This window comes from Carassius carassius, chromosome 36 (genome assembly GCF_963082965.1).
Source record: "Carassius carassius chromosome 36, fCarCar2.1, whole genome shotgun sequence".
In the NCBI taxonomy this organism is placed as follows: Eukaryota; Metazoa; Chordata; class Actinopteri; order Cypriniformes; family Cyprinidae; genus Carassius; species Carassius carassius.
In genome coordinates this window covers 5,158,436-5,274,132 of record NC_081790.1, presented here as the reverse complement: position 1 = coordinate 5,274,132, position 115,697 = coordinate 5,158,436, and the positions used below count along the sequence as shown (strand labels likewise).

Sequence of the window (115,697 nt, the reverse complement as noted above, 5' to 3'; positions counted from 1 at the left end):
ATGTACAAGTGCTGCAAGAAAATGTTTTTAAATAAAATTAAATAAAATATAAGTGTGTAGTATTGAACCCTGTATGCTTAATTAGGCTTATTTACACTTAAATTTACATTTAGTCATTTAGCAGATGTTTTTATTTAAAGCGACTTGCAAATGAGGACAATGGAAGCAATCAAAATCAACAAAAGAGCAATGATGGGCAAGTGCTATAACAAGTCTTACATATAGCAAGTTTTTTATTATATAATAAATAAAAAGAAAACAGACAGAATAGAAAAAGAACAGAGCAAACTAGTGTTAGAGGCTTTTTTTTGCTTTTGTTAATTGTATAATAAATAAAAAGAAAAGGAATAGAATAGAATAGAAAAAGAATAGAGAAGCTAGTATTAGCTTTTTCTGAAAGAAAACAAGCAGTTAGTAAATGAATAGTGTTCAACTCTAAAAGGGGCAATTTTTTTTAAAGAATAGAAGTACAATAGCGATTGGAGGGTCAAATAAAGATGGAAGAGATGTGTTTTATTGAGTTGGGCAGGTCATTCCACCCGGAGGGAACATTTAGGCTAGTTTAGAAATCTTTGAAAGTGACTTTGTGCTTTTTTGGGATGGCACAATCAAGTGACGTTCACTTGCAGAACACAAGCTTCCAGAGGGCACATAAGTCTGAAGTAATCAGTTTAGGTAAAGGATTGTGTAGACCAAGTGGTGGTTTTGTAGACAAACAATAATGCCTTGAATTTTATGCGAGCTGATACTGGTAGCCAGTGCAAACTGTTAAACAGTGGTGTGACATGCTTTTTTTTTCTCGGCTCATTAAAAATCAATCTTGCTGCCACATTCAGAAAAGACAAGCTGAGATGCGAGCTGCTACCGTCGGATCATCAGGATGGAATGAGAGGTAGAGTTGAGTGTCATCAGCATAGTGGTATGAAAAGCCATGTTTCTGGATGACAGAACCTAATGATGCCATGTAGATAGAGAAGAGAAGTAGTCCAAGAACTGAGCCCTGAGAACGTGGCAAAGTCATTAGCTGTTAAGAGTTGATGAAGGAGGGGAGACTGAGGACAAAGGAGGGAGGAAAATGTTTTAAAAAGCATGCAAGAGTTAGACAAATTATTAATTTTATTATGATAGTATGTCCTTTCAGCAGTGGAAACATTAGCAGAGAAGGAAGAGAAGAGTGAATGATATACATAAAGGTCAGTAGGAGCTTATACTAGGTGTTCCCCTCTGTAAATGAAACCACCAAAAATATGATGTATTATGACTACCATTAATATGATGCATCGATGAAACCACCATGAACATATAACATACTATCGCTGTTTTCACTTGTAGTTCACTTCAACCCATCTTTTATAGTAAAATCAAGTGGTAACTAAATCATTTTTTTCTTAAATACAGAGATAGAATAGCACATTTTAGTTAATATTCATGGAGTCCCAAAATAGCATAGTTGAGTACACTTATCTTAAGAAGTCCTTAGAATAATTTTTTTGCATGTTAAGTACAAAATTAGTGCACGTAAATAGAGCACCTATTTTTTTTCCACCTGGGTTCTTAGAACCACCCCTGCTAAATGTACAGTTCTATAATTAAAGTGTGAAAATTATTTAGGCTATATCAATTTAAAAAAAAAAAAAAAAAAAAGCAGTTCCGCAATTGTGTCGTAATTTCCACCACAGCATTTACATCATTAAATTATAAAGGTTTGTTTTGTCATAGTGACTAGTATAACGTGTGATTATTTTTTTGAAGAATATTGGATATGTTTTTTTATGTATAATTTACCACAATTAAAACCATATGAAGTTTTTACGTAGGGTTGCATTTTTTTAGGGATTTGCTCATCCAGTAGATGGAGGTGTTGCGTTCAAATGACAAAGAGAGAGAGAGAGAGAAAGAGAGAGAGAGAGAGAGAGAGAGAGAGAGAGAGAGTTGATGATGATAATGATGATGTTGGGTTTGTGGTCTGCAGTCGCATCAGCGCACATTCACACAGAGGAGCTTCACAGACCGGCGAGATGTGGAGGATAGTGGAGCTCGTGGCGTGTTTGCTTATGATGTCCAGTCATGTATCATCTCAGAGCAAGGTAAGAACGAGACAAAGTTTGAGAATGTGTTTTGCATTCATTTGCACATATTCAGTATGTTATGGCAGAACTGATCATGCAAAATAAAATATTTTCTTCGCTTATTTTATTAACAAACATCACTACTGTAATCATGGTAATCGTTTAGTTGTTTTATGCATGATCTATTAAAATATAGAACACGATTTCTTTTACTCAGATGCATGTAAAAAGTCAGTTTTATTTATTTATACAGCTTCCTTCAAATGTGACTCGCTGCACGATGATATGACATTTGGATGTTTAGTCTATGTAATGGCTTGTTTTTAAAATAAAAGCGGATATATTTGGTCATGTTCAAATCAGTTCGGCGGGATTTGGTTTTTTTTCTAGTTGAAATGATTATTCGCACGGGTGGGCGCTTTGAAAGTGTTCGGATTAAACTCTTCAGCAGGCACACACACTGCGCGCAAAGCACCGCTGGCACGAGTTCAGAGGTCTCGGGTTCGTGTCTCGCGAGGGAAAAATACCATCATACTGTCTAAAATAACAGGTGCTTCAGTCCTGCTTCTGAAGCTTGTGCTGTACTGTAACTATAATCTAATACACCTGCACTGAAGAAGATTCGCTTGCTCAGAGGTTTCCCTCTGTCACAGCTCATTAGTCTTAGTGTTAAAATGAAAAGAACACCTCACAATACGCTTTTCAAAAAAGGCACTTCCATAAAGATATCACTTTTTTTTTTTTTTTTGCAAGACTGTCGTTGGTTTCTCCAGTACACCAATAAAACAGAAAGATTTTGAGGAAAACAAAATATATTTATATTAAGTACAAAATAGGATATTCAAATGTTGCCTAAAGGTTTTTCCAGAGGTTTCCACCCCACATTGCATCAATTATCTGTTCATTATTGCATAAAGAGTTTTCTACAATACTGATAGCTGTATTACTCAAATAGTTTTGACTGTTGCCTTAAAATAGTATACGATAGCCACTATAAAGTGAGGCATCAAGCTATTTAAAAACTGTATAACCTGATATTTTGCCATTTAAATAATTTGATGAAGAAAACGTACGAGTTCATACTGAGATCTCTGACTTTGATTACAGATATCTGCATCTTTTACAATCCTGAGTGCACCTTTCTCCAACTCTAGAGGAGAAAACATGTTTGTTTGTTTTTTGACTTTTTCTCAGGAGAACGATTTTAAAATGAAAATTCTCAATTTGTTCTTTATTTCATCTCATTGCTGTCTAGCACAAATGCTCTATATTTTTTTTCTATGGGCGCCTGTCATTTTCAGGTAAACCATAAAGACCTCGACTCACAGGTGTGTTTGATTAGAGTTGGAACTGAACCCATGAAGGTAGATCTTAAGAAGACTTTTGCATAATCATGCATTTGAGTAATGTACAGTAGAGACAGTGTGAGACATCAAAAAAAAAAGACCCCACAAGCTGCAGTACAGCAGCTTTCTAATCCATCATGAGGTTTTCCAGTATCCTTCCATTATGATCTCCACTCCTAATGTATTTTTTGGTGACATCCTCAAAGTTTTTCACCCCAATTGTTCACAGTGCACCTAACAACAAGTTTTTACCACTTCATTGGAAGCTTTTCTTTAAGCCTCCAGCTGTGGCGGACAGATGAAAGGCTGATGTGTGAGCGACGAGTCACTTCGGCTAAAATGGTTGATTTCACAAGAACAAAGCTGCACATGAGAAAACGACACTGAGACATCATGATGCATCAGGAGCTGCACTTATCACAGGTCACGACTCACTGGAGAGAACGACAGGGTCCCAATCCTCACTCTTGTCGGATTTATTTTTTTGTTTCATTCATTCCACTAAATTGTTATCTGTGGTGAGCATGAGAAAACAATAAAAGAGAATGATGGTCCGCCCAATGCCGTGGTACTAGGGGGTTGCTGGGGCATTGTTATATGGTTACTAGGATGTTGTGAGTTTTTTTCAGCACAGTGTTGTAGGTGGTTGCTGACTGGTCAAGTCTGTTATATTCTGGTCTCTAGATATGGCTCATAAGTGTCAGCAATAATAATATTTGTGCAGTCCTTAAAGGAACAGTAAATTGTCTCACCTTCGTGTCGTGTTTTGGACTGTTTTTGCTTGTAAACAGTGCTTGATCTGAGCATATTTCTCCCCTGATTCAGACAAGAAAGCAATATTATGGATAAAGTTCTCATATTTAAGTGGGAACTGGAAGTATTGGTTTGAAGTTAAAATCCTCTTTGTTGGCTTTTCATAAATTGATGGACTGGAGTGTGGATTACTGTGATGTTTTTATCAGCTGTTTGGACTCTCATTCTGATGGCACCCATTCACTTCCGAGGATCCATTAGTGAGCAAGTGATGTGGTGCTAAATTGCTCCAAATCTGTTCCATCGAAGAAACTAATTTATCTTAGATGGCCAGCAATTTTTTTTTATTATTTTTGGATGAACTATTTTTTTAACAAATTGAACTTAAAAGGGGGTCATACCAATTTAAGTAGTCTCAAGGGGTGATAGAGGAGGGGTAGGAATGAGAGGAGAAAGACTGTATCAACTAGTGATGGATGGTGGAGGTCTTGAGAGAAAAATTCTCATGCTTCAGTTTTTTTCTTCATTCCTGGCAGAGATGGAACTAATAATTCAGCATGGACAGAATACAGAAGTTTGGAGTCAGTAAGACTTTTTTAAAGATGTTAATATTTGTATTATGCATAAAATTGATCAAAAGTGGCATTAAAGTCATTTAATGTTCCAAATTATATCTATTTCAAGTAAATGCTGTTCTTTTGAACTTTCTATTCATTTCTAATCCTTTCATTTTTTTATTCATCTATTCATTAAAGAATTTTTCATTACTGTTTTCATTGTTTTTAGTCAATAATAACTTTAATTGGATTTGTTCCTCACACAAAGCTGTATGACTTGATAAGAATTTTAATATAGCGCATTTAGACTGCTATACTTCTTTTTTTAACAATAATACTACAATATCCAGTAGTTTTATCTCAACATAGCAAATAATTCTCAGGGATTTGTCATGCTGCCAGCATCTCAGCGGAAGAAATGCAACCCTGCCGAGGAAATCAGAGTGGATTCACTTGTTTTAACACAGCTGAGACTTGCCCTCTTTTTGTTTGGACTTCGGTTGCTACTCTAAACATGCTAAATAATAGCTGGGAAAGGGTGACGATACAGCCATGGTGACATGACATTAGCTAATTATATTCTAAATAAATCGGCATGTCAATAAACTGATCCCTCAGAAAGATGCAAACACGCATAGAAGTGTGGGGCAACAGAATAAAAAACATGTTCGAAAGGCGAATTAGTTTATTAATCACCCACAAGCTCTTAATAAACCATTATCAGATTTGCAAAACAAGCAATAAGATCTTTCTCACGCTTTAAATTACCAAAGCTGGCAGGGTGTGATGATGTATGTGTTTCCATTAGTTTTTTGAGAAGACCTCAGAATAGCTGAAGAGGATATAAGTAAGCCAAGATGTTAAACCTTCTTAGAGACAAACACACACCTATATATATATATACACACCTGCAAGAATTTGACTAAGCGCTTTTAAACTTGCACATTATCTAAACCGATCTGAATTATTACACATTCTGTATGATCCGACTTTCTGTTCTCAGAGGTCAAAGGTCACTCTGTTGAAACCATCTGCTTGTTTTCCACTCAGTCCTTTGACAATAATGACCTAGAAGACAGATGAATGGTAACTCTGTAACCTTAAAGATGGTTTATTCTACAGCTCATGTGACTGATTTACTCTTGTTAACACAGACTAGTTGATTTTAGGCTGGCCTGTTGAAGCTGAAAGATTCTGTGTTTTAGGATTTGGGTTTTATAGGGTTAAATTCATCATATGACTTGACACTAATGACATTTTAGTAATTGAGTAATGACGGACACGTGGAGCTGGGAAGGAGAGGTCGTAGGTCACTGTGGCACATCTGGCTGAATTTTTGTGTTGCTCTGATGATCTCTTGACCTCAAACTTTCATATCTGATGTCATCTGAAGACAGCAGTTAAAAGCAATGATTAAACTCAAGTCTTGGGTTAAACTGAGACTGACCTGTATTAGAATAAGGACATTTTAATGTTGCATGTCTCTACAGAGAACTAAAGTGTGTAAAGTTTTGACGGAAGTGACACTGAAGTAGGTTATGATATAATTTCCTTCACTTTCTATCCATTTCCCTTTCAGATCTTCGGGGAGGAACAAGTCCGCATGACATCAGAGGGATCCGACTGCCGCTGTAAGTGCATCATGAGGCCTTTGACCCGGGACGCATGCGCTCGCTTGCGGACAGGAAGTGTGCGTGTGGAGGATTTTTACACGGTGGAGACAGTGAGTTCCGGAGCCGACTGTAAGTGCTCCTGCACAGCTCCGCCCTCCTCTCTCAACCCCTGCGAGAACGAATGGAAGATGGAAAAACTCAAAAAACAGGCGCCAGAACTGCTCAAGGTAGGCCATGTTTACTTGTGTACCACAGTTCTTGCATGATAACCATAGTTTAGGTTCTTTCATGCCCTACAGGCAAATAGTTTGTTCTTGTTTAAAGAATAAACATCAATGTTATAAGCATTATATATATATATATATATATGCATGCACACACACACACTCATTAGATGATCTCTAAAGAACATTTTTATCTTAAAATAAAATAAAATAAAATGTAAAAAGTAAAAATAAAATTTAAACACATTTAAATACTATTACTATATGTATAAACTATTAATGCCAAAGTTGTAATAATAATGAATATGATGATTTTGCATTATATTTACTTACAGAAAAAATTATAGTTACTACAGTTAGTTTAAGTAAAACCATGGTAAATATTTTGTATTGATGACCTAAAATTAGCAATTTTTTAATTTAATTGATGTTTTATTAACAAGGTTCGTGAGTATATGTTTGCATTGCATTTTAACAATCTTAAACATTCTTTTAACGTTATCTTTAGTCTTTAGAAACCTAAATCGTTGGAATGTTTTTTTCTTAGACATATGCAATATAATTAGTTGGACATTCTTCTGTCCTATGTTACTGCATTTTCAGAACACCCAGAGAACATTCAAAAGTAACATTCCCAAAACAATAAAATTGAATGTTCTCTTAATGTTCACATAACATAACATAACAACAACAACAAAAAAAAAACATTAGTAAAATAAAATAAAAAAATAAAGTTTTGTACATTCAGCAAAGGTTTTGCAACTTAGGCTAATGTGAACTAAAAATCAGTATGCACTTTCAAAGCACCCATCTAAAATATTATTAAAACATTCTTAGAATTTATTTTATTACCTTGGTAATGTGTTTGAACATTACTGAAATGCTACTGATGTACAGCTGTGACATTAACTTGAAGAGAAGGAGGAAAGGAATTGCTCTTTTTGAGGTTAACAGCACACTTATTCACTAGAGAATGTTGGACAGCAATATTCATGTATCTAGCACACATGTGCGCAAGTGTGTCTTTATAGCACCTGTCCTCTTTTCCTCTGCACCATTCCAGTCTGGTTCCCTCTTTCCGTCTTTTTTCTTTTTTGTCCATCTGTCTGAGCATTCCAGTCCATATCTCCACGACACACACACACACACACACACACACACACACACACACACACACACACACACAGAGAGAGAGAGAGAGAGAGAGCCACATGACAATCCTGCCAGACTTGGTTCTGCTAAAGGCCTCAAAATCATTCAGTAAACTTTAGGCAGTGTTTAAACACAATGGTTTTAATATATTTGCACCTCCAGCAACATTTGCTGATCTTGTGCTGTTAAGCTCAAAACATGTGGCTCTAGTTTGACTTTGCTGCAGTTTCTTCATATCTGTTGATGCCACATGAAGCTGTAAATAACCATGACAGCCAAGCTGTTACACGACTGAACTCTCTGCAGCACGCGTCAACAATAAGCATATGAGGAAATATAAAATAGAGTTTTTTTTTCTACACTCACTTAAAATAAACCCAGCCAAGGCCCCATTTAAACTAGTACGTTTTCATTTAGAATTAAAATGATCTGTGTTTACACTGGCGTTTCAGCTGTGTTTCAGAAACAATCTCGTTCTACACTACTTAACCAAAAACACGTCATGTGACCATTCATGTGCGTAAAAGTGTAAACAAGAAGTAGGTTGCTAGTCATTGGCAGGTTCAACAATTAGCTTGAATATGGTTCATGATACGGTGAAACGGTCATCAGGGATACACAGAGATCACATGGGCAGCCATGCCATCGTTTTCGAAAGTCTCCGTTTTGGTCCGTTTACACTTAAACGCAACCCTGGAGTTTTCAAACTAAAAACAGGGTCAACAGCATTTTAAAAATCTTTTGAACATGGAAAATGAGTAGTGTAAACGATAGGTGTAACCGTAGCAAAAGTTATGTGTTTTAAAACAAAAACGCACTAGTGTAAACGGGGCCTAACAGAGAACATTATCAGAACTTTGGCTAAAGTTCTGCCAAGGTACTCTCAAAGTCATAAACCAATGTTCTTCAAATAACAATGATAGAATGTTTGTTAAAAGTTATTTATAAATCATTAATGGAATTTCTTTTTCTGGAACATTTGACTAACGGTTTTTAAATGTAACTTCTCATTTTAGAATGTTGAGAGAACATTCAAAAGTAACATTCCCTTAATGTATGCAAAATGATAAAATGGAATGTTTACTTAATGTTCCTATATAACCAAAAAAAAAGTTTTTAAAACATTCAGAGAACATTAAGAAATAACTTTAGCAATGTTAACGTTAGCAAAACATTCGTTGAACATATTTTGTTTGCTGGGAAGGTTTTAAAAAGGGGGTTTTTGCAGCGATGTCATTGAAGAACCATTTTTGCTTCTTCAAAGAACCTTTCAGCGAACAGTTCCTAAAGGAACATTTTTTTCTTACAATAAAGGACATTTTTCCACCTTTTTCCACTAAAAAGAAACTTTTTGGAATTAAAATTTGCTTTGATCTTAAAGGTTCTTCACAGAACCATCAATGCCTATAAAGAACCTTTATTTTTAAGCTGGTGGACGAGCATTGTTCTGGTAAACCTGAATATATGAATTACTACTGTCAATCATTGACATGACAGACTCCAAACATTATTGCCGATTCATGAAACCCATGCTGTTTTGTTAACCTCCAAAACTAAGTTTCCATGTTTGAAAGTCTGTTTCTTTGTGTGCAGCTGCAGTCCATGGTGGACCTTCTGGAAGGTACTCTCTTCAGTATGGACCTTCTCAAAGTTCACTCGTACATCAATAAGGTGGTGTCTCAAATGAATAACCTAGAGGAGGTGAGTGTGATCGTATTACTGAGTGCGTGTGAACATACACATGTGAACATTAATGAGCCGTGGCTGGATTTAACTGGACTCAGGACATTCTGTAGCTATCCACAATGCTCTGGCTAAAGTTATTATCTGTTATACCACTCCACTTTGGCTTGAGGGATGGGAAAATAATGTGTGTGTAAGAAACAGCAGGACAGAGAGAGGAAATGTCCAAAGGACAAAACCACAGCCATGTAATAGTCACACTTATGCACTCTGTTTTTATTTCCAATTAAATTTAGCTCATTATAGTGTAAAGCTGGGGTAAAAATCTGCAATGCGAATGGTTTACTGCATGTACTATGTGGGTCATTATCAAATACCTTAGTTATATAGTCTGAGACCACTAGTGAAAATGCTTCTGTTTTGCATTTCTGGGATTAGTAAGATAATTTTATAAAAAAATTTTTTTATAGTTTTATTCAGAAAGAAGGCATTAAATAGTCAAAGTAAAGAAAGTAAAGACAATTATAATGTCACAAAATATGTGATTTCAAATAATTGTTATTTCTTAATTCTTTAAGAATCCTGAAACGAAATCTATCACATTATCATCATTTGTATAAAATGTTCCTTAAAAATACTAAGCAGCACAACTGTTTTCTACACTGATAATAATAAATGTTTCTGAGCAGTGAATCAGCATATTAGAATGATTTCTAAAGGATCATGTGACACTGAAGACTGGAGTAATGATGCTGAAAATTCAGCTTTGATAACAGGAATAAATGACATTTTAGGATATATTACATTTGAAAACAGTTACTTTAAATTGCATTGCATTATCACAATATTACTGTATTTCTGATCAAATTAAATGCAGCCTTGGTGAGCATAAGATTAATAATTAGAAAAGTTTATGCAGATGCATTTATTTATACAAATATATTTAGATGCAGGTGCATATGTTTGTACAAATATATTCAGGGCAGTTGTGTGATTTAAAGCTGTGAATCTCACCCAGATGATAAAGATGAATCTCTCTCGGGAGAATGATTTTGTGAGAGACAGTGTGGCGACTCTGACCAATCAACTACGGCAGTACGAGAACCATTCTGACATCATGATGAGCATAAAGAAAGAACTGTCCATGCTGGGCCTTCAGCTGCTGCAGAAAGACTCCACCGCCTCGGGCCCTAAAAGCAAAGCTCAGGTAAGGGTCTTGACCTTTCATCTCTGACTTTAGCCATTTGATTGGATTATGTTAAATAGATAAACATTATTGTTCTAGTTAATTTGCTATGCAGGAAATCAAATTTGAGCTCACTGCAGAATGTGCTCTGGTAGTAAATAGAAAATATGCATACTGTGTGCAAACAGCAATGGATTCTATTTACACTACGTTAAAAAAGCTGCTATTTATACTACTTATTGTAAATAGAGGCAATTATTTGCACCTGAGTATTGTAGTACAGTATGCAATAATAACATACTGAGTGTAAATTATAATGTTAATTCAAATTATTAAATGCATGCCACCTTATTGAAACAAAAAAGCCCTTACAAATTTTAGATTTATTTCAATGTATTATGAGATTTGAAAAGGGAGAAAAAAAAACGTTTGGCAAAAGGCGGATTTGATCCTGAGTCGATCGCTTCAAAATGACCACAGTACGGGATTTAACATTTGCGCCACTAGAGCTGAGATTTGACGGCCATATTTGGTAGTGTTGAGTACCCCAATCACTCGTTGGTGGGCGGAGTTAGTATAAATAGCATCTGCCAGTAAGGCGGGCTATTTGCACTTAGTGACAATGGACACTCATCATATGATTACATACAGTATATGTAAGTGTTCATGGAGTTTTCAGGATGAGATCTCTAACATCTGTTGAGCTAGACATGTGTTATGTTTGTAGGACACACTGGGGACAAATATCAAAGATGCTTCCAAGTTTCCAGCAAAGAAACCAGAAAAGGGGAAACCTCCACCAAAGCCAGTGAAGGAAAAGCCAGCCAAGCCGAAGAAAGAGACTGCAAAACCAAACAAAGCTGGTAAACCAGAGCAAACAGAACTGCCCAGTAAAACCAAACCCTCACAGAACCAGCCAGGACTTATCCGAGGAATCACATACTACAAAGCCACCAAAACTGATGAGACAGGCAACCAAAGAGGTAAGACACAGACCTTTCTTTTCTTTATATGGTATACAAAACGAATCCCAGGGAACTTGGCATTTATTAAATACATAAAAATTATTTTAAGTAGTAGAAGCTTTAGTCAAATTGTGGGGACAGATGTTCACCAGTTTTGCCCACAAAAGCTTAGATATGTCACACACCCAGAAACACACATTCTTGTAAAGACAAACTTGTTTCCTTTGTGTTCCCCATAGAAGCACAGCTGCTTGTATCCAGCCCAGTCCAGAGTGCACACACTTAATTCGATATTAACACAGACACATTCTCATAACCCAAAACACATGTGCACACATTCATATCCACACAGTCAATAAACTAATAGACAATAAACTAACAGACAATAAACCACTTCATCTGTAGAAAATGTGAAACAGTTTTCTGGTAGTATGACAAGGATCTGGTCTGGCATACAATTTTTAATATGGAGACTCGTGCACACACAGACACACACACAAACCTGCCCATTTGTAATCAAATGTAATTATGTTGTTCATAGCAGAATAAATTGTGAAATAAACTGTCTGTATCATATGGAAGCTTGTTTCCACAACAGAATACCGGTAACTTTGTCTCACAATTCAGATTTTTTTTCTTGCAATTCTTATAGTTTATATCTCACAGTACATATACTGTATATATATATAACTATAAAGAAGTGTAAGACATAAACCTGCAATTCTGAGAAGAAAAGTCTGAATTATGAGATGTTGATTATGAATTATGTATGTTAGTATTCAGAGAAAAGACGTAAAAATTATGAGATGTTAAGGAAAAAAGTATATATTGCAAGATATAAACTCATAATTCTCAGAAAAATGTGAGAATTGTGAGATATTACATCACAATTGTTTTATTCCAAGATGGAATAAGCTTCCAGAGTTCCATAAGCTTTCATAATACCCACAACAACACAGACACTTTTCCAGACGCAAATCTGCCAGATGAGCTGATGAAAAATTTAATATTGAACATTACACAAACATTTACACTTTGCTATTTGATTGTGTTGATTTTCTAAAAAGCTAATTAGAAATATTGCCAGTGCTAATTCTAACACTAAAATAAAGCTTGACCTGATCACCAAAACAACTGCATCTACTGTTTCAAATTCATTTATTTTGAATCAGTTTCCCAAATGAGGAAGTCCTTGAATGTCCTCAAAGGGAGGTTTGTTGGATTTCTGTCTCTTTTGGGATATTTTTGGCCCTGAACTATAGCCGAGTACACACACACTGAAGTCTCACATAATGAACATCTCACCATGAAACTGGATCTCAGGATCTTGGGACTTGATGATCCAGCACTCACATTAACAGGATACTAGTGTAGGATGCCAGCCAGAGAGTGACTGTGGAGTCTGAAATCACAGCCAACATGCACTGATGAATTAGCTTCAGTTTCTGAAGCATGCATGACATTCATATCAGCTGTAGGGTTTCTTCAAAAACCAGCCAAATGTCCCCAATTCAACAGTGTTTCTATTCATTTTGGGCAGGCGGGCTCACTTCCTGTTTCAGTCCTAGATTGGTTCCTTTTGCCTGATGGACTCCATGGTTACCACCGTTTGTGATTGTGGCAGCACTGATTTTTTTCTTTGAATCATACAATTATGGTTCTGAAAGCAGCCCAATCAATGTCATCTATATTGACATGTAATGCAGTCTGATCTAATCTTGTGTTATCCATAGACGTAACCTAATCGCTGCTTCCCAAATTTGGTCCTGACTATTTTGGTGCACGTTAGATACAATCACAGGGAATTTGATTAAAGCTTAAATTACTGTAAACGAATGGCCCTTAGATTAGTCCATACACTAGCACTTTGGAAACGTCTCACACTGCAGTTTTGGTTTGCAGATAAAAACCAAAAATAAGGCTGAGTTTTAAAAATCTTGAGATGTTGTAATGTGCCTCTGTGCCAATCTTCAGATCTGTAGGTTTTATTCTGCATACCATTTAAAGCTGGATGTTGGATATTGACCTTAAATGAGAAAAAGTTACAAAAATGTCAAGGAAAAACAAAACAAAAACAAAACCAGTTATTTTAATCAGTGTCAATTTAAAAGTCCAACGTGGGATAAATTGGTTGTATATTTCCAAGTTGTAAATCTTTCCAAACTGAATGTACTGTAGCACAGCATTAGTCAAAATAGATGCCATCTTTTATTTGACTTACTTTGACGAATGTCAACAAGTGTGTAAGGAACACTTCCTTTTTTAATCATTATCATTTCTTTAATATTTAATATTCTTTGGCACTTTTTTGAAACATTGGAGAATGTTTGTAGCAATGCCAATGTCATGGTATTGATTCCCAGGGAATGCATAAAATTCACTAAATGGGTCTCAATCTGTATTTAGCGCTAAGGTCACTTCTAATTTTCATAACCTATTGTTTATATCCACTGAATGTTTATTGTCAGCTAAAATTGTGATTTTTTTATTTTTTATTTTTCTTGTGTCGTCAGTTAAAACAAACTGTACCTCAGTAGCCTTCTCTTTGTTCATGTCAAATTGACTATGACATCTCCTCAGACTGAGGTCTATTTAACTTTGTTAGCGTGTCTAGGCTGTTGGGCTGGATTTGTTTGCCTGGTTTAAGATAATGTATAACAGAGCTGTGATGGAGATTCAGTATGATCTGTTCTGACAGGAATGCAAAGCCAATACAAAAGCCGGCGGACCAAGCGTAAGTCAAGTAAATATGTTCTAATAAACATAAATTACTTTTATTATTAAATGCAGTTTATTTTCGTCGTCCCACCCTGTGATCTAATGTACATTAATCGAATCCAGTCTCTTGTGAACATAGCTTTCCTACAATCCCGTGCCACCCCAACAGGTGCACTATCACAGTAAATATGACGAACCCTGGTGAGATCGAGTGTGTTATATACTAAACATGAGAAACCAGTTGTGTTTATACTGTTGTGGAGAGCAGTTTGGCAAAATACTCACTCAAACGTCAACTTATAAATGCTTTGTTTTTAGATACAAGTCATATTTTCCTGGAAGTGTTGAGTAATTGGTGTAGAAACGGATTTAAAACTCAAACCTTGACATGTCAACAAGTTTTATTGGCATTACAATGTTTCCAGAGACTTCATGTACCCACACAGAGCAGGTGTAGGAAATAAATAGGCTCTTGTCTATTATTTCAGAATTTGTCAAGTCATATGCAATACCGGTCAAAAGTTGGGAATAATTAAGATATTTTTGTAAGAAGTCTCTTATGCTCACCAAGGCTGCATTAATTTGATGAAAAAATACATTAAAAAACAATAATATCTAAAAATATTTTTACAATTTGTATTTTTATTTGAGTATATGCAATACATTTTTTTGAAGCAATGCTGAATTTTTAGTGTCATTGATTCAGTCTTCAGTGTCACATGATCCATCAGAAATCTTTCTAATATGCAAATTTTCTGCTCAAAAAACATTTCTTATTATTATCAATGTTGAAACTGTTTGCTGCTCAGTTTCTGTTTTCAGTGTTTAATTTAAGTGTTTTTATGTTTCATGTGAAGAGAGACCTGATGAAACGGACACGTTGCTTGAGGTAGAGGTAGAGGAAGAGCAAAGTACCATATTTCCTGACATCTTGGCAACAGAGACAAGCCCTGTACCCATGACAGTAACAACAACCACTCCTACCACAACAACAACAACAACCCAGAGGACGACTACAACTAGCAGAACAAAATACAGAGAGGAGCGACCGGCTCCAACCATTGCACTCGTGCTGGACAACACCAGCAACAACTCATACACCGCAGGTACAGTAGACTTCAACACAATCTCATGATCATTTTTTGTTTAATTGATGGCTTATTCGGTTGAATTTGTAGGATATCATTCCTAAATTGTCATATAATCTGATAACGCCCAAGTCATGGTTACACATAACCTTAATGCTTTTTTTTTTAATTGCCTAAAAAATTCATATGGAATCAACTTGGTTATATTTTCCTGTGGATTGTGTATTTACAGTGAAAGACATTTAATAAAATGAAAATAAATAATGCCAAGTAAAAGTAACTAAAACTAAACTTTGAATAAAAAAATAGCAAATAAAAATGCATTATCCAATCGCTATGGTTGCATCCTGGTGCAGTTGTTGATGTTTTTTGGCAGTTAAAGAGCACAGCTGTGAAGGGACGCTGGCCTCCATTGAGCTGCCGGTCAAACAGCACAGTTACGGTAGGAATGAGGGCGCATGGATGAAGGATCCTGCCGCCAAGGACTCCAAAATCTACGTCACCAACTATTATTACGGCAACAACCTTGTGGAGTTCCGGAACTTGGACAACTTTAAACAGGGTGTGTATGATAATTCATACTTAATGCTGTTATTATTAATTAAATGCAGCTGTCTTGAGACAGTATGAAAGACGACTGATGGAATAAATTTTGTGTGACTCAGATCAATTCACAGAGCACACTGAGTGTTTAAATTAAAAGGTCTTCATATTGTTTTCAGGAAACAATGATAGGGATTTTCTTTGGATTTCTGAATAACTGTAAGTGTCTGGCCCTGAAACAAGAGAAAGAGTTTGGAAGATGTTACAGTTGATTTGTGTGTCTATTTAGATTGGTGTTAATATGCTTCTAAAAATATTTCCTGTTAAGACATAGGGGAGTCATGAACATTATTTTACAATAAAGGTTTCATTTTTTTGATTTATGTTGTATTTAACAACATTGGATTTATGTAAGGGTTAGGTCACATTTACTGTTCTTTTGCAAATTTTGGCATGCAAAATCCAATCGTTTTAATAGGAATCTATGCAACTGGGAGTTTTACTTGAGGCTGAAACATTTGCCCTTGCAGATTTCACAATGGTTTCAAGTTGAGTGACATGGACTGTATCCAATAGAAAACTGCTTGTTTGAATGTGACTTGTTATGCATGAGCAACTAAATTTTGTTATTGTGCACATTTGATCCACTTCTCTCTCTTTTCCTGGCAGGCCGTTGGAGTAACCTGTACAAGCTGCCTTATAACTGGATCGGAACGGGTCATGTTGTGTACAGAGGAGGGTTTTACTATAACCGTGCCTTCACAAAGAACATCATCAAATACGACATTAAGCAACGGTTTGTAGCCGCCTGGGCTCAGCTCCACGATGTCGTCTACGAAGACACCACACCTTGGAAGTGGAAAGGCCACTCTGATATCGACTTCGCCGTGGACGAGAGCGGACTTTGGGTCATCTACCCATCTGCTGACTATGACTACGGACAGGCCGAGGTCATTATAGTCAGTAAACTAGATCCAAGTGACCTGTCTGTCAAAAAGGAGACCACGTGGAGGACGAGACTGCGAAGAAATTCATTCGGGAACTGCTTCATAATATGTGGCGTACTGTACGCGGTGGACATTTACAATCAGCGAGAAGGGGAGGTTTCATATGCATACGACACGCTCACGGGGGCCGAGGCGTCACCGCATTTACCGTTCATTAACGAATACGGGTTCACCACACAAGTCGATTACAACCCGAAAGAGAAGGTTCTATACGCCTGGGACAATGGACACCAGCTCACCTACAGCATCAACTTTGTAGAGCAAGCAAAGAAATGAAATTAAACTTTATTAATCTTATTTACTCAAAGCAAAAAGCCACTTCCTGACTGTATCTGCCTCATTGGTTTCACTGACAAATGCTCTCTTGAAACGGTTCATCGTCTCCTCATGAGTTTTAATAGACATTTGTTTGAGATTATGTAAGAACAAAGGGATTACATAAACGCTGCTCTAGAATTCACTAGATCTAAAATCCCATCGAATGAAATCTAAAAGCCCTCTAACATGATTCAAGTCAAAATCCCCAATGCATTAAACTGTGTGGAGCGAAGCTACTCCCAGCTTCTTGTTGTGCACAGGTTGACCCATATCACCTTTGACCATTTTGATTTGGCATACAATTACATGTCACTTAAAGTTAACCAATTTCATCTTTCTTTTCACATGCTACTGGCATTTTTAAGCATGATTATAGGAAAAATTTGTATAATGTTCCTTTCTTTCTTGCTACTTAAAACAGTACAGGATTATTTTTTTGTATTTGCACATAACACTTGTCCTAACGTCCAATTAAGTTCTAATATGATTCATGTGAATGGTTCTAAAGTATTCACAATTGACCCTTTGCAAGGACCCGATGCTGTTGCTACGTCCGAGAAACCATGGCGCTCTCACGCCACACATCATGCAGCACCTTAAGCAGCACATGGACCAATCACCTCTTCCTCTCTACTAGTTATAGCATGAAATAAACATGAAAGAACATCAGAAGGTATCTTGTTTCTACCACGGAAAAAATGCACACCATTTTTCAAGTTCAAGTCCACTGACAAATCTGCTCTCCTGTCTGGTTTGTTTGTCGGACAAAAGTGGGAGAGTCAGCATTATAATTGGACAGATCACCTGTCAATCATACTCCCTGCAAAAGGGTCAATTACAGCTTCTAGAACTTTGAGTTCATTTTAATCTCTATTAAAAAGACTTTACAAATGTTTTTATAATTTACACTGTCCTAACCAGGCATGCTGCAATAAAGCAACATCAAACTATAAATAAATAATAATATTATTTTTTTAAAGAATAATAATTAAACTTTAATTAAATTAATAAAGTAAATAAAAACAAAAAATAAAAATTAAACAAAACTAAAAATTAAACAAAATTATTATAATTTTTTTTATTGTTTTTATGTAGTAAAAAATATCTTAAAATCTTAAAACATTATAAGCAACACTGCATTCTGGATTAGAACTTAAATACAAGTGTATTTTGTCTTGTTTTAAAAAAAGTAAAAAAAAAAAAACTGAGACAAAATACATTTTATATTTAAAATAAATGTATTTTGCTTCTCAAATGAATTGATCTTGTTTAAAGGGTAGATATTTTAACAGGTAAATTAGACAAAACATAGATTAAGAAAATGATTTCAAGCAGCAGACTGCTGGTGACAAATGTCTAACGCATCGCTCCTGGTTAGAAATTGTGTAAATCATTAAGTTAAGAGTTTCGTGTCTTGCTCTTCTTGAACACAAATAAAAGCTTGTCATGCCAACCACACCAACAGCATAACATAACCTTCATGTTTCATGTACCTGTAATGATATTTTATAAACATAAGCATTCTGAAGGAAAACTGTTATATCTTTTCACATCAAGAATGTGCCAGAAAATTGTCTTCCAGTTTTTCGGCCCATATAGCCTCAGCTAACTGGTAAAGCATGACATCATAATGGAGAAAGAATGCTTTGTATGCTTATGAGAGCTTATGATTATGTTTGGGAGTCTCTTTAATGAATGGGCAGGGTTATGTATAGAATGTTTTTAACAGACAGGTCATGCGAGGAAGGTCTGTGTGACGCATGGGTACGGATATATATGTCGTATTATATTTAGAATGTTGATTTAAAGCAGTTTGTCATCCTTGTGCCCTCTGTAAATAGCAGAATATTTTTTAATTTGTTTTGACTGAGTTTTAGAAACACAATCTTAAGAGATTTCTTTAATGCAGCATATCAACTCTAATTGGATTTTGTTAAATGTGTATTTGGTATTGTGAAATATATTTCTAAACTGATTAAAAAGACTGCTGGGATGGAAGTGGGAGTGGTTTCTGCTTTGTGGGATCGTGTGGGTTTTGTTAAAGAAAGCCTTGAAGGCCATGAAATCAAAATTGACCCTATTTATTCTCTTAATGCATGTGACGGGTCTTATTGTGAATGCTTCATACATGCATTTTTATATTTGTGACCCTGGACCACAACACCAGTCTTAAGTATGAATTTTTCGAAATTTTAATTTTTATATATATATATATATATATATATATATATATATATATATATATATATATATATATATATATATACAGTACAGACCAAAAGTTTGGACACACCTTCTCATTCAAAGAGTTGTCTTTATTTTCATGACTATGAAAATTGTAGATTCACACTGAAAGCATCAAAACTATGAATTAACACATGTGGAATTACATACATAACAAAAAAGTGTGAAACAACTGAAAATATGTCATATTCTAGGTTCTTCAAAGTAGCCACCTTTTGCTTTGATTACTGCTTTGCACACTCTTGGCATCCTCTTGATGAGCTTCAAGAGGTAGTCACCTGAAATGGTCTTCCAACAGTCTTGAAGGAGTTCCCCGAGAGATGCTTAGCACTTGTTGGCACTTTTGCCTTCTGTCTGTGGTCCAGCTCACCCCTAAACCATCTCGATTGGGTTCAGGTCCGGTGACTGTGGAGGCCAGGTCATCTGGCGCAGCACCCCATCACTCTCCTTCTTGGTCAAATAGCCCTTGATGCCTTCAGTGTGACTCTATAATTTTCATAGTCATGAAAATAAAGAAAACTCTTTGAATGAGGTGTGTCCAAACTTTTGGTCTGTACTGTATATATATATATATACCATATATATATATATATATATATATATATATATATATATATATATATATATATATATATATATATATATATATATATATATATATATATATATATATATACGGTGGGAAATTTACAAAATATGACCACATGGAACATGATCTTTACTTAATATCCTAATGATTTTTGCCATAAAAGAAAAATGTATAATTTTGGCCTATACAATGTTTTTTTTTTTTGGTTATTGCTAAAATATACCCCAGCGACATAAGACTGGTTTTGTGCTCCAAGGTCACATTTGTTTTTTACTCTGCAATCTTTTATTCAAAATGTAACTTGTTTATCATTTTCACAATCCAATCAACAACCTATCGATGAAATCAAGTCTCACTTAGTTTTTTTTTTCATTTTATAGTTGTTTCACTCTGAATTGTGTCACATTACAGCAGTTAAGTCAGTTGCAATTTCCTTTTTATGAATTATTAATATTAGATGACAAACATCTGCTTAAAAACGTGCCTTGCCAATTGGCTGAAATAAAATGAGTTTGAGTTGAAGTACTAAAATGACTATAACTGACAAAAAAAAAAAAAAAAACTAAAAAACTAATAAAAATTGCAATCTGCAAACTTGCCATTCTGACACTGGCCATTCACATAATTCATGCAAATAAGTCTTCTATTATTAATATAAATATTTTCACAATCCAATCAACAACCGATGGACAAAATAAAGTCCCACTGTTTTTTCTTCTTTTCAAGTTGTCACGTTGTGGCAGTAAAGGTGGTCACAACTTCTGTCTCATGCCTGTTTAAAAAAATATAATAATAATGACAGGCTTTATGATATTTAACAATAACCTGTTCCAAAATATTGCATTGGCTTTCAGAATTTTACTACAGCTGGCAATGAAGGGTGTCACATAAATGATTCTTCATTATGATAATTAGTGTTCCCTTTGACTGCAAACTTGGATCTAATTTTTTTATTTATTTATTTTTTACCTAAAATTTTAAGAAAATTGCTGCTTGATTTTATTCATGCAACAGTTCATGCTGGGAACCCATGCACCAATATACTGTGGACATCACACTATTACAGGTAATCTGTGAATATACAAGAGATCACAGTAAAGCAAACACAGCTAATCATTGTGATTCTACAGATCAGTGCTGTTACATCAGTCATTTCCTGAGCCTGTTCACTGTTATATATTCCTGTGAGGATCTATAGGACTGAATTCAAAGGGTGTGTTTTGTGGGCCTTTGTTGCGATGGCTAGTGTTCTTGTCACTGGATAATTGGTCAGTTAGTGTGTTTTGTTGTTTTTGAGTGGGTTTCTCTCTCTCATGGGTAGTTCTGTAGTGTTTTTGGCAGTAGTCGCGTCTGTAAATCATTTAGATTAACTCTGCGGAACACAAGAGGAGTTCGTTTTAATAATTGTAGAGTGATGTTATGGATAACGAAACTGCAAAATCTGTAATCTGCAGTTAATCAAACTTCCAATGGAGAGAATCAGGCAGCGGATGAGAGACGTGCCTGAAAGCACTTTATGGTTTTGGCTGGAGTTATGGATAGTTTTGCGGAAGAGAGAGAAGACACTAGTTTCTCAGAAACAAGATAATGTGAGAATGTTGTAACAATTGCTGTTAATAATTCACACATGGTAACATTACAGATGCTTTTAGGCAGTTATTATCATAAAAAATAAAAATAAAACGCTTGCATTACCCGAATTAAAATAAGCATTAAATGAAGTCAAATTAAACATAAAACCCCCTTTTCATCTTAGTATATTAAAGTAAATAAAACGAAATAAATCAAAACTAAAACTTAGCCTAATTAAAACAATGTTTAACATAAAACTAAATACAATTCAACTAAAATTCAAATGAAAACAGAATAAATAAAATGGGCAAAAAATAAAATCTGATTTTAAAATAACACCAACAACCATGTTAGTCTTTAACTTTGTATTAGTATACTAAAATAACACTGTTCCCAGCTAATACGTTGCCCACAGTGCTGGAAAAACCAGGTCCAACCAGATTAAGGAACATGATAACTGTTTTTTCTTTGGTCTACAGTGGTCTGCTAGACCTAATGTTCTGCTGACACATACATTCAGGCCACATATGTGTTTGTGCATTTGTTAAGGCCTCAGAGGGTTTAGGGATTAAAACTGAGCCCCAGATTAGATGGAACAGAGGGAACTCACTCTCATTATCTAGGATCTCATCCTGTGGTATTTGGCTTGGGGTAGCAGGGGTTAGTTAGCTATAGTCCTTCAACTGTGCTTCTACATACTGACATGATCAAAGTGTCATATGTTATAATTTAATGGCCAAAAGCAACAATCCCTCTAGGGCTTCCTGAAGTTAAGTGCTGCGGTCAAGGGCAAGACTGATAGATGACATTTGTGATTGTTGTTTATGGTTCATCCTCAACTAAGACTGAAGGTACACCCATTCAAAATATTAATAATTACTGTAATGTTATAGCCTATAAATACTACTTAAATAACACTGCAGTGTTTGCTTGACATGTATTTGCTTAAAGTAATCAAATGGAGACCATTTATAAAAGTGCTCAGACTTCAGTTTTTACAAAATGTAAAAAAAAAAAATAGCTTTATTTACTCACCCTCATTTTTTACAAAATCTGTAGTGAAATGCAGTTAAACAAAGAAAAAGACACAAAATCATTAAAAACAGACTTGTGGGCTATATTCCTGAAGCCATACAACTGCTTTGTGTCAAGAAAAAAGATAAGATTTGAGTAATTGTCAGGTCAAATTAAGGCATTGTCATTAATTTAATCAAAAAGATGGCTTCTTGATTAAGCTTATAATGCAATTACAAATCCCAGCACTATTTTCCTGCTGCATGCAGTTAATTTTGCTGATAGCAAGCAGTAAAGAAAATGTTATTGTAAAGAGATGTTTGTGAACATTTTTATTGATCATGACAGCAGTAATTCATCAACTGATAGTGAAGAGCATTATAACTAGTCATAAACTCAAACACTTAGCAGAGCAATTCTTTTTTTGGCATTTTATACAGCTGATTCAGGTTTCTGGCTTACCAGATCGGAAATTGCGCCATGCAAATGTATTCATAATCATCATAATCCCTCAGCGAAACAAACAAACAAAATATACATCATTACAGCAGGCTATATATACATATATACAGTATATTTAGTGCAGAAGATGCTGTCAGATTTATCTTAAAGAGAATTCCTCATTCGGAGTGAAAACATCCTCAGTGTTTTAATGTGCACAATCCAAGCCAAACACAAGGAAATGAGGAACTTTAGTTTGGAGCTGATCTTGATGTCAGGATAACAGCAATTCTTCATGGATGCCCTTAAATGGGAGAATCGTCAAAATAAGTAAACAATTCCAATTTCCAGGACGTTTCTTTGCCTTCATGGGAATATGAAAGTGATTCTCTTCTTTCTCACGTTCTCTTTGTCTCTGGAGCAAATTCTGAATATCAGCACTAAATTAAGAAACTTAAGGAGGCCATGCACTTTGAATTGTGTTTTTAAACATGGCAGTGTAAGACGTTTTTGGATTTGTCCCAGGAGAGAAGTCTGAAAAATAGCAGGATATCCATGCAATAACAATGACTGTGCTTAAAGTGTGTGTGGGGGGGTATACATTAATAAAAAAATTAAATAATAAAATAGTAGTTTTCTCTCAGTACTCAAGTCTCCACTGGGAGAGAATGTGTGTATATTTTAAGAGGAATCTGAAGGTTTTTCAGCTCTCAGCTGACCTTGGCTATTCAGCCAACAGCAAATACTTTTCTGCAAAAATCTGTGTGTATCGCAGCTCAAACACTCAGAAGCAGATATGAGAGACTCAGAAATAAAACAACAGAATCTTTCATTATCCGACTGGAGCTGGAGGCGAGGAAAGATCTGCACATGGACAAACCTCTCTCACACACAGATGCAATGCAAAACACACACATGCTGCAGACAGTGAGTGCAGATGAAATATCTCCCTGATATGTCATTGTTGTGGGTCACTACTGACTTTAATATTAATAGACAGTAAGAGTGCCATTACATTTGTGGTGAACAACTAAAGTCAACGAGAAGACAGTTTTTCCTAGGAAAAAGTCCACCATTGCAATGCAAAATATCTTATACTTTCTGTGCCATTTTTTTTTTCTTATACTTTCTGTCCCATCCCATCTTAATTCTCAATTTTTCTTTATAGAAACCCTCAAGGGTTTCTTTATAGGAAATCAATTAAATGAATTTTCACACATGCAAGGATGGATGGCTCAGATCTTTGGTAGAGAACAGATTGAGAGTAAGAGCGGATAGTGTGTGCATGTGTGTTACGTTTCAGTCAGTGTTCATCATTACTGATGTACATCAGAGCTTTCTTTGTTTTGTTAAACAGATTGGCTCGCAGATAAATGGCCTCTGAGGACTGAGATGTTATTCTTCTCTCCATATGAGCGCAACAGCGATTAAATGTGTTTGCTTGCGAAATAACAATACTTTGCTCTGAACTTCTGGAAGTTACTTTTAATGAAAAGTTGGCCCCAAAAAGCTTTTGTACTTAAACCACAAAAAAAAAAAAAAAAAAGATTTGAATAAATGAATGAATGAATACCTAAATAAATAGATAATATAACAAAATAAATAAAATGATATGAAAAATGAAAAAAAGAAAAATTAATTACTTAAATAAATACATTATTTTTATTTAAATATATTTTTTATTTTAAAAATTTTATTATTATTTATATTCTGTATTATTAAAAAAGATTTTGAATACACTGTCGAAATTAATTTCAAATGTACCTAGTAGTCATTGCCGCGCCTCTTTATTGAAACTGAATTTTAGCCCCTCCCTTCTGTCAGTTACACGACACCTTTCCACACCTCTAGGGAAACTGGGATCCATTTAATATATTACATTTGTACTCCGTACAGAGTCATAAAATGAGACTTAATTAACCTGTTACATTGCCACACCAACCAATAACGTTCTGCTGCATTTTCATCATTACTCACAGTCAGCACCTCCACCGGCCATCCATTAGCTGATGAAGGAACCACATCAGTGTGTGATAGCACAGTGTATGTCTGGCTGCTCCTTTCAAGCTCATCCATGAAATCCCCAGATCCAGCGCAGTGAGAGATGGGATGGGGTTTGAGTGGCTGCTTGTTTATATTTTTCTGGTCAAGGTTTGTTGTGGAATGCAGGACCTCACTGTAAAATCTGTAGCAAGGAATTAAAACCAAACTCCATAACCTCAGGTTAGATCAGAAACAGACAGATGTTAAATTTGGTGGTCCAGCACTAATTCAAATCAGAACTAACCTCACTCTGCAGAAAGAGCCAGACCATTACATTAACGTGCCTGGACAAATACGACTATGGAGGAAATATAGATTATAGGCAAAGCTGTTAAATATATGCAGTGCAGTGCAGTTTTATGTTAAATGGCCGGATTTACCCTATCCTTAAGTATTAAACTTGAGTCATCCCAGATGATTTGTAGTATGGACATGATAGATAGATAGAAAGAAATAAAATAAAACAATGTTATAGACATGTTTCTGCACTGAAAACAACTGACTTGCAACTTGTGCCAGCCCAATTGAAACTGCACACATATACACAAAAAGAGAGCCTTTATCTTCACCAATTAATGAGGCTTTCATTGACTGTTTATCGTCTGTTTCATGGGTTTTATTAACTGTTTGTTTAATGTTTACTGGGTGCCCTGGGCAACATGCAGCTGGTACGGTCACTTTCTACACTATTGTGTCTCTGTACACTTTCCATTTCTATCCCTTTCCCCCTCACTGACTTTCCCTTTATCTCTTCATCACATTCCCATGTCCTTAATTTCTCACTCATTATCTTACTCCTTCAATCTTGCTCTGGTTGTGGCTTGTTAAAGGCTATGTGATTAATTAGCTCATGTCACGCTCTGCTCTTTGTTAGCGGGAACAAAGAGCTCTTTACGCTGTAGTAGATCAATGCATGCCCTCTTTGAAGCGCCACACATCATTCTCTATCTCTCCCTCAAACTGAACACAGGCTTGTGGAGCGATTGCCAAATGCACAAACATGTAAAATGTCACTGGCTTTTAATGCACACTATACATGCACATTGGCTTTGCTTTATGTAGCTGACACCAAAAAATATGAGTAATAACTTACATAAAATTACACTTTAAATCATTAATCAAAATCGAAATGTTCACTAAGCAAGATAAATTGTGTGTGTGTGCTGGACACTGGCCATTTTCCCTCCTGTGTGCCAGCTGTTGTCCCCAGAGACACAGCTTGTGCCCTGTAAACACAAAAGAAACACTCCTCAGCTGGCAGCCCTGCATAGCAACACAGGGCTCAAGGTTTTGCTGTTTAGAATAAACAAAATATAACTAGTTTTTAAAAAGCATGTATATGCATATTTAACAATATATTTATGATTTTAGCAATTCTATGAAGTGCTCCATTTTCTTGATGAATGATCTATGGGCACTGAATGACTTTGCTGAAGTAAATGTAACGTCACATGTCATATTGTTAACAAGTGGTTAATCCATCTCTGATAATCTTTTTAATTTACACATTAAATTAAATAGTTTCCTCAATATATCATCTCAAAGCCACGACATAAGAATGTTGTTACCTCGACAAAATGTTCTTCTGGCCACAACATATTCTCACGTTCCCACAAGTTAATATAACATTCCCACAATTTTATATCTTGTGGCCACAACATTATTATCATGTTGCCTCGAGTTAATGTTTCGTGGCCACAAAACTAAGCTAACTGAACAGGCCCCCCCAACCCCTGGTCACAGTAGTTCAGAAAGGTCCCGTCAGAGAAAAGTTTTTATCTCACTTCATTCTTAAAGGGATAATTCATCCAAAAATGAAAAAAGTTTGTTCTAAACTCATAAGACCTTCATTCATCTTTCGATCCCACATTGCCCACTGCTCTGGGTGTGTGTTCATGGTTTGTGCGTGTTCACTGCTGTGTGTGTGTGTACTTTGGATGGGTTAAATGCAGAGCACAAATTCTATGGGTCACCATACTTGGCTGTATGTCATGTTACTTTCATAATTAGTTCAATCAATTAAAATTAGGTCGCAAAGAGCATCCAAAGAATGAAAAAGACAAAGTTAGATACAGAATGTGCAAACTTGATTATAAGTATGGTTACAGAATGTGAGATGGTAAATCAAGTTTTTAAGACTCCGATCCATTGCATGACTTTAAAAGGGTATATTGAGATCTTAATTTGTTATTTCCAGAATATTTTAATGGCCTTCTCTTTGTTCCTTTTTTATTTTTCATTTTGCGTCCAAAATCATGATTCCTATCAATAGTGTGAATCCTTGAGTTGGATCTGAACTTGCAACTATATTTCTATAAGATAGCAGCAAACTAAGAGAATTAAATCTATGAAACATTGATAAAAACTACAACAGAAGTGTCCTAAATGGCAAGACAGGTTATATTGTAATTTTGTTGATAATTATTATAAATGAAAATTTTGTAGCAACATCACTTAATTTCTCTGGACAGTGAATGAATAATCAAATCATCTCTGATAAGAGAGGCAGAAAGGGCTCTCCCAGAAGTGGGAGTGTGCGGATGAGAGTGAGTTATTTCCGCTGCAGATGATTCCTGTTACTGCACTTCTGCATTGCCTGGAGGCCATCTGCTGCTTTTAACATATACAGAACCCAAAAAGAACCTCTTTCTGTTTTATCACATCCTGCTTCATGGGAAATTAATATACTTGATTGACAATTTGATGGACAATTTGTTTTTATTATTAATATGAAGTGTGTAATATGAAGGGTATTTAAGATCCTGAAGCAATAGTTAAAACACACATGTGTACATAAACATACCATCATAAAGCTGCACAACACGTGTAGAGCTAGGCAGGCACGCAACTGAAGACTGAAGTACAAATACGGAAAGTGTATTTCTGAGTATTTCTGAGCTGGATAGTGCCGAACTCAGTTGTAGGTGTTAGGATCTTCTTAAATGGGAGCCTGTGACAGATGCTTGCTCCATTCATTTCAGTGGTGCAGAAACCAATGTTATTTGGGAGCAATTAAATGGTCTTTGTTTAAGAGCTGTTATGGGGAAAATTAACTGTTTGTTATTGTGAGATTTTCAATCAGTGTATTTATATTTTATTTTTCTCTTATAAGCTTATAGCTTTTCTTTGCTGTTTGGTGATTGGTCAAGCTGTTAAATCGGTGGGGCTTTGCAACCAGCAGCCAATAACGGCAACTGTGATATGCTTAGAAATATAGATGGTTTAATATTTTTGTGGAAATCAAAGATTTTTTTTTATAATTTGTTGATGAATAGGAAGTTTATGTATTTTAAATATATATTTTGTGCAACAATGTAAAAGTCTAAATTAAATATAATTTAATTTATGCATTTAGCAGACGCTTTTATCCAAAGCGACTTACAGTGCATTCAGGCAATCAATTTTTACCTATCATGTGTTCCCGGGATTAAATATAATATTAAATATATGTTAAATATAATTTATTTAATTCAAAAAAATTAGAAAATCTCATAATATTATTTTTGCAATATTAACAATATCAGTAGACAAAGACAATGTTATGAACACTAAATAAAATGTTGCAACACACTTTGCAACAGCATTGAAAATAATAAAAAAAGTTTCAAAAATCAACAATGTAACACTGAAGACTGGAGTAACAATGCTGAAAATTCAGTTTTTCACCACAGAAATACATTATATATATATATATATATATATATATATATATATATATATATATATATATATATATATATATAAACAATTAAAAATAATAAGTTCCCTCCTTCAAATGAACATCAATCAGCCAGCAATGTTTGGAATTATACTGAACTGAGTCTAAATTTCCTTGATATATTTGTCATAACACATAACCACAAAAACACTTTGCTCTATTTACTCTACAGTCATACATCCATGAGACACACGCCAGATTCTGGGCCCTGTCTTGGCTTTAGTTCTTGACATGGGTGTGTTTGGCTGGCATTTGAGCATTAGGTATGTGTTTGTGTATAGTGGTTTGTGAAGTAATTGGCGAGTTGAAAGAGTTATAGTTCAATCTATCAATTAGCTAATCCCCCAAAGAAAACCTTTCTGTCGACAAAACTAATTAATTAGCAGCGAGCCGCTTAGTGATTTGGGAAGGGCAGTGATCATATATCATGTCCCACTAAAAGGATTTGTCATTTCAAGCTCCTCAAATCAATTGTACATGCATGTCCCAGCCAAAATAAAGAGATGTGAGATATTCCATTGTTCGAAGGCAACATGGGGGGATTTCCAGTGCGATGAGTATATGAGGGGGATTTCCTTCTCTGAAATTCATTTTAATAACAAAAAATGATCTCATCCAATAAATATATAGGAATTGCAGAATGCACAGTGTTGGAGATGTGATTGAAAGAATACAGAAATTAGAAATATTTTATTTATTTATTTTGTACATAGTGCTCTACTACACTAAGCATGCACATCAAGAGGAAATAATTAATATGTAATGAAAATCTGCATTTTTAGGCATCATCCAGATCAGTTAAATCTGAAACCAGTATATTATATGGGGAATTAATAGTTTTAGGCAATCCACAACCCAGCTAAAAAGGAACGTTCTCAAAACTTTGGCTAACATTTTGTTGAGGTCAAAAAAGTAAGTTCAAACACTTTTTCTTTTTTTAAGAATAGAATTAGAATAGAGAGAGTCAAATAAAGAAGCAAGAGATAAATCATTAAAAAGTAACATTACCATGCAAAATGATAATGGAATGTTCCTTTAATGTTCGTACAACAAAGAAAAATAAAAGTTTTTGAACATTACAGAAAACATTCAAAAATAACCTTGTCATAACTTAATGTATGTAAAACACTGTAAAGTTCCAACGATGAAAAACTGTAATAGCGACATTTAATGTAAATAATACATTTAAATTGCATATAAAATTTCTATAAAAATACTGTAAAATGTAGTTTTCAGAAGTGAAAAGACATATACATATCAATATTTCCCCCACCTATAGTGCAAAACTACATGTGATGAAATTTGATTCAAGTTCAATACGTAAAACCTAAAATGTTGCTACTTTTTTATTTTACAAAGTTCTGGCAAACACAGCCTGTTTTAACTGTAAAATTGACCGATTTTTACAGACACATGACCAGCTGTTTTCTTTGTGTGTGTGAAAGAGAAATAAGGATCAGGTGATGATGGTCATTAACTCATAGACCTGCTGATTCTGAAGTCACAGGTCATTCACCTGATGCCCTCCAGACAGACAGCATGCTGGGAAAGCATGAGCATCTACATCAGCCAAGCTAACTGAGCACAAACATCAGTCTGGCCTACGCTTCCCCCACACACTTTCACATACAGCAGGATACATTTGGGCTGCTACTTGAATTCTTTTCTGGTTTTCCACAAGGCCATAAATCCTAGTATAAGATCAAAATGTGCATTTATGAGTGAAAGAGAGAGGGTACTTCTGTACAGACCACAAAAGACAGCCACGCTAAAATGACTTACAGTGCATTTACGGCAGGGTTAGTTCTCCAGGGGGCAGACGGAGGTTAAGTGCTTTTGCTTAATGCTTCTCAGGGTCTGCTGCAGAAAACACCTGTCATTGCGAGCTCTACTTTACAGAGTACTTGCATTAGATTGTGCATAAACATTACGAATTATATGTATCTGTTCCATTAATTATCATAATATGTACTACATATCAGTTACACATAAGTATATAAATATTTATATGTTTTGGATTAGTTTCTATTTTATATTTTCAGTTTCAATTAGCTTTAATTTATATATATATATATATATATTTTTTTTTTTTTCATTTTAGGATTTTATCATTTTAGGAATTTTAATTGGAGTTAGAATACATCCAAGTGTACGTGAAGTGTGCCATTTGGGACAGGGCCACAGTTAAGGGGCTAAAAAAAAACAGACTCGCATCTGTGGTCCGTGCTGTGGAAAATGTTTTAGAAGGAAACAATTGCACCCAAGAGTGATGGAATATAAACAAAATCATGGAATGGTTGTCATGGCAATACATTGTAAATGCTGGCCATTTCAAGCTGGCAAACTGTCATAGCAGTTACACCCACTAGGATGTGCTGTGTTTGAAACACGCTCTTGGACAACAGACCATGTTTCCTGCAGGTGGAAGATTTATTTCCATTCAGCAACAGATGAAAACCATTACAGTGGATTGGGAAAGTGACTCAAGACTTAGAAAAGCAAACATTTGGATCAACCGGATTATGAATGTGTAAAAAGGAACAAAAGCTGTTCAGCTGTGCTGAACCTGCATTACTAAAAGTGACACAGTTACTGAGAAATAAAATGTGTAATTAAATTACAGTTACTTAAAAAAATGTTAAAGTTACAGCGGGTGTTACACCTGAATATTTTCTGTGAAAAGCTAGGATATGTTGCTTTGCCTGTGTTAGATGTGCACGGTGCTCCCTGCCATTTAAAGGCTGTTTAGTAAGTGATGCTATTCTGATGCTTTTGATTGGTTCTCGTTTGAATTTGGAGTGCACCAATCTATTACATTTCCAGAGTAACCTTCTCAACACTGGCAAAGACATCATAAAAGTAATCCATATGAATCGAGCCATTTAGCTTGCTTGCTTTAATTGATATGATGAACAGATTAAATGTACAGTAGGCGTTTTGAATCACATATAAACATTAATAAACACATACGTCAGTTATGGCAAACTGAAACTGGATGGATGGATGGATGGATAGGAGCAAAGTGTTGCTTTCAGATTGGAATTTTTGTATTGCTGAAATGGCCAGAACAGACTTTAATGTCAACAGACATTCCTCAGAGATCAACAGCACAACACACACACACACACACACACACACAAACCCCTACACACTGCATTGATGACATTTGGCAGACAAAACACATTTCTGCTGAACTGCTGTGTCTAAGTGTCTCTGATAAGCTAAAAAAGAAACCAATTAGTGCTTTTCCAACATTGGAGCGCTGCTGAAATGTGTTGTTTTATACTAACCATACCCGGTAACACTAACACGGTTTTATCTTCGGTGCTGGGAATGTTGCATATTCTATATACACATATATATATATATATACAGTACAGACCAAAAGTTTGGAAACATTACTATTTTTAATGTTTTTGAAAGAAGTTTCTTCTGCTCATCAAGCCTGCATTTATTTGATCAAAATTACAGAAAAAACAGTTATATTGTGAAATATTATTACAACTTAAAATAAATAGTTTTCTATTTGAATATACTTAAAAAAATAATTTATTCCTGTGATGCAAAGCTGAATTTTCAGCATCATTACTCCAGGCTTCAGTGTCACATATAACATCCGGTCTATCACATGATCATTTAGAAATCATTCTAATATTCTGATTTATTATGAGTGTTGGAAACAGTTCTGCTGACTAATATATTTGATGAATAAAAGGTTAAAAAGAACTGCATTTATTAAAAAAAAAAAAATTCTAATAATATATATTCTAATAGTATATTTTCTTTACTATCACTTTTTATCAATTTAACACATCCTTGCTGAATAAAAGTATTGATTTTATTTAAAAAGAAGAAATAAAAAACAATTACGGACCCCAAATTACTGACCAGTAGTGTATATTGTTATTACAAAATATTTATATTTTAAAAACATAGCTTCTTTTTTATTTATTTTTATTTTTTTACTTTTTATTCATCAAAGTATCCTAAAAAAGTATCACATGTTCTGAAAAAATATTAAGCAGCAGAACTGTTTCCAACTTTGATAATGAATCATCATATAGAATGATTTCTAAAGGATCATGAGATAATGATCCTAAAAATTCAGCTTTGCATCACAGAAATAAATGATACATTCACATAATACATTTAAAAACAATATTTTAAATTGTAATAATATATCACAATATTACAATTTTTTTCTGTATTTTTTATCAAATAAATGCATGCTTGATGAGCAGAAGAAACTTCTTTCAAAAACATTAAAAATAGTAATGTTTCCAAACTTTTGGTCTGTACTGTATATATATATGAAGAGTTCAGATGCAAAAGCCTCTAAGTGCCATCTGAAATTTTCATCTAAAATTAGGATATTTATATATATATATATATATATATATATATATATATATAGAATAACATAGTTTTCTATTGAGCATCACACTTTCTTTACCAATCTTCCAAAACACACTCCACTAGACAGACAGTTTTAAAAGAATGAAAAAAAAAAAAAACCGTGTTGTGTGCATGTGCTCTGGTTTATTGGTAAATGTTTATTGAATGAGATCATTATAATTAATATCAGTAGCAAGAACAGATCACCTCCCTTCCTCTTCCTAACTTGTCCACATGCTCTCATTGGAGATTTAGCTCTACTTAGAGATGAAGTGTTTTGTTTATGTGCCACTTGTGCAACCAAACAGAAGTGAAAAAAAATTAACTGTGCAAAAAAATGATATATATATATTAGTGTGTGTGTGTGTGTGTGTGTGTGTGTGTGTGTGCGTGTGTGTGTGTGTGTGTGTGTGTGTGTATATAAATATAAACCTTTTGCTCAGTTAAAAAATAAATAAATAAATAAAGTCGGGGTTGTATGAAAAAAAAGTATTTTATGCTCACCACTGATTTGTGTAAAAAAGAAAACAGAAAAAGATTAATATTGTGAAATATTATTTCAATTTAAAAGAACTGTTGTCTATTTGAATATATTTTAAAATATTATTTATTTCTGGGATGCAAAAAACGAATTTTCAACATCATAACTCCAGTCTTCATTGTTACATGATCCTACAGAACTCATTCTAATGTGCTGATTTTCTGAAACTTTTCTTCTTATTATGTTGAACACTTTAATATTTTATCTAAACTATTATATTTTATCAGGATTTTTGATGAATATAAAATTTTAAAGAACAGCATTTATTTGAAATGAAATAATTATTAATCACTTCACTGTTACTTTTGATCAATTTAATGCATCCTTGCTTAAAGGAGTCAAATGACGTTGCTAAAAAATCATTATTTTGTCTATTTGGTGTAATGCAATGTGTCTATGCATGTGATGGAAATGTTACGCCTCTCACCATACATTTAGAAGTTAATTTTAAAATGCAAAGTTTTGGAAATACTTAATAAAAAATAAAACTCTGCAAACACTTGCATTTTTACAACAATATAAGTGTGTCCCATCAGGTAATGAAACGTTCTACACACACTTGTGGTCTTTATGCTCACTTGAACACTTGGATACCAAATACAGGAAAAGCGTCATAGAAGTAGTCAAGTAGTCAAGTGCAAAGACCGCAAGTGTAGGTATTTGGGAAAGGCACGAGTCTCAGTCTTCTGGGGCAGTGCGTTGATAGGTTAATAGTAAGCAAATACTATCTTCTTTTCTAATGGATGGTTTTACAACTCTGACCTTGCTAATTATTGCCATTGAAATGTTCTGCCTATAGGGCGGCACTGAATTGCAGTTGTTGCCGATATAGAGATTGGAGAGAATTACTGCCAATTGCATGACTTTCCAGTAAACTATTCAGCAAAGATAACATTTCCAGTTTGTTGAGATTAAAACATCTCAGATACTACATAAACAGAACACTTTTGAGACTTGTTTATGTTCATGGACAAACATTTGTGTACTTGTATTTTTATAGCCATCACATTAAACATACAAATGGACTCAATAAATGACAGTTGCACTCATGACAATGTCTTTAAAGTTAATAAATTAAGCCACAAGTTATGTCACAGATTAGCTTTACGCTTGTAATTAAACACACACACACAACCCTTAGAAATCCATGCATGAGAGTTCACGTTCTACCACACACACGCAAGCATATCACTTTATATTTCATCGTTACTGTGAGTTCCATGTGTTTAAGGAGACTGAATGTCTGAGCAACATCAGAAGGACTGAATGTGTTAGAAATGTCAGGATGCATGCGCTTCCTGTACATCTGTGCGTCACTTGTGCTGGTGTTGTATGTTTACAACAAAGAGATTTTGAATGATAGTCAGAAAACAAAGAGATCCGAGCTACTAAGGTTAGACTAAAAGGTTAGGATTCGATTTGGTTATATATACTATTTTTGGAAAAGTATATGTAAGAGCATAGATGTCTTTAGAGTCATACAAAATAAATATATAGGCTAACACATTTACCTTATCTAACAGTTGGAAATTTAAAAATTTACATATGAAAAATCAACAATAAAATTGGTATCAGAATTAGCTGAAGAAACAACAGAAGCTGAATACTTCCTGTATAATTATTAGGAAATAAAAAAATAAACAAATAATAATAATTAATTAGGGCTGTTAAATATTTATTAATCGGTTTTATTCAAATAAATTGCAATTGATTACATAATTTGTTTGATCAAAAAATTATATAATTACTGGCATTATCTAGGCAGATAAAAGTATGAATTACTAAACATGATATTATATATTTTCCTATCAACTGTTTTAAATCTAAAAAATGCATGAAATGTTCCAGTTTCTGCTTCTCCTTTTCTTTCACTAAATATGATTTGCTCTATAATTAATTATGACTAATGGAATGTGATGCATAATTAATTTGATAGCTCGATGTACGATAAACACAAGAGCACCCAGTAATGTTTTAAGTTGTGTTAGTCGATGTGTTAGTCGTTTGGAATCACTGACACCTAGTGGCCAGGACGTTTTAAAACTACTACTAATTTAATTACATGATGTGGGGGCAAAAAAGAAGGAAAAATGCATTCGGACACCTCATCTTCGCCAAGTTTCCAAATGCAAACATACTTAAAATAATTCTTCCTCTTGCTTACTTCATAGGCTAATTATGGATAACACATCTAAAGGAAAGCTATCATTAAGGAGTAATCAGAGAAACAACCACACTGTCACACTGCCCTCTTGTGTATCGCAGTAAAAAAAAACACCTCAGACCTGGGTCTCAAGCATTAAGAAAAATTACATTTACAATAAGAAGCATGTTTAGCCAAGTGTGACGGGGGAAAAAAAGCTTTGTAAACTACAGAAGCAGTAAAGTAAGACAGAAAACAGATGGTCGTTTCAGACAAACATCACAAGTTGGAAGTGCTCTCCAGAGGATAAACGTACTGGGACTAATTTATTATTTTGTTCCTACTGAAACATTTTGGAATCTGCAAGGTTCCAGATTAACAAAATAAATAATTCATTTTCCAAGTCTTCTACAGACTAGAAAACTTCCTCTATGGTTTTTATAATTAGTTATAAATGAAACTATTAAGATCTCTCAGTAAATGTGTGTGTGTATGTGTGTGTTTGTGTTTATTCTATATTATGGGCACCAAATGTCCCCACAGGGACTGTAAAACATGATTTTTTTTTACTGGCCTATGGTCCCCACGAGGGGAAAAAATATTAAAAATAGTATACGATATATACGATATACGGTAGGTTTAGGGGATAGAAAATAATGTTTGGTCAGTTTTAAAGTAACAGAAGTCAATGGAAAGTCCCCAAAATTTACAGTGTGTGTGTGTGTGTGTGTGTGTGTGTGTGTGTGTGTGTGTGTGTGTGTTATTATCAGCATTCTGCATTCAATGGAATGTGACTCAGTCTGCAAATAAAACTACTGTCACAGATGGTGGTTAAATGTTTATCTTTTTTAGATCAAGGTTATGAGAAACAAACACATGAACCAAGACATCTTCTCTGTTCATTAAAATCTGAGTAAAAACATTCGATTTGAATTCACAATGTTGCTATTATGAATATGCTCCATGAAAATATCTGCATTTAAATATGTAAATTTCCATATGTCAAGTTTAACTTTCAGCTGAATCTCCTTTACTGTGATTCTGCTTTGTCTGGCAACACAATTTTAAATGGAAAGAATAGTTATTTAACCTTTAATTAAGTAAACTAATATAATCATTAATTTACTATTATAGTTAATGGGGGCATATTAGCCTGTGTGCGTCTGTTTTCTCAATCAATCAGAGGTTGAGTATATATATAGATCTTTAATTTGTTAGATATTTACAACCTACAAGAAGGTTACACATCTAGAAACCATGTAAAATTACATTTGTAGAGACATAGGGTGAATCTCAGTAAATCGAGCCACATTTGACAGTCATCTCAATGTCCCAAATGACCTGAGTTCGCCTATCAGATGCAAAACCCCAACCTCTCAGCATTTCAGCAACCTGTTCAAAGAGCATGAAGTCTGTAAACATGGTTACGCTCAGAAATTATTTAAATCGCTAGTTCACCCAAAAATGAAAATGTGATGTTTATCTTACCCCCAGGGCATCCAAGATGTAGGTGACATTATTTCTTCAGTAGAACACAAACCAAGATTTTTAGCTCAGACTGTTGAAGTCTGTCAGTCTTATAATGAAATTAAACCCTGCGGCTCCTGACAATACATGGATGTGTAAAGACACAAAACGATCAATCTGTGCAAGAAACTGAACAGTATTTATATAATTTTTTACCTCTGATTCACGCAATGTGTGAACTGTTAGATCTCTCCAGAGCGCGTCCATGTTGTTCACTTTCTCAGCAGCAGGTGCGTGAGGTGTCTTCTTTTTCTTCTTGTTTTACGGCGGATCGCAGACTTATAAGTGCATTACCTTCACCTATCTCTCAAATGGACCATTAACACTCCTAATTGAGATTGTAGATAGAGTGTCAATGGTCCACTTGAGAGATAGGTGGAGGTAATGCACATAATAAGACTGATAGACAGCAATGGTTTGAGCTAAAAATCTTGATTTGTGTCCTACTGAAGAAAAAAAAGTCACCTACATCTTGGATGCCCTGAAAGTAAGCAGATAAACATCACATTTTCATTTTTGGGTGAACTTTCCCTTTAATACTTATTAGTTGACTTATGACTTACACAGCAGCAAGATATTGATCTCCCCATTTCCCCTATTCACAATGTCTTTTCCTGTCCAGTACTGGTTTTAGTTTTCTTTACATAAACCGGAAGAGGTCTGTATGAGTGTAGGCTATGTGTGCGTGCGTGTCTGTTATCTTAATCAGTCAGAGGTCTAGTCTCAAAAGAAAAAGCAAATATGCTCTCCTCTTTTTCTAGGAAACTCTGGTATATTGTATTCACGTATGGAGCAGCACAAACCAAATCAGATCATAAATTCACTCAAATACATTTTTGATCAGATTTAGAGAAAACAGTCAGACTAATTAAAAAAAGAATGGTAGAACAGGTCAGAAAATGATCTAATGAACTAAGAAACAACATTCTATCCACAGTGGGGGATATATTTGATCCCCTGCTGATTTTGTAAGTTTGCCCACTTACAAAGAAATGAAGGGTCTATCATTTTTTAAGGTAGGTTTATTTTAATGGATAGAGACAGATTATCAACCAATAAATCCAGAAAAAATAAATCATATTAAGGTTGGAAATTGATTTGCATTTGATCCCCTACCAACCAGCAAGAATTCTGGCTCCCACGGATTGATTATGTGCCCATGTGGAACACAGGTTAGTCCTGCCACTTTAAGAAGTTACTCCTAGTCCTAATGTCAGATTGTTAGGTGTATAAGGAACCTGTCCACACAATCTGTATCTTCCATTCTATCCTCTGCCACCAACATGGGCAACACCAAAGAGCTGTCAAAGAATGTCAGAGACAAGATTGTGGATCTGCACAAGGCTTGAATGGGCCACAAGACCGTTAGCAAGAAGCTATGTGAGAAGATTACAACTGTTGGTGCGATTATTCAGAAATAAGAGAAATACAAAATAACCATTAATCGACCTCAGTCTGGAGCTTGGTGCAAGATCTCGCCTCATGGGTAAGGATGAAGTGAGCACCGTCACCAAGCTAACCATTGGTAACACACTTCACCGCAATGGACTGAAATCCTGCAGCAAGGTCCCCCTGCTCAAGAAGGCAAATGTACAGGCATGTTTAAAGTGTGCCAAAGAAAATATAATGATTCAGAGAAGGCTTGGGCATTAACTCGACTCGCCATGTTTGGAGGGAGAGAAGTGCTGACTATAACCCCAAGAATACCATCCCTACAGTCAAGCACAGAGGTGGAAACATTATGCTTTGGGGCTGTTTTTCTGCTAAAGGAAGACTTCACCGCAGTGAGGGGCAAATGAAGAACATTTTAAGTGTACTGTAAAATCTTTGACAAGAACCTCCTTCCCTCAGCCAGAACACTCAAGATGGGTCATGGATGGGTCTTCCAGCATGATAATGACCCGAAACATACTGCCAAGGCAACAAAGGAGTGGCTCAAGAAGAAGCACATTAAGGTCATGGAGTGACCTACAGTAAGCATGTCTCCAGACCTCAATCCTAAAATCTGTGGAGGGAGTTGAAACTTCAAGTTACCAAACGACAGCCAAGAAACCTTAAGGATTTAGATTTCTTTAGAGGAGTAGATCAGAATCCCTCCTGAGATGTGTGCAAACCTGGTGACCAACTACAAACAATGTCTTACCTCTGTGATTGCCAAAAAGGGTTTCTGCACCAAGTACTAAGTCATGTTTTGCTTAGGGATAACATACTTATTTCACTCTAACCTTTATATCCTACTTTATGTGTTTTTTCTAGATTTTTTGGTTGGTATTCAGTCTCTATCTATCTGCTTCCCATAATAACCACACATAGGCTACGTATGCTATCTGTGTTGCAGCCAGACACGACGTCTGGGTTTTTATAACAGCAGCTCTGGGACTCGTGATGTCATCACATTGTAACGCACATCCTCGCTCGCGCCACACCGCTCGAGCAGAACAGAAATAGCAGCTACAGTTCACAGCGCGACTCAAATCAACAGGTCCTTTCTTCAGTTAGAAGAGTTTATCTTTCTATCGAGATAAAATTCAACGTTCAACTTTTTGTTTTAGAAACAAGGAACAGAAACAGATCTTGTTATGGAAATCAAAACGATCCTGTTTTTAATTCTGAATGCCCACACATGCACTGCCATCTTTAACGGTAAGTTTATTAATTCGTGAAGAAACTGAGATTATGATTTTCAAAAGCGATGGGACTGCTTGTATTTTTCTATGCTGCGCTAAACTACGTAAGAATGAGTGAAGCAAGGAACTGAAGAAAGAAACTGTTTATCTTTTTTTTATTGTTAGGCTACTTGATTGTTACGCTCTCTTTTTCTCTAAATAATACTAATTTTATATATATATATATATATATATATATATATATATATATATATATATATATATATATATATATATATATATATATATAAGACATTAGTCCTTGTCTTCAACTGTGCAGAATTAAATTATTAAAAGTACGTTAAAATTGCAATAGCCTACTCTAAAAGTATTATTTTTATCTATCGATTCTGTGTTTTCTTACATATAAAAACCACTGACAGATTGTCACTCTATCACAAGTATCACAAGCTGTATTTTAAGCATCCTTACTGCAATCTTCAGCGTCTCATCCTTCAGAAATCTTTCTAATATGCTGATTTGCTGATTGTCAATATTTAAAACATATGAGTAGGCTACATTTTTTCAGTATTCTTTGATGAATAGAAGGATCCAAAGATCAGCATTTATTTGAAATAAAAAGCTTTTGCAACATTATACACTATATCAATCAAAAGCTTAGAGTCAGTATAATTTGTATTTTTTGGGGAAAAAATTATGAATTATGAAAATTATGGAAATTAATACTTTTATTTAGCAAGGATTCTTTAAAATGATCAAAAGTAATGATAAAGACGTCATTTTACTAAATATTTATATTACATATAAATGCTGTTCTTCTGAACTTTCTATTCATCAAAGAAACCTGAAAAAAATTTATTCCGCTGTTTTCTACATTATCATAATAAGTGTTTTTTTTTTTTTTTTTTTTGGGCAGCAAATCAGAATATCAGAATAATTTCTGAAGGATCATGTGAATGGAGTAATGTTGCTAAAAATTCAGCTTTGAAATCTCAATAAATTACATTTCGAAATATATTCAAATAGAAATCAGTTATTTTAAATAGACTAGTAAAAAGATTTCAAAATTTGATTGTTTTGCTGTACTTTGGATCAAATAAATGCAGGCTTGGTGAACAGAAGAGACTTCTTTAAAAAACATTAACAAGCTTACTGTTCAAAAACTTTTGATTGGTAGTATATCAAGGGGAAGTCGTGGCCTAATGGTTAGAGAGTCGGACTCCCAATCGAAAGGTTGTGAGTTCGAGTCCCGGGCTGGCAGGAATTGTGGGTGAGGGGAGTGCATGTACAGTTCCTTCTCCACCTTCAATACCACGACTTAGGTGCCCTTGAGCAAGGCATCGAACCCCCAACTGCTCCCTGGGTGCCGCAGCATAAATGGCTGCCCACTGCTCCGGGTGTGTGCTCACAGTGTGTGTGTGTTCACTGCTCTGTGTGTGTGCATTTCGGATGGGTTAAATGCAGAGCACAAATTCTGAGTATGGGTCACCATACTTGGCTGAATGTCACGTCACTTTCACTATATAGGCAACTTAAATATTTATATAATTTCAAGCTTTGAATTGGCTTAGAAATCTGCTGGACAATAACAAATAATAATGATTTGTTTATATACTACAAATACTTTTTTTTATCACATAATAAGGCAGAATAGTTTCCATACTGTAATAGTAATATACTGCATTGTTCATACAGTTTATTTATTACATGCTGGAGATGATTTGAAAAACCATATTGTCGCAATCGTATGTTTAATGTGTTCGTGTTTCCAAAAGTGTCTGTTTTTCTGTGAAAACAACTGTTTTCATACAGCATAGCTGGACGCTTTTGTCCATATTAGGAGTTTCCTGGTATGACTTTCTGCGCTAGAGCGCCCTCTGGCTTCGAGTATGAATGAAAGTTTAGCGCTCTGTGATGTTCATCTCGCCTTCTGGGTCCGAGTAAAATATCATGTCATGCACAGACAGTCCTCTCTCTTTGAGTTTAAATCTATATTTATTCACACCAGCTCTTGAAAACCTCTATGCAAACACACTTGACCGAAAAAGTGCGGGGGATGAATTTAAGGGAAGTCGTGGCCTAATGGTTAGAGAGTCGGACTCGCAATTGAAAGGTTGTGAGTTTGAGTCTTGGGCTGGCAGGAATTGTGGGTGGGGGGAGTGCATGTACAGTTCTCTCTCCACCCTTAATACCATGACTTAGGTGCCCTTGAGCAAGGCATCGAACCCCCAACTGCTCCCCGGGCGCCGCAGCATAAATGGCTGCCCACTGCTCTGTGTGTGTGTTCACAGTGTGTGTGTGTGTGTGTGTGTGTGTGTGTGTTCACTGCTATGTGTGTGTGCACTTTGGATGGGTTAAATGCAGAGCACGAATTCTGAGTATGGGTCACCATACTTGGCTGAATGTCATGTCACTTTTTTTTTTCATTTTTTTTTTCCGTCCCCCACGCCCCCTCGCATACGCCCCTGTCTGGTATACTTCAGAACATTAATAAAAGAAAATTATTAAGAAAAAGAAATAACAGAAAAATAAAAGTCCATTAAGCTAGAAACAGCTACAATTACCTACAGTCATTCACAAGCACATTAAAAACAACATATTGCTGTAGGCTCTGATAGAGAGGAAATGTCCCTGTGTTTGTTTTGGTCTGAAGTATTATTGCTATTATTTAGCTGTCAGATATGGTTGTTTTCCTGGGTCTATCTAGTGTTAGGAAATTAACTGGTATTTCTTTTGTATGTTTGATTACAGTCAGTGCTGAAGGCAGTTTATCTGAAAATACGACTGTTCAACTGGTTAATCCAGAAGATCATCATGAGGAAGAAATAAATGGTAAAGTTTTCAGAGATTATCTCAACACTGTCTTACACTGAACATGAAGTAATGACCAGAGTATGAAGAAATGCCCCCCCCCCCAAAAAAAAAGCAACAACATTTTATACATTTATATTTAAATATTATATTTATATTTATGAAAAGACTTTAAATTACTACTGTGAAATATATATATATATAAATTGGTTATTAGTAAGTTACTATATAAACAGTATGTGAAACATTGTCAATGGTTTAACATGTAATGTTAATTGCATTATTTTTGTGTCATGTATGATGTTACCCTGATGGTGTGGTCTTTGAGGGTTTTACCTTCTGTATGGTGTTTATCAGTACATTTTATGGTTAAAATCAGGTTTTGGTTCATAAAAACAGGATAGCACTGAATGAAATATCCAGTTTTAAGTAAAATACACAGGCACCAATATGCTGCTCCTAGAGCTCTTACTGTAAAGAATATGGTCCAATGTTTTGTCTTTGGCTAAGACTAACTTAAGGCCTTATCAAGGCAAATGTGTGGCAGTCATCTTTCCTTATCTGGCTGTGTTATGGGAGCTATCACTGATAGATGAGTGTTTGGTTACAGCCCCTGCTGGACGCAGTTTTGCTGCTCTGCCTGACTCTGAAACCTCGACGGATGAGCCAACTGACTACAATATGGATGAGACACTGCCCAACTCTTCAATGCAAAATAAAACTTGTAAAGGTATGTACAATATGCAGCAAACAGACTGCTAACAGTAATCATACAATAAATTAAATGGCCTTGTGTTTGAGGTGTAATTTAGGCCCGTTCATACCAAGAACAATAATGATAAGAATTAAAACTCAATCTAATTCTATGAGGAAAAAAAATCACTCTATATCAATAACAGCACAGAGGAAGGATAGCAATACTTTCAGAAAGATTTCTTCTAGCTGATATATTGAATATTGACAGCCAGTTAGAGTCCTGCTTTAATGAGCTTGAGCATTTCAAGTGTCAGACAACAAAAATGATGCATGCATTTATAATAAACAGTCTGTTGGTGTGAATGATAGTTATCCTTCTTGCTGTGAATGTCTTAAGCATCTTCATAAAGGCCTCTCAGTCATATGTCTAGAGTTGTTACGAGAGGTGTCATTGATGCTGTTGTGTTTTTGTATGTCGGGTTATAGAGTTATGCCAACAAGAGTCCCGATCTACTAAAGGAGCACATCCATGTAACGTCAGTGATCCGAATGCAGCAAGATGCAACTCAACTATAATCCGGAAATACAAGACCTCAGTCGAGGCTGTTAACTTCCTTAAAAGCTCACTGGTCACACGCATCATGCCTTCATTCTACATCTTCGTCATCCTCATTAGTTTGCCCCTGAATGCTTTGGCCTTGGTGACGTTCACCTGTAGGATTCGAGAGAAGAAACCATCTGTGATCTACATGTCTCATCTGGCGTGTGTGGATCTGCTCTTCACCCTGCTGCTGCCTCTGAAGATCCACTACCAGCTGAACGCTTCAGATTGGGTGTTCGGTGAGGCGGCGTGTCGTGTGCTCAGTGCAGCTTACTACTGCTACATGTACTGCTCCATACTGCTGATGATGTGCATGAGTGTGGACAGGCTGCTGGCCGTGGTGTATCCCATCGCCTCTCTGACCTGGAGGAGCGCAAGGAAAGCCACACTCATATGCATATTAGCCTGGCTGCTGGCGATCACTGGTACGGTACCGCTTCTCTCAGTGACACAAACATTCAAGATTAAGGATGTTGGTGTCACCTGCCATGATGTATTGATCCATAATGACCCTACAGATAAGCAGTACATGTACCAGTTCTCCATCCTCTCCTGTTTCTACTACTTTGTGCCACTTATTGTCACCTTAGTGAGCTACTCCACCATCATATCTGTGCTCCGTACCAAGTCTAATCTATTGGCGAAATCATCATCTCTCTCAGAAAATCGAAGAAGAGCTGTGATTATGACTATTGCTGTGCTGATGGTGTTTGTTGTGTGCTTCGCACCAACCAATGGCATCCTGTTTTACCACTGTTTTCTTTTAGCTGCTGGATACACCAGTGGTGAGGGAGATTCATCGTATGCAGCTTACCTGTTGGCTGTGTGTTTGGGGAGCGCAAGTGTTTTTCTTGACCCTCTTCTTTACTATTACGGCTCATCTCAATGCAGACAAAAGATCAGCTCTGTGTTTTGGTGGAGAAAACACACCTTGTCAAATTCAAACAGTCAGACAAAATCCTCTTATGTGAGTTGTGAGTACAGACAGGCACGCATTTAGATGTGAATTGTTTCAAAAAAGAGCTGGTGAAATTGGGCCATTTACAGAAGATTGAATTTAAAGTTATCGCTCTCTGGCCACAAATCCTGATTCGTGCTAAAGCAGGATGTATATCCCTTCCATGCTGTTATTTCTAAAAATTCAAACTGACCCAACCTATTCACTGCTCATGTGACTCCATTTCCTGTTTGTGACTAAGAAACACAGTGTAAGAAACACAGTGTTACTGAAAGCATTTTACATGGCCATGTTCAGATTACATTTCTAGAGAATTTCAAGAGATTTCAGGGTTGAAAAATTGAGTTAAGTGGCAGTAAATCTATCTAAAACAGGACAAAATGTTGTATAGAAAAACAAAAAAAATGCTATTTTTGAAATATTTACTTGATACAATTTCATTCAATTTTGATTGCAAGACATTTACAAAATTACACAAATATTTGTACAAAACCTGTTGTAAAAATGTTGTTATCTTTATATTTTCTGAAACATTATTTAGCACAATCAGCGTTTTCTATAAATGAAGGATGTACTTTCAGTAACTATTTGTTTAAAAATACATGGTCACATGCCTCTGGAGGAACTAGAGGTTAAGTGTCTTGCTCAGGGACACATTGGTGTCTCACAGTCGATTCAAACCCGGGTCTCTCACACCAAAGGCATGTGTTTTATCCACTGCACCAACACCACCAGACTATTTGCATCTTTGTCTTTTGCTTTAAATTGCCAGTTTTAACCGAAAGTTTGAATGTGTAAATAGCTCTACATATAAAATGATGTGATACAAACATTACTGTATAAAGATTAATATATTTTAGCAACTGAACTGAACTTCTACAGTATATTTGCTAGTTGTCAAACAAGCCTTTTCCCTCAGATTTTAAGTTCTGGTCTCAAAACTGTAATTCAATTTTTATTGCAGTAAAAAAAAGTGTAGCAACTCGCCATGGTCTTTGTTATATCATGTTATTTCACTGAAGTGCCTACTGTTTATCTTACTTTACAAAACTTACTTACTTAGAAAACTGAAATGCTAAAATCTTGTCTTACAGGACAAATAAGTTTGCCTAGTCATGTTTTTCCGTTACGCTATACAGTATTTATATGATGTAAAGATAAGCATAACTTCCCCATTCCACAAAAAACTGTTTTCAGATCTGTTATCAGTTATAAGCCACTCATTTCAAACATATTCATTTATGTTGCATTGACAGTATGATTGACTAGAATAAATATATACCAAAATAATGTACTGTTGTATGAGACTCTTTTATATTTGCTGCATTTGCTGACCAGACCAAAGCTTCAAATTTGACACGTTTCTTCATTTTGTTCATCCATGAATACATTCCTTCTTAAACCAATTATGCTGACATTATTTACAGTAGAAAATGTAGGTCTATATCAAAGACAAGGCGAATATTCAAAAGATAAGAGATGTTGCATGCACCCATGTAAGGCAATAGTTCAAGTTCTTTTATTCAGCAATGAAGTTATAACAGACAAAACCAAAAAAAAAAAAAAAAACACATCCACAACAAAAAAAATGTAATGCTGAATAGGAGCATGAAGAAGACATAGTCTTATAATTTCCTGCCCCTTTTTACAATAAACTAATCTGGCACTGAACAATAGCCTAGACAAACCAAACAAGGAAATTAGTTCCTCAACGCTCTCTGCTGTATATGATTTGTAACATCTGTCAAAACAATGAAGCAATTTTGTGCCCCTTTATCATTTTCATTTTATACAATTTATATAAATTCACTATATTTAAAAGGTGGGTGAAAAACATACAACCAAGCATATATTATTTAATGATTGTCTTCATACCAATGTATATTCTTGCACATTTTTTTAAAGGAGCTGAAGATCACTGTTTAAATCACAATTAGTTATTTTCCATAGGTTAAGTAAAACAAAAATATTTTATTGCTGTGCATAAATAAATTATTCCAAACATTATGTTTGAGTTGTCCCAGGTGAAAAAGAAATATATTTAAATTGTGCTTTTTCAGACACACTTATATATTTGAATTACACTATACTAAGTGCATGTTAAATGTATTATTTTGAAACAACTTATATAAGTATATAAGTATATTAAGTGTATTTCAAGATATGTTTAAGTTAAATTTTAATCCATTTAATAAATACTTTTAAAGTATGTACAATTTAAGTATATTTCCTAAAATACATTTGAACTACAGTTAAAGTATATTTGAAACATTTATTTTATTTATTTATTTATATTTGCACTTTAAAATACAAAATGACAAAAATAATAATAACATAACACAAAATATATGAGCAAAAATAAGACAAATATTATCGATTTAATGATGTGCAGGAAGAGGCAAAAAACCCCAACTGGGCTTATTTAACGCCTCCACCTATAGACATAATTACAATAAAATCAAAACAAAAAACATACAAAATAAAAACATTTTACTACATAAAAGTAACAACAAACTAGTGAGATACATATATCCATAACTCACACACAAAACACACATACATGTATACATACACATAACATCAACAAATTTTAATGACGATTACAGTAATGAAAAAAATAAACAAAAAATATGATCATAACATACAAATGGAATAATATCTATATTAAAAATTTAGAACAGCAGTTAAATGGGCTTTTAAATATATTTATTACATTTTAATGAGGAGGAGTTTATTGCTAAGTGGGAAAAACTGTTCCATAATTTGGTACCCCTAAATCTCATAGTAAATTGACCTCTGCACGTAAGAAACTTTTGAAGATGAAGATCTAGGGATTGACGAGTTGAATAAGAGTGAACCTGTGAGTTAAATTTAAAATAAGTCTTAAAGTGCTCTGGGATATTTTCATAATTAAAATGTACCTTATAAATAAAAACACATATTTGAGTGATATTAAATATCATACACAGTAAGTATCTGACGATTCTGAAATAGAGGCACAGATGAAGAATGTGACTCAGATCGGGTTGCAATCCTGACAAAACGTTTCTGAAGAACCAAAATTCTATGAAGTGTAGAAGGAAAAGTGCTTGCCCAAACTATATTACAATATGAAAGATATGGATAAATTAAACTGTAACAGAGTGTAAGAAGACAATTTGTAGTAATGAGATTGCTAATCCTCCTAATTATACCAATAGATTTATTTATTTTCTTGCTAACCCAGTCAATTTGTGGTTTCCAATTCAAGTTCTCATCAACAAAAATTCAGAGGAATCTTGTTGTAGAGACTTGGGATATCTCCACAGTCTCCATTTTGACTTTCGTTTTAAGGTGCTTCGAGTACATTTAAATTGTATTTCAGCTCGTTAGAAATGCATTAGCATAACAGTATATTATAAAGCTGTTTTTTTCAGTATATACAGACACATGTACACTTTGAGATCTAGAAAACCTTAATGTATTATATATTGTGTACGTTACAAATATTCATAAAGTACATTTAAAAAGTACAGCAGCATACATACCTTGGTGAAAAACAAAACATACTATTAACTGTAAAGTGTTTTCCTGGACCCTCTGTTATATAACTATGGATCGTCTCAATGCAGAAAGCAGATCGGCTCTCTGATCTGCTGGAGGAAGACAAAAAGCTCAACCACAACATCAAACGCAAACAGTCAAACTAAATCCTCTAACCTGAGCTGTGAGTACACCCAGGGCAGGCTCACATTTAGGTGTGAATTGATGGTGATTCTTTTGTACTAAAGACTCATTTATAAATGCATTGTCTGTATTGCACAGATAATTGTTGTTTTAGAGGTTCACTCAACTGTATTCAATGGTCAGTTTTAAATGACTGAAATTATATATTTTTATGTTGGTCTTTGCATTGGTATATACAGTACATAGAATGAAAAAAGATTAGAGCAAGCTACTGTTAGAGGCCTTTTTTATTTTTGTTAATTGCATAATACATAAAAAGAAACAAATATAATTCAAAAAGAATTAAAAGAATAGATAAGCTAGTGATAGTTTTTTTAAGCGAAAAATAAGCAGTTAGTAAATTAATAAAGTCTAAAAGTCTAATTTTTTAGAATAGAATTATAAGAAAGAGTGCTAGAGTTAAGCCTTTATAGCTTGAAGACTGTATTTTAACAAAATTGAAATGCATTTATATTGTATCTCCAAAATGAAGGTTTCATGATTTTTGTTGCAATATATAGATTCTGTAGCAATGCTGTAAGTGTAACTTTCCCATTTATAATCTACTGTACCTAAAATATGTATAAATGTAAAGATAAACGTTTAAAAAATAAATACATTTTCATTCTGTGACTGTAAACGTCATATTTTAAAACATAGTCAACAAAAGTGCTCACTCTCTCTCTCTCTTCCTTCAGCTTGCTCCTTTTTTATCAGGAGTCGCCACAGCGGAGTAATCCGCATAACTGATTTGGCTCATTTTACGCCGGATGCACTTCCTGCCACAATCCAGCCTTGAGAGTGCACTAACTCGTGCAACCCCAGTGCTGGGACGCACTCGCTCACTCATTCAATTACTACAGCCAATTTACTTTGTAGACAACAAAAGTGCACTGAATAGTGCAACATTTACTTACAGCCAATGCATCATATCAATTGCCAGCGATGAAGAAGGTTTAAAGATAAGAATAATGATAAACTTTATTAATCCCCAAAAGGAAGTGTATATGTCATAGCATCATCAGAGACAGATCCTTTAAATATGAAAACATACTTGCAGACTGCGAGTCAGAAGAGTGGGCATTGTAGTCTTCTCTCCCAGGACCAGGAAACAGTCCTCAATAAAATGCACTGCACACATCTGAATATTTGGGTTGAACTGTTCTACATTTACATTTACATTTAATCATTTAGCAGACGCTTTTATCCAAAGCGACTTACAAATGAGAACAATAGAAGCAGTCAGGTCAACAAGAGAACAACTACAGTATACAAGTGCCATGACAAGTCTCAGTTAGTCTAGTATAGAACACATAGCCAGGTTTTTTTTTTTTTTTTTTTTATAAAAATGGTTCCAAATGTTGATTTAATTTAGTTTACAGATGTTAACTGATTAAAGCAAATTGCATAAACATTCATAAACTGATATTTCCTACTGACACACCACAGCAAAAGATAGAAAGAACTGGCTTGTAAAAATATTTATATATATATATATATGAGTTGAGTTCACTCTGTTCATGCCATGAAAATAGACCTTTCTTTATCTTTTTCACTTCTTATTTCATTAATCATATTATTTTATTTTTCCGATATGCAAATTAATCTGATTTCTGATATCTGGTATGTCTGTCCTTAATCTGCCTTTAAATGTTTAATGTCTTTATACGCCTATTTTTTATATTGATTTTACCCTGTTCTTGTCATGAAAATACAGTAGGCCCTTTTTTAATTTTTTTTAAAGATCTTTAACGTTGTTAGCCAATTATTTGTTATTATGTTTATCTTTAATCTCACTTCAAACTTGTTTGTTAAATTGTTAACACGTTATATATTACACATTATATTTTATATGTCTGTGTTTATAATTTGAATCATTTGAGTGCAGGATGTTATACAGGATTATTGAAAAATGAATAAATAAATAAATAAAATGTTTATTATCTGTCTATTTGCACCCATGAGACCTATTAAAACTAAATGTTATTATTTTGTATTCCTTCACATGCCTGAAAATGAGATTGTGACGAGTGGGGCGGGGCCGAGGGATGTGGGAACACGAGCGAGGCGGTGGAGTGATTGGGAAATCAGCGACACCTGCGAGTCCCACAGAGGAGATGGAAGGATATAAAACTGGAGCGACGACAGTGAAGGACGAGAGAGGACCAGTCACCAGGCCTGGGCTTTATTTTATTTTATTTTGGTTTTATTTTGCGCGCATCAGTCGTCCGTGAGGGGCTGATGCGCTGTTTTGTGTTTATTTTGTAATTAAAGTTTCATTTTGATTGTCCGCCGGTTCCCGCCTCCTTCTTCCTGATGTATATGAAGGTTTTATTATTACAGAGATGCAACATCCAGTATGAAAACGAAAACATCGAGCATAGAGCTTCAGAAGACACACCCAAACAATCATCATCATTCGTAATTTATCTCTTAATTATTTAATTTAATTAAAGCTGAAGGCTCGAGTGATTCAACATTTTCACAATCTAAAAAATCAAGACCTACACTGAGCGGCTGTGCCTGTCTGTCAGGCTTATTGAATTTTATATTTTTTATTTTTTTTTATTTTAGGTTGTTCTTTTTTTTGTGCATACATGCCTCATTCAATTCCATTAAAAATATTCTAATAATTTTTAATGCCAAGTCTTGTGCCAGATATGTCTTTTTGATGTTTACAAGTTTTATTTTAGTAATATTTATATACTATTATAGTATTTATTATTAGTTTGAAAGAATTATATTTTTATATTTAATTTCTCATTATTTTTTATTTCAATTTTACTTACTTATTTTTTCCAGTTCAGCTTACATTGAAAATTCAGTTAAACTTACATTATTTATTTAATAGTTTTTATGATTTTTTTTTTCTTTATTTGTTTTATTCTATTTGTAGTTCAGTATCAAAATAATTTTTAATCTTATCTTTAATGTTAGTTTTAGTAATCAATCACAACACTATATGCTGTATTTAATATAGATGGGTGATAGAAATAATTTAATAAATTAATAGATAGTTTATTCATTTTAATTTAATATTAAGAGTCCCAGGTGTGTGTGGTTAGAATATGAAATCTGTTTAGCATTGATGGAGTTTGTTTGCAGTGAAGTAAGTATATTTCACAATAAAGCACTGTATTGTTAGTTGGCTCATATCTGATTTGAACATTTCCATTTGTAGTAGATCATATCTTACACAGCATCCCTTGAGCACCCTTGAGGGGTTTTATCTAATGAAACTTGTAATAAAATGGGCATGATTGAATATCCATGTGTGTGTGTGTGTGTGTGTGTGTGTGTGTGTGTGTGAAGGTTCTGTGTTTATCTAAAGTATATTTATGCAATATATATATTTTTTTGTAATATTCAATTATTTTCTTATAATAATTGTTTTTGAATTTTGATTCATATATTGTATAAACTCATTCAAAATCACCTCTCATAAATAGTTACATTTTCAGGTTGGTAACATTTGTAGCTGTTTATGTGTTAAAGCTGATTTTGTTATTGTCTGGTAGTAGTATGAGAACTTTACTCATAGTGTTTTATGTTGGTTTCAGTTCCTGACTGCCTTTCACCTCGTCCAGGTGGGGTTTTAGGCTATAATCAGACATCTCAAGCACTGAATAAGAGCAGAACTCCAGATGCAGCGGCATATAATCACAAAGCTGCACCAGCCTCTGACACATGCAATCTGAGTCTGCTGACTTCCTCAAAGGCTTGATGGCAACACGAGTCATGCCCTCATTCTACATCTTCATCATCCTCATTAGTTACTGTATGCCCCTAAATGCTTTGGCCTTAGTGACATTCACCTGTACCAGTGTTTTCTTTTAGCTGTTGGATTCAACTTAATCTTGCATCAATTGTTAAAATGGTACTGCTTGTAGAGTTTGTCAGATCAAAAGCAGAAGGGACATGTAACAGTTGCCAAGTCATAGTCATGTCTTTTGCAATATTTAGATACAATTTTATTTCTTCACTTGTTAAGTCACGTCACATCTTTTTCACTCTCTCTTTGACGCTTTGAATAGAATTCAGAAGTTTAAGGTACTGTTTAGACTTCTATATATAAATGTCTGGAGTCTGTTAATGTAGTTCACAATGTAATTCACATTCTTTAGTAATGTTGCTGAATACTGGAAAATATATGCAAAATGAGGGACAGCCAGACGATTTTCAAATAAATAAGTCTTGATTTTTTCAGATTTTTGTGTGTAATAGAGTCCATGTAAAGATTTATTGATGCACAGAATAAAATGATGCACAGAAGCTGTACTAAATTAAACATTTTGGTATACTTTGTTCATTATGGATAAATTCTGACTGTTCTATCCCAGATAGCACACGTACGTCGCGGAGACGTCTGTGCGACGTTGTCTTTTGCATCTGGCAGATGTATATTTTAGGGCGTTTGCTCATCTGGCATATGTCGCCGAGACGTCCCTGCCAGCTGTTAAGATGACGCCCAGCCGATGTGTTCCAGACGTAAATGAATTAGAACGTCTAGAATTAGCTCTTTAAACGATGTTAATCAGATGTTCATACGTCTGCCTGATGTCTGATTGATGTAGGACAGACGTCGTTTTATCAAAACTTTCCCCTCCCATTTAATTAAAATAATATTATTTTAATAAAATACTCTTGCGAGGTTTTAAATAACCTTCCGTCATACATGTTACAATTACCAAACATAATAATGAACAAATAAACCAAACGATCAACTAAAGAACATACATTTGTTGATTTTATTAAATATATATAACAGGCAAAAAAAAAAACATTTAATTTATACAAAACAAGTTTATGCAAACAACAATACACTATTTGTAACATATACAGGCATTCAAAAAAATAAAAAAGTTAAATCCTCCCTGGGGCCAAGCGTAGGAAATCTTTTATAAATTTTTCCGCGTCTGCTTCGGTTGGAGACAGAAGGACGGGGTTCCTCATAGCTGAAGCTGTGTGTTAGAAGAAACAATTACAAAAATGTAAAAATATACTTACATTGAAATGAACGTTAGATATTTTTTTCTTTATCTGGTTCGTCTGTATAAATCGGACAAAGTTATCTAAATATTCTATATAATATCTTTATATTTTCTGAAACATTATTTAGCACAATCAGCGTTTTCTATAAATGAAGGACGTACTTTCAGTAACTATTTGTTTAAAAATACATGGTCACATGCCTCTGGAGGAACTAGAGGTTAAGTGTCTTGCTCAGGGACACATTGGTGTCTCACAGTCGATTCAAACCCGGGTCTCTCACACCAAAGGCATGTGTTTTATCCACTGCACCAACACCACCAGACTATTTGCATCTTTGTCTTTTGCTTTAAATTGCCAGTTTTAACCGAAAGTTTGAATGTGTAAATAGCTCTACATATAAAATGATGTGATACAAACATTACTGTATAAAGATTAATATATTTTAGCAACTGAACTGAACTTCAACAGTATATTTGCTAGTTGTCAAACAAGCCTTTTCCCTCAGATTTTAAGTTCTGGTCTCAAAACTGTAATTCAATTTTTATTGCAGTAAAAAAAAGTGTAGCAACTCGCCATGGTCTTTGTTATATCATGTTATTTCACTGAAGTGCCTACTGTTTATCTTACTTTACAAAACTTACTTACTTAGAAAACTGAAATGCTAAAATCTTGTCTTACAGGACAAATAAGTTTGCCTAGTCATGTTTTTCCGTTACGCTATACAGTATTTATATGATGTAAAGATAAGCATAACTTCCCCATTCCACAAAAAACTGTTTTCAGATCTGTTATCAGTTATAAGCCACTCATTTCAAACATATTCATTTATGTTGCATTGACAGTATGATTGACTAGAATAAATATATACCAAAATAATGTACTGTTGTATGAGACTCTTTTATATTTGCTGCATTTGCTGACCAGACCAAAGCTTCAAATTTGACACGTTTCTTCATTTTGTTCATCCATGAATACATTCCTTCTTAAACCAATTATGCTGACATTATTTACAGTAGAAAATGTAGGTCTATATCAAAGACAAGGCGAATATAAAAAAAAGATAAGAGATGTTGCATGCACCCATGTAAGGCAATAGTTCAAGTTCTTTTATTCAGCAATGAAGTTATAACAGACACAACCAAAAAAAAAAAAAAAAACACATCCACAACAAAAAAAATGTAATGCTGAATAGGAGCATGAAGAAGACATAGTCTTATAATTTCCTGCCCCTTTTTACAATAAACTAATCTGGCACTGAACAATAGCCTAGACAAACCAAACAAGGAAATTAGTTCCTCAACGCTCTCTGCTGTATATGATTTGTAACATCTGTCAAAACAATGAAGCAATTTTGTGCCCCTTTATCATTTTCATTTTATACAATTTATATAAATTCACTATATTTAAAAGGTGGGTGAAAAACATACAACCAAGCATATATTATTTAATGATTGTCTTCATACCAATGTATATTCTTGCACATTTTTTTAAAGGAGCTGAAGATCACTGTTTAAATCACAATTAGTTATTTTCCATAGGTTAAGTAAAACAAAAATATTTTATTGCTGTGCATAAATAAATTATTCCAAACATTATGTTTGAGTTGTCCCAGGTGAAAAAGAAATATATTTAAATTGTGCTTTTTCAGACACACTTATATATTTGAATTACACTATACTAAGTGCATGTTAAATGTATTATTTTGAAACAACTTATATAAGTATATAAGTATATTAAGTGTATTTCAAGATATGTTTAAGTTAAATTTTAATCCATTTAATAAATACTTTTAAAGTATGTACAATTTAAGTATATTTCCTAAAATACATTTGAACTACAGTTAAAGTATATTTGAAACATTTATTTTATTTATTTATTTATATTTGCACCTTAAAATACAAAATGACAAAAATAATAATAACATAACACAAAATATATGAGCAAAAATAAGACAAATATTATCGATTTAATGATGTGCAGGAAGAGGCAAAAAACCCCAACTGGGCTTATTTAACGCCTCCACCTATAGACATAATTACAATAAAATCAAAACAAAAAACATAGAAAATAAAAACATTTTACTACATAAAAGTAACAACAAACTAGTGAGATACATATATCCATAACTCACACACAAAACACACATACATGTATACATACACATAACATCAACAAATTTTAATGACGATTACAGTAATGAAAAAAATAAACAAAAAATATGATCATAACATACAAATGGAATAATATCTATATTAAAAATTTAGAACAGCAGTTAAATGGGCTTTTAAATATATTTATTACATTTTAATGAGGAGGAGTTTATTGCTAAGTGGGAAAAACTGTTCCATAATTTGGTACCCCTAAATCTCATAGTAAATTGACCTCTGCACGTAAGAAACTTTTGAAGATGAAGATCTAGGGATTGACGAGTTGAATAAGAGTGAACCTGTGAGTTAAATTTAAAATAAGTCTTAAAGTGCTCTGGGATATTTTCATAATTAAAATGTACCTTATAAATAAAAACACATATTTGAGTGATATTAAATATCATACACAGTAAGTATCTGACGATTCTGAAATAGAGGCACAGATGAAGAATGTGACTCAGATCGGGTTGCAATCCTGACAAAACGTTTCTGAAGAACCAAAATTCTATGAAGTGTAGAAGGAAAAGTGCTTGCCCAAACTATATTACAATATGAAAGATATGGATAAATTAAACTGTAACAGAGTGTAAGAAGACAATTTGTAGTAATGAGATTGCTAATCCTCCTAATTATACCAATAGATTTATTTATTTTCTTGCTAACCCAGTCAATTTGTGGTTTCCAATTCAAGTTCTCATCAACAAAAATTCAGAGGAATCTTGTTGTAGAGACTTGGGATATCTCCACAGTCTCCATTTTGACTTTCGTTTTAAGGTGCTTCGAGTACATTTAAATTGTATTTCAGCTCGTTAGAAATGCATTAGCATAACAGTATATTATAAAGCTGTTTTTTTTCAGTATATACAGACACATGTAAACTTTGAGATCTAGAAAACCTTAATGTATTATATATTGTGTACGTTACAAATATTCATAAAGTACATTTAAAAAGTACAGCAGCATACGTACCTTGGTGAAAAACAAAACATACTATTAACTGTAAAGTGTTTTCCTGGACCCTCTGTTATATAACTATGGATCGTCTCAATGCAGAAAGCAGATCGGCTCTCTGATCTGCTGGAGGAAGACAAAAAGCTCAACCACAACATCAAACGCAAACAGTCAAACTAAATCCTCTAACCTGAGCTGTGAGTACACCCAGGGCAGGCTCACATTTAGGTGTGAATTGATGGTGATTCTTTTGTACTAAAGACTCATTTATAAATGCATTGTCTGTATTGCACAGATAATTGTTGTTTTAGAGGTTCACTCAACTGTATTCAATGGTCAGTTTTAAATGACTGAAATTATATATTTTTATGTTGGTCTTTGCATTGGTATATACAGTACATAGAATGAAAAAAGATTAGAGCAAGCTACTGTTAGAGGCCTTTTTTATTTTTGTTAATTGCATAATACATAAAAAGAAACAAATATAATTCAAAAAGAATTAAAAGAATAGATAAGCTAGTGATAGTTTTTTTAAGCGAAAAATAAGCAGTTAGTAAATTAATAAAGTCTAAAAGTCTAATTTTTTAGAATAGAATTATAAGAAAGAGTGCTAGAGTTAAGCCTTTATAGCTTGAAGACTGTATTTTAACAAAATTGAAATGCATTTATATTGTATCTCCAAAATGAAGGTTTCATGATTTTTGTTGCAATATATAGATTCTGTAGCAATGCTGTAAGTGTAACTTTCCCATTTATAATCTACTGTACCTAAAATATGTATAAATGTAAAGATAAACGTTTAAAAATAAATACATTTTCATTCTGTGACTGTAAACGTCATATTTTAAAACATAGTCAACAAAAGTGCTCACTCTCTCTCTCTCTTCCTTCAGCTTGCTCCTTTTTTATCAGGAGTCGCCACAGCGGAGTAATCCGCATAACTGATTTGGCTCATTTTACGCCGGATGCACTTCCTGCCACAATCCAGCCTTGAGAGTGCACTAACTCGTGCAACCCCAGTGCTGGGACGCACTCGCTCACTCATTCAATTACTACAGCCAATTTACTTTGTAGACAACAAAAGTGCACTGAATAGTGCAACATTTACTTACAGCCAATGCATCATATCAATTGCCAGCGATGAAGAAGGTTTAAAGATAAGAATAATGATAAACTTTATTAATCCCCAAAAGGAAGTGTATATGTCATAGCATCATCAGAGACAGATCCTTTAAATATGAAAACATACTTGCAGACTGCGAGTCAGAAGAGTGGGCATTGTAGTCTTCTCTCCCAGGACCAGGAAACAGTCCTCAATAAAATGCACTGCACACATCTGAATATTTGGGTTGAACTGTTCTACATTTACATTTACATTAAATCATTTAGCAGACGCTTTTATCCAAAGCGACTTACAAATGAGAACAATAGAAGCAGTCAGGTCAACAAGAGAACAACTACAGTATACAAGTGCCATGACAAGTCTCAGTTAGTCTAGTAGAGAACACATAGCCAGGTTTTTTTTTTTTTTTTTTTTATAAAAATGGTTCCAAATGTTGATTTAATTTAGTTTACAGATGTTAACTGATTAAAGCAAATTGCATAAACATTCATAAACTGATATTTCCTACTGACACACCACAGCAAAAGATAGAAAGAACTGGCTTGTAAAAATATTTATATATATATATATATATGAGTTGAGTTCACTCTGTTCATGCCATGAAAATAGACCTTTCTTTATCTTTTTCACTTCTTATTTCATTAATCATATTATTTTATTTTTCCGATATGCAAATTAATCTGATTTCTGATATCTGGTATGTCTGTCCTTAATCTGCCTTTAAATGTTTAATGTCTTTATACGCCTATTTTTTATATTGATTTTACCCTGTTCTTGTCACGAAAATACAGTAGGCCCTTTTTTAATTTTTTTTAAAGATCTTTAACGTTGTTAGCCAATTATTTGTTATTATGTTTATCTTTAATCTCACTTCAAACTTGTTTGTTAAATTGTTAACACGTTATATATTACACATTATATTTTATATGTCTGTGTTTATAATTTGAATCATTTGAGTGCAGGATGTTATACAGGATTATTGAAAAATGAATAAATAAATAAATAAAATGTTTATTATCTGTCTATTTGCACCCATGAGACCTATTAAAACTAAATGTTATTATTTTGTATTCCTTCACATGCCTGAAAATGAGATTGTGACGAGTGGGGCGGGGCCGAGGGATGTGGGAACACGAGCGAGGCGGTGGAGTGATTGGGAAATCAGCGACACCTGCGAGTCCCACAGAGGAGATGGAAGGATATAAAACTGGAGCGACGACAGTGAAGGACGAGAGAGGACCAGTCACCAGGCCTGGGCTTTATTTTATTTTATTTTGGTTTTATTTTGCGCGCATCAGTCGTCCGTGAGGGGCTGATGCGCTGTTTTGTGTTTATTTTGTAATTAAAGTTTCATTTTGATTGTCCGCCGGTTCCCGCCTCCTTCTTCCTGATGTATATGAAGGTTTTATTATTACAGAGATGCAACATCCAGTATGAAAACGAAAACATCGAGCATAGAGCTTCAGAAGACACACCCAAACAATCATCATCATTCGTAATTTATCTCTTAATTATTTAATTTAATTAAAGCTGAAGGCTCGAGTGATTCAACATTTTCACAATCTAAAAAATCAAGACCTACACTGAGCGGCTGTGCCTGTCTGTCAGGCTTATTGAATTTTTTATTTTTTATTTTTTTTTTTATTTTAGGTTGTTCTTTTTTTTGTGCATACATGCCTCATTCAATTCCATTAAAAATATTCTAATAATTTTTAATGCCAAGTCTTGTGCCAGATATGTCTTTTTGATGTTTACAAGTTTTATTTTAGTAATATTTATATACTATTATAGTATTTATTATTAGTTTGAAAGAATTATATTTTTATATTTAATTTCTCATTATTTTTTATTTCAATTTTACTTACTTATTTTTTCCAGTTCAGCTTACATTGAAAATTCAGTTAAACTTACATTATTTATTTAATAGTTTTTATGATTTTTTTTTCTTTATTTGTTTTATTCTATTTGTAGTTCAGTATCAAAATAATTTTTCATCTTATCTTTAATGTTAGTTTTAGTAATCAATCACAACACTATATGCTGTATTTAATATAGATGGGTGATAGAAATAATTTAATAAATTAATAGATAGTTTATTCATTTTAATTTAATATTAAGAGTCCCAGGTGTGTGTGGTTAGAATATGAAATCTGTTTAGCATTGATGGAGTTTGTTTGCAGTGAAGTAAGTATATTTCACAATAAAGCACTGTATTGTTAGTTGGCTCATATCTCATTTGAACATTTCCATTTGTAGTAGATCATATCTTACACAGCATCCCTTGAGCACCCTTGAGGGGTTTTATCTAATGAAACTTGTAATAAAATGGGCATGATTGAATATCCATGTGTGTGTGTGTGTGTGTGTGTGTGTGTGTGTGTGTGAAGGTTCTGTGTTTATCTAAAGTATATTTATGCAATATATATTTTTTTTTGTAATATTCAATTATTTTCTTGTAATAATTGTTTTTGTATTTTGATTCATATATTGTATAAACTCATTCAAAATCACCTCTCATAAATAGTTACATTTTCAGGTTGGTAACATTTGTAGCTGTTTATGTGTTAAAGCTGATTTTGTTATTGTCTGGTAGTAGTATGAGAACTTTACTCATAGTGTTTTATGTTGGTTTCAGTTCCTGACTGCCTTTCACCTCGTCCAGGTGGGGTTTTAGGCTATAATCAGACATCTCAAGCACTGAATAAGAGCAGAACTCCAGATGCAGCGGCATATAATCACAAAGCTGCACCAGCCTCTGACACATGCAATCTGAGTCTGCTGACTTCCTCAAAGGCTTGATGGCAACACGAGTCATGCCCTCATTCTACATCTTCAACATCCTCATTAGTTACTGTATGCCCCTAAATGCTTTGGCCTTAGTGACATTCACCTGTACCAGTGTTTTCTTTTAGCTGTTGGATTCAACTTAATCTTGCATCAATTGTTAAAATGGTACTGCTTGTAGAGTTTGTCAGATCAAAAGCAGAAGGGACATGTAACAGTTGCCAAGTCATAGTCATGTCTTTTGCAATATTTAGATACAATTTTATTTCTTCACTTGTTAAGTCACGTCACATCTTTTTCACTCTCTCTTTTACTCTTTGAATAGAATTCAGAAGTTTAAGGTACTGTTTAGACTTCTATATATAAATGTCTGGAGTCTGTTAATGTAGTTCACAATATAATTCACATTCTTTAGTAATGTTGCTGAATACTGGAAAATATATGCAAAATGAGGGACAGCCAGACGATTTTCAAATAAATAAGTCTTGATTTTTTCAGATTTTTGTGTGTAATAGAGTCCATGTAAAGATTTATTGATGCACAGAATAAAATGATGCACAGAAGCTGTACTAAATTAAACATTTTGGTATACTTTGTTCATTATGGATAAATTCTGACTGTTCTATATCTTTTTAAGGAACTATTAGATAACTGTGATAAGCTGGTATCTAACACAGTAAACCTAACTAGTTAGTTCTAACTAGTTGTAACTTATGATCTATTTAAGTTTTATGTTGATTTAATGTTTATTGCTTATGTTCATCAGAATCACACAAAGTCATATTTGAAAATGCATTTAAACAGGAATGGTGAAAATTGTCTGTATCATATGGGATAACCACACAGAAGAGACTGGACACTCAGTGACTGATGCAGCACAGGTGTTTGTCTGTTCTAGAGATTCTGACATTTGACGATTTTAAAGTCTAGAGTTAGATTTGATCAGTGCTTTTGGTGGTCAAAACTCTCTAGCTTTCTATTATATTTTTGAATACATGTGGTAAGTGCTTCAGTAACTAAAACTGCTATGACTTTAATGGCTTGTTAATTTGCTTGAATTCATGTTATATGACTTTTTAATGTTTAACTCAATTCAGCAACATTAAACTTGGGGTGAAACAGATTAATTAAGTTTTTACATCTTTACATTTATGCAAGCAGATAAAAAAAGAGTTTCCTCCTCAATGCTCCACTTGGCGCCATCAACTCTGTCATTGACAGCTTTCAGGAGACCCATAAGCAAGTGGCGGCATTTCAGCTGCCCTTCCCTCATCACTCTCTAGCTCATGTAGCTGCTGGAGGGGAGCAGCCCCAACCGTGTGCCCGTTCTTCATATAGAGAGGCACAGAAGCTGAGCATTGTGACCCCTTACTCCCCACGTAGGGACCGGGGGCGTCACGGGGAGAGTAATGCACTTTGGATCCCTTTGAGTCACTTTGGGTCTTGCAGATTGTAAAAAGAGGTTACAGAATTCAGTTTGGTTCTCCACTGCCTCGTTTCAATTGGATTATTCCCAACCTGGTTTGTCCTGAACAGGCTCTGGTATTAGATCAAGAAATAAATACTCTCTTGAGAAAGGAGGCCACTCAGTAATGCAACTGAAGTTCAGGATGCTCACATTCAACCAAGTGGTGTCTCAAATCAGGTCCAAGGACTAGTTTGCCACAATCAGTCTAAAAGATGCATACTTCTTAAAGGTCCCGTTTTCTTGCTTTTTTGAAGCTTTGATTGTGTTTACAGTGTACAATATAACATGTGTTCATGTTTTGCGTGTAAAAAAAACAGTATTTTTCACACAATTCACCTATCTGTATACCGCTGTTTTCACTGTCATAAAAACGGGCTGATGACTTCCTTGTTCTATAAAGTCCCTCCTTCAGAAATACGTTACGAGTTCTGATTGTGCCAGCGGTTCCTGTGTTGAGATTGGACAGCAGCTGAGCGCGCGCTGCCCTCCTGGAAATGCGCAATTGGGCTAGTTTTGAGAAGCAAATGGGCAGGAGCATGTGCTGGAGATGTACTTCTAATCACAGGAGCGTTTTTACTGACAAGATGCGCATGAAAATCGCATTCGTTTTTTTGCACACCCTCCCTTTGTGTAATAAGTTACAGAAACAGTTAAACGCACCAACATAAATAATAAAATACACTTACCGGTTGTGGTCCATAAACAACGCCTTCTCCAGACAAAGAGGGAACTGCTCCATCTTTCAAGAATAATCTTTGTGCGAATCCAGAATTAAACTGATTGAGATTGAGGAAGCTGTCCTCAGCAAAATGTGCTTCACATAGTTTTACATGTGGATTATAATTTTCGGGAACAGAGTTAAACATAAATTGTAACCATTAATCTCCAAGTACAGCGTCCCTGGGAAGGCCAAACAAAGGTGATTGGACTCCGAGATGAAAATAACAGCGTTTCGATGACATGGCGACAAACACAAACGCAGCTCTTCCTCCTTCTCCGTCGGAGCAAGCAAGACCACGCCCCCCTTTCTGTGTATTCATGTGGGCGGAGGTTAGTCAAAAAACTGTTTTAGTGACGTCATTACTGCAGGAACTAGAGGGATGTAGTCCAAATGGGTAGTTTTTTGTAGGCGAATTCTGTTAAATAAAATATCTCGCTTGGCATTGAACTTTGAGGTTTAGAATTTTACAGATATTATTTATACTCTAACAACAACATTACACACTAACTAAAGTTTAAAACATGGGATCACGAAAAAGGGGACCTTTAACTTTTATACTTATACTTAACTTCATACTTTTAACAGTCAAGCCGGGAAACATTTAAGCCTATTGTCTGGTTTCACTGACATATGTGCACAGTTGAGGAACCCTTGGGCATACGTAGTAAAAGTATATCCTGTGGGGGAAAAGGCATTTTAAACCTTATTTCAAAGTCTTAAAAAATTTTTTGCGATTTTTATCATATTTTACTGCTGTTTCTATACATGCAGTTTTTATGTCCCAGTGACCAGTGAAAGTGCAGTTCTGACTCTATGCCCATTCATTTAGATAGGAGCCTGGTCTTGTTAGTCTGAAATGGCTGTAAGGAGGCGTTGCCAAGATAGTGGCCGAGTGGCACGACTTGCCTAAAAGGACTTTGACATCCCTCACTGGTTGGGGTGCAGTCATGAGTGGCCAACCTGCCCGTAGTCTGTGGAGCAGCACATCAACTGCCTGGAGATGTTGGCTGTGTTTCGAGTACTGAAACACTTTCTCCTAGACCTGAAAGTGCATCATGTGTTGGTGCACACCAACAATCAATTACATCAACCACCAGGCAGGTCTGCATTCATGCCCCCTGTACAGACTGGCGCACCAGATTCTTGTGTGGGCCCAAAGGGAAACTCCTCTTACTGAGACTAGTGCACATCCCTTGGGATCTCAATCAGGGAGCAGACATCCTGTTGAGGCAGGGGCCGGGGCCCGTTAATAGAGACTCCACCCAGATGTGGTGTGTCAGATTTGGAGAATGCTTGGCCAGGCTCAGGTGGATCTGTTTGCGACTCGAGAGACATTGCATGGTCCCCTCTGACTAATCCAGCTCCTCTCAGACTGGATGCCATGGTTAAGACATGGCTGAGGCTTTTTCTGTATGCTTTCCCCCCAATTTTTCTGCTCCCGGGATATTTGGAAAGAGTGTGCCGGGACTGGGTCCGTATGCTGCTAGTAGCCCCATTCTGGCCAGGTCGAGTATGGTTCTCGGATGTGATTTTCCTTCTCGACAGCTCTCCATGGGAGATTCCCATCAGGAGGGATCTCCTCTCACAGGCAGAGGGTACCCCCCCCCCCACTCAGAGCTGTGGAAGCTGTGGGTGTGGCCTCTGAGGGGGCACAACTCATAGCTTTCTGTCTCTCCCTCGATGAGGAAACTGTATGACCTGAAGTGGAGACTCTTCGCATCTTGGTGCGGAGACCACCAGCTCAACTTAGTTAACTTCCTGGCTGGTTCAGTGCTGGAGTTCCTGCAGGCTTGATTCGTGGCCATAGCTGCTTGCCGCACCCCTCTTGGTGGTCAGTTTGTGGGAAGACACCCCTGGTTACACGTTTCATCCATAGTGTACTGAGTCCCTAAGTGGGATTTCAATGTGGTGCTAGAGGCTCTCTGCAAACTTCCGTTTGAAACACTGGAGGAGATTTAAGATCGAGTTCTGACACTTAAGACTATTTTCCTATTACCCATTTTATCACTGAAGAGAAGACCTGCAGACCCTGTCAGTGGCCCCCTTCTTAGACTTTGCACCTGGTTTAGCCAAAGCTTTTCTGTACCCCAGGCCGGGTTACCCTCATTTAGTGGATCATTGATGACAGCTCTATGTCGTACGAATCCTCTGGTCTCCCCTCGCCCTTGGAGGTCAATTCTCACTTCAACCAAATTCAGGCGGCCTCCATGTCCTTCCTGTTGGGTGTGGGTTTGCAGGATATTTGTTAACGCTGCGGGTTGGTCTACGCCACTCACTTTTGTCAGGTTCTATGACCTCAACGTTTGAACTGCTCCTGGTTCCTCCATCCTCTTGCCGTATGATTGCTACACACATACACACAGTGCAGGGACTTGAAAGTCTGGTATTGTGGGCACCAAAATAATTCATCATTTGTCTGTCTTCCAATCAGAGCTGTTGATGTCTGTCAATTACAGCTCGAGTTCTCATTTGCACTGAAGCAATGAATATGAATAAATCTGGGCTCAGTGGAGGGTGGAGGATCCAGTGATGTCACCATACTATATAAATCTGAGTCTCTCCTCACAGAAAAGACAGAGAGCTCTCAGAGAGTAAAGAAGCACTGTCTGTAAAGAGATTTACCTTCAATAAGGAAGTGACCCCTGATCAACTCATGGGTGTCAAAACTATCTTGTTTTCCTTTATACTTCTGCATGCATGCACTGCCACCTTTAATGGTAAGTACATCAGTGCATGACAGATGTTTGGCTTTTAACTGTAGTCTTTTGATGGTGTTTAACTATGCAGATAAAACCTTGATTGTATCATATTATGCTGAAAGGAAAATTTACTTTTGAGTAGATTGCTGATATAAATTGTGTGATAAAGATTTTTTTTTCACTTTATGGTAAACTGGTATCATTTTCATTTGCTATGGTATTTTTTACTTTTTTTACATTTTAATATACTATGGTATACACTTTATTTAATAACTTACTCACCCTCATTTCATCCAAAACATGGATGACTTTCTTCCTTCTTTGAAACAAATATATATTTTTAGAAATATCATAATTTTTTGTCCATACAATGAAAGTAAGCTGGTAGCCATAACTGTTTAATTACCAAAATTCTTGATAATATCTTTAGATTTTTCATTTTTGGGTGAACTATCCATATGTCCCACCAATGACAAATACTGCATGCTATTTTGACTTTTTATGTACGTATGCTGAAAGTTCATATGAATTATTTACAATGCTCTGACATTCGCAAATGAATACAAAGTGTTGCTGTTATGCCCCTTTCTGACATTATATTTTACAGAAAGAACCTTCATTGCATTTAGGTCACATCACTGGACTTTTGGCAATGTCTTATATGAGCATGCTGTCACAGGTATTGTGCTCTAAGTCTCTCAACTCAAGAGAATAACCAGGAGCAGTGGTGTGGAGTGGTGTTCTGAAATGAGAAGGCAAATCCTCACATATTTAAGTTTTTTATTATTATTATTAAATGTAAACTCATGTTCCAGTCAAATTTTCTTGGTTAAATAAACACAAATTGCACTAACAGAATAAAAATCCAAGTTGCAACTTCTATCAACTGGGGTGCCTCAGGTCTCAGTTCTCAGACTACCACTGATTGATGATCATCTGAATTTCTCATACCACATTGCCAAAAAACTTCCCAGTCCTGCAGATTTGCTTTGTACAACATTATAAAGACCAGGCCCTTTCTTTCAGAACATGTTACAAAACTCCTTGTTCAAGCACTTAATTATTTTGTCCAGGCTAGACGTATGTAATGCTCTCTTAGCAGGTCTTCCAGCCAGTTTTATCAAACCTCTACAATTAATCCAGAATGTGGCTGATTAATATTTAATGAGCCGAAAATTATGAACAATATTATGATCAAGATGTTTACATGAGTTGTTTTTAGAAAACTCCTTTCATGTTCCCATTTTACATGTTGTAGTACATAAATCAATTAAAAGCACACATCCCCACGTGACACTATACAAAGTTCCCTCCAGAATTTCATGCATGAACATACAGTTCATCTTAATTATGGTGCCATATACAGTTTGGAGTATTTCATTTGTAACTTTATGAAAGATTCAAGTGCAGTTAATTATTTATCATGCTGTGCAAACCGAAAACTGTGAATACAGTGAATACTCCTCTTGCCCTTTCATTCAGTAACATTTCATTCAAGCCCCCACGACAAACTCGGAGGTAATGGACGAAGTAGACTATGGACTGGGAGGAGTTTTAATCGAATTTGATGATACTGAATGGAAAGAACATCTTTGCATGTCCCTGAGAGCAAGAGCCACGATCTTTTGTTTGCTGTCAAATGCTTTACCACTGCCGTGTTTGTATCCTGTCGCAAAATGCAGTGAAAAGTCCTACACGACGGTTAACATGTGATTGAAGTGTCTATACTGCACTTTGATAATAATAAATAGGAATACTCCACCTAATTCGATTCGTGTTTACTTCCGAGTATATGACTTTAGCCGGATTAATGTATTCAGAAATCTCTGTTTACATGGTAGATTCTTAATAAACGTAATGATTGTTGTTTAAAATATGAGCTGTAGTTTACCTGCTGGTGTCGCTGTTGGACTATTTTTTCTTTAGAAAAACAAGTGATTTATTCACTTTGTCATATTTTGTAATATTTGCGTTGTTTTATTGTTTGTATTGTGAATTTAGTTCTCATCCAATATTTTTTTTTGCCTCTAACTATATGCCTCCTCAGAGAAACGGCCATGGCTAAGAGATGAGCTGATAACGGTGCTCACAAAAAAAAATATTTAGCTTGTCATTGTAATCACGGCCTCTTTGCAAATGGAACCCAATTCCCTTTAGTAGTTTGTGTGTTTTCACTGACGGTGTTTTGGTCTGTTTTGTTGCAGCGAGCCTGTAAGCAGCTTTGAACAGACTCATGAACCAATTGATGACAACGAGTTTTCAACAATGTCTGATGAACAGCTCAATTCATGTGGATTAGTCTTACGATGCCTTTTTGGATCCTCCAAGTTTTGGTTGCATGGACTTTCAACGGAGGGACAGAAAACTCTCAGGATCCATTGAAAGATGAAGATGAATTAAAAAGGGGGGAGTAAATGCAGACAGAATTTCAATTTCATTTTTTCACAGAAACTGTGATACATAAATCCTCTACGTGGCAGTGTTTATTAATATGTCTATTCATGTACATGTGTGAATTGTTTACTTCTTTATTCCCAATAAAGCCATTTTATTTTTGATTCAGACTGGTTCGCAAACAGCACATGCACAAATACAAGAGACTGGATGTTCTGCATTAAACAATCACAGCCAACTACAACCAGTCCTTTCCAATCATATCGCAATGGAAGCATGCCTCCTCTCGCGTGACTTTCCCTCATTCATTCTCTTTTAGGAAGACTGTTAAGACAGGCTTCACACTGCGAGCCTTAGTGCTCAATTCTGATTTTTGCAGTATATAACACAGATGGGTGATAGAAATCTGATAATTAATTTATTTTATTTTATTACATATATATACAATATAACACATTATATTGTGAGATTAATAGCTTTTTATGGGTTGTTAGTGTATTACATCTGTCTTTCATTGATGGATTTTGTTTGCAGTGAAATGTTTCACAATAAAGCACTGTAGCTATAGTTGGTTTCTATTAGTGGTGTCGGTTTCATATAACGTTGTCAATTACTGTGTCATATTTCATCTGTCATCCCTCACAAGCACTATAAAGTGTATTTATGCATTATAAATATCCCAATGCTTGAATCTGAATTCCTTTAATATTACATAATAATAACCTTTTTGCAAATGTGTCCTCCTCTTATTTTTTTCTAATTGTATCATGACAGCTTTCACTAATGGTCTTTTGAGTTAATTACAGATTTTGCCTGTGTTCCCCCTCTTCCATCTTTCTACAGGAACACAACAAATAGTCTGTTCATCAACATAAACACCAATAAACTCTTCTTCAACAGATAACAGTAATATGCAACACAATCTCATGGGAATTCATAACTATAACCCCTGACAGTTAGGCTTTATGTTTAGGGGACCACTATTACTTTTTTTGTAATAATGGTATGTTTTCGTATGATTTATATTGTACAGATGCACACAAAACAACCCATCATCATAGAATACTTAGATATTCAGTTTGGAAATAATTAGGGTACAGTGACTTAATCTACAAGTTATACAAAAAAAAAAAGTCCTGGCTCTTTCAAAAGTTCAAAGAAGTGTAATAAAGCACATCCATCCATAATAAACAGTGCCACATGGCTCCGGGGAGTGAATAAAAAGCTTTAAAAAGTCAACCATAAAAAGTATTATGTATATATAAAACATACAAGGATATACATGAAATGGTTCTTTTAATTCTTTCAAATAAATAATAGATAACTACATAAATTATTTTGGTCACACTTTATTGTCCAATTCTTAATATTAACTAACTATTAACTATGAACTAGTCTCAAAAATATACTCCTAATTACTGCTCATTAATACTTAATAAAGTAGTTGCTAAGTTTAAATATTGGGTTAAGGATTTAGAATAAGGTCTTGCAGAAAAAGACATTAATATGTGCTTTTTAAGTAATAATAAACAGCCAATATCCCAGTAATATTCATGTTGATAACCAACTAGTTAATAGGAAGAATTGGACACTAAAGTGTTACTAATATACTTATTAACTAACTAAACTATTTAAAGTGAGAAGTGTACATAAAAAGCATGCATTTTAAGGTTAGACTTTACATTTTTATGTTAAATACTCTATTGTATTGTATGGTATATAAGAAGTAACTGTAAATTAATTACAGAAAAAAAGAAGAGTAATCCTTTACTTTTTCAAGGGAAAAGTAATTAAATTACAGTGACTACTTTTTACTTTTTACTTATTATTAAGTTATGCTTACACCCAACCCTAATTGTTGTGTAGCCTACTTTTGTGATTTTCATTGGTTTTCGTTTTTATTATTGCTATAATTCATTTCATTTTTCATTGTACTTTTTCAAATAAAATTTCAGTTAGTTGTTAGTTTTTTATTTTAATCTAGTATTCATATATTATTTTAGCTTTATTCAATATTGAAATGATTTTAATAGTTTTAATTTTCTTGTTCCTTACCAATAACAGCACTGTGATAATACAGATGGGTCATACAAATCTTTTTGTATATTTAAATTTATTCATATTAAAACAGTGACAGCTATTTGCATGTTGATTTTTGAGGTGAGCGGTTGTTTTGCAAGTTTCCAGATCTGCTCATTACAGGCAAAATCACTTGGACTCTTACACATCCTGTGGAGATTTGTGTCCTAACCACATGCATCAGTGTGTGGTCAGGAGAGTGCAATGCTTCAGACCACAAGACCATGAAATGCACTGTCTAATTTTCCATTCATTGCCTTTTGATTCATTCATTGTTTTCAGAGTTATTGTTTAATATAAATGATATTGTTTACAGTATGTCAATAAATTATTACTTATGCTGTTTGTTGTGCTGTGCATTGCACCTACCAATGGCATCTTGTTGTACCACTGTGTTCGTTTAGCCACTGGAGGCAACGATGAGGAGGGGAAATTCTACCTGATGGATGTGTGTTTGGAGAGCGTGTACTATGCGTGTGTACTATGGTTCGTCTCAGTACAGCAGGTCAGCTCTCTGATCTGGTGGAGAAAGATAAAAAGCACAACCACACCATCAAACACAAACAGTCAAACAAAATCCTCTAATCTGAGCTGCGAGTACAGTCAGGCTCTCTTAAGAAGGTTTATGAAGATGCATATATGCGGCCTGTGAACGACATGCCACTTGAACTGAAGTGAATACAGTGATCTCACACTACATTAATAATGGACTAATGAAGAACAAAACTAAATTAAAAATTAATTTCAAAATACTGATCATCATATAAATTACAAAAATGACAAAGTTGTCTTGGCAGCCAAATAAAGCACAAACATGGAATACTGATGGCAGGTCGTTGGGCATTATATAATGAAATCATGTTGGAGCTTTAGGGAAAATGCCCAAATAAACCATCATTCATCTAACACTCATTCGAAGTTGTGATGTCTGTTAATTACGAATTGATTTCTCATTCACTCTGCAGGTTGTAGCAATGAATAGGAGTGGGGGGGGGGACCCAGTGATGTCACAATATATAAATCCAAGCCTCTCCTCACTGAAGACTGAACATTCAGAGAGTGAAGAAGAACAGTCTGTTGAGATTTGATCTTTGATCGGTACTCATGGGGGTCAAAACTATCTTGTTTTCCATTATACTTCTGCATGCATGCACTGCCACCTTTAACGGTAAGTACATCAGTGCATGACAGAAGTTTGATTTTAACCACAGTCTTTTGACAGTGTTTTGATGAAACCTTGACTTTATGGAAGGAAGCTTGTTTTGTGTATTGCTGGTATAAATTGTGTGATAGCTTAAAGAAAGATTATTTTTTTTACTTTAAATTGGCTTCTTTTCCATATACTATGGTGTCATTTTTATTTTCTACAGTATATTTATTTTTTCACTTTAAACTGACTTAATTTGCATAGAGTATACTATTTTTGTTGTACTTAAATTACCATATTAACTTCACATACCATATTATGGTACAAACAACAATTTAAACAGAAATGTAAATTCATTAAGATGATGTATGCCTAGGAACAACATCTGCACTTAAAAGATAGTTTACCAAAATATAAAATTTAATTCATAACTTACTCACCCTTATTGTCCTTCCAAACATGTTTGACTTTCTTTATTCTCTGAAAAATAAAAGAAGATATTTGGTGGGGATATTCCGTGCTGTAGAAAAGAGAAAAAAGATGACTGATTCACATGCCACTTGAACTGAAGTGAATACAGTGATCTCACACTGCATTAAAGAGTGGAAAAACACTTTTATTGTTTATGTTTCATGACAAAATGTACAGAATTTAATTGATTTGTGTTATATTAAAAATGGCATGCCCTATAATGCATCATGCCCTATATTAAAGTAAAAACATAAAAAATAAAATAAAAACATGCTTGTAATTAATGGGTGGCTGGTGCGCTACAAATAAAAAAACGTCAAATATTATTTACAAGCATTTATTCCATCAATAAAACAGCTTGTGAATAGTCATGTAATATTATTTGCCTCAGAAAAGTCATAAATAAGGAGCATTGGAGCCCACATTAACCTATAACGTTTGGAGTGGTCCATACACATAGTTTTTACATATGGGCTCAGAGCCAAGAGCCACTGAACCAACTGCTAAGAGGTGGGCTGATAATAGTGCTCACAGGAAGTGATTTAGCTTAACATTGTAAATGCGGTCTAATTCCCTTAAGTAGCTTTTGTGTTTTGACTGATGTTTTTTTGGCCTGTTTGGTTGCAGAGAGCTCTGTTAGCAGCTTTGAACAAACTAATGAGCCAGTTGATGACAAGTCTTCAACCGAGATGTCTGATGAACTCAGTTCAGGCTTACCAGGTAGAGGTTGGATTTACCACAGCTTTGCTGTCAAGTTGTTCCAAACCCAAAAGACTTTGAAAACACAAAGTTAAAAAATTATATCGTAACCTGAGAAGTTTCGCTCTCTTCAGTGAATGTCCACACCTAAATTACGAACATTATAATGGAACGTGTTCATCATACAAAGCCAGGAAACGTATCTCTTCACAAGACTTAATTTAACCAGATTAAATGGTTCAAATCATATGGATTCATTTTACGAAGCATTTATGAATCTCCTAAGTGCTGGTTATGTAGACTTTCAATAGATGGACAGAAACCTCTCAGGTTTCATTAAAAGATGAAGTTTAATAAAAAGCTACAACAGAAAAGTTTAGGCGAGTAAGTAATAAGTTTACATGCATCACTTGCATCAATAAAATGCCACTGTTTGTTGAGTTTGTCTGATTCAAATCAGAAGGGACATGTATCAGTTGTCTAGTTGTGTCATACATGTCTTTTGCAATAATTTAGTTCATTTTTCACTTCCACATTTGTTAATGTAACAGTGGGAGGCATGACAACAGTTGGAGGATCCAAATGCAAGGCTTTATTAAGAGTGTAGTAACAAAATTCAGGGTCAAAACACCAGCAAACATCAATGGCAGAGGCAAGGCAAAAGAGTACAGTAATCCAAACAACAGTCAATGGTCAGGGCAGGCAGCAAACAATGAAAAAACATATAGACAGTCCAAGGAAAAACAAGGAACCAGGGAAACATGTGAAAACAGGGAAATTAGAAATAGGCTACAGGCTATTTATAATAATAACAGGTTTTTGTTGTTGTTATTACTATTATAATTAGGTCTATTTTTAATAAATGTGTCACAGTCGAGTTTATTTGTCTGGTAATGCAATAAAAACTTATAGCTAGGTAGGGGATTTCAGAAAGGCTAGCAATAACAAGTTAGCTTTTAAAGCGAGATCCCCACCATCCCTGCATAATCGCTCTGCAAAGCCATGCCTCCCCCAAAACAAACAAACACGTTCAGGTAGACCAGAAACTGGCATTGGTGGAGGACTGAATGCAAGACAGATTACCTCACGTCTCATTGACCAGTGAGAAAACATCACAGTATAAAGAGCATAATACTACAATAATAGCACCTCACATTCTCATTGGAATGCACTGATGGCTTATCATTTCTAAAGGATCAGGCTGCGCAGAGGTATGCCAATCCATATCGGACAGGCAGACAGGATGGCCTATCATAATGTTCAGACCGATTTGATTGGACAAACATTTTATGATCCTACTCCTTCCACAGATGATATAAATACATAAATACATTTATAGAACTTAACTTAATGATTGCTATTGGGATGTGAATTTTTTTTAACTAGCATAACCAAAATGTTTTTGAACCAAATCTCCTTACACTGCCTTTAACGTTTTGTTTGTTTTCTTACAGCTGAATCTCGACGCAACTTCTCTGTTATGACAGAGACCTATGAGACAAGAGAAAATTATTCCTTTTCGGATGGGATGCTGTATGGAAATTATTCCAGAGACTTTTCTGGAGGCTATACTCTAAATAATTCCAAAAACTTTTCCACAATCCCATTCATTATCGATTCCATACCAGTGTTTTTAGGTAAAGTTTTCTAGACCTCCAGAAGCAATTTGTAACATTTGAGCTCTTCATGTGATGTGTGATGTGAAATCATCACTACAGTTTATTATCAAATTTTCACTCTAAAAGGAAATGCTGTGCATGTTGTACAGTAAATGATTGGCCAGTTTTTGAGTATTTAGAAGATTATAGGATATTTTAAATATTCTGAAATCACAGGTTAAGCAAACAACCCTAGAAGTCACAAAGGAAAAATAAGTTCTGATTCAGTTTTTTACTGTAAATTAAATGTTTGTTCTAGAATGAATTGTTTAGATCAACACCATCATCCTAAAAGCTTTTCACACTGATTTCTTAACCCCGGGTTATCGTCCTAAACCAAATCCTTTTATGACAAGTCATGTCATTCAGCCGCCATTTTTAAAAACGCCTCTCGGGCATGCAAGTGCAACTCCTATCTCTTTGAATGGGAAAACATCAAATTTCTCTAAAATGTTCACTAAGTTTACTATTAAATTTCATATTTGAAATCACCACAGAAATCTGACAACAAATGTGTCATAAATGTTGTTACTTTTGCTCAAATAGCGTTATAAAAATCTTACTATTCAGACAGGATCAGCCAGTGTGCACGTCTCAGCGCTGACTGTTTCTATAGCAACTGGGATTTCTAACGGCAGCTGCAATGATGCGCTAACTTTACCGATTAGCAATTGGCTCCTTCATTCAGAAGGCGGGGCTTCCTGCGTTTAAGCTGCCATTTTCAGCGTTGCATTTTCCCCATTCAAAACTATACTTGTGACATGTCTTGGGTATTCTATAGTCTTTGCCTAAACCCAGCTGCTTTTAACTCTAGGTAAAGGAACATTTCACAATTATAACATAAAAGTTAGGTGGGCTGCACTTTTTACCCGGGGTTATAAAACTTTGCCCAGAGTGGTGTTAGCATTGATTTTGTGGGTGTAAAACTTTGACAGTGTGAAACAATACAATGTCATAGGCTATGTTCACACTGCAAGGCTTAATGCTCAATTCCGATTTTTTGAAAAAATTAGATTTTTTTGCAAGGCCGTTCACATTTCCAATTAAATGCGACCTTTTTTGATCTCCTGTGTGAACGTGAAATGACCCAGAAGTGACCCGCATGCGCAGAAGAGTACTCAACGCTCAACAACGTCACTCGTTGTTTGCGGAAGTAGTTAACATTAAACATGGATGTCAACAACAGTGTAGTCAACAACGGAGCTCTTTTTGCAATATTAAAGTTATTTTCCCGACGGAGCCAGCACAATTACAATCTTCTCGTTTTAAGAAGAAAATTAAAAAGAAGGAGGAGAGCAAGGTTTTTGGCCATGGCGATTTGTGGAGCAGTGTTAGCAACGTCGGTACAGAGAAACGTGTGGGTGCGGAGTCGCAGCCAGGAGTGGTGGGATACTGATGTGAGTGGCTTCACTAATACAGAATTCATCAGTTTATCTTCTCGTTCCCGCCTACTTCAACGCAGACGTATGACATTTGTAGCGTATCAATGACGTACGGGTCGGATACATGTGACCTGGCCGTTCAGACGGAGGTCGCATTTCAAAAGATCGGATACGTATTGGATTCAGGACCACATACCCAAGGCTACGTTCACACTGCAGGCTGAAACGACCCAATTCCGATTTTTTTGCCCCTATGCGACCTGTATCTGATCTTTTCATGACAGTCTGAACGACACAGATCCGATCTTTTCAAATGCGACCCAGGCCACTTGGGTATGTGGTCCTAAATCCGATACGTATCCGATCTTTTGAAATGCGACCTCCGTCTGAACGGCCAGGTCACATGTATCCGACCCGTACGTCATTGATACGCTACAAACGTCATAATTCTGCGTTGAAGTAGGCGGGAATGAGAAGATAAACAACAACCATGGCGGACGATGCTGCTTAAATAACTTTAATATTGCTAAACGAGCTCCGCTGTTGACTACACTGTTGTTATGACATCCATGTTTAGCTACTTCCGCAAACAACGAGTGACGTCGTTGGCCGTTGAGTACTCTTCTGCGCATGCGGATCACTTCTGGGTCATTTCACGTTCACACAGGAGATCACAAAAGGTCGCATTTAATTGGAAATGTGAACGGCCTTGCAAAAAAATCGAAATTGAACATTAAGCCCTGCAGTGTGAACGTAGCCCAAGTGGCCTGGGTCACATTTGAAAAGATCGGATCTGTGTCGTTCAGACTGTCATGAAAAGATCAGATACAGGTCGCATAGGGGCAAAAAAATCAGAATTGGGTTGTTCCAGCCTGCAGTGTGAACGTAGCCTTTATCTTATGGGTAGATCCTTAAAAACATATATAATTTATAATCTACAATATCTATAATATAACACCTCATAATCGCATGCATGCTTTGGACAGAATCTGTTTCAAATGTTTTCAAAATGTTTCAGAATCTGAGGTGTAAATGTTAAATGATGATTGAACATGAGTGAATAAGAGAGCATTTCATTTTTACCTTTAAAGTGTGAAATATCTATTTAGGAAAACTTGGTAGTACAATCGATATTATATAATATGAGGATGAATAATGTCATTGACCATCCATTCAATGACACTAACACCACAAAAATGAACATTAAAACGTTAACCCAGAGTTTAGGAATGTACAGTGTGAAACATCCACATATGTACAGTATAGGCTGCATTAATTGTTAACACTGGGTAAAATATGAGCATTGTGAAACTAGAAGCAAGGTGTCACAATGTCTGGGTTGTGTTCCCTGGGTTTCCACTAGGTGTCCTCCTTTCTCATGGTGTCTATCTCCTTATCACTTCCTGTTCCCTTATTTGGTCACCTTCCTCCTGTTGAGTAATTGATTGTTCCCCACCTGTCTCCTGTTCCCTCATTATCCTTCTGTGTATTTATACCCGGTCTGTCTGAGTCTGTGTTACGGAGTCCTTGTTTAATGTTGATCGTTATTCATGTCTGTCGTGCCTTGCCTTAGTGATGGCAAAATCGAGGCCTCGTGAACCAATGAAACAGTTGAACCAAATGTGCCATATTGTTTCGAGGCTTCGAATCAATCCGACACCCGTCTCAACGGTGACACCTAGTGGTCACTTGCAGGTGTTGATCTGAAACAACCTTGACGAGCCATTAAAAAAATGTGTTGTTTTTTTATTATTATAATGTTCTAATATGTGAAGCTTGTAACCTATAGGCTCCTCACTGTGCATAATGTTATTTTGGTCATGAAAAATGAATATTAATAAAAGAAATTAAGCCACAATGTCTCACTTTTTTAGAGATTTTTATTCAAAAATATTAATTTATCTGCTGTGGAAGGACTTAGCCTACTTCTTTTTTTACAGATAATTTCTCCAGCCTTTGAAAAAATCCTCTCACAAGGGACACTTGTTGTATTTTTTTGCAAGGACATACAAATGAGGAAAGATTACTGCTCTCTCTTTCCAGTAAGTTAGTGGATCATGAGTTCTGGGCAAATACGCATCGTTGATGTATTTTTTCACTTCCACTGTGGCATCAGCTGTAGCATTGTGTATCATCTTGGTTTGATGGATGCGAGTATCAAAAAGTTCCCATAAACTGTCCTGTGTTTCTACTGGTGTTGATGTTGATGGTGATGATGATGATGGGTGTGATGTTGACATTTCTGGGTCTGAATAAAAATGAAAACAGCAATTAGTAACAAATCCTAAACTGACGGCATATATGAAGGATATATTATATTACATGATTCAGATTACATAACATAACACAGACTGAAACTGCTCACCAGGATTTGTGTTTGAACGCATCAGTGAAGCACACTCCAGTGTGATATGCTTTTCAGCTTCCTGGGCTTTAGCAGCATTTCCAAATGCCACATTTTTGAACCTTGGGTCCAGCAGTGTAGCCAGTGCCAAGGCTCTAAAACTCTCATAACCTCCACATCTGGAGTGCAGACCTTCTTGCAGATGTGAGCCTATGAGCCAAAACAGGAGAAACACATATTTATAATAATGACAATAATATGACAGTTATGGCCAATCACATGGGTAGTATGGTCATTGTGGCCTACCTAATTGAACAGTTGATTCCTGCGTTGCATTTCCTTTTTTCTGTGCAAGCTTGTGCTGCAACATCCTGTACAGTGGTATAAGCTTTGAAGCAGACACTCTCTTTTCCTCTGACATCTCTGTTGTTGCGAGTTTGAATGGTTGCAGTATTGACAATGATTGTTCAATAATGTCATAATCAATACTTGTCAGGGGAGCAGTATCATTGTTTAAGTTGGAAAGTGCAGCAGCCACTGGTTCACGTTGGTCATACAAGCGCTGTAGCATGTCAAATGTGCTGTTCCATCTCGTGTCAACCTCCTGTATCAGTTTCAGAGTTGGTCTTCCCATCAAGCTCTGCATCTCCACAAGCTTGTCCTTTGCTTTGCAGCTGGATCTGAACAACCCCACTATCTTTCTGGCCTTCTGGCGTATTTCATTGATGACTGGGGTTTGATCTAGTGCCTTTTTCACAATCAAATTTAAAGTATGAGCAAAACATGGGACATGGCGAAGGTGGAGTAGCTGGGCACTTAGGATCATGTTAGATGCATTGTCAGTCACCATGCACTGAACTTTGGAGGTTATTCCCCACTTAGCCATTAGCAAGGCTTTAGCCTCCATGAGATGCTGGGCTGTGTGGGTTTGGTAAAACCTCCTTACACCCAGTACAACAGTTGCCATTTTTGCCTCTGGTGTTATGTAATGGCAAGTCACACAAAGATATCCATCCATATTAATGGAGGACCACATGTCAGCTGTAAGGCTAACAAATTCGGCCTTTTGTAGGTCCTCCATTGTCTTCTCCTTGGCTTTGTTGTACTTTTCGCTGACCATTATTTTAAGCACCTTCCGGGATGGGAGGACATAGCTTGGATCAAGCTTGTTCACAAATGCCCTGAATCCCTCATCGTCCACGATGGTGAAGGGCTGCAGATCCTTCACCACCATGTTTATAAGAGCCTCATCCAATTCCCTCTGTCTGACTTTTAAAAGAGAAGACAAAACATACTTTCAGACAAATACATTGGAAAAATACAGCTTCAATTAGTGCACATCTATTAAAAGTATAGCCTACTGGTTCATTATTTGGAAACCTTCCAGTGTTTATAATCAGTGCTTTATATAACTTATAAACTTTATAAACAGTGTCCCAAAAGGTTGTAATTATATTTCAATTATAATTATATCCCAAACAATGCATACCTTGCTTAGATGGCCCAGCAGTGTCAGTAGCAGGCCTAGGTACAGGGGGAATGCCATCCTCTGCACACTGCAAAATGGCAGGATGAGTGCTCCTCAAATGGCGCATCATGGATGATGTATTGTTGCAGTAGGCTAGCTGCCGATCACAATACACACATCTCACTTTATTTGGGGTTTCTAAATGGAAATGCTCCCACACCACAGATGTACGGCATCTCTTCTGGGGAGCTTCCATTTTATCTATCTATCCAAATCTATCTATCTATATATGAATCGATCTATGTATCTAGATATGTATCTATAATCTATGTATCTATATATGTATCTATCTATAATATATGTATTTATATATGTATCTATAATCTATCTATATATGTATCATAATATATGTATTTATATATGTATCTGTAATCTATCTATATATGTATCTATCTATTAATCTAGCTGTCTATATATATTTATATCTATGTATCTATTAATGTGTCACTATATGTATACTCTGTCTGTCTCTAGCCTCTCAGTCAATGTGTTGTGTAAATTTAAATGTAAGTCTAAATTGCCTATAACTAATCAAATCGCACTATGTCACTATATCACCAAAAATCCGCTATCTCAAAGTCAAACTCCTCTCACAAAAACCCACGAGGTCAAAATGCGTTTATTTCACTTTTATACAGATGTGCGATTGTGTGGTCTGTTCCCGACCGTTCCAATCAAACGCTGATTCGGCGGACCACACCTGATGAAACAATTAGTGAAACACTTCGAGGCTTCGTTTGGTCATAGTCACGTGACATGGGTGTTTCGAATCACGCTTCGGATCAGTGTTTCGACACATCTGCGCTTAGGGATCTCGCAAAGCTTCGGAACGACTGTTTCGCTTCAGCCATCCTTACCTTGCCTTGCCTTGCCTTGCCTTGCCTTGCCTTGCCTTGCCTTGCCTTGCCTTGCCTTGCCTTGCCTTGCCTTGCCTTGCCTTGCCTTGCCTGTGTCTTGTGTCTTGTGTCTTGTTTATGTTATGTTTGGATATTCTGGTTTTGACCCTGCCTGGACTGTTTACCCCTTTGGATTACCCTTTAAATAAATGACTTACCTGCAATTGGTTCCCTCTCCTGTGTTTCCTGTATCACCGAACGTGACACAAGGTAACCCATGAATCCATTTACCTGGGGTTAACTTTATAAGTGTTAACTATTTCAAGTGTGAAAAGCCTTCTGTCTATATTTATCTGGTGGTGCTGAGAAGTTTCAATGTTGTTGTTTTATTTATGTATTTATTTATTTATACATATTTGTTTACAGATCCAATCATTATCCATATTCTTGAAGACCAGCCATGTAACAGCACTGATCTGAATGAAGTGGATTGCAACAAGGCTACACAGCACACATACAACATCTCAGACAAGTCTGTTGACTTCCTCAAAGGCCTGCTGGTCACACGCATCATGCCCTCATTCTACATCATCATCATCCTCATTAGTTTGCCCCTGAACACTTTGGCCTTCGTAGCGTTCACATGTAGGATTCGAGAGAAGAAACCAGCTGTGATCTACATGTCTCATCTGGCGTGTGTGGATCTGCTCTTCACCCTGCTGCTGCCTCTGAAGATCCACTACCAGCTGAACGCTTCAGATTGGGTGTTCGGTGAGGCGGTGTGTCGTGTGCTCAGTGCAGCTTACTACTGCTACATGTACTGCTCCATACTGCTGATGATGTGCATGAGTGTGGACAGGCTGCTGGCCGTGGTGTATCCCATCGCCTCTCTAACCTGGAGGAGCACAAGAAAAGCCACATGTGTGTGTGTGCTGGTCTGGCTGCTGGCACTCGCTGGTACGGTGCCGCTTCTCTCCATAACGCAAACATTCAAGATAAAGGATGTTGGCATCACCTGCCATGACGTGCTGTATCACACACAGGTGTATGCATACCTGTTCTCCATCCTCTCCTGCCTCTACTTTCTCTTGCCTCTGATCATCACCATGGTGAGTTACTCTACCATCATATATGTGCTCACTACAAAGAATGATCACTTGACAACATCATACTCAGACAAACGAAGGAGAGCTGTGATTATGGCTATAGCTGTGCTGATGGAGTTTGCATTGTGCTTTGCACCAACAAATGGCATCTTGTTGTACCACTGTGTTCGTTTAGCCACCGGAGGCAGCAGTGAGGAGGGGAAATACTACCTGATTGCTGTGTGTTTGGGGAGCGCAAGTGTTTTTCTGGACCCTCTGTTATATTACTATGGCTCGTCTCAATGCAGAAAGCAGATCAGCTCTCTGATCTGCTGGAGGAAGACAAAAAGCTCAACCACAACATCAAACGCAAACAGTCAAACTAAATCCTCTAACCTGAGCTGTGAGTACACCCAGGCTCACATTCAGGTGTGAATTAATGGTAATTTTTTTTGTACTAAAGATTAATTTATAAATTCATAATCTCTGCTAGTTTTAAATAACTGGAATGATGTTTGTTTTCAATGATGGTCTTTGCATGTACATAGATATAAATAGAATATAGCATGTATACAATCATATTGTGCACCTAAAACTTGAAAACATTGTATTTTTAACACAACAATTGAAATGCATTTAGTTTGTATCTAAAAAATGAAGGTGTCTGTAAAATTAGCATAGCAATCAGTCATGATTTTTGTTGCAATAAGCGTTCTGTAGCAATGCTGGTAAATGAAATGTCCCCATTTATAATCTGCTGTACTTAAAATATGTATAAATGTGAGGACAAAAGAGATAAAAATGTAAAACAAAACGTAAATTCTCCTTTCATAAACATCATATATTAGAACACAGTCAACAAAAATGCACTGAATCCAGTGTAATATTTACTTACCGAGGGATATGATTGGATGAACATTTTATAATCCTATGCTTTTTTTAAAGATGCTTTTTTTGTTTTCTTGTTCATAAAACTACATTTGAACCGCTGATGTCACATGGACCATTTTATCAGCATCTTTAATATGTTTCTGTGCCTTGATAGTGGAAAACTGTGGCTTAACGGTTAGAGAGTCGGACTCATAACCCTAAGGTTGTGGGTTCAAGTCTCGTACCTGCAGGGATTGTAGGTACAGTGCTCTCTCCCATCTTCAAGTAGATAGCATCTTCAATACGACTGAGGTGCCCTTGATCAAGGCACTGAACCCCCAACTGCTTCCCAGGTCTTGCAACAAAAAATGTCTGCCCACTGCTCCGTGTGTGTGCACTTTGGATATGATAAATGCAGAGTAATTCCCAGTATGGGACACTTGGCCACATGCCATGTCACTGGTAGGACCCTTGCTGTCTATGCAGGGTCAGAAAGCTCTTGGGCTTTATCAGAAAAGTTGATCTTAGTTGGTGTTCAGAAGATGAACAAATGGGTTTGGATCAACATGAGGGTATGTAGAGTAATTACTTTTAGAGTAATTAATTTTTCAGTAAACTAACGCTTGAAACATGATCAAGAGTAATATCTATAACAATGCAAACTACTCAACTTTTTAACTGAAATTGACAGTCTCTCTACATGATTCATGTAGGCTAATTTATAACTGAATGTTACAAGTAAATTTTTGCGTCTTCTACATATTACGCATACAAACAACAGTGCATGTGTGCATATTTTAAAATAAAAATAGCAGTCCGGTGTGACGATGTAGGAGAACGCAGCAAAACGGACGGTCTCCCGATTTTTTTCCTTTTCATACACATCTTTTGCAGAGAATTTCACTTTAAAGGCCGTTTAAAGCCGATTAAACAACTAAGGAAGAGTTTACAAGCTAACCGTTGCACAATGAGTAATAATCCTAAACAGAGAAGTGCAGCGTCGCAGTCGAAAAAGGCTAGCGTAGCTAGCAAACTAGCGAGCATGGTAACTGCGTCATCTCAAGATGAAAACCAAGATTCGGAGGGAAACATGGACGACTCTCTGTCCATGACACAACTTATTGCTGAACTAGCTAAACAACGGGAAGTTCTCAAAGAAGACATGGCTGCCCTGATACTAAACTCTGTAAAACCACTCCAATCCTCGGTGGATGCGTTACGCGAGACCGTAAACTCCTTTCAAAGTCGACTGACATCAACCGAAACCATCGCAGGAGAAAACTTTGAGCGTCTCGTGGCAGCGGAATCTACCATCAGCTCCCTTAAGGCTCAAAACACTCTGCTACTAGATCGTCTGGACGACCTGGAGAATAGATCGCGCCGATCTAACCTGCGCATCCTTAATGTACCTGAGGGGAGCGAGGATGGCAAAGATCCTACCGTATTCGTTTCAGAACTGCTGGCGGAAGCCATGGCTGAGGTATTCACGAGCCCACCACCGCTGGACAGAGCGCACCGTTCGCTCGGACTCAAGCCTATAGCGGGTAAACCCGCGCGTGCCTTTGTGCTGTGTTTTCACCACTATAGTGACCGGGAGCTTGCCTTCAGATGGGCCAGACAACACGAGGTGAAGTTCAGAGGGAATACGCTGAGGGTCTATCCTGATTTGAGCTTGGCCCTCGCTAAAAAGCGCGCCACGTTTAACCCGGTGAAACGAGATCTGTATCAGCAGGGCATCCGATTTCGGCTGCTATACCCCGCACGCCTCAAAGTCATGTTCAAGGGAGATAACCTCATTTTCGAGACTCCGGACGAAGCAAATGACTTTTATGAGAAACAGGTGCTTGCTCAGAAAGGAAAGTGAGATTCGTTTATTCGTTTCGTTTAAAATGAGACTTCTTCATAAAGTAACGTTGGGCACGTAACATTTACCATCACCAGGGGAGTGTTCATGACAAAAACTATTCAGGAGTTTTTGGAGTTTGTTGTTTTCCCCCCCTATTTGCATGGCTTGTTTGCGATGTGCAGGTACTTTGGACAGAACTTATCCCAGAGGTACTACTCTATTTATTTTATTTTCATCTCGTATACATTTATCACCAGATGGTTAATGGGTTCTTGTAGTACCAATAGTTCAAATGCTCTGAGATATACCTTTGGAGCTTTTGTTACTTATTTTATATTAGCCTTCTAAGTTCACTGTTATGTTTGATAATCGGGAGACTTCCACAGGAAAATAGTCTATCCTGAGACCAACGTAATGAGGGAGTCAACATATCGGAAGCATAATGGTACAGGGATACAACCTTCTTGTATAGGGAAGGGTTTGGTTGGGGAAGGGTGGTTTTTTATTTTTTGTTTCTTTTTTTTACTTTTTTGGCTTGATACTTTGTTTGTCCTATCTTGCCTTACTTACTGGGTGCTTATTGCACCCTTTAATGGTTTAGACTTTACAACTGTATACAATATACATAACTATGTTGATGGAGACAACACACTGTTTAAGATTTATATATACTCTTATGTGATTAATAATCTATAAACAAGAGACATATTATGGGATTCACAAAAATTATTTCATGGAACATATCGGGATGTAACCATGTAATAAAGCGTAAGAAAATCCTCACCTATCTCAAGCAAAACAAATCAGACATAGCTATGCTGCAAGAAACTCATCTAAGTGCTGAGGAATCTGAGAAATTTAAAAGGGGGTGGATTGATCAGGTATACTCAAGTACATTCAACACTAGGAGTAGGGGTGTTGCTATTTTGATTAGAAAAGGCTTAGACTTTAAAGTCCATAAAGCATATAATGACCAGGGAGGCAGGTGGATAGCCTTGGATTCTAGCTTAGAAGGACAGAAAGTTACAGTTATGAATATTTATGCCCCCAATGTGTTATCTCCTGATTTCTTTAGCGAAATTTGCAATATTATTAGAAATATTGGTAATCATAATATAATACTTGGTGGTGATTTCAACCAAGTTAGGAATGCGCAGCTAGATAAGTCAAGCTACAAACAGGCCATACCTTTAATGTACACAGCCATTGATACTATGATAGATGAATGTGGCCTAATAGATATATGGCGTACACTTCATCCTCTAAAGAAAGACTTTACATTCTTCTCCCATCCTCATGGGTCATACTCAAGGATTGACTATATTCTAATCTCAAAACAGTTGGTGAGTCAGGTTCAATCTGCTTCAATAGGGAATATTGTTCTCTCTGATCATGCCCCAGTAGATGTGGTCTTTACCACATCGAACTATTAAAAAAAACACAAGATGGCACTTTAACAATTCACTATTGCAAAATGAGACCTCATGTTCCTTTATACAAGCGGCAATAGACGAATACTGGCTTTTCAATTACGGCTCGGTCCCTGATCCTGGTATAACATGGGATGCTTTTAAGGCTTTCCTGAGGGGACAACTTATTCAACACTGCTCGCTACGTAAACGCCTGGAACGTGAAAAATTAGTTAAATTAGAAGAAAAGATCAGTACCCTGAAAAAACAACATATTAATCATCCAGACCCAGTAACCCTTAATAATTTAAACAGTTTGAAATTGGAACTAAATGACATAATACAGAAAAAAGCGGAATTTGCTCTATTTTGCACAAAACTAAATTATTATGAAAAAGGTGAGAAAGCAGGTAAATACTTAGCCCATAGAGTGAAACAGCTTAGTACTCAAAACTTAATTCCTTCTATTTTTGATGATAAAAATAAACTGACTACAGAAGCCGGGGAAATTAATAAGGCTTTTAAATCTTTTTACCAAGATTTATATACATCGCAAGGGGAAGTAACTACAGAACAGTATGACTGTTGTATTGACATTCTCTTCCCTACAGATTCCATGTCTATCCACACAAGATAGCGACTCGTTAGAAAATGACATCACATTAGAAGAGATTAAGGGTGCCATACAGGACCTCAAACCAGGTCGTGCCCCCGGGGAAGATGGCTTTATCTCTGATTTCTATAAAAAGTTTTCAGAGGTGTTAGCTCCTAAATTGCTTTACGTCTTTCAGAATGCTCTGGTAAAGGGAAAGCTTCCAGAGAGTATGAGAACTAACATAATCACTCTCATTCATAAAAAAGGGAAAGACCCTCAACAATGTGCAAGCTACAGACCCATTTCACTTGGTAATGTTGATGGGAAGATATTAGCCAAAATACTTGCAAAAAGATTAGATCAACTACTACCTACTATTATACATCCTAACCAAGTTGGTTTCATCAGAGCTAGGTGTTCAGCATATGAGCATATGAGACGATTATTACACCTTATGTGGAGCTCTAGAAATAATACTGACCCAGTCATGGCCTTCTCTCTAGACGCAGAGAAGGCCTTTGACAGAGTTGAATGGGGCTTCTTATTTCAAACACTTAAAAGATTTGGTTTTGGACCTCTATATACTAAATGGGTAAACTTACTGTACAATGAACCAGTGGCATCGGTACTATGCAATGGTATAATGTCTTCACGGTTTGAGCTACATAGGGGCACAAAACAAGGGTGTCCCCTTTCCCCTCTTATTTTTGCACTGGTCTTAGAGCCATTAGCTATTGCAATACGCAATAATCCAAATATTCGAGGCATCATAGCGGGCCAGCAGGAACATAAGGTACTTCTATATGCTGATGATATCTTACTTGTTTCCAGCAATCCACAAATGACAGTGCCTACAATGTGTTCTTTAATTGACGATTTTTCCCAGATCTCGGGCTATAAAATCAATTGGACTAAATCAGAAGTAATGCCCTTGTCTAAAAATTGCCATGGGATAACAGGGGACCAGTGGCCATTTAGATGGGTCTCATCAGGCATGGTTTATTTGGGAATTAAACTTATACCAAGATTGGAGAAAATAATGCAGATTAACTTTCAACCGATTATTCAGGATATTCAAAATTTGTTACAGAACTGGAGTAAACCTACAATATCCACTCTGGGTCGAATTAATTTAGTTAAAATGATAATTGTACCTAAAATTAATTATCTATCATACATGCTTCCCCTTGTGCTACCACCATCCCTTCTGAAAGAATACAACAAATATGTAGAATCCTTCATCTGGCAGGGGAAGAGACCCCTTTTTAATCGTACTAAATTGTATTCTGCTAAAGGTTCAGGTGGGCTCTCTCTTCCCAGAATTGACTGGTATCATTGGTCCTTCTCGCTCTCGCAGCTGGCTAAAAACAATATGGCATCCAATGAAGCCCCTGCATGGGTACATATTGAAAAAGAACTAATTGCCCCCTTTCCAGCAGAGGCCTTCTTGACACAGCTTGCCCGATCAATACCAGACCAAAATCCAGTTCTTAAATTTTCTAGGGAAAGCTGAAAATTGTATCACCAACATTCAAAACAAACCCCATGGCTAACAACTAGAGCCTCGGTGTGGCACAACACCAAATTACGAATAGATAAGAGGGCTTTCTGCTGGATACAATGGGCTAATAAGGGAATATGGTATTTAGATCACCTGTATGAGGGTGAACATGTGGTCTCATTTAATCACCTGAAACAAACTTACAAACTATCGAACACTGACTTTTGGAAATACCTCCAAATAAGACATTGTCTCCATGCAACCATAAAAACTCCTGGTTTTTTTTTTTTTTTAAGGTCCTGACCCACCAACGGATGTACAGGTTCTGACTGCTACTAACGGTCACAAAAAGGGGATGGGCTCGGCTTTCTACGCCTATATTAGAGATGCTAATGCACCTAACTTAAATGGTCTTAAAGTGGCATGGGAAAGAGATTTAGGGGGGATGATCAAGGAAGAAACGTGGAAACAGGTTGTATCAAAATGGCATACTAATGTCCGTGAAACTCAATCCCAATTGATAAATTATAAAATTCTTAATAGATGTTACTGGACTCCAAGCAGATTGGCCAGATTTAAATTAAGAGATACTGCATTGTGCTGGCGGTGTAAAAAAGATATAGGAACTATGGTTCATATGTTATATGAATGTGACATGGTGGAGGAAATGTGGGAGAAAATTGTACAATTTGTTAATAATATTTTTTGCCTGTCATTATTTAAGAACCCTGCCTTGTGTATGTTGGGCATTATACCAGAGGATATGCCTATATCTCGACAACAGATGCTATGGTGCCGTTTAGCTATGGTCTCTGGATGTAGAGTCATTCTTAGACATTGGAAGTCAGACACACCTTCCTCATATGATGAATGGTTGGACCTTATGTCAAATATTGCTAGCTATGAACGTGTGATATTTAGAGCCTCAGGACGTCATGATTTGTTTATGAATCCCTTGAGTCCCTTTCTCTCCCTAACTGAAAATGTATTATAAAAAAAAAAAAAAAAAAGAGAGAGGGAAAAAAAAAAAATGTATATATATGTTTTCCAAATATGTCTTATCTGTGTTGTAACCTGCTATAGTCCTGTATAGTCTAAACATCATTCATTTTCTTCTCAGAGACCTAAATCTTTATTAATCTGTATAAATGTTATTTATTTTCCCTTTTATGTTTTATTCTGTAATTTTTTTTTATTTTTATTTTTTTTTATTTTGAGGAGGGGGCATTTAGCTGGGTTAAGGGGTAAGGAAAAAAAACAAAAAAAACTAAAACGTGTCATTGTTAGCAGTTAATTTCTGCCTGATGTTCATGTTCAAAAAAAGCTAAATAAAAAAAATAAATAAATAAATAAATAAAATAAAAATAGCAAAGAGATTATTAGAGAATTTACTTCACCATTTTCTCTAAGCGTTAAGGGAAAAAAGGTCCCCCTTTAAAAGTGTCGGTGTTCATTGTCTCTGTACACACACTTTTATAAAGCTATTGTGTTGTCATTGAAGGTTGTTGGATGATACTCTTCATAATGCATATTATTTACACATAATTATAGACATTATTGTATGTCATCCATAACACTTTATGTAAAAAAATAAAAACATTAATAATAAAATAAGCCTAATCAATAAAACGTGTTATTCCATTTGACTGAAACATTTGATCAGTGATTGCCTTCATTATACATTCGCACAGAGACTGAAATAAAGCAGTCCTCTCCACCTTTTCCTGAGTAAACAGTGAGCACTGCCCTGGTGGATTTCATCTTCTGTTAGGAATGCTTTTGTGTTACATCTTTATGCAAACCCATGTTTAAAAAGGGTAAAACTTAATTAATATATCTCTGAAACTACAATACTCTCATAAACACACAGACTGAGCAATTTTGCACCCTTTCTTCATGAAAATGCCAGCCCTGGGTGGAAAAAGGGAAAAAGGGCATAGAGACCTTCAGGAGTCACACCCAAGCATCCACCACCATTTATAATTTATCTCCTAATAATTTCATTCGATTGAGGTTGAAGTTTCCAATGATGTCATCATTTTCACACTCAGAAATCAAGCACAACACTGAGCAGCTGTGCCTTCTTCTAGGGTTTTCAGATTTTACCATTGTAGACTGTTCTAATCCACATTTAATAGAGTTAGAAATTGCCAGCTGATCAGAAATCATGGGAGTGAAAATGGTCTTGCTTTTAATTATAGTTCTGCACACATGCACTGCAGGCAATGGTAAGTACTTCAGTTGAACCATTTTCTCAGTTATGTCTTGCTGATGTGATGTGAAGTGGTAATTTAGAATAATTTATATACTATTATAGAATGTAATAAAGTTTTCAGTCTGAATTTTAATTTGTAGTAATTATGGTGCTTTTTATTGGGTTTAGTTTGTATGTTGCTATAATTTATTTTTCATTCCAGTTCCTTCATTGTAGTACTTCAAATGAATTGTCAGTTAGTTGTTAGTAAATATCTAATATTTATATTTTATTTCAGCTTTATTTCAATGTAAAAAAAAACATTTTTTACATTTTTATTTTTATTTTAAACTGTTTGAATTGTAGTGTTAGTTAGCAATAACAACACCATGCTGTACATAATAGAGTTGGGTGATAGAACTCATTTTATAAGATTACATTAGATTAGATTAGATTCAACTTTATTGTCACTGCACATGTATGGTACAAGACAACGAAATGCAGTTAGCATCTAACTAGAAGTGCAATAAGCAGTAAGTACAGGATATACAAGGTCTACAATATGTTACAAATGTACAGTAAATATACAGATAAGGCAGTATTATGAAAATAATTTGCAGATTTTAAATACTATCAGCATGATATACAGATAGGTGTACTATGAACATACTATACAGGTGGATTATGTAAAAGTGTACGTACACTATAAGCAGAAACTATGAATATCATTTACACTAGTGCAATGGACAGTAAAGTTCATAGAAAATATGTCAGTGTGCAAATGGATTACTCAGTATTATGCATGAACAAGTTTACTGTTTTTGCTTGTTGTAAATAAATAAATAAATCAGTCAGATGTAGTGTTGAAGAGGGGGAGGAGTCTGTGTGTGTGGTGTTGGGGGTGTTGGGGGGTGTCAGAGGGCAGAGTTCAGTAAGGAGACAGCTATAGGGAAATAGCTGTTCCTGAATCTGCTGGTACTTGTCCAGAGGCTCCTGAAGCACCTCCCGGAGGGCAGGAGGTTAAACAGTCCATGGTCAGGGTGAGAGGAGTCCTTGAGAATTATGCAAGTTTGTCGTAGACAGCGTTTCCTCTGGATGTCCTCAAGAGCAGGAAGTGGTGTCCCTGTGATGCGTTGGGCAGTTTTCACCACCCTCTGCAGTGCCTTGTGGTCAGCCACTGAGCAGTATATATGTATATATATATTTATATATAAATGTATACAAATGTATAAATTTATAACAAATTTAACAAATTCATTTAGTATTAAATAATGTCCATCAAAGTCTTTTTTGCAAATGTGTCCGACTTCTCAAAATTATTGTCTGATGGTATTATGAGGGCTTTGACAGTCTTTTGTGTTGATTACAGATTCTGACATTGCTCGGTATGATTTCAGTATAATAATTCCTCTGAACCATTCTTCAGAAGGTAAGAATAATAAACAACACACTGCATGGCAATTCTAGTGACTATTGTTAACTATTTTACATTTGAATGAATTTGTATATGAAATTGTCACTTCAAAATATAGATAATATTCGATGCTGGTGATATCCTATCATTCGACAAATGTAGCTGTTCATGTGCTAAAGCTGATTTATTTTTTTCTGCAGGTAGTAGTATGTGAAAATCACTAACAATGTTTTGTGTTGGTCACAGTTTTTAAAAAGCTAATAAATCGTTGGACTTTAGCCAGTGAGGCTAATAGGAGAAGTACTTCAGATACAACATCATACACTTACGAAACTGCACCAAACTCTGACAGATTAAACATTCCAGATGAGTCTGTTCTCTTCCTCAAAGGCCTGCTGTTCACACGCATCATGCCCTCATTCTACATCTTCATCATCCTCATTAGTTTGCCCCTGAACGCTTTGGCCTTGGTGACATTCACATGTAGGATTCGAGAGAAGAAACCAGCTGTGATCTACATGGCTCATCTGGCGTGTGTGGATCTGCTCTTCACCCTGCTGCTGCCTCTGAAGATCCACTACCAGCTGAACGCTTCAGATTGGGTGTTCGGTGAGGCGGCGTGTCGTATGCTCAGTGCAGCTTACTACTGCTACATGTACTGCTCCATACTGCTGATGATGTGCATGAGTGTGGACAGGCTGCTGGCCGTGGTGTATCCCATCGCCTCTCTGACCTGGAGGAGCACAAGAAAAGCCACATGTGTGTGTGTGCTGGTCTGGCTGCTGGCGCTCGCTGGTACGGTGCCGCTTCTCTTAGTGAGACAAACATTCAAGATAAATGATGTGGGCATCACCTGCCATGACGTACTACGCCAAAATGACCCTACAGTAGTGTTTTATGTGTATTTGTTCTCCATCCTTTCCTGCCTCTATTTCTTCTTGCCTCTGATCGTCACCTTTGTGAGCTACTCCACCCTCATATATGCACTTAGTGCAAAATCTGATCGCTTAACAACGTCCTCTTCATCTTCAGACAAACGAAGGAGAGCTGTGATTATGGCTATAGCTGTGCTGATTGAGTTTGTAATGTGCTTTGCACAAACAAATGGCATCTTGTTGTACCACTGTGTTCGTTTAGCCACTGGAGGCAGCGATGAGGAGGGGAAATACTACCTGATTGCTGTGTGTTTGGGGAGCGCAAGTGTTTTTCTGGATCCTCTGCTGTACTACTATGGCTCGTCTCAATGCAGAAAGCAAATCCGCTCTGTGTTTTGGTGCAGTAAAGCAAAAAAGAGAGAAAAAACGAGTATATCTCTCTCTTAAAATAACAACTATAGCCATATTCTGAGCTGTATTCTTTTTTGCCTTACAAGTCCACCGTAATATAATTATCTAACACTGAATAAATTGTAGGATTTCATTGTCTCTGTATGCACACTATTAACAATGTGTAGCTATTGTATTGTGTCGGAAAAGGTCTCAGAGAATGTTTTTCATAATGCATAACATATTATTTGTCTTAATTAAGAAAATAATAAGTAATCAAAGCTGTAATAGCATTTGACTGAAGCTTGATCATTGATTGTACTCACGTCTTATCATTGATTCTTTCGTCATTAATTATAATAAAGCTGTAAGAGTTGATCCTGTTTCCACACGAGTTTGAGTCCTGGCACATGTTCCTCATCCCACTTTGATAAGCAGTAATAAATTATATCTTCACCAAACAGTTAGTTCTTAGTGTCACAGTAAAAGCATGACAGGCTATATTTGTTTTCTATTTTTTTTACTTATTATTAATAGTAATATTATTTGTAAACCTTTGATTGAAAATGACTAATTTCTTGCTGTTGGTATTGGCACACATGCAGATACTATGAACATGCACATCACTTCAGGATGTAGAATGACAGTGATTTTGCCAAGTAAGACATGTTCCTGGATCAACATCTTCTGATGATCCTGGATCAACATTATTGTCCAAAAATATAGACTTTACCCAATCCCTATCCCTAAACCTAACCCTACCCATAATTTTTTTCTCAAATCAGTGGGAAATTATAGCTGATTAACAAGGGTGAAGAAGCACTGAACCCTGATTGTAAGCTTAAAACAGATATTTTCTGAAAAGTTATATCTCTATTCTGATTGGTTGATTGGAATGTTGTTCCAGGAATAACAAGGATTTTGATCCAGGAACATGTTGTACTTGGTGAAATCAAGTTGACCACACATCAATGGCTTCAACAAGAAACAGTTAATACAGTAGCATCAAATTTCCAGATCTGCTCATTACAGGCAAAATCACTTGAGCTCTTACACATTCTGTGGAGATTTGTGTCCTAACCACATGCATCAATGTATGGTCAGAAGAGTGCAATGCTTCAGGCCACAAGACCCTGAAATGCATTGAGTAATGTGTCTTGTTAACAAAAGTGCTATCAGTTACAGTATGTCCATTAAGTGTTCCTTGTGTTGTGCATAATATGTTTTGCAGAACTACCTGAAGTATAAAACAATATGTTCCACTCCATTCTTGTAAATGGCTGAAAAGACAATACTCTCTGAAAACAAACTATATTTTTCATCCTCTTCATACAAAGAACTTTAGAATTAACTAACTGACAATAGGCTTTAATATGTGGGGGGACATTTCGCAGAGTGGAAAATGTATTGAAATAGTGGTAGCGCATCACATCCAAACCGATCAACATCTGTTTATCTACTCATCTCACTAACTGAAGGCTACAGTGATGTCACCACCACATTGCATCCTCCAATTTTGGCACATTAGCAATCACTTTCATATCTGTCCATCTTCAGATTCTAAAGTTTGAAGTTTTATGTATCCCATCGCCTCTCTGACCTGGAGGAGCGCAAGGAAAGCCACATTCATATGCACATTAGTCTGGCTGCTGGCACTTGCTGGCATAGAACCACTTCTCACATTGAGACAAACATTCAGTTTCCAGAATCTGCATGGGTGTCACCTGCTTTGACATGTTGGATGAAGATTCTTCAGGGATGTTGTACTTATCCGTGTTCCTAATCCTTCCCTGCATCTACTTCTTCCTGCTGCTGGTCATCATCTTAGAGAGCTACTCTAAAATCATTTATGCGCTCTACTGCTGTGCTGACTGAGTTTGTGGCTTCCTGTTATACAACTGTGTTTGTATAACCATGGGAAGTGATGGGTTGGATGCCTATTTGTTGGACCTGTTGGACATGTGTTTGGGAAGCACAAGTGTTTTTCTGGACCCTGTGCTGTATTACTACGGCTCGTCTCAGTACAGACAGCAGATCCGCTCTGTGATTTGGGGCAGCAAGGCAAAGAGTGTAAAACAAATAAATGGCCTAAATAAAAATGAGATATCACTTTAAAATAATTGCATTTGGTAGACACTTTTATTAAATGCAGTTTGCTCTGCCTTCAGGGGTTTCATTAGTTAATACTCAATCTGCAGAAATTGTATTTATTCGTCTACTCTCTAATAAGTGAACGTGTGAAACAGAGATTGTAACTATGTCCCTGTCTCTCTATTAATAAATAAATAAACCCTGAATTACAATTTGACTGAAGCCATGTGATCATTGATTTCACTTATAGCTACATGCTCATAGCTGTGATTTAAAGCAATCCTCTAGGTAGCGGTTTTTATCCATATGTCTACCCAACGTAAATAAACCGTAAAATTTACGGTAGACAAATCTGTTGTTTAACGTAGTCTATTATTTTAATCTACTTATTTTTAATTCGATCGTTTTAACTTTATTATTTTTACGCTGTAATTTGCTTCACAAACCTATAAAAACAATATATATTCTACAATATTTACCACTTATTACACACACAGAAGCTGTGATAAAAGAAACACACAGAAGCTGTGATAAAAGAAACACATACAGAAGCTGTGATAAAGCAGTCCTTCATGTGGTAGTGTTTATTCTAATCTGTGTTAAACCATAGACTGTATAAAAACAGGGTCTAACCAAGCACCATAACCAAGAAACTATATGCTTAGTCTAGATCTGGTAACCAAATCACTAATTCGCTGTAATTGTCATCTTTCTGTGTAGCTTCTCTGCTGAGTGAGAGATCGTATTGCCAGTCAGCACCTGACATTGCGGAAGGATATCATTTTTAACTTTATCGCGCTCTGGTGCGGGTCACGAGTCACAAATGTTACAGCGGAGTGGTATCTTCACAAGAAATTAAGAGGCGTATAGCGCTTATTAGGGCACGTAGTCCCGTTACTGAAGAAATATGAAGAGTGACTAATCAGAATGCTATGTGTTTGCTTGTATCTGAGTAAACGTACATGAACTGCCTGTATTAATAGTTAACGTGTGACCAGGCACGGCTTTTCGGAAGGGCGTGGACCAGGTAACATTAAGGTCACATGTCTTTGATGGACGGTGAGCTCCAACACCTGACTATAAAGAGCTGATTTTATTTATTTCCATGACGGAAACAGTTCACTCTTAAATAAACACAGCTGTTCCCGTTAATTTCGCATTAATTTCGTAGGAATAATGGCGAATCGATTTATCTGGATTTCCGCTTTGCTTACCTTAATCAGCGTCAACCTGTCTAGTCAAAGTAAGAATGTTTTTTCTTGTTTAAATATTTAAAGAGAAGTGTCTAATCATATTAAACATTTTAAATGTTTATAAAAATGGATTTCTAGATCTTTATCATATAGTTATTGTGGTTTACTTTTTGATGTTTGTCTGGAAAAAAAAAAGTATCATTTGAAAATTAACCTCGTTTTCCCATATTCTTTTAGTGCTTCTTTGACCTAAATCGTTTGACATATTAATGGGGCTCTAGCAATCTATTAAATAAACTGAATGTGTATGTCACTTCCGTATGGGCTTCTGCTGTGGCTTATATAGGCCTACAAAGCAGTTTGTTTTAGTATGTAAAAATGTATTATATTTGGATAACCAGTGTGTATATAAGTAGGCTGCGAGTAGATTGATTTCACATTGTTTATAGTTGCCTCAACTATCAATTATGTGCCCATATTTGGATAACACAATGCCTGAGTTTTGTAATGCATGTTTTGCTGCTATTTATAGTCTTTGCTATGAGTAATAGTAGCATTGATCTTAAAGGTCTATCTTTAAGATATATCTGTTATAGACCGATATATCTTATATCTGTTCCTTTACCACAGACAGATTTCATAACTTGCATTCTGATGCAGATGCCAGATATATAGACACAAGTTTGTAACGATTAGTTTATATCTGGTATGAAACATTAAAGCACTGTAGTGATGCATGTGGAGTGAAGTCTGTAAAGTATGTTTGTCTATCTAAACTGAATCTATCTGTCTGTCTACCATTTATCATGAATGGATTTAATTTTCCTTCATTTTAATTGTAAGGGAACCGTGTATGATTACAATGAACTAAGATGAGTGACAGATTTTAGTTGTTATAATGGGAGAGCTCTATGTGCCCTTTCTAGGCTATATTATCAATTCAGAATTTGAATAAATTAAATTCTATGTTCATGCCAAGGGTGGCCCTGTTACAGAATAGAGGTAGAAGTTGTAATTTACATAACCACAAGTTTAATGTGGCAGATGTGGTCCAATTTTTCTCATGATACTGTGAGTTTGTGTATTTCTAGCACAGTAGCGTTGCACTTCGGGTGTCCTGTGTTCAAATCCAGACTGAGGGACCTAACCTAATCTTTCTCCCACTTCACTCCCTGCTAGTTATGATCTGTCCTGTCATAATAAAGGAAAAAATGGCAAAAAAATTAATCTTGAAATAAAACAGTCTTGTATGTCTTATCTGATAAACTGTAATGAAGCAACATGTCTATGGTTAAATTATACAGTGACTTAACTTTCAGTAGAATTTATTCAGAAAACCTAAACCCAGTGGTAAACCACTTATTTCAGATATGATGCACACTGGATGAGAAGTGACATGCCATCATGTTCTCACGTTCAAGGCAACGTTCTAACATCTAATCACTGAATCAAATCACCTTTCAGGCAAAAATTTAGCTTCAAGAATAAAAATAAAGGCGTAGATGAATTTTCCTGTTAAAACAGTGCAGTCTATCTATCTATCTATGTGAAGCATCGACTTTATACAGTCCAAAGAAAGACAAGTATTGAGAAATGATGAACTTTTCTGTATCTTGCAGCCAACATTAATATCATCTTAATATTCAACATTTGTGAATTAAGTGCAAGTCAAAAGAACTATAGTGGTGCAGATATGATTTCCCATGGGGTTTTCAATAGAGTAAAATAAAACTTGATACGTTGATGTTTTGTTCTACAACGTATTCACAATCCAAACTGTCTTATCTAGTTTTTACAAATAAATTTTTGAAAATAAATTTTACTGCTTCAGAAAATTTATTTTCTGTGTGAGTGTGTGCAGTTTGCGTTTTAGATTCGTCTACTTAATGTTAACCACGAGCTTTATTGTACTCATAAATTAAAAAACCCTATTATAAAACCAAATAGTAAAATCTAGAAGGAACCATCAGTGTCTTCCAGGTTCTGATCTCATACCTGCACCACTCTATAATTTCTCGACTGGTGAAATGAAATGGTAATTATCAAACTGTCGTCAGCGAATGAAAATCGGTGGTGTCACAAATCTGTCTGTCTATCTGTCTGTATGTCAATCATTGATCGATGTTCTTATTTTCTGTCGTTCTATCTTGTCTGTAGGTTCTATCGAGGACAGAGGCTTTACTGGTGTTGAAACGGAGTATGGAGTGTCTGTGACATCCACTGCTGTTGCTGTACTGGACAGCAAGCTCACGCAGATCTTCTTCCCAGTGCTGTACATCATCGTCTTCAGTGTGGGCTTGCCAACCAACGCTATGGCCATCTGGGTGTTTCTCTTCAGGACAAAGAAGAAACATCCCTCATCCATTTTCATGGCCAACCTCGCACTGGCCGACCTTCTGTTTGTAATCTGGATTCCCCTAAAGATCGCTTACCATTTTAACGGAAATCACTGGATCTACGGAGAAGCACTGTGCAAAGTCCTGATTGCCTTTTTCTATGGCAACATGTATTGTTCAACTGCTTTCATTGCGTGTATTAGTGTCCAGAGGTACTGGGCCATAATACATCCTCTTTCCCAGCAGAAAAGGAACAACAAATTGGCAACTGTTGTTGCTGTGTGTGTGTGGCTGGTTGTGTGGGTCATTACCGTGCCTCTTTATTTATATGACCAGACTGTGAAGGTCACCAACATGAATATTGTTACCTGCCATGACGTAACTCGCCCCAGTCAGTCACGCTACCCTTCTATCTACTTCCTGATTATGGGAGTTGTCGGATTCTTAGTTCCCTGCATAGTATGTATAGTAACCTACGTGCAGATGCTACGTGCCCTGAAGAGCTCGATGACGGACGCTGACATTGTTCAGAAGCGAAGGAAGGCTGTCATTCTCATTGTCACGGTGCTGGTGATGTTCCTAGTGTGTTTCACCCCGAGTAACATCATGGTTATTGTGCATTACTCCCTGCTTTCTATGGGAGTACAGGACAGCGGTTACGGCTTCTATCTTTCAACGCTATGTCTGGCCAGCCTCAACAGCTGCGTCGATCCATTCATATATTATTTTGTTTCAGATGAGTTCAGAGAACATGTAAGAAACACGTTTCTTTGCCGCAGTGAACGCACTGCACAGAGGATGCGGGTTTCTTTCAGCGCACTGAAGTATTCAAAGAAAAGCACTAACTACACATCAGAGTCCGGAAACACGCAGAGCAGTTCCTACTAAGAATGGCATCTGGAGAACTGTTTATAAAATCTGTCCTATGCTCTGATGCTCTACAATACCTCTTGAAAACTGTATAAGCTCTTGTTATTTTATTATTAAATGTTGTAAGGGCAATTTTCTGAAACATGCACTGATTTATAATTGCTGACATTTAACATGTAATTACAATTAAACATTTTTTTTTTCATAATCTCACATAAATGCTCTTTTTATTTATCTTGTTAAACATTGGAATTACATCCATATTTGAAGTTCTTAAGACCTTAAAAGGACATCTAAAGGTTCTCCCTTCTCCTTGGAACTACAAATTGGCCTCCTGTTTGAAATGGACACCGTGGAAATGTTGAAGAGTTGTTGTTATTATTGTGTTGCCATTAAGTCATTAGTTACAGGTTGTCTCACTGTCTGTTTGGTTTAGTGGTATTTCTCAGAAAATTCACTTTTAAATGGACTCCGGTTCGGTAGAAATAGACTAGAAGTTGACTAGAATAACTAAAAATGTAATATATTTTAAGCACCTGTTACAGAAACCATTTTGCATTTATTCCTGTTAGCATAAATGCATGTACAAGTGTCTCTAAAAGAATGTGAAATGTTATGTGAATCACACCAGTGACCAATTTTAGATGTGTGAATGCATAACCAGCAAACATTAACTTGCTGTCATAGCAACAGGTGCGCAATCTTAAACATTAACCTCATTTTAGATGTTCTAAAGCACTAAATGCTGGTAATGTTACTCCCATTTTTATGCTCGCGAGCAGGCTTATTTCATTACAGGCTTATTTCATGTAAACAGGATTAGACTGCGGCTCATAAACGGAGATGATACGGGAAGTCCAGCGCGATAGTGCACTTTCTGAGATATATATATGTATATATATAATTTTTTTTCTTTTTCTTTTTTCTCGTGACTCTTGAGATTATCGTTTACATTATTAATTTGTTGGAAAGGCACATTTATTTTCGACTTGTCGGAGTCGGGCTTTAACTACAGAACAAACTGTACCCTAAGATTATTTGCGAGTGGCTCTTTCCTTTATAGCCTACTATTGGAGATGCGGAGAACTAGATGGAAAGTGCTGTCTGTCGTGCCATTCGGAGTTTGCCTGATGCTTTTAGGTTTAAAAAACAGTTTTAGTTTTTTTTGGTGACATTTCCAAGCCACTTTAGACCCAAAGTTGTAAAGCAGTTTTTTATTTTTTTATTTATTAGACGACTATACTATTTATTAGACTATTTAAATATTTTTTTAATGAAGATCATGCAATCATGGCCATGCTGATTACAGTATATGTCACTCAGGCTTATGCTAGACCATAGACTGCCATCAAGGCCTCAATGAAGGGGATTATGTGAACAGAAATGGGGTTCACAATGTAAATGTGCAGCCCAATTACTATTGTGATTCTTAATATTCCAGATTAATAATATTATATCAAATAAAAAAAGGCAGTTGACAAATCACAAATGTGAAAGCAAATGGCCAGGATCTGTGCATGACTTAAGATTTTGCAGAGATTCACATTTATGCACATTATTTGAAAAGTGGTAAGGAAAGTTCCACAATTAACTATCAAGATATATTACACTTATGCTGATCCTAACAGAACTGCATTATTTCATAGGTGATTATGACATGTTCCTGTCTGCAGACAGGTGTTTTATGACCCCATTCCCTGACCCAAACCAGTTGCAGCTCCAGGACAAGGGCACACAATGAGATTAACTTTGGTTATCTAAAGGGAAGATTTCAGTGTCTGAAAAGTCTGAGGGTTGCACACCTGACAGGGCCTGTGACATTGTTGCATGTGCCATATTACACAACATTGCCAAAAAAAAAAACACTTTTCATTAAATGTTTAATAAAAGACAAATATGCTTAGTTCCTTGAGTTTTATTTCAATTGTTCTTTGTAAAGAAAAGCCAGTGGTCAAGTGCCTGCAACAAGAGATATTAGACACATGCCTCATGCAACAAATAAAAAGGAAAAGTTGGCTATACACTGCCCACCTGTAGTAGGTCTATGTCTCCTCTGTCTGTGCAGACTATTCTGTAGGCCTTTCTGTAGATGTGGAATCCTGCAACTTATACTGCAGCCATAAAGCATACAAGTATAAATTAAGTAAAGTTATTATGCACTTGCAGGTAGGCTAGTTCCTCCATATGACAGTTATCTGAGAGGGTTTATTCACTGTCCAGTGCAATGGAAACAAATAGACATTACAAAGTCTTATACTTTCTTTCCTTTGGAAAGTTAGAAAATGTCCAAGTGTTGGTGTATTATGTAAAAGTACACAAAAGAGGAAAACAATGTCATTACAATGAACTACACTTGGGAAAAATGTGATCAATAACTCTTTTTGAACTCTTCTTCAATAAATAGTTTTACATTAACATAAGTTTATCAGTTTTCACTTTCACAAGTCAAAGCAATTCATCATTACTCAAGATTTAACAGTTGAAATGACTATACAGCCTTAATTTAATGCAGCAAAATATTTTACAGTGTAGGCTACTAAGATCTTTTCTATTTTTTCAGCCTTTTCCTTGGTTGCTATTATAAACAGACAACCATTTATTTAACAGTGCCTTTTATAGAAGAGAAGAGACTATAATATAACAAAAAAATACCATGTAGAATATTTTGTACTTCACTTTTATTCGTTCCCATGTTCTAGTGTGGTGACTCTGACATTACAATGAACAAAATAATTATGCAATTATTAAAATACAAAAATATAGGCTAATAAGTGATAAAAAAAACATATAACATGGCCACTTCTAACGGATTTAAATTGTCTGCTACTTTTTGCCAGCGCTCTCTCCTGGCTTTTGCAGACTTTGAGGTGTTCCCTGGCGTTTTGATTAAACATTAAAATTCCGAATAAACTTCGACTATCTTGCTCTGCTGAGGAGAAAAACTGTGCGCGCTCTTTGGCCACGCTGAGCAGCCAATAGCAGCGTTGCTGATCAATGTTTCTACTGTCGATACATATCCCATTTTAAACCAGCGCGTGAACGCACAGTTATCTCAGATAACTCAATCCAGCGATACTAATCATAAACAACAGGTGTGTTCGAAGAACTCAATTAGCCGGATTATGATTAGCACGATGAAATAATCTTGGATGTGTCAGTTGATCTCGGATGTAATAAGCAACGTACGAAGAACGAGCCCCTGGTGTAATAAATATAGATTTAAACTCAAAGAGACAGGATAGTCTGCGCATGACCTGCTGTTTTTTCTGACCGAGAAGGCGAAATGAACATCACCAGAGCCCGCAGTGTGTGTTTCATACTCGAAGCCGGAGGGCGCTCTAGCGCAGAAAGTCATAACAGGAAATTCCTAATATTGGCATCAGCGGCCAGCTATCGCTGTATGAAAACAGTTGTTTTCGGTCTTGTATTTTCAAGTCCAAAAAAATCTCCAGCAGCTGATAAATAAAGTATAATAACAATGCAGTTCTAATTGACATAGCATTTATTACAGTATAGAAACTATTCTGCCTTATTATGTGATAAAAAAGTGTTTGTATTATATATACAAATCATTATTATATTTATTGTCCAGCAGTTATAGATTTCTAAGCCAAAAAAAAGCTAGAAATTAGAGAAAAATTAGTTGCCTTTAGTATCCACTACCAGTCAAAAGTTTTTGAACAGTAAGCTTGTTAATGTTTTTTTAATTCTCTTCTGTTCTCCAAGCCTGCATTTATTTGATCCAAGTACTGCGAATCAGTGAAATTGAAATATTTTTACTAGCCTATTTAAAATAGCTGTTTTCTATTTATGTATATTTCAAAATGTAATTTATTGAGATTTCAAAGCTGAATTTTTTTGCATCATTACTCCAGTCACACGATCCTTCAGAAATAATTCTGATATACTGATTTACTGCAAAAAAAGAAAAAGAAAAAAACTCTTATGATAATTTTGAAAACAGCTAAGTAGAATTTTTTTCAAGTTTCTTTGATGAATACAGTTCAGAAGAGCAGCACTTATCTGAAATAGAAATCTCTTGTAAAATTATGTCTTTATCATCACTTTTGATCAATTTAAAGAATCCTTGCTAAATAAAAGTATTAATTTCTATAATTTATTTAACAATATATATATATATATATATATATATATATATATATATATATATATATATATATATATATATATATATATATATATATATATACTAAGCTTTTGAATTATATGGTGTATAATGTTGCGAAAGCTTTTTATTTCACATAAATGCTGATGTGTGGATCCTTCTGTTCATCAAAGAATGCTGAAGAAAATGTACTTATCTGTTTTAAATATTGATAATCAGCAAATCAGCATATTAGAATGATTTCTGAAGGACGTGACACTGAAGACTGGATGAATGATGCTGAAAATTCACCTTTGATCACAGGAACACATTAGATTTAAAATATACTAAGATAGAAAACAGTTATTTTAAATAGTATACTTTTTGCTGTACTTTGGATCAAATAAAGGCAGGCTTGGTGAGCAGAAGGGACTTCTTTCAAAACATTAAAAATCTTACTGTTAAAAAACTGTTGACTATTAGGCTATATAGATTACAGAAATGTTATATTATAATGAAATTACACACACACAGACACATATATATATATATATATATATATATATATGTCTGTCTGTGTGTGTGTGTGTGTGTGTGTGTGTGTGTGTGTGTGTGTGTGTGTGTGTGTGTGTGTGTGTGTGTGATTTCTGTCCCCCTCACTTCTGAAAAGATGGCTACGACGCTGGGCCTATGTATTGATATTTGGATTAAATTTGTTTTCATATTTTCAGCTGTTATTAATTTTAGTTTTAAGTTTTAAAATTTCCAAAAGGTTTACTATTATTTTCAGTTTTAGAATTCTTAAACATATTCTAGTTCAATATTATAGTCAAATTTTACTCCAAGGTTTTTTGTTTTTTTTTCAGGTTATATTAAGTGATTTTTTTATAATTTTAGTTTTAGTGTAAGTACACTACAACACTGTATGTTGTGGTCTGAGAACAGGGACGTGATTGTGTAATGTCATTTTGATGAAATGACAAATTAAAAGAAAGAGTACATTTGGCAAGAATCTGACTTGTTTTAAAAAATGGCAGGTAAATAGCCTTTAAATAGCAGTAGCTATTGTCATTAAAAGGGTGATGTTAAGCATTGGACTGTCCTCCAGTGTTGCCAATTTGGGATTTCGTCACCAAATGTAGCTACTTTCTCATAGCTGCGACTTTTTTATTTTAGCTATATATGAATAAAACTAGCACTTTTTTGGAGATTTTTATTTTTTTAATTGGTCTCCCCCTGCTGGAGGCCCATGACCTCTCACATTTGCTCTCAATCATGCCCATGAGTCTGCGCAGGGAACACACCAGTACACCATGCCTGCCATGACGCACACCACAATTGCATTGATTACATGAGGGCACCAACTACTCGATGCATGAACATCTAATTTTAACCACGGACAAAAAAGTTATACCACAAATCATGCACATTCATGTCAGCCAGATACTGAGAGACACAGTGCATCATCGTATCATGTGTGCTGGGATGCAGCATTGGCACTTACTTTGTAGTAATAGAGTGTGTTGACTGAAATAAGTTTGTATGAATAAAGTTTTTGTTTTTGGAGAATCATAATATCTCTTATCTCTGTTGTATTTTAGCAGGACAGGGATGCATTTTGGTGAAACATAAAACAAATTCCCAACATTATGTGTCTTTTCCATCATGTCTGATGTGCGTGCAGATCACAAGCATTTCCTAATTTTGTTACAATTCATCTCTTGTTATATTTTTATATTGTCATCATTTGTTAAGTCTGTGTGTGTGTGTGTGTGTGTGTGTATATATATATATATATATATATATATATATATATATATATATATATATATATATATATATATATATATATATATATATATATATATATATATATATATATATATATACACACACACTTTCCTTTACTTGTACCAAATTTACCTGTATTTACTTTACTTTGGTTTCATATTTGGCGACTTTTTGTGAAAAACTGACACTTTTGAGGATGGTTCTATAGATTTTCTGAGGGAGGGGTTTGGCAACACTGCAGTCCTCCCACGCTCAGATCACGTTGATTTCGGTCAGAGCTCGAAACTCACGCGCAGCAGCAGGATCCCACCACCGGGGCGCGCCGCGTCGAGCGTGTGAGGACCTGCAGGTAAAGGAGACACCTCGCTCTCAGAAGGTGTGTCCTTCATTCTTTTAAATAGACCAAGAACATTTCAGTTAGAGGAATAACGGAGCTCATTCAACGCTTCAAGATCCGGACTTCTTTTACTTTGGGAAATACCGAGAAGTTTGCAAAACACGAATTATGGCTGTGTCTGCAAGTTATAGCATCTTGTTTATTTTCGCCTGTGTATGGCTAACTTTTGCATCGGCGGATCCAGGTTAGTCGCTTTAATTCGTTTTTATTTTCTAATAGATTTTGTAGCTTAGGTATTTGTTTTTCAAATGTAGGCCTACTGTTGTTTGTAATTCAGTCATTTAGAATTCACATTCAGATTCACAATCGATGTGTTTTGTTCCAGTTAAACCCAAAGGACGAGGTTTAATATTGATGGACCCGTTCCACATTGATCCGCTCACTAAAGATACATTACAGAGCAGTCTCACAACTATCCTCCTGCCAGTTATTTACATGATTGTTTTGTCTGTGGGGCTACCAACCAACGCGATGGCTGTATATGTGTTGCTGTTCAGGTCAAAGAAAATTCACCCTGGTACCATTTACATGGCCAACCTAGCACTGGCTGACCTGATGTTTGTCATCTGGACCCCTCTTAAGATCGTTTACCATTTGAAAGGAAATAACTGGACTTTTGGTGAAGGGATGTGCAAAGTTTTTGTGGGTTTCTTCTACGGCAACATGTACTGCTCCATCCTCTTCATCACTTGTCTGAGCATCCAGCGGTACTGGGTCTGCGCTCACCCGCTCTCCCAGCAAAGAAAAAACAACAAGTTTGCTATCATCATATCTGTTTGTATCTGGATCTTCATTTGTGTCAGTACTACACCTTTGTACTTGTACCAGCAAACCGTTGAACTCTCATTCCTCAAGATCACCACCTGCCACGACGTCAGTATTATCCATATGGAGAACTTTGTATCTGGCAATGTGTTCCTGGATGTTCAGCTGCCTTATTATTATTTTATGGTGATGGCGGGTCTTGTCTTCTTCATCCCACTGTTGGTCATCATTGCAGCTTATATTCTTCTCCTTCGCTCACTTGGGAATCCCACAGTCGAGGGGAATGCTGGAAAAAGCCGCCAACGAGCTGTGGTTCTCATCCTTACGGTGCTCATAACGTTCTTGATCTGCTTCATCGCAAGTAACGTGATGTCGGTTGTGCATTACGCTCTCCTGCGAAATGGCCAGGTCAATAATGGCTATGGTTTCTACATCATGACACTGAGCCTGGCCAGTCTCAACAGCTGCTTGGACCCTTTCATCTACTATTACGTCTCGGATGAGTTCAGGGAGCACGTCAAGAACACGCTACTGTGCCGTAGCAGTCGAACGGTGAAGAGGATGAGGGCCTCGTTTAACTCATTCAAGTATTCTAAACCGACCAAGACCTATACTTTCAGCACAGGCAACACAGAAAGCAGCAACTGATGAGAGCAGATGGACATGGACCATGATGGAAGTGAGTTTATGTATTTCTATGTGGAATATATATACGATTTTACTTCATATTCATGATCTGTGTTCTCCATTGGATGATGCTGAAACTGTCTGAGAGCAGATTGAAGAGTTATTGAAGACATTTACCTTCAGAGACCTTCGTAAACCCCAAAGCTGAAGGAGGAGTTTGAACGGAACAGTCTTTGTTTCTGTGGCGTTTAATTTAAAACTCAGGGTTGTGAAGCCAAAGTAGTCCATGGCAGAACATTCAGTTTTTACATTTAATATTGTTCAGATGGGCTTTGTGAAATATTTCATGTGAATTTGCCAGCATTTAATGGGTAAAAATGATCTTTTAGCCAGAATTTGTTCTATTTTTAATATTTTTTTTTGATATTTTTGTTTTTGCCTGTTAGCCACAATGACTTATTTTTGTACATAACTGTATTATATAGCCATAATTAAGTCTAACCATGCTTGTCTGTGATGCAAATGTTGGAATTATATTTTTCTTAAGTCATGCAGATTCATTTTCTAAATTCAACTGTACTGTAACTGTATTCAACTGTTAACTTCATTATCTCAAAAGTGAAATTCTAGAGAATTTCCCGTCAGTTCATTGTTTTTACGCACTTTACCCCTTAAGGCACAGTCTCTTCTGAATAAATATTTTATTTGCTTTGAAAGTTTGTCTGCTGGATTATAATTTTCCTATTAATAATTAAATTCCTTGGATCACATGTGGATTGTATAAGTGAGTCATATGTTGTTTGTAGAAACTATGACAAACTGTATCATCAACACAATCCATGAAGCTTAACCCACATAAGACTTCACAATGTTATCTTTCGGCTACTAAATGTTAACATTCCTTTGGTTAAACATTTTCTGCTTTTGTGGGGCCAAAATGGGCCTCATGTAACATGAGCAACTGAGCAGAGTAAAAAAAACAATCTGCTAAACGTAAAACTGTTTACACAATGATTTACAAAATTCATTCTTCTTTTGTTTTAATGAATATATAGCACTATTAAAAGTATATCCTGCTTTGATTAATAGTATGAGCATGTTTCATATCAAAATATCTTGCTTTGTTGACTTGTCTGATTTTATGAGTGAAACTGCTGCTTTTGTCATGATCCTGCTTTTTCTCCTTCTCTGTCTCCCTCTTGTGGTCACATATTCACACTATCACGCACACACATCCACTCCTCCGCTCATTATCTATTTCAGCTGTTTCCCCTTTCGTTCCCTTCTCCTCACCTGTCCCTTCTTTGACCCTTGATTGTCTCTGCTTCTTATTCCCTCTTTCTAGCCCTGTCTTGTTGTCGGATTATTCGATGACCTCTCGTGAGACACGTCTGTTTCCTAGTCCTGTTCTGTCTTGTCTGTGGAGTCATTGTTGCAACTGTGAGTTATTTTGTCATTTGACTGTGTATCATCCAGCTGTGCCTGTTTGCAGAGTACCTGTGCAGCGCTTACCCTTGGCTGTTCACTCTGCTGGCTGTCTTCACTGTTTTTCGTACTGGCTGTATGCATCCTGGGGTCCCTGCCTCTACCCTCGTGGATATTTATGTAGTTTGTCTGAGACCCAGTCGTCTGGCTGTTCCTGTTTTTGGCTCTGATAAGAGCCTGTGTTTTTTTTTTTTTTTTTTTCTCTATATTATTCAGTGAAGACAGTTTGCTTTATTAAAGACTGTAAACCGCACCTCGCCCTGGTCTTCCATCGTTCTTTCCCATAACAGCTTTAGTAAATTCACACCGTTCTCTAATGATCTAGTTTAGCAAATGTTCAGTGTACCACTCAAAATATCATCTGTCTAAAAGCCTGCTAAACCTGTTTAACTAGCTTTAGACAGTAGTTTATTTCAGGCTTGAATGTGAACTTGTAATAGACCAATTATTTACACTCACTTTTGACCAGTTCCTTAGCTGAATAAAAATATGAATTTCTTTATTAAAAATTCTTAGTGATTCCTTACTGAATTCTTTCAAACTTCTCTCACAAGCAGGGCCAGTCCAGGCTTTATCGGTGCCCTAGGCCAGATTTTAGAACCCTCTCCATTATAAAATGAAGAAAATGCTGATATTTCTAAACTTTATTATAATATACCTAACCTAACAAAACACCAATAAGTATAAACATGAGTTGTAAATAAAAATTGTGATAAATACACAAACGTGACTTGCAGTCACCTGAAGAATAACACAAAAAATATTAAATGAGAAATAAACAAAAAAGACAGAAAAGTTAAAAAGAAAAAACATACTCGGTTACTTACGTAACCTCGGTTCAAACTAGAAGAGGGAACGAGTACTGCGTCTTAGCTAAGACGCTACGGAAAAAGTCTCTTTTCACAAAATACTGAAGCAAAAAATTACCCTTAATTTAGAATTTTTGTAAAGCGCATTTGCAGCAGTACACAGCCATAGGCGAGACTGCTCGCTCGCTGGAAGGGAAGTCGTGGGGAAGGGAAGTCGTGGCCTAATGGTTAGAGAGTCGGACTCGCAATCGAAAGGTTGTGAGTTCGAGTCCTGGGCCGGCAGGAATTGTAGGTGGGGGGAGTGCATGTACAGTTCTCTCTCCACCTTCAATACCACGACTTAGGTGCCCTTGAGCAAGGCATCGAACCCCCAACTGCTCCCCGGGCGCCGCAGCATAAATGGCTGCCCACTGCTCCGGGTGTGTGCTCACAGTGTGTGTGTGTGTGTTCACTGCTCTGTGTGTGTGCACTTTGGATGGGTTAAACGCAGAGCACAAATTCTGAGTATGGGTCACCATACTTGGCTGAATGTCACTTCACTTTCACTTTTTTTCACTTTTCTCATTGGCTGCTCTGCAGCAAGCACAGGCTGATGCAATATCAGACCAATTAGGACGCTTCGCGCCCAGCACGCCACTTCCCGCCGAAACGGGTGTGGCCCAACCCTATAAAACGAGCTCGAAAAGGCTGACTCACCTGATTTATTTCATCGCCGAAGCGAACCAGAGTGAATCGTACGCATGGCAGAGAACGCAGTACTCGTTCCCTCTTCTAGAGAGAACCGAGGTTACGTAAGTAACCGAGTACGTTCTCTTACGAGAGTTCTCTCGTACTGCGTCTTAGCTAAGACGCTACGGGAACCCCATGTAAAACGCCATGCGTGCAGGGATCACACACCAATAAACCTGAAGCAACGCCCAGGATTTACAGTGCACAGTCACCCGAGGGACTCACAGAGAGCCCAGGATAGGAGAAGGGGGGAAAGCCTTCCGTCCCATATCTAGCGGCACCCGTAGATGCGGCAATACAATCATCACACAGTCGAGGCAAGGCCTGACCAATGTGGCAATACGGGTCTTACACAATACTGCCCATATAACAGTCGGTATTGCATAACGCTCACGAACTCAGAATTCCCATCAGGACCCTGATTCGGATACACCGACAGCAGCCTTGCTTGCAAAGCGGGAACCTCCAGGTTATAAAACCTGATAAATGTAGATGGCGAGGCCCAACCTGCCGCCATACAAATATCCTGCAAGGAGACCCCAGTAGACCATGCCCACGACGAGGCGACGCCTCTTGTGGAGTGTGCTCTGACGCCCAGTGGGCACTGAAGGCCCTTGGAAGCGTAAGCTAACGCTATGGCATCGACTATCCATCTGGATAGAGTCTGTCTCGAAACAGCCATTCCCTTGGAACGTCCACTGAACGAGACCAACAGCTGCTCAGTCTGTTGAAAAACAGCAGAGCGAGACACATAAGCTCTTAAAACCCTAACAGGGCAAAGAAGACTCGAGTCTCCATCCTCTCCTGACACCGACAGGGCAGACAGGGCAATAACCTGGGCCCGAAACGGCGTGTTGAGGGACTTTGGCACATAACCGTGCCTAGGTTTGAGTATGACCTTAGAGTCATTTGGCCCAAACTCCAAACACAACTGGCTCACAGAGAGCGCGTGCAGGTCACCCACACGCTTCACTGAAGTGAGAGCCAACAAGAATACCGTCTTGAACGACAGATGCTGGAGACTAATCGATTGGATAGGCTCAAAGGGGGAACCCTTCATGGCCTCCAAAACCATTGTGAGGTCCCATACAGGGACTGACGGAGGTCTGGGAGGATTCAGCCTCTAAGGAAGCGGATGACCAAATCGTTCCTTCCTATTGACTGACCCAGCGCCATTTCAGAAAACGCTGCGATGGCCGCCACATAGACTTTGAGCGTGGATGGGGCTCTGCCCTTATCCAACAGCTCCTGCAGGAAGGAGATAACCTCTGTCACATCACAACTAAGGGGTGAACATCCCCGAGCTGTACACCAGCTGGAGAACATCGACCACTTCGAGGCATAGAGCCGTCGCGTCGACGGAGCCCTAGCCTGAGTGATAGTATTTAGCACTCCCACTGAGAGATCAGCGGGTAACCGTTGAGCGCCCACACATGGAGGGACCACAACTCCGGTTGAGGGTGCCAAATCGAGCCCCTGGCCTGCGATAGGAGGTCCCTCCTCCAAGGCACTGGCCACGAGAACGAGAAGGGGGCGCTGGAGCAGACCACTCGAGGCCAAAGCTCGCCGCGGCCAACGTGAGCACTCGCATCAGCTCCTTATCGATATCTGCCCGTCTGCTGGGCCTCTGAGCAGAGGGCGCGAGATCCACAGAGCTCACCCAACCCTCACTGCCCGAAGCAAGCAGAGAGCATGTGTCCTCTTCCTCCGACGCGGCCCTGAGATCCACTTCCTCCGATGACACGGCGGCAGACAGCGGACGCTGACCATCGGGAAGCGATGCAGGAGAGGCCGGTGAAGCGGAGGGAACCGGCGAGCTCGGCAGAGCTGGAGGCGGTTCCGGAAGGCGCTGCAGCGCAACGGATGATGCAGGCTTCGAGAAGAACACCCGGCGAGTCCTCAGAGTCACCATAGGCATTAACTCGCAATGAGGGCATCCGCCGTCAGCGAGTGCGAGCGCTGCATGGTCCTCACCCAGGCAGGAGATGCAGATGACGTGACGATCTCCTTCGCTGAGCGGGGCTCTGCACGAGCCGCACGAGGGCATCTTTAAAAAGACGCAGCTCTTTTAGAGTGTATGTCGCAGAGCGAACTCACACAAGGATATAAGGATATTAAAGGAAATAGGCGCCGGACAGCGCAGCAGGAACGGCAGTAGAAGGCGGCGAGGCCAGCAGCTTCTGAATGGCTCGTCCCGCTGATATGCCTCTCAGACGGTGCTTGCTTCCTCCGTGATCCAGCGATGCATGAGCTTCGCTGAAGAGATGAAAAATCAGGTGAGTCAGCCTTTTTAGAGCTCCTTTTATAGGGTTGGGCCACACCCGTTAGGGCGGGAAGTGGCGTGATGGGCGCGAAGCGTCCTAATTGGTCTGATATTGCATCAGCCTGTGCTCGATAGGCTGTGCACTTGCTGCAGAGCAGCCAATGAGCGAGCGAGCCGTCTCGCCTATGGCTGTGTACTATTTTGAGATATACACCCAAACAGAGAAATGCAACCCACAACTGTGCCTACAGTGACAAGTACTTATAACAACAAAGAGAAATATGAGAAATATGGAATGCCTTAAATAGTCAGACAACAAAGGCAACAGCATAAACACTACCTATTGTAATTTATTTGTTATGTAAGCCTGCTAATTAATCTTATAAGCATACCTATTTCATTTCCATTTCATGCATACAGTGGAAAATGGCATACTTAAACTTAAATTATTTTAGTACATGAATGCTAGATTCTTAGTCATGGTCTCTTTCAAAAGACATTTAGTGCACTTTTGCTGAATTAAAAGCAAGCAGTAATCTTACTGAAATTAAAACAACATTACAGAAACGTACATTTATTTTAAAGAAAATAAAGTAAAATTAAATAAGCAGTTACCTTATGCAATAACATTCCACAGAGTCAGTGTTGCCAGTTAAAGGGTTAGTTCACCCAAAAAAGGAAAATGATGTAATTAATGACTCACCCTCATGTCGTTCCAAACCCGTGAGACCTCCGTTCATCTTTGGAACACAGTTTAAGATATTTTAGATTTAGTCCGAGAGCTCTCAGTCCCTCCATTGAAACTGTGTGTACGGTATACTGTCCATGTCCAGAAAGGTAAGAAAAACATCCTCAGAGTAGTCCATGTGACTCCAATATCCCGGAGTAATTCATTTACTCAAACAGTACACTGACTGAACTGCTGTGAAGAGAGAACTGAAGATGAACACAGAGCCGAGCCAGATAACGAACAAAAGATTGACTCGTTCACGAGTCAAGAACCGTTTCTGTTGGACGCGTCCGATTCGAGAACTGAGGAGCTGATGATACTGCGCATGTGTGATTCAGCGTGAAGCAGACTGACACACAGAGCGTCTGAACCGAACTGATTCTTTTGGTGATTGATTCTGAACTGATTCTGTGCTAATGTTATGGGCGCGTGTAAACAGAAGGCTTGTTTATTGAATCGAACTGTCCGAAAGAACCTGTTCGCGGAAAAGAACCAAACATCCCATCACTACTGGTGATCCAGTAGAAGGCGAAATGAACATTACGGAGCGCTAAACTCTCCTGCAGTGTGTGTTTCATACTCGAAGCCGGAGGGCGCTCTAGCGCAGAAAGTCATAACAGGAAATTCCTAATATGGGCATCAGCGTCAAGCTATAGCTGTATGAAAACAGTTGTTTTCGGTCTTGTATTTTCAAGTTCAAAAAAATCTCCAGCAGGTGATAAATAAAGTATAATAACAATGCAGTGCTAATTGACATATAGCATTTATTACAGTATAGAAACTATTCTGCCTTATTATGTGATAAAAAGTGTTTGTATTATATAAACAAATCATTATTATATTTGTTATTGTCCAGCAGTTATAGATTGCTAAGCCAAAAAAAAAAGAAAAGCTAGAAATTAGCGAAAAATTAGTTGCCTTTAGTATCCACTACCAGTCAAAAGTTTTTGAACAGTAAGCTTGTTAATGTTTTTTAATTCTCTTCTGTTCTCCAAGCCTGCATTTATTTGATCCAAGTACTGCGAATCAGTGAAATTTTGAAATATTTTTACTAGCCTATTTAAAATAGCTGTTTTCTATTTATGTATATTTCAAAATGTAATTAATTGAGATTTCAAAGCTGAATTTTTTTTTGCATCATTACTCCAGTCACACGATCCTTCAAAAATAATTCTGATATACTGATTTACTGCAAAAAAAGAAAAAGAAAAAAACTCTTATGATAATTTTGAAAACAGCTAAGTAGAATTTTTTTCAAGTTTCTTTGATGAATACAGTTCAGAAGAGCAGCACTTATCTGAAATAGAAATCACTTTTAAAATTATGTCTTTATCATCACTTTTGATCAATTTAAAGAATCCTTGCTAAATAAAAGTATTAATTTCTATAATTTATTTAACTATATATATATATATATATATATATATATATATATATACTAAGCTTTTGAATTATATGGTGTATAATGTTGCGAAAGCTTTTTATTTCACATAAATGCTGATGTGTGGATCCTTCTGTTCATCAAAGAATGCTGAAGAAAATGTACTTATCTGTTTTAAATATTGATAATCAGCAAATCAGCATATTAGAATGATTTCTGAAGGACGTGACACTGAAGACTGGATGAATGATGCTGAAAATTCACCTTTGATCACAGGAACACATTAGATTTAAAATATACTAAGATAGAAAACAGTTATTTTAAATAGTATACTTTTTGCTGTACTTTGGATCAAATAAAGGCAGGCTTGGTGAGCAGAAGGGACTTCTTTCAAAACATTAAAAATCTTACTGTTAAAAAACTGTTGACTATTAGGCTATATAGATTACAGAAATGTTATATTATAATGAAATTACACACACACAGACACACACACACACACACACACACATATATATATATATATATATATATATATATATATATATATATATGTCTGTGTCTGTGTCTGTGTCTGTGTGTCTGTGTCTGTGTCTGTGTCTGTGTCTGTGTCTGTGTCTGTGTGTGTGTGTGTGTGTGTGTGTGTGTGATTTCTGTCCCCCTCACTTCTGAAAAGATGGCTACGACGCTGGGCCTATGTATTGATATTTTGATTAAATTTGTTTTCATATTTTCAGCTGTTATTAATTTTAGTTTAAGTTTTAATATTTCCAAAAGGTTTACTATTATTTTCAGTTTTAGAATTCTTAAACATATTCTAGTTCAATATTATAGTCAAATTTTACTCCAAGGTTTTTTTTTTTTTTTTTTTCAGGTTATATTAAGTGATTTTTTTATAATTTTAGATTTAGTGTAAGTACACTACAACACTGTATGTTGTGGTCTGAGAACAGGGACGTGATTGTGTAATGTCATTTTGATGAAATGACAAATTAAAAGAAAGAGTACATTTGGCAAGAATCTGACTTGTTTTAAAAAATGGCAGGTAAATAGCCTTTAAATAGCAGTAGCTATTGTCATTAAAAGGGTGATGACTGCTGTAGGCCCATGACCTCTCACATTTGCTCTAAATCATGCCCATGAGTCTGCGCAGGGAACACACCAGTACACCATGCCTGCCATGACGCACACCACAATTGCATTGATTACATGAGGGCACCAACTACTCGATGCATGAACATCTAATTTTAACCACGGACACAAAAGTTATACCACAAATCATGCACATTCATGTCAGCCAGATACTGAGAGACACAGTGCATCATCGTATCATGTGTGCTGGGATGCAGCATTGGCACTTACTTTGTAGTAATAGAGTGTGTTGACTGAAATAAGTTTGTATGAATAAAGTTTTTGTCTTTGGGGAATCATTTTGCATGCAGATCACAAGCATTTCCTAATTTTGTTACAATTCATCTCTTGTTATATTTTTATATCGTCATCATTTGTAAAGTGTGTGTGTGTATATATATATATATATACACACACTTTCCTTTACTTGTACCAAATTTACCTGTATTTACTTTACTTTGGTTTCATATTTGGCGACTTTTTGTGAAAAACTGACACTTTTGAGGATGGTTCTATAGATTTTCTGAGGGAGGGGTTTGGCAACA

General features: G+C 36.2%; 5 protein-coding genes across 7 annotated transcripts; all 5 read left to right on the top strand.

Annotated features, from left to right (window-relative positions):
• The first annotated feature begins 1,977 nt into the window (after positions 1-1,977).
• Positions 1,978-17,788, top strand: LOC132116987 (olfactomedin-like protein 2A). Its single transcript, XM_059525940.1, has 8 exons — positions 1,978-2,087; positions 6,305-6,565; positions 9,308-9,415; positions 10,416-10,604; positions 11,311-11,566; positions 15,124-15,372; positions 15,731-15,916; positions 16,567-17,788. Exons 1-8 carry the CDS (start codon positions 2,019-2,021, stop codon positions 17,178-17,180), a joined length of 1,932 nt encoding a protein of 643 aa, XP_059381923.1. The 5' UTR covers positions 1,978-2,018; the 3' UTR covers positions 17,181-17,788.
• A 22,079-nt stretch (positions 17,789-39,867) lies between these two features.
• LOC132116653 (proteinase-activated receptor 1-like) lies at positions 39,868-45,325 on the top strand. The gene is made up of 4 exons (XM_059525513.1): positions 39,868-40,092; positions 42,828-42,908; positions 43,498-43,617; positions 44,070-45,325. Exons 1-4 carry the CDS (start codon positions 40,029-40,031, stop codon positions 45,182-45,184), a joined length of 1,380 nt encoding a protein of 459 aa, XP_059381496.1. The 5' UTR covers positions 39,868-40,028; the 3' UTR covers positions 45,185-45,325.
• Positions 45,326-71,267: 25,942 nt separating this feature from the next.
• Positions 71,268-82,316, top strand: LOC132116651 (proteinase-activated receptor 1-like). Of its 2 annotated transcripts, none has more exons than XM_059525511.1 (3): positions 71,268-71,373; positions 73,977-74,159; positions 80,697-82,316. In XM_059525511.1, the coding sequence occupies exons 1-3, from the start codon at positions 71,310-71,312 to the stop codon at positions 81,788-81,790; spliced, it is 1,341 nt and encodes a 446-aa protein (XP_059381494.1). In that variant the 5' UTR covers positions 71,268-71,309; the 3' UTR covers positions 81,791-82,316. The 2 variants fall into 2 exon arrangements, with proteins under 2 accessions (XP_059381494.1, XP_059381495.1); XM_059525512.1 differs by lacking the exon at positions 71,268-71,373 and adding an exon at positions 72,455-72,543.
• Positions 82,317-95,422: 13,106 nt separating this feature from the next.
• Positions 95,423-99,158, top strand: LOC132116984 (proteinase-activated receptor 2-like). Of its 2 annotated transcripts, none has more exons than XM_059525935.1 (3): positions 95,423-95,599; positions 95,712-95,783; positions 97,891-99,158. In XM_059525935.1, the coding sequence occupies exons 1-3, from the start codon at positions 95,584-95,586 to the stop codon at positions 98,955-98,957; spliced, it is 1,155 nt and encodes a 384-aa protein (XP_059381918.1). In that variant the 5' UTR covers positions 95,423-95,583; the 3' UTR covers positions 98,958-99,158. The 2 variants fall into 2 exon arrangements, with proteins under 2 accessions (XP_059381918.1, XP_059381920.1); XM_059525937.1 differs by having other exon boundaries at positions 95,549-95,567.
• A 6,070-nt stretch (positions 99,159-105,228) lies between these two features.
• LOC132116650 (proteinase-activated receptor 2-like) lies at positions 105,229-106,710 on the top strand. Its single transcript, XM_059525510.1, has one exon. The coding sequence runs from the start codon at positions 105,542-105,544 to the stop codon at positions 106,643-106,645; it is 1,104 nt and encodes a 367-aa protein (XP_059381493.1). The 5' UTR covers positions 105,229-105,541; the 3' UTR covers positions 106,646-106,710.
• The last annotated feature ends 8,987 nt before the right edge of the window (positions 106,711-115,697 follow it).

Excerpts from the sequence above, each read along its gene's own strand:
- LOC132116987 (XM_059525940.1), top strand. The coding sequence starts at position 2,019 with ATGTGGAGGATAGTGGAGCTCGTGGCGTGTTTGCTTATGATGTCCAGT. Across the intron at positions 10,605-11,310 it reads GCCCTAAAAGCAAAGCTCAG|GACACACTGGGGACAAATAT; the intron begins GTAAGGGTCTTG and ends TTATGTTTGTAG. Across the intron at positions 11,567-15,123 it reads TGAGACAGGCAACCAAAGAG|AGAGACCTGATGAAACGGAC; the intron begins GTAAGACACAGA and ends TTTCATGTGAAG.
- LOC132116651 (XM_059525511.1), top strand. The coding sequence starts at position 71,310 with ATGGGGGTCAAAACTATCTTGTTTTCCATTATACTTCTGCATGCATGC. Across the intron at positions 71,374-73,976 it reads ATGCACTGCCACCTTTAACG|CTGAATCTCGACGCAACTTC; the intron begins GTAAGTACATCA and ends GTTTTCTTACAG. Across the intron at positions 74,160-80,696 it reads TTCCATACCAGTGTTTTTAG|ATCCAATCATTATCCATATT; the intron begins GTAAAGTTTTCT and ends ATTTGTTTACAG.
- LOC132116653 (XM_059525513.1), top strand. The coding sequence starts at position 40,029 with ATGGAAATCAAAACGATCCTGTTTTTAATTCTGAATGCCCACACATGC. Across the intron at positions 40,093-42,827 it reads ATGCACTGCCATCTTTAACG|TCAGTGCTGAAGGCAGTTTA; the intron begins GTAAGTTTATTA and ends GTTTGATTACAG. Across the intron at positions 42,909-43,497 it reads TCATGAGGAAGAAATAAATG|CCCCTGCTGGACGCAGTTTT; the intron begins GTAAAGTTTTCA and ends GTTTGGTTACAG.
- LOC132116650 (XM_059525510.1), top strand. The coding sequence starts at position 105,542 with ATGTGTTTTGTTCCAGTTAAACCCAAAGGACGAGGTTTAATATTGATG.
- LOC132116984 (XM_059525935.1), top strand. Across the intron at positions 95,784-97,890 it reads CGTCAACCTGTCTAGTCAAA|GTTCTATCGAGGACAGAGGC; the intron begins GTAAGAATGTTT and ends TCTTGTCTGTAG.